This window comes from Ammospiza nelsoni, chromosome 18 (genome assembly GCF_027579445.1).
Source record: "Ammospiza nelsoni isolate bAmmNel1 chromosome 18, bAmmNel1.pri, whole genome shotgun sequence".
Lineage (NCBI taxonomy): Eukaryota > Metazoa > Chordata > Aves > Passeriformes > Passerellidae > Ammospiza > Ammospiza nelsoni.
This window is the reverse complement of record NC_080650.1, coordinates 11,657,575-11,782,669: the sequence shown is the minus strand read 5'-3', so window position 1 is coordinate 11,782,669 and position 125,095 is coordinate 11,657,575. Positions and strand designations below refer to the sequence as shown.

Here is a 125,095-nt window from a genome sequence, read left to right as displayed (position 1 = left end):
AACAATCTCCATATTGCATTTTACTTTTGCACAAACACAGGCTTGGCAAATGAGATAAGAATTGGGGTTTTTTTCTGTGAAAAATGCCAATCACTTGTTTTTAAAATTTTAAAAGCTTAATAGTAATAAAATGGTTATAAAAATAGTAATACAATAGAGTAATAATAATTTGGACAATTTGCATTAGGACAATATGAGACAATAGAGACAAAGAGTTACAGACAGTCTGGGTACCTTTTCTGGGCAGCATAAGCCCGAAAAAGGACCCCCATTAACAAAGGATTAACCCTTAAAAGCAACAGCCTGTTGCATATTCATACATCTCATACATGATGCATAAATTCCATTCAAACACAGGATTCTGTGTGGTCAGTGTCGGCTTCTTCCTTCTAATCCTAACAGCGCCTTCAAGAAGGGAAGAAGTTCGTTTCTTCTGATAAGAGGGCAATAAATTCTTTTTCTCTGAAAGATTTAGGTGTCCTGGGGCTGCTATCTGGTGTGAGTGCCTCATTCCTTTCTTAAAAAAATCCCACTAACATAGTTCTTATTTTAACTACAAAAGTTACCTTTTACCTACAAGACTACATTTATCATATTATTAAAATGTTAATACAGCACTACTAATCAATACGTCAAAATACATATGGTAAATATCTGCGTAGAGCCATATAATACGCACTTCTCACACTTTCTCTGAGGCTCAGAGAATGTGAATCCCAGAAATATTCTTGGGAAGTTGTGCCTCGCTTTTCTCCGTGAGGAGAAATGGGGGTACGTTTGGTCTCACAAATGAGAGTGGGTCCCACAGGCCTGGCAGCCGTTGGAGCGGAGCGACCGGCCCGGGGCTGGCCCGGAGCGAGGGGCTCGGGCAGGGCCGGGCGCGCTCCGCGGCTGCTGCGGGCGGTGCCGGGGCTGAGCCCGCCCCGCTCGGCTGCGCTGACGGGGCGGCTCCGGGGGCGGGACACGGGCCGGGCCGGGGTAGAGGCGGCTCCGCGGGCGGGACACGGGGGCCGGGGCAGAGGCGGTGCAGGCCGCGGGCAGCCGGAGCAGTAGCAGCGCCATGCCGTTCGTGGAGCTGGACACCAGCCTGCCGGCCGAGCGGCTGCCGCCGGGGCTGGCGCAGACCCTGTGCGCCGCCGCCGCGGAGATCCTGGGCAAACCGGCGGAGGTGAGCGGGGCCGGGAGCGGGGGCGGCGGGGCTGACGGTGGCTCACCGTGACTAACCGTGTCTGTCCCGGCAGCGGGTGAACGTGACGGTGCGGAGCGGGCTGGCCATGGTGCTGTCGGGCTCGGCCGAGCCCTGTGCCCAGCTGGCGGTGTCGTCCATCGGCGTGGTGGGCACGGCGGAGCAGAACAAGGCGCACAGCGCCCGCTTCTTCGATGTCCTGACGGCGCAGCTGGGCCTGGGCCCCGACCGGTGAGTGCGGCCCGGCGGGGGCTCAGCCCGAGGGCAGCGAGAGCGTCCTCATCGGGCCCATGGGTCTGTGGGGTCCATGGACGTGGAACACGACAAAGGGGATGTTCAGAGCAGTGCAGATAGTGGCAGTTCCGTGTCCTCCAGGAGACTAAGTTGTGATACAGATCCAAGACAAGATTTCTAACAAACACTAAGTGCTTGTGGATGCTGAATCCCAGACGCGTTTTGGAGCCAGATAAAACCACACCCTGGTGTGCACTTGTTGAACAGTCTGGGCACTACTGTTCTCTGGAGATCAGTAGTTACAGTTGGTGAAACTGGTGCAAAACCCCACTGGAATTGGTAAAGCTTCATCCTGCCAGGGCATCACCTGCCAAGTGCTGGAACAAGGCTGTTCCTGAAGGTCAGCCAGGTCCATCTCTGCTTGTCTTACCCATCTCCCCAAAGGAGAGGGATAATAGTACTTCCCTGCCTCTGGGGTGCTGTCAGGATAAATCCCTGGCAAGATTATGCACTATGTGGCTCCTTCTAAAATGGACAAGTATCATATTTAAATTGCTTTTGTTTGTGTGGGTGAAGTCTGTTTGTACCCTGACCCATACACAGCTTATGTTTCCTGCTGTTAAATGAACAACCTGAACTGTAAGACAGACCCTAGTGCAGATTTTCTACTATGTTGCAAACTGAGCAGCAATAATGTTTAATTGTAAAATAATGTTACCTGTCCACATTTTTGCTCTTTTACCCAAAAGGATTGTCATCCGCTTTTACCCTCTGGAGCCCTGGCAGATTGGCAAGAACAGGACAGTCATGACATTCCTGTGATCCTTGGAGCAGCTGCTGGAGCAAAGCCAGGATGAAGGCAACCCAGAGATGATCAGCTCTGTCTGCCTGTCTGCTTGTTTCCTCTTGTGATCCAATCTGTGTAGCTCGATTCACTTTTGTATTTGCGTCCTGTACACACAAAGTTCAAGACTGAGGTAATCAGCTGATTTTACTGAAATAGTTCAAAGTCTTTGTTTCAAGTTCAGGCCTAGACAAAGCTGCTTGTAGCAGTAAAAAGCTTAATTCTAGAACATTTGGCTTTACTCAGGACCAGAGAGGTTCTGAGGTTTATCTAGTTTTTCTTATAATTTGCAAGGCAGAAAAAATCCTTTTTTCTGTTTCTCTGTGGCAGCAGAAGAGTCTCAGGCCAGTGAAGATGACCTGGAATTCAAATTCTTTTCTTTTTTCAGGCTCCCCTGAAAGCCCTTTCTGGAAAGAGGGGTGATTATTGGGAGAGAAGTTTAGGCATTGAAGAATCATATCAGATCTTGTGCTCTGTGCTCTGCCCTTGCCTCCTCCTGTGACTGCTCCCACAAATTGTTCACAAAGTTTCCAGGGCTCAATGTCTGTCTGCTGATGGCAGTGGCTGGAGGAGAGAGTTACTGCTGAATACCTGAACTGTGCCACCAGAAAATATTTTGAAGTTTCTGCTACTGCCAGCTTTAATTCCTGTTATTCACTGCTTGTCCAAAGTCCTTTTCCTTGCTGTTATGGGGAGTTATGGGATGATAACAGCATCTCATTGTGATCTGTGGCTGATGTTTCTGGCTCAGTTTCCCTGCAGAGAAGTGTTTTGGGTTTTTAGGACCCATATACTCCCTCACTTTGTAAGTAGAATACACAGGGCATTTCATTATAACAAAAGCAGGGTACTTTTTGTGTACAATGTTGCCTCTGCCTTCTGCTGCTAATAAAATTATTTATCAGTTCCCTTTCTCTTTGTGACTTGGTCAGGGGGAGGTCAGGGAGCTCAGGGCACATCCCAGACATGGGAGTGCAAGAGAACACAAGAATGAAAGGGCCTTCTGTGCTCCTTCATCATTCCAAAGGGAGTTTTAGTTGTTTATGGCCTGAGGTATCTTCTAATTACCATTTAAAAATTGTTAGTTCCCTGTACACCATAAATAACTTCTATGTTTGACAGATCTGGTGGGAATACGATACCAAACACAAATTTGTGTATCAGGCTGGGGGGCTGCACCTTGTCTGGTTGATAAACTGTCACAAAGCTTCTTTTGATAAGTGTCAGTTTGCTGGCTCACAGCACTGGGGATTTGTAGGTGTTAGTGCTTGCAGACTGACATTGTGCCTGCCCAAGTCTCTCCACTTTCTCAGGAGGTTTTTCAGTCTAAAGTTGTTGAAACTCAGGCAATAACCAGGTAGGTGACCTGAGTCTGAGAACTGACTCAGCAGTACAGGGTTGCAGAGAAGGGGGTGCACAGCCTGGCTTTGCACCAGCTTAAGGTGAATATTCCAAAATGCAGAAAATGTTCTCACTTTAATTCTGATCTGCAGATGGTTCATTTCCTGGAGATCCTTCTGCCTCCTGAAGTAACAACCACAGTCCCTTGCCAAAGCCTTTGTTTCCTTCAGAGAAACCTTGCTCAGCCCTGAGCCCCAGTTCTCTTGGTTTTGGGCCACGTTGCCCAGCCTGGGGACTTCTGCAGGCTCTGCTTTCCTCACCCTTGGCTGCTCCCAGTGTGGGCTTGTGCCTGGGAACAGCTTCCCCAGGACTGCAGAGTTGAGCAAGAAGATGTAGGAAAGTTCATGTTACTCTGAAGAAATGGCCTATTTTTTACTTCACTGAGCTAACGTTGGAGTATGTTTAACAGTACTTTGGGACTTGAGAAGGATAACCCCCCTACAAAGGGGTTATGCAGGCCCCTGGAACCCCCCCAGGGCATGAACACATCAACCAGAAAAGCAGGAAACGTTTTTCAGTCCTCAGGTTGGAGAAATCAAATACGCCACCCTTATCGATGGCTCAGCAATGACATCATAAAATCCCTTTCCCTTGCATGCAGCTGGTCCCTGTTCCAAGGGCTGCAGCCTGCCTGACATCTGGAGTTGGCAGCTCCCACCTATGGTTGATCTTTTACTGTTGTAACTTCCCAGGCTCAACCTCCTAAGGTTAACAAATATTTCTGCTCCCCAAATATGTTCAAACTGGAAGGCAATGCCCTGATTTTGATCACTGAGTAACCATTTCCTAGCCCCAAACCTTTGGACTTTGGACAATCTGTCTGTGTGTTTACGCTGGAGAGGAGCAGTGAGGCCCTGGGGATGATGCAGGGCACCACTGACAGGGAAGTGCTGCAGGGTTGTGAGAGCTTTGTGAGTTACTCTGCAGACACAGCAGTGATGCTGCTGCTCACAGCAGCTTGGTGTGCCATGGTGGAAAGCAGGGCATTAACACAACTGCTCCATTTGAGGTGAGGAGGGCTGTTCCTCATGGTGCTCAGGGGTGATTCAGTGCAGTGCTTGAGCACCAGCTCACCTTCATCAGTGAGTGTGATGTGTTGGAGCAGCAGGAGTATTGAAAGGTGAGGTTCTGCCCCACAGCTGGGGCCTTGCCAGCCTGTCTGGGCTGTGCTGGGGTCTCTGTGGGGCTGAGGATGGCACATCTCTATCTCTGACACTGCTGTCTGACTGTGATGGTGTTCACAGGGGTCTGAGGGAAGAGACGAGGATCTGACTCCATGTTTCAGAAGGCTGATTTATTATTTTATGATATATATTATATTAAAACTATACTAAAAGAATAGAAGAAAGGATTTCATCAGAAGGCTGGCTAAGAATAGAAAAAGAAGGAATGATAACAAAGGCTCGTGGCTCAGACTCTGCCCAAGCCAGCTGACTGTGATTGGCCATTAATTAGAAACAACCACATGAGACCAATCACAGATGCACCTGTTGCATTCCACAGCAGCAGATAATCATTGTTTAAATTTTGTTCCTGAGGCCTCTCAGCTTCTCAGGAGGAAAAATCCTAAGGAAAGGATTTTTCATAAGAGATGTCTGTGACATCTGACCACCTTACACCTTATTTATAAAGTCTTTTCCACACAGAGCTGTCTCAGTGCTGCTGGGCTCCACTTCCCTCAGGGGCACAAAGTGTGTTCCCATCTCCAGCTGGCTCCATGGCTTTAGGGAAACTCTGTGGCCTTGGGCTGATTTTCAGCCCCCTGGGCAGGGCATCCACACACATTCAGGGTTTTGCTCACATCCCACACCAGCTGCATCTGAAGCTCCTGGGGCAGAATAACATCTGCCCTTCCTGTCACCTGCAGAATAGGAGCAATCTTTAGAGCTCTTCATTTCTGAAGCTGGAATCCAAATTTTGCAGATGGCCTGCAAAAAGAGAGTGGCAGGGCTTTACTTTGTGAAGAAAAGCAGCTCCGCCCAGCATTGTTTGTGCAGGTGTCTGAGGGTTGAAAAGGAAATCCTTTCTGTCCTTGCACCATTCTTCTGTGAGAAATCTCCAGACAGAATCAGTTTGGAAGATCAGCTCCACAGTTTGGAGTTGGACTGTTGAAAGACGGTGACAGTGCCTTTCCTTGGCAAGGAATGCTCATGGTCCCAGTGTTGATGGGTCAGACAAGACTGTCCAGGGGTACAGGAACACCATTCTGTCCTGACAGCTTTTGAGTGGGATCAATCCTTGGATGTATTAATCCTTGGAGGTGGTATCCAAATTTCAGTGGTGGATCCCTGAAAGGGAATGGTGACACTTTTCTATAGGAAAGAAAACAGCTGGCCCCAGTGTTTCAGGGGCAGATGCCAGGCTGCCCAGGGGAGGTGAGGCCAGCAGCACTTTGCTATCCTGGTACTTTGGTGTTGATGCAATGAATCTTAAGCTGTGCCAGGGGAAGTTTAGACTGGATGTTGGGAGCAATTTTTCCACAGAAAAATTGATTCAGACGTTAGACCGTGCTGCCTGTTAAAAACGGGACTGGATTCCTGGTACTAAAGTGATTTCAGTATTTATTATAACAAAGAGAAAGGCCTAAAGCAAGGGGGGCCGGGCCGAGCAGGAGCGTTCCCGTCGAGGATGCTGGGGCTTCTTCAGCAGCGATATCCCCGATGGAGCAGCACAAATTCAGTGGGTCAGGAGTCCCTTTTTATCCTGTTTTTTGTCCCTTTGGATTGGTTTCTGTTTGGATCCTTCATTTGCATGAAGGTTTAAGACGCTCGATCGGCCATTACATTTCTGCCCAGGCCGGCTCGTTTCGCTTGGGGAGATGCACTTCACTTACGTGCAATACGGTATGCTCAGTACCGTATTTCTTATAACTACCCTTTTAACCCCTTTTACAACAACAAACTATAGTACATACTTAACAATTACAAACTATTCTACAACAGTTCCTAACCTATTTTTAACACTGCCCAGGGAGGTGGCGGAATCACCATCCCTGCAAGTGTTTAAAGAAGGACTGGACGTGGTCTGGCCGGCACGGGGGTGTCGCTTCCCAGCCGGGACCGTGAGCCCGGGGCTTTCCCGGCCGGGATCCCGAGCCCGGAGCTTTCCCGGCCAAACCGAGCCCGGAGCTTTCCCAGCCGGGATCCCGAACCCGGAGCTTTCCCAGCCGGGATCCCGAGCCCGGAGCTTTCCCGCCCAAACCGAGCCCGGAGTTTTCCCAGCCGGGACCTCGACCCCGAGGCGCCCTCAGCCGCCGCTCCCGCCCCCCAGTGCGCGGCACTGCCATTGGCTGGCAGCGCAGGGCGGCCCGGCCAATGCGGCGCTGCGTTGCTGGCGCCGCGGCTCCGGAGGCGGTTGCGGTGGAAACGGGCGGAGCGCGGCTCCCGGGGGAGCGGCGGGAGCCTGAGGGAGCCGCGCCGGGAACCCCCCGGGAACCCCCCGGGAGCAGCGCCGGCATGCCAGGGGCCGCCCCGCGAGGTGAGTGTCCCGTCCGCCCCGCCCCGCGGAGGGGCAGCGGCGTTCGGGCCCTGCCCCGCGAGGGTGGCGAGAGCCGGGCCTGAGCGGCCTCGGCCGTGCCCGTCCCTCCGCGGGGCCGCGGGCGGAGGCGAACGGGGGCTCCCGGCCCCGTGTGCCGCCCTCCGGGCCAGCGGCGAGAGCAGCGTCCCTGGGCTCCGTGCGGAAAGTGATCGTGTTCCGTCAGAACGGCTGTGCTGAAGCGAGGCGGAGCTTTGCAATGTTAAAGAAAGAAAGCCAGAACAAAACTCAAGTGTTATTAAACGTGTAACTGCAATGCATGGATCCCCAGTGTAGCAGGAACAACAAAAGCTGGGAAAGCCCAAGTCACTCCCTTTGTTTCTTACTTAGAAGTTGCGAACACAAGTTCTGGGAGCAAGAGCTGACATTGGAAATATTTGCTTAAATTCTAAACTGCTAAGGTTAAAGGAGGGAAGGTTTTGAAGGCAAAAGTCCTATTGCCTTTGAGGATGTGCACACCTGTTGTAGGCACAGATTTATAGCCAGACACTCTTGTATCTGTTAAAATTCAAACTGGTTTGTACTTAATATGAGAGAGGAGTTATTTTTTGCCTGCTTGTCTCATGTAGCTGTGTTCCTCTGGAGTGCTAATAGTGACACACTCAGTTTAGAAGTGCTGTGGCACTGCTGGAACTCCCTCCCTCAGTTTTGCAGCCATGTGCAGTGCCTGGTTTGAAGTAAAATGAAATAACACCCTGCCAAAGCTGTGGGGCAACGCCTGCCCCTGCTTGCCAGCAGCACCTCAGTCCTGTTTGGTTCTGTGCTTTCAGCCTGTGAACACCAGGCAGGAGTGTGGTTGTCACTAAGTTCCTGCCTGTTACAAGCTTCCAGTGTAAATAATAAGTGGAACTGAAATTGTTTTCCCACATTTTCTGCAGTTGCATTTTCCCCAAGAGTCCAGCCTCGGATGTAAAGCCTTGACTGTAGTCCCTGCTGTTGCCTTCCTCTGCCACCTTGAGCAAGATTATTTGGATTCAGCAAAGGTCTTGGGCATATTACTGAATACAGGCATTTTTGTAAGTGGATTTACAACTTAAACATGTAATTGATTTGGGATCATACAGACTGAGTTACTTAAATGTCACAAGCATCTACACCCTGTCCAAATGTGTAACTCAGTCTATCTGAAAGCAACCATTAATATCTCTGCATGTATTTTCTTAATGTGAAAATAGACAAGGAGCTTGTCCTGAAGATTTGAAGTTTTATTAATGTTTATCTGGTGACTTTAAAGAGAAAAATGCTTTATTGCTGTGCAGTTGTCAGTCTGGTTTAACCACAGGCAGGGAGAACCAGTGGTGCATGGGCCAGCATTGCTGAATGAGTGAAATTCCTGTCAGGCTCATTTTCTCCACATGCAGAACTCATCATGATGATGTATGAGTTAATTCAGCTTAGAGTTCAAAGCTCCCACTGCTTCCTGCTGTGGCTAATTCTGGATTTACTCTTCTATTAAAGGATATTAAAGACTGTTTTTAGCCTGTCTTGCATATGTCATCTTCTTGTTTGAGTTGATGGGAATGTTTTATCATGTAGCAGTGAAGGTTTTCTATAAAGCAGCACAGAGCTCTTTCATATTTTTTGCCTTTACTAACATGATGTTTCGAGCAGTTAATTGAATATAAATTATGAGCTTACTTATGAAGAAAAAATTACTTACAGGTTATAAAAGTGTATTTACCCCTTCAAACTTTTTATCAGGTGGTAAAAAGGACTGGAAGTATGAATGTTCTTTTTCAGAATGAAGAAATGCTAGTTAGAAAAAGTTCCATTTCTTTTGTTTGCACCCATCTAGTAGATGTGTGTCTGCAGTAGCTAGAACTTGTTTTTGCATTGGGGCTGGTCTGTAGAGGTTGGTCAGGATACTCAGAACAGCTGTGGGACAAACACTGGTTCTCTTGTACCAGGGGTGGCAGCAATTAAAATTATTCCTCAGTGGAATCATTGTTCCTTAGTTGGTGGGCTATCTCTTAGCATGGGGTGGTGGTTAATTGGTTATTAAAGTATTCCTGTAAAGTATTGTCTTTTATTTCTGAATGTTTTTTTTGGTGAACAGAATAAATATTCTAATCCTGTTTGCTTTCCAGGCCTGTTTGTGACAGACTCTTCCTTCTATTCCTGGAGAAAGACATTGTGAATAGTTGTGAACATGGTAAGGCTTTTTTGAGATGGCTTTTGAGGTGTTTAGCTAGCAATAAAATTGAGAATTTTCCTCTTTCCCTGGACTAAGAGTAAATTGCCATAATGAGAACTTTGTTTTCGGAGTGATTGTAGTTATTGGTAAATTTAAGAATTTGGAAAAAAAATCACTGTAATGCATATGGCTATTTAGGAAAGCTCTTGCTTGCAAGACACTTGAAATTTCGTTTTTTCAGCTGATTTTGGATGGGAAATGGTTTTGATATTTGTTTATTTGCAATTAGGGATGATTAAATTAATGACAGCTCTTGTAACTTTGTGTAGAGATCTCTCAGTATTGTTTGTGTACCAGTTAATTAAAAAAAAAGAGAAAAATCCAGTTTTCAAAGGACTGGGACATCTGTAGGTGCCACATTTCTCACATTTCTGGTGATGTCTCAATTGCCGTTCCAGATCCGCATTGCAGCGCTGAACGCGAGCTCCGCGGTTGAGGATGACTATGAAGGTACCTTCAAAAGCCATAAAACACAGACCAAGGAAGCTCAGGTGAGTCATTCCACAGTTATCTTAATGAAGTTTTGTCTCAATGGGACTTTTGTCCTCTAATTGTAGGGATTTGTTCAACCATGATATTTTGTTCTTATAAAAGTTTAGTTACTCTGTGACTTGATAGAGTAACTAAAACTTCACTCGAGTTGTTTTAGGACAGTAACACAAATGTTCTGCTGTATAGCAGAAAGTATTGAAAGTGTGAAACCAAATATATTTAATAAAGTTTTCTTAATAAATACATTCTAATTATTTAAATCACAGGAAGCAGAAGCTTTTGCTTTGTACCACAAAGCTCTGGACCTTCAGAAACATGACAGATTTGAGGAGTCTGCTAAAGCTTATCATGAGCTACTTGAGATTCGTCTTCTGAGAGAGGTCAGTGACCTTGGGACAATGACACTCTGGAAACTGTTTGCTATATTTTGTCTTACTTCACTTCTAACTGGCTAACTAGAAATGTCAGTACTTGTTACTTGTCTGATTCCTAATGCCCACATTGCATTTATTTTTTTATTTCTAGGCCGTTCTTTCTGGTGATGAGAAAGAAGGGCTGAAGCACCCGGGCTTGATGTTAAAATACTCCACCTATAAAAACCTGGCACAACTGGCAGCACAGCGGGATGACTTAGAGACAGCCATGGAGTTCTATCTGGAGGTACAGTGCAGCTGAAATTAGACACTGGAGCCTTAATATTTGTGAAAACTTCTTAAAATACAGACAGACACATCCAGCATACATCATGTCAGTGTACAGTTGAATACTGTGGTTTTTCTGATGCTGTGTGGGATAAAATTGGTCCACCAAAGCAGTTGTGGTCCTGCTGAAAACTAAAGCAGTGCCAGTCCTGCAGCAAGGTGGGTTTGCATGTCTGAAATGTGGATGATTCTGTTTGTTGTGTTTCCAGGCTGTAATGCTGGACTCCACTGATGTGAATCTCTGGTATAAAATCGGTCGTGTGGCGATAAAGCTGATCCGCCTGCCCTTGGCTCGTCACGCTTTTGAAGAAGGGCTCAGGTGCAATCCTGATCACTGGCCTTGTTTGGATAACCTTATCACAATTTTGTATACACTCAGTGACTATACAAGTGAGTACAGTGCATGAACAGCATCTCAGTATGTGATTTTACATACCAGAAAAAATTGTTACAATGAAATCTATAGGTTGAAGTGTGTCTTGCTTAAGCAATGCAGCAGGGTTTGATAGAGACTGCTACTCCATGATAGAGATTTTACTGAATTATAAAGCATGATGGTTTAGAGAAGTTTTATTATTTACTTTTGGTTACCCTAAAAATAAATGTCTGTGGTCTCACAGATCAGAGCCTCTGCAGGAAGTTCCCTGTACACTGTTCCTCTACCTTTCCACCTATGTTGGTTTTGGTTTTCTGGTAATTTCCTGCTGCATAACTCCAGGGTTTGGGTATAAATCTACAGTCTCATTCATAGCCTGGAAGGATTAATTGTAGTTACAGCAGTGGATACACTGCTTGCTTCACTAATGGAATCTGTAGTTAAGACATTTGATAACATAAAAATGGTGAATAATTGTGTTGCTGTTTTATGGTTCTAATTTCTTCTGTGCCAGAACAGGCTTGAAAGTAAGTGAAAGATGTACTCCAAACATTGTTTAAACAAAATTAATTACTTTTTTTTTTTTCTGGATACAGTACCTAGGAAGACACAATAGGCTATTTTAACTGTATGCATGTAATTATTTAACACCTTACAAAGCAATTGGACTAATTAATGTAAATGTCACATTTGGGTGGAATTCAGTGGTGTATGTGAGGCCCAGAAATGGGAGCTTTGAATGAACCAAAGCAGCCATTGACCATTCCATTTTTATTTCTCTGTCAGCATGTTTGTACTTTATCTGCAAAGCTCTGGAAAAAGATTGTCTGTATAGCAAAGGATTGGTTCTGAAGGAGAAGATCTTTGAGGAGCAGCCTTGCCTCCAGAAAGATTCCTTAAGGATGTTTCTCAAATGGTGAGTTTTGTCTTATTAGAGTATATACTGCCTTTGGGGTGTAAATTTTGGGTTTGGGGTTGCTCAGATCTTGTGCTTTTACCTTGCTGACCTTCCTTCTGAATAATAACATGTTGGTGCTGCTGACAGAATGTTCTTCAGGAATTCCTTTTGAAGCAAGGTAGAAAGATGAAAATAATCCATTTGTTGCTGCTCATTTATTTTCATACCTAGATCTCTTGTAATCATCTGCCTTTATTTTACTAATTAGTTCCTGATCCCTGCAGCATTCACTTTAGTTTTCCTAATTAAAACAAACCAATAACAGCCAAAACAACTCTCACCCCCCAAGAAAACCTCACCAAAAACTCCCCTTTTCTATCTGTATGGATTTTATAGGAGGAGTGGGTAGGAGGAAAGTGGGAAAATAGAGGCCCATAAAATTTACAGGATGTGTCTAAGTTAACTGATCATTCAGAACAAAGATTTCTGGTGGTTGAGACATCTATATATGAGTGTGCCATAAAGTTGGTAGCATGATGTTATGTGAATGCTTCTTTTAATGCTGCTTTTGTTACTTTACATGATGCTATTAAATGAATCCCCTCTAGGCTTTAATAAAACAACCCAGCAAACAAAAACTTTCACTTATCTCCATTTTTTGTTATTTCTTAGTGACATGTCTATCCATAATGTGAATGTGAGTGCAGCTGAAGCAGGAAGGATCATAAATGAGGCGCTGGAGCTCCGTAAGAAGAGACAGGTGCTGCTGGTGCGTGACAGGGAGCCAGACCTCAGGCTGGTGCAGCCAATTCCCTTTTTCACGTACGTCTTGGTATTTTCTCTTTTCAAAAAGATCCTCTGAAGCACATATCCTGATAACTGTGTTGTGCTTTAGATTTCTTCAAAACACCTTTATTACAGCGACCTGTGTGGGCCGCTGGCTGGTGATAGAGAGACAGTGAATCTTGTATCTTGATCAGAAGGCTTGATTTATTAATATATGATATTATACATTATAGTTATACTAATAGAATATAGAGAGAGGTTTTGCAGAGCTGCTAGCTAAGCTAAGAAGAGATAGAAAAGAACCCACAAAAAAGTTGTGGCCAAGGACTCAGTCCCCTGGCTTGAACTGATGATTGGCTCTTAATTATAAACATAGAAAATGAGCCAATCAAGGTGAATCCTATTGCATTCCACAGCAGCTGATAATAATTGTTTACCTTGTCTTCAGAGGCCTCTGGCCTCCCGAAGACACAGAAATCCAAAAGGAAGGATTTCTGTGGAGAAATGTCTGCGACACACCTTTTATTTCCTTGTAAAAACAAACCAACTCCCTCAGCATTTTCTTACAAGGTTATAGGTTGGTTTGGTGTGCTTGTGGTTTTAGCATAAACCCCACAGCTATTAGTTTTCAACTTTTGATTTTAAACCAGTGATGTAAAAAACAAATGTGCTATCTGAGAATGATTTGGCAGCTATTCCAACATACTACTGGATTTTTCATATATGACTAGTTTGTATGTGAATTTCAAAGCAACTTTAGTTTTTAAAAATTGTTTTTACTACTGGAATAATGAAAACTCAGAAAAAAATTTGCAATTCTTTACTTGCAGGAAGATATAAGGATACTAGTAAGTTGTTATGTGTGTCTTTATTAAGGCATAAAGGATTGGGGTTTGGTTTTTGTATTGCACAAGTTTTTCTGGAATATTAATGGACTCTGCATGTAGTTTGTATTGCAGAGAAATTGTTCACACTTGTGAATAAGGATGAGTTCTTTTAGTGTTGCTGATTGAATGCAGAACCTGAAAATTTTCTTTGACACTACTTTTTTTTTAGCTTTTGGTATAATTTCCTCAGCAACTACTGCATGAACCTTGTGTTTTTAGAGACATTTTTTGAGTGCTGGAACAGGTTTTTGACACTCAGGTGTGTATGGTTGTCCCACTGAGAAGCTGCTCTTGCTATCTCTAAGCTGTTAGTGAAAAAACAATGTTGAATGCTGTTAGGTTTGTAAACTTAATATAGAAAATAGTGTGACAAGAAGTGAAGACATTGTGATGCTGTTGTGTTTCCCTTGCAGGTGGAAGTGTTTGGGAGAAGCCTTGCTTGCCATGTATCAGCACCTCACAACGTGTGATCCTCCTCGCCCCAGTCTGGGAAAGAGAATTGATCTCTCAGAGTACAGAGACCCAGTTCAACATTTGATGCTTTCTCCCACCTCTACTCCTGTCAGTGTTATTCAGCCAACTCCTGTCAGCACTAATCCAGTGGTGACAGTGCCAGATCCTGTGTTACCTTACACTCCAACCACACCCAACTTCCCAAGTCACAGCCAGAGTTCATTGGAGCCAGGAGCTGCTGTAGGTGAGCAAGGTACTTCAGTCTAAGATTCAAGATACCTTTCCTACTTATCTGGGTATAAAAATCACTTCAGAATTCTTTGGGACATGCTGTCTTTCAGCTGCACATTGGTGGAGTCAGAGCCTTTTCAGCATATGTGTAACACCTGATAGAGAAAGTGAAGGAGTATCTGACCTTTTCTGGTTTTGTGCTGTTACCCCACACTTCAGTTTTTCAGTCTTTAGGATGTGAAAAATTGTGACTCCATTCCAGCAGTGATGCATATCAAACTTTTAATGATGGGAGCTCCTTAGAATGAATGAGCTGCTTTACAAAAAGATGACTGTGTTATTTTTCTGCTCATGTGTCACTTTAAGAAGCTGAGAAGACCAAACTGTCAGCTATATTTATTTGAAATCTGTACAAGATTTTTTTGGCACTGTCTTCAGAAGGAAACCAATGAATCTCAAGTGCTGCTGTGTAATTACGTTTTTAAAAATAAAAAAGATTACTCACTTTTTATTTGTCAATTTAACCTGTCAGGTTTTGAGTTTTTTTTCATTATGTTTTTAGGTGACATATCTGCAGGTGATAAATCTAAGAAAGGAGTGAAGAGAAGAAGAATTACAGAAGACAGTGGAGAAACAGCCAAAAGGAGATCTGCCAGAGTTCGGAACACCAAGTGTAAGAAAGAGGAGAAGGTTGACTTTCAGGAGCTGTTGGTGAAATTCCTTCCTTCCAGGTACTGTACTGTGAAAACTTTCATTATAAGATGATCAGAGGTGAAGCTGTTTGGGATTTTGTTTGATTGATATCCTCCCAACCTTAAAACTACTGGTCCAATGTTTTTTTTGGTTTTTTTTAAGCAGATGTGGTGCATTATCTTCTGATAAATTTAATAATATTGCTTTTAGTAAAAATTGCTGAATTAAAATTAAATAAAACAGCTTTTACTGCTGTTAAAGTGAATTAGTGGACAATGCACAAATCAAAATGGATAAGATAAAGTAATCTTGATTTGGACAAAAGGAACCGGATGCAAATCTCTGAATTTGTTTCAGTAATATATTCTCACTGTTAACATTTGCACAGTGTTTCATATTTAGATTTCATCTAGTAATAAAGAATGAGGACTTTGTTGATATTGTGGTTCTTGCCCCCCTTTCACACAGATTAAGGAAATTGGACCCTGAGGAGGAGGAGGACCCTTTCAATAACTATGAGGTGCAATCAGAGATCAAAGAGGAGAATTTTCAGCATGTTGGACCACACAGAATGTCCTTTGATTCTACAACATTTATGGAGTCTGGTAGGGATTGCCTTATATCCTTTGCTCATTCTTTGTTGGTTTTGCTGTATTGTGTGCTTTATTTTCTCTATTTTTCTGTCATGCCTGAAGATATGGAAGTATATGCTTTTTAAAAAGTATAATTTTATAGTATAGAAGTATCTCAGTTGCTACTAACTTTTTAAGTCTTGGGGAATTGCTCAATCACTGTGCAGGAGCCCAGTTGTGTGGAATTTCCATTTAAACAGATTGGAATGCAGTAACTGAATTCTGCACATGTGCAGTGCAGAACTGTTGTGATTGAAGGGCACAAAACACTGTTGAAACTTAATTCTTTCAGGTTATGATCTGCCTCAACCTTAGATGTAGGCCTTTGTGTTTTTCTGTTTTCTAGAAAAACAGGATGTTCATGAATTCCTGCTGGATAACCTGAACAATGGTGGGATCTTGGAGCTGATGATGAGATACCTGAAAGTCATCAGCCAGAAGTTCCTGGTGAAGTGGCCTCCTGGTTTGTGTGAGGTGGTGCTCAGCATCTACAACAGCTGGAGGAAGCACAGCAGCAGCCTCCCCAACCCACTCCTGAGGGACTCAAGCAATCAACACATCAAGGTAATGCAGCACCTTTCCTTATTCCGTATTTGCTGTTGTCCTGGTGTCAGGGTGCCCAAAGTACCCAGTGAGATCCAGCAGACACAGGTTTGGCTCAGCTCTGCTTGTCCCAGCTGTGGTAACTGTCCCAAACTTGGGTGCACTGCAGCTCCTGGAGCTCTTCTGGGCTGAGCACACCTGGGTGATGCCACATGCAGCTCTGACCTGTGTATAGGGTGTGTTTATGCACACATACACCCACAGAGATGTCATAGACACAGGTATATTTTACCCCTTTATTCTGTCGTTGCTCTTTCTTTTTTCCTTCCCCCCTTCCTTTTCTTCTGACGTGACACAGTTTTGTTTTGTCATCAGGTCAGAACAGAGGCTGCTCTGTTCTCACTGCCTGATTGAGGGTCAGCATTGCTGCTTTAAGTAGAGTAAATACTCTGTAGTTTTAAGATAACCTGAAATTTACAGCAAAATCCCAAACAACAACAAAACAAACCAAAACCACCTCCTCAGCATTACCATTTTATTACCTTTATCCATATGGAATTTCCTGAAAGCAAATAGAAGAAAGAATAAGTTCTTTACATTATTGTTAAACCAGCTTAATGGTAGAAGATGATATTTCGAGAATTATAAAACCAGTTCTGATAATTCTTGGCCACTGAGCCAGCCTATGTTATCTTTTTAATGTTAGCAGTCTGTATTCATTTGGAAAGTTATTTGCCTTTGGTATGACTTCAGTTGGAAATATTTTTTCAGATCAAGTGTTTTTACTTCTTTGCAAATGAAATATTAATTATGGAAATTGCTGTGTTCCATTGATGTCATTTGCAAAACAAACAAAAGTGCCTCTATGTGGCAGATGTTAAATTTTTATACATCCTGTGATTTATTTATGTATATATTTCATATATATGCCCTTTTTAAAACAAATGTAAATGTATTTATAAATGTATTCCCTTGGCTCTCATTATTACTGCATAACTGCTTACTTTTCTTAAATTTTGTCTTATTTTTCAAATGTCTGTGCTACTGCTATATTCTGGAATCGTGCTTTTGGCATGATTTGGCAATTTAATATAGTTTAATTTCAGCCAAGTTAAAAAGTAAGGATGCCTTTTTTCTAACATCAGGCAATGCTGTTCTGACCTTCTTCCATGAACTGAGATTTTTCTTTTTTAATGGTTCTGAGTATTGTTTGCCTTTGTACCTGTTGATTTGTCAGTTACTGTACACCTCAGGCAGAAGAAGTAGTTATAGCTTGGGAATAGAAATCCCAAGAGGACAAGATGAAGGCTTTCTTTGAAGTAAATTGCAAATTTAGTGATTTTTTTTTAATTTATGCTTCTTTTAATGTATTTCTTGCTGTGAATACTCTTTTGATATCTCCTTACTTTTTCTGAAGGATATGATGATAATGAGCCTTTCTTGCATGGAGCTGCAATTAGATCAGTGGCTACTGACAAAAGGGAAGAGTTCTACAGGTGAGAACTTAAATTTTCTTCAAACTCTAAAAACACTGGGAGTGTATGAAGAAGTGTTTCTAGGAATTCACTGGATTTTGGAGCTATTTTTTCTTAATATCTTCCAGATCTGTGTTTTATTGCTTTATCAATTGTTTACCTTCAGGTAGATCAGACCTTTGAAATTCTGCTCTGTGGGACTCTTTCCATGGGATGCCAGTAATTTAATAATAAAATGTAATTCATTGACTTGCAGTTTCTCCAAGAAATTGTCCTGCTGCCTCTGTGAATGGCAAGTTTGGTCCTGACTTCCCAGGAACCCATTTTTTGGGAGACCTGCTGCAGCTGTCCTTTGCATCCTCACAGCGAGATTTGTTTGAGGAAGGCTGGATGGAATTTGTCACTCGAGTCTATTGGCTCAAGGCTCGGTTCCTGGCACTGCAGGTGGGGTTTGCTTTTGGTGTAACAAACACAGCTTGTCCCAAATTCAAGTCAATATGTTATCATTTTATCACAGGGGTTCCATACCGTTATCTCTTTATCACAAAAATTCCAAACCTTCTTGGTGTTTCCTCGTGGGCAACTCCCCAGGGCACTGAGTCTTCTTCACAAAGTAACCAACTGACTCCCCCTGGCTACTTTGTGAAGAAGTGAGGGTTTGGTAGTTTGAATATTACATCAAGGCTACCCTCTCTTTTTCAAAAAGAGCCACCACACTCCTTTATTGCTCTCTTCTTCTCATTGCTTACAGCTGTGGCCTGGTAAAGTCAGGCCTGTTCCTAATCTTTGATAACTGGCCCAGCTGCAGCTCCTTAGGGCTAAGATTACTTTCTACACTACTTTTATTTTCTTATATTCTGTGTTCCTGCAAATATTCTTCAGATGCAGCTGATTCAGGAATCTCAACTCTTTTAGGCATGTGGATAAAATCAGCTTAAAACATAGTGATTTCATTTTGCTTCTAAATATGATTAACTTCCCCTGAGGGTTGAGGTGGAAATGAAGTAGGAGGTCTCACATGCTCAGCAAATATTCAGATATGTTTAATATATGTCTTTGTTTAAATGAACTTGTACTCAGCTTAAAAGAAAATATTTGTACTAAAGCTACTTGGAATAGTGTTGGGGAGCTGCAGAACATAAGATTTTTAAGGGTCTGGATTCATGGACACTGTCAGAGTTTCAGGAACACCAAAATTCAGATTTGAACTGAAACAGGCTCTTTTTTTTTACTGTTCCCTCTGCTTTTTCAAGGTGGTGTGGTTCTGCTTTTGAAGACTTTAAATTTAATATGCAAATTTTGAAGCAGAGGTTTTTAAGCCTATCACTAAGGGAATAATTTGAAAGAAATGTTATTTGATCTCAGTCTTTTTCTACCTCTCTGTGTTGCTTCCCCAGGACATCAAAGAGGGTTTTTTAATGCAATAATTATGTTTAAATCTGTTGTCAACTAATTGTGTGAGTCAGTTTTCATAAGTGTGAACTAACTTGTTCCTTCCCCCTTTTTTTTCCCTGCACCTAAGGATTCCTTTCCAATAAAGTTATTTAGAAAAAGTGAGAGTTCCTATACAACTACTGGCACTTTTTTCCTTGTAATATGCAGAGTTGTATTTTGCCTGTGCATGCCTCCCTGACATCTCAATTTCAGTACTTACTTTGCACAGAGCAAGGAGAGTTCATTCGCTTTGCAGAATATATGAATGTTTCTTTGCTCAGTGTTTTAATTTGCACAAATGGAGGAGTTATTTCTGCTGGTTTACTCTTCTGCCTTTTTAAGGAAAGGGATTTTAGCACTCCAGACCAATCTTACAAATTTATACAGGCTGAATTCCATTTTTCTTATTTGTTTCATCCATTATTGAAATAATTGGTAAATATTTTAAAATATTTTTGCTTTAATTTGAGCTATTCAGTTGAATTTATTTTATATTTTTTGAGGACATGCAGTAATCACACTGGCAGTGCCTGCATTAAATTTAAACATTTTCTACAAGTTTTGGAGACTTTCTGCTGTGAGAACTGTAGGATTTTTTTTGTTGATTGTTTTCCTGTGTATTGTTTCCATAGGGAGACATGGAACAGGCACTTGAGAACTATGATATCTGCACTGAGATGCTGCAGAGCTCCAGCAGCAGCCAGGCTGAGGCTGGCAGTGAGAGCAGCACCGTGATCCGCCTGCCCAACCTGCATGTGGATTCTGTGGTGTCTTTAGAGGAGGTAAGAGCTCATTTACAGGTGTGTGTTCCCTGTTCCATCCCTCACAATCCATCTCTCCCAGTTTCAAATGTCACCCATTAATCAATTCTTTTGTGAGGGAAGTTTGCTCCATCTCAGAGTGAGGGTTTGGTAGTTTGAATATTTTGTCAAGGCTACAAAAACTACAGTTTTTGTATCTGTTGGTCCTGTACATCTTTAGATTGTTTTTATGCAAAATAAAAACCTTAAAGCAGCAGTAAATTATTGAAACAGTCCTTTCCCTTTCCCTTTCCCTTTCCCTTTCCCTTTCCCTTTCCCTTTCCCTTTCCCTTTCCCTTTCCCTTTCCCTTTTACTTTCCCTTTCCCTTTCCCTCTTCCCTTTCCTTTTCCTTTCCTTTTCCTTTCCTTTTCCTTTCCTTTTCCTTTCCTTTTCCTTTCCTTTTCCTTTCCTTTTCCTTTCCTTTTCCTTTCCTTTTCCTTTCCTTTTCCTTTCCTTTTCCTTTCCTTTTCCTTTCCCTTCCCTTCCCTTCCCTTCCCTTCCCTTCCCTTCCCTTCCCTTCCCTTCCCTTCCCTTCCCTTCCCTTCCCTTCCCTTCCCTTCCCTTCCCTTCCCTTCCCTTCCCTTCCCTTCCCTTCCCTTCCCTTCCCTTCCCTTCCCTTCCCTTCCCTTCCCTTCCCTTCCCTTCCCTTCCCTTCCCTTCCCTTCCCCATTAAGAGCTGGGAGAAGTGGCAGTAGTGAAACATATGCAAAAACAAAAGTTAGGATTATATCATCTGTGGTTAAGATTGTATCATCTGTGATGTTTGCAGATTGAAAAGAACCTAAAATCTCTGGAGAGGTGCCAGTCTTTGGAAGAGATCCAGCGACTCTATGAGGCAGGGGACTACAATGCTGTGGTGCATCTGCTCAGGCCAACCTTGTGCTTCAATGGTTATGGCAGAGCCAAACACCTGGAGTTTGTCACATCCATACCTGAGAGACCAGCTCAGCTGCTTCTCCTCCAGGTTTGCTTTGTTTCTTACAAAATCTGTTTCAGTAAGGAATTAAGACTTACTCCTGAAAACTGGATGGAAGGATTTCTGGAGTGGATGTTAACAGTTACGAATCTTATTTACAAAGCCAGACATGGAACCAAACCTGTAAATGCTGTGAAGATCACAGCTTTGTCATCATCATTAGCAATGTGCCAGCTTCTGCTGACTGGGAATGTGGCTAAAGATGCAAGATGTTGAGGCCTCCATGGAATGAACAGAAACTTGAGTTTCCTGAGTTATTTTATGGATGAATTCATGCTGCTGTTGACTATATGGTGACTTAGAACCATTCTGAAACTTGGTTATGTAGCATATGAATGATTTTTATGCTGTAAAGACTCTCTCCTGCATGAATGAGATACTGTTGATACATGCAGTATAATTGCTGTAGAGTTAGACCATTTGACACTGTAAAAATAAGTGTTTAATAAGTGTATTAATGAGCTCAGCTCAGCTGAGTATATTAGGTTTTTCTGGGGAAAAAATGTTTGCACAAAAAAAGACTGATGGGTTTTTAACTGTACTGAACCAAGTCCCACATTTTCCATCTGGTGACCCAACCTCTTTAGAGCAGAAAAAAGCAGGAGAAGTTGCTATTACACTGGCCTTGGAGTTGCCACTTTGTTATTTATGAAGCAATAAAATGGTAGCACGAGATCATAAAGATCCAAACCCTGTTTCTTGTAAGGGCTTTATTCAGCTGTAGATCATTAGAATTACAGACCTACAGCCATCCCTTTCCTATTTTCTTTCCTTGCATCATTTATTAAAGCAGAAAGATGTGAAGATTTTTTTGTATTTAGATCCTACTTGTGTATTTGTCATCCAGGATCCATGCACCTCCTATTGTCCTTTTAATGTTGCATTTAAAGTTATTGCTTCATTTCATTGAAGTGATCACATTAACTGAGTATAATGTTTTGCTTTGCCCTGCTGTGCATTCATGTTTAAAATAAACTCTTCATTGTTATAATAGATCTTTTTCATATTTACATTCCCTAGGACTCCCTGCTCAAACTGAAAGACTACAAGCAATGCTTTGAATGCTCAGATGTTGCCTTGAATGAAGCAATTCAGCAGATGATTAACATGACAGCAGCCTCTGCTAAAGAGGAGTGGGTTGCTACGGTAACACAGCTGCTGACAGGAATAGACACTTCATTATCCTCAGTTAACAGCATCCTGAAAGACTCCTCTGTCACACCGAGCCTGGTTCGATTAACAAACAACCTGATCCAGGTAAGGCATGGCCTGGCACCAGGGATGTGCTGTGTGCTGCAGGACTCAGGGCATGCTGCAGGACTCAGGGCATGCTGCAGCTGCTGGGTGAATTCCCACCCACTCCTAGTGATGGCTTTGGTTACATTTTTGGGAAGCTGGTATTTACCATTTTGTGTGAGCATTGCCATAGTCTGCAGTGTGATAGAGCTGCACTGAGCACACACCTGTTCTAGATCCACTACCAGCAGCTAGATCCACTGCCAAGCTGCCTAGAACAATCAAATATGGTGGTGAGATAGCCCAACTCTGGGGTTTTAGGCTATTTGAAATGGTAATAATGTGAAGAGTGGTTGAGCTGCCTAGAACAATCAAATATGGTGGTAAGATATCCCAGCACTGGGGTTTTAGGCTATTTGAAATGGTAATAATGTGAAGATTGGTTGAGCTGCCTAAAACAATCAAATATGGTGGTAAGATAACACAACACTGGGATTTTGGGCTATTTGAAATAGTGATAATATGAAGACTGGTTGAGCTGCCTGGGTGTAGCTTGTAAATTCTGATCTTGCCTGTAAGTGCTTCAGGCTGGAGGGGAAGGTCCCATAAACCTTACAGGCATGGTAGAATTGCTTGCAAGTGCTGTTTTTTCTAGTAAAAACAGAGGGTGATCTGAACATGGCAGGGGAAAAGTGAAATGTGAATTTCTTCTAGAAGTATGAATACAGCTAATTGTAGCCTTTTACTTAAGGTACTTTCAAACCTCAAAGCTGAACAAGCATTTTCAGTCCAGGTAACAAATGGCAAACTTACAAATGGCAGTTCTATTAAGAAGCAGGTCTAGTTAATGTCAGAATTCAATGTGCTTGCAGTTCTCAAATCTCCATTTACTTCTGTAAAAGCCAAGGACCCTTCACTACTTACAAAATCATACTCTTATTGTGTAAAGTTGCATGTTTTATGGAATGTAATGGAGTTCTGGAGAACAGAGTGTTCAGGCACATAATTTATGTAGGATCTTTAATGATTCAAGATGGTCTTTAACAGTTGTTGTAACACCTGTTCTAGAATTCAGGAATTTTTGTAAGTTTCTCTGTATCTGGGTTGTAGGGAAATTTCTTGTACAATAATGAGGTGTAGTAATGCTAAGAATTGCTGCTGTGTATTTGCTTACTATGAATTGCTCATATAGCATGTTAACAGAGACACATCTAGGTGGAAAATGGGGCTGCAAGAGCAATGTCAGAGTAGGGCAAATAATCTACTACCCCTCCCCTACTGATTGATTTACCTCAAGCATTTTCACAGCCACTTGTGAGAAGCTGAGGCTCAACTTTAGATTATTTCCTTGGGGTAAAATGTGCTGCTGACTTTGGGTTGTTTGGGAGGGATTCACACCCAACCTGTGTTTACATCACTTTGTGTGTATAATGTGTGTTTCTTTATTAGATCATAGACTGCAGCATGGCTGTCCAGGAGGAGCCAAAGGAGCCCTATGTGTCCTCAGTGCTGCCATGGATTATCCTGCACAGGATCATCCAGCATGAGGAAGATGCTTTTCGATCCCTTTGCTGCCAGCAGCAGCAGAACCAGGGAGAAGAAGGTGGATTATTTCTTCACTTTTACATATTGCTCCTGAGCTCTTTACCATCCAGCTCAGAAATATAAGTAATAAAATATTTGTTTGTTGTCTTACCTTGCTGGCTGAAGGGAGGAGAGGGCTTTGCAAGCATCACTTTACACCAGAGGAAGCTGTTTGCCACTTGAAGCATTGACTCAGATTTAACTCAGTTCTGTGCTACTTTAATATTTACCAATTTCTTTCTTCCAGTGAGTCCTGATACTCCTATGTTGCCTTCTTCACTTATGCTGCTGAACACAGCTCATGAGTATTTGGGAAGAAGATCCTGGTGTTGCAATTCAGATGGTGCTCTGCTCAAGTTTTATGTAAGTACAAATTGTGGAATAACTGAGATTGATTCTGATTGATCTCTGAAAATCATATGGCCAAGCCACATCCCAAAGCAGGAAACAAAGTTCAAAGTTAGCTTGTTTACTGCCTTATCTTCATGTTAAATATACACTTTTAAATCCACTTTCCAACTTCTCCCAGACAAACATATGAAAGTTTCAGTCAGTTTAATCTGAATAGCAAAGGGTTGTTATTCCAGACCCTTTTCTATTGGTCTGCTTCTGTCATACTCCCCATTGTTCTCTGGACTTGCCTCACTGAGAGGAAGAATTGTTTTCTTCTCTTTTTTCTCCTTTGTTTTGCTTCTTTCACTAGTGTTTTATTTTGTTCATGGGATTTGAAAGGGAAGTAGGGAAAACCAAGCAGTTGGATAGTACTGTACATCATTCAGGAGCTAAAAAAACCTATTTTGTCACATCTTTAAAATTGCTGCTAAAATAACACAGTGGGATTCCATATTCATCTTGTCTCAGTGGTTCTAAATAAGTTGCTCACTTCACAGGACTGAATTTGTCAAGTGTTAGGTAGGGTTTGCACATTTCAGTGTACATAAATACTGTTTATCTTGTAAAAAGAACATATTTAAACTTTCAGCCAAGAAAATTCAGTTTTGAACAGCTTGGTTGTTTGTTTCTTCCAAACCATAAGAGTAAAGATTTGCAGCTCATCATCTGTCCTCAGTTACACAACTGGAATGCTCCTGATTGCTCCCACATTGTGTGGTGTTACCTGGATTTGCTCTGAAGCTGTGATGCATTTAATTGCTCTGTGGTTGATGAATTTGTATCTACCTTGATTTTATACCACAGTCTGAAAAAAATAGCTTTTTTTTCTCTGTTGTTTTCATGTTATTAACTAAATATTATTTAAAATACACATACACAGTTAATCTGTTGCACAGTGATGAGAATGAAGAATTACTTTGTCCCTCCATTTTCCTGTGTGTTAAGGCTGTTCTTTGCTCTGTTGTTCAGATGGGTGTGTTGCATCTCCTCTCATGTGCTCCAGGAATGGGTGTCTGGGCACTAATACTGTAGCATTATTAGATGAAAGGACTCACCCATTCATGGTTGACCTTTTTAAGATTATTCCTTGAGGTCTCATTGTTACACCAGAAAAGAAATTTCCCCTGGTTAAATAGAATATTTCTATTTGTTTGCTGATTTTCTCTTGGCTCAGAAAGCTGAGAGCCCTGACAGCCTGGGACAGCATGGCTGCTGGCACATCCCAGATAATGTGATGCCATGGCATCCACTGGGCCCTCTGCAGGGACATTTCAGTGGCACTTTGCAGATTCAGCTTGACTTCACTGAGGTTTATTACCTTCAGCCAAGAGAAAATCATGATTAGTTCTGCCTAGAGCTACTCAGGAATCTCCTGATTTCCCTTCTCAGCACTCCCTGGAGCTTATTAGGCACAGCTCAGTGCCAGAGCCCATCTACCTCTGCATTTGAGCAGTGGCATGTCCAGGACAGTAATTTAGACAGCTGGGAAGGATGGCACAGAAAGCCTGAGGGGTTCTGCAGGAGTCAGAATGAGCAGGGTTTGAACTGAGGCTGATTCAGGCTGGAACTATCAGATTATCTCTGTGTCCTGCTCTCCTCACCTCCCTGGTGTTAGGAGCGTAATGCTGATGCACCTGAGCTGGCCCTGCAGGGGCTCCAGAGGGTTTATTGGCTCAGGCCCTGTGGTTCATGGAAATAGATGGGCTGTTCCCAGGCTCATGTCGTGCCCTGAAGTGATGAGTCTGAATTGTGCCTGAAAAATGTGCTGTACCCACAGAGTATGGGCTGGGAACCTGGGCAAAGGACAGATGACTGGGAGCTGGCTGTGTATGTATTTGCAGCTCTTTGCAAATATCATCAGCTACTTTAAACAAAATGCTCCATTTTCACTGACAGAATTGCCAACTTCTTAAACTAAAATATATTATAGTGTTATTAAACACAAGAATTCAGTTTTCAGAGTTTTCAGAGACAAGAGGGTGTTGGAAGGATAGGGAAAGACAAAGATAAAGTGGGATGAATTATTTGAAGAGAAAGGAACCCTCAAGAATGTGAACAGTGTGTTTCATAGATTACTGTTTAATGGTCACCTTCTGTAGGTGAATTGTCTGCTCAAGGTCCTTATATTGCTTCTGGATGAATGTGCTGTGCAAGAGAAGGTGTTAATATTAATTAAGGCCTTTAGCAATAGTCTGAATTATTAGGAGCAATTCTGGATTTCTGCCAAGAACTTGAAAGTTGAATAGTAACAAAGGAGATTGTTTTTAATGCTGTTCAAGTGAGAATTCTGTTACTGCTGTTAGATGTGCTTTAGTTTGTAGCAGTAGGAATTGAAGGCTTTTGTTACAGTATCCTCTGATGCTCACTGTTTTTCTTCAGCTTATTTAGCTGCCCTTTCTGTAAATTTCAAATGTTGATCACAAATTCATACAGGGAAAGTGCTGGCAATGAGGTGTCTGCTGGGACTCAGTGTGAATGAGTCTGCTGTGACTCCAGATGTCATTGAAATGCTTTCTAAGAATTGTCTTTGCTTTTCTTTTTCAGGGGTTTGACTCTTAATAAACAGTACCTTGATCTTAGCACAGATATTTTAATCAGAAGAGAATCAGCATCTTCGATTCCAGCTCTTACAAATGAGCTTCTTACATGTAGAAAGTCAGATTTTTGCCTTGTCATGCAGTGTTTGTATTGACAGGAAAGCTTTGTGTAGGATCATGCATAAATAATTGAGTCTGAAGTCCTAGATGTTGAAAAATGAGAAATGGTCACAAATAAACATTTCTTTTTTATTTAAATTCTATAGTGGAACACATTGAAATTGAATCTTAAACCTCAGTGGTTGTGTGGGTCTTGATTTGGTCATGAAATAAATATCCAGCATGCCCCTACACAGGTTATTCTTGGTGAGCATATTTTTCTTGACCTTGAAATGTCTTCTTGGAATGTGTTCCTTTTGAGTTTGTTTTTTATGGCAGCTTAGTGAGAATTTTCAAAGTTTTACCTTTCTTCTTTTGGCATTCAGCTGCAGTTTTTATAATGAATGTCTTAAACTATCAGCATCTTCCAAAATATTCTACTGAAGGGTGCTTTCTCTTGTGGTGCTGAAGGTAAAGATAGCAACTTGCTACAGTGTTTAGGAATTTGGGATCAATCCAGCCACTTTCCTTGGTGTGTAGCCATCTGTGTAATACTGTTCATACTGTTCAATCCTATGGTCCTTTTAGCCAGATTTTCATTAACTCTCTCTCTTCTTTTGCTGCCAAGTCCTCTCCATCCTGCTTTTTTCATGCAGAGGAAATTGCTGGTTGTGAGTTAGGGCAGATATTCTTCTGTACCTTTTCCTTTCTCACAGCATTGATGAACTGTAGTTCACAGTTACGTTCACAAAAGCAGCTTGATGTGTAGGGGAGAACTTTGAGTGATTTTAAATCTGAAACATGAAGCTGATATTTAACCTCATTGATTAAAAATAAGTGTGGATTAATACAGGAGGAAAAATAAAAGCACTTCAATGCTGCTGCAGTGCCATTGGAATGACTTGTGTGTGACCAGTTCACAAAAATACATGAGTAATACTGGGGAAATTTATTGTTGTTGGGGAAAAAATCCATGTAAAAATCCCTTAAAATCCCCTAAAATTGTTTTCATCACCTGCCTTCAGGCAGCTGGCCAGCTCTCTGTGATCTGCAGGTGACCTTGTCCTTGTGCTTGGCTTGTAGGTTCAGGTACTACAGAAAGAACTTGCAGCTTCCACTTCTGAGGATACTCATCCATACAAAGAGGAGCTGGAAACAGCCTTGGAGCAATGTTTTTATTGTTTATATGGTTTCCCTAGCAAAAAAAGCAAAGCAAGGTACCTAGAAGAACATTCAGTACAGCAGGTGAGTTATGTCTTATCCAATGTCAGTGGAATATCCTGAACTGATGAAAGATGCATTCTTGTTTTGTTCCAATGCACTTTGATATATTTTTGAGAAAGATACTTTTATTTCCTTGTAAATTTTATGTATTTTACACATTATAGAGAATGAAATAAAATATTAATATTTTTAAAAATTATAAATATAACAAGTTGAATATTTTAAATGCTAGTCTTATCCATAGTAGTTTGCCGTCCTGAAAGTTTTGAGAGATTGATTTTATTAAGCTATCACTTTCCTATTTTCAGCTGAGAAGAAGTTCAAGGTTGAGGAAAATTTAGAGAGGAAAAGTCAGCTTGAGAGAAGAAAGTTTTAGCGGCCAGCCTTGCAGTTTATGAAAGTGAAAAATGTCACAGTTAAAAGTTTGCAAGTACATGTTATCACTTATTTTGACATCTCTAATGGTAAATACCTGGTAGCTGCTCATAAGAAATGTGAAATTCAATTGAATTTGGGACAAGGGCAACTACAGAGTGCTTCTGGAAGAGGGTTGTAATGTTAAGGGAGGAAGAGAAAAATACAGGGCAGCAATGCAATGTCCTGCCTTGAGAAACATCCCTGGTTTTGTTCAGAAACCCCAGACTATTTTGCACTTACCAAATGCAAGTGATCATAGAATTATCAATCAAAACCATTTTCATACAAGCAAAATGATTGTGTGGCTCTGTTGAACAAACCTTTTAAAATACACAAATACTCTTACATTACTGTTCTTTGAATATTTGGAAATTTTGTGTGTTATATGTACATCTTAGAGAGGAAAGATAATGAGAGAAAGGGGATAAACAAGAAAAAGAGAAGTATAAGGAGATTACCCTCTGCATCTTCCTTGCATTTCAATGCAGAGCAAAATTTAAGAATAAAGTTAAAAGGGTAAAGCAATAAAAGGAGAAAAAACTTAGTCTAGCAGAAGGGAGCTGTCAATTACTTTGAGTATTTTTACTGCTTTCAAGAAAGAAAAGTGAAGAGAAAATGAGGAGTAAATTCTGAGAGTAATTTTCTGTAGAGTTCAAAGAGGGGCTCAGAATTTTATCTGATTCTCATTTCATTAACTCTTCTTACTTGGCTCTGAAATGGAAGGGGCAGAGTTGTTCTCCATATTACCCATGATCTCAGGGTCACTCGGAATGTTTACAATTGATCCTTGCTTTTAAACAGTTTTTTGTGCAAGTCCTCTAAACAAGTAGAATGAATTTATTTTTACTTTATTTTGACTTTAGTGACCTACACTAAGTTACATCAATATCTTTGTCTGTTAAATCAGTGATCACCATAAATGAATAGCACCTTTAGCTCTGTTCTTGGGAGGTTTAGTTTGGTTCCTGCTAGAGTAATGTACACACTCCTCTGAACTAGAAAGTCTATAGAAAACTATCATTAGTAGACTTGAATTTTGGAATTTGAAATATTTTTTTCCCCTCTCATCTACCTCCCTCTTCAGGTTGATCTGACATGGGAAGATGCTTTGTTCATGTTTGAGTATTTTAAGCCTAAAACTCTTCCAGAATTTGATAGTTACAAAACCAGTACTGTGTCTGCTGATTTGGCCAACCTTCTGAAGAAAACTGCCACAATTGTTCCTCGAACTGACAAGCCTATGCTGAGCCTGGAGACTGTGTCTGCCTATATTGAAGGAACATCCAGCAAGGTATAATTAATTGGTTTTTTAAAAAATTTAATTGAAAGGAGTAAAAATTGGTGTTGCTGTTTTTATGTTGACTTTGTGATTATTAGTGGAGTGATTTGTTCCATACTGTTGGGTTTTCTTGGGTAATTGCATTTAAATAAAATAAGAATCCCACCAAAGCTTTTAGTCTTTGAATGGTAAAATATAGTCAGGATGAGATGTTCATTAGTGTTTGTAAGTGCTCTATCTGTGAATTGCTTTCAAGGTCTTCATATTCAAGCCCTTCACATTGTATGATGGAAAGGCTGCTTTCTTTACAAGGAAGAAGCAAGTGCTCATTTATTATGAACCTTTGCCTTTCTGATTTTCAGGCACCATCTCTCCCTGAGGGTGCAGACTACTCTCCACCAGTGGTGACTGAGCTCTATTATCTCCTGGCAGATTATCATTTCAAGAACAAAGAACAGTCCAAGGCCATTAAATTTTACATGCACGACATTTGTATTTGTCCAAACAGGTCAGTATTTTGGAATCCTGCTGCATGTCCTTCCTTCTTCTCACTTCTTTCAGCACTGAAAAGCAGGCAAATCGTTTCAGGAATGAAAAAAAAAATCCCAAACAGCCAAAACCCCCTCCTGCAATCCATTATCACAGGTCCATTGTATAATTAAGGGCATCTCTAAAACAACCCAACAGAGAAAACAAAACCCAAAACGTAGGGTTAAATATTTGATTACTTTGAACTTAAAACCAAAAAATGAAAGGGGGTGGGGAAGCTAAAGTGCATTAATTGCTTAGGCTGACCTCTTCCTAAAAGTGTTGATTTTGCTGCTAGAGAACTACACAGAGAATATAAGTAAAGTATTTAAGTGATATTTAAACAAAACCACCTTGTTTCTTGATAATTTACAACTCACTGAAATACCATCAAGATTAAAGTCTCTCATCTTAAAAATAAAGCATGTTCTGAATATCAGTCTTCTAAATTAAACTAAATAACCTTTAAATTTGCTGATTAAATATAGAGTTTGCATATTAGGTGTTATCATTTTAATTCTCCTTGAAGTTGATAGATCAGGGTCAGTGACAAAAACCCTAATTTGATAGATTTGAGACAAGAAAATTGTTTCTAAATCCAGTCACGTAATGGAGACAAAAGGGAAGGTGAAGGCACAGAGCAATTTTAGATGTGAAATCTTCAGAGGAAATAGCTGTAGTTTAATGTTATTGCATCTTCTAGTCTGGGACTTGTGACTAGCAAATGGCTAAAACGTTTGTTTAAAGGCAGATAAAGAAATTACCATTATCACCCCCTACCCATTCTTCTGCAGTTTTGATGTTCTAAAACTTAAATTCAAAAATAAATGAATGGAATGCATTTTTACTGTAATGTGTGGCATTTTTTTGCTCAGAAGATGCCTTATGTGGTAGCATAGGATTTTTGTCCCAGTCAAAGTAGTTGGTACTTGTCTGTACTACAGTTCCTGTTCATTCCCCTCAGGAATCTGACTGTTGAGGTCACTTGACCTAGAAATGGGTTTTCAGTTGGAATCAGAAGAAATTGCAGGCAAAAAATGAGAACATTATGGTGGTTGCCTTGGTGTTAAAATCATGGTAAAATTGAAAAAGCCCAGAGCAGAGGAACCCTGGTGTTAAAGTGAGATTGTGGAAACCACCCTTCAGACTGTGTTGTCAACAAACACAGGCTGGACCCTCACCTGTCCTTCAGGCAGAAATTACAGTTTTAGTTCATCAGGATTTTCCTACTTGGATGCAATTTTGGCTTTATGATTTTTATGTTGGGAAATGATGATGATTATTCACAGTTGAGTCCAACAGCACAAGGTGTCACAAAGTCTGCTGGCCTGCAGGGTGACAACATTTTGACAGAGCTGCGTGGTTACTGAGTAAAAAACAGTGGGAGTTCTGGCATTAGAAATATGGATATATTGGCTTTGCATGGCAAATAAACCTGGATTCTTCATCTGTTTTCCATGTGTGACAGTTACTGGGGGCAGTGCTTTGTAGGACACCACTTAAAGAAAATCAATATGATTTGAGCTGTACAGCTTGTGTTCCACTCTGAGGAGAGGAGGAAGTGCAGAAATCTGTTTTGTGTGATGGAAGGAGGAAAAAGTTGTAGATACAAGAAGACAAATCTTGTCTGTGTGTAGTGAAATGTTCATGGGGGAGTTTGTTCATGGGTTTAAGAGCCTGAGATGAGAGAGCTGGGACTCCTGGCAGCTCTTCAAAATGCTGTTCATTGTAAAGAAGTTGTTACAGCAGTCTTGGGTCATGGGTGACAAGAGCTGCCAGCTACAGCTCTAGACAAGCCTGAAGCCCCTTTAGTTCTGGTTACAATGCATTATATATTTTTCTTTGCTGAGTATCTTAATACACACCAACCAATCCTATAGCCTCTTATAACAACTATAATTACCAAATTATGGTCATTACTATCCAATCACCTGAGTTACTATGTTACAGTTTAAGCTTAAAGTTGTTTTTCAGTTTTCTTGCAGTGGAAAATTCTTAAACCTTTTCTCTACTTGCCACATTGGCATGTTTGTTTGTCTGTGGTAACTTTGGTAACTTTCTGCTTTTCCTAAGACCTATTTCTGCTTGGTAAAAGCATCTTTTTTGTTTGTGGTCAACATATCCTTTGCTCTAGCCATAAAACCCCTTCCAACTCAACTTAACCTTTGCTTTCTTAGTTGTTCAGCAAAACTGGCTCATCTCTCAATTTAGACATCTATTGTTCTTCTATATCAAAACTTCAAAACTTGCTTCCATTCTCAGGCTCTACATTCAGAGCTTTCTGCCAAGCACAGATATCTGTGAAACTTTCTTGTCAAACTTCCATCTTTTCCAACACTGGGTTGTGTTCCTGCCTGCACAGGTTTGACTCCTGGGCTGGGATGGCTCTGGCTCGAGCGAGCCGCATTCAGGACAAGCTGAATTCCAACGAGCTGAAGAGTGATGGCCCCATCTGGAAACATTCCACCCCTGTCCTGAACTGCTTCAAACGGGCCCTGGAGATCGACAGCTCCAACCTGTCCCTGTGGATCGAGTACGGCACCATTTCCTACGCCCTGCATTCCTTCGCGTCCCGGCAGCTCAAGCAGTGGAAAACAGAACTTCCCCCTGAAGTGGTCAAGCAGGTGGGATCTAACAGAGAGTATACAATTTTAAATACTTAAAATTAGGTTTTTGTCTTGGTTTGAAAAGGCAGGTGTCCGCTAAGGAAGGCAGGAGCCTCCCCTGAAGTGGAAAAATGTAAACGCCCTCCCTCCGAATTGTTATAAATTTGAAATTAAGGGGCTCTCCGGCAAAAATATGGGAGCAGGAATAACAGTTCTTTATTAGGGGAAAAATTAAAAAAAAAAATAAACAATGCAGTAAACCAAAACAACACTGTCAGAGTCAGAACCCAACCTGACACCCTGTGGGTCAGGGTGTTGGTGGCAGTGCCATTGGAATTGTGGCTCAGCCCTCCTGCAGTGTCAGGGGTGGTTCTGCTGGAGCAGGATCCTGTAGAGAAGGATGTATTCTTCCTCTGAAGATCCAGTGGAAGAAGAGGCAGCTGCTGTTCCTCTGGGAATCCAGTGGAGAAGCCGTGCTGGTGTCTCAAAACCTCTGGATTATATCTGGGTAGGAATGCTTGGCTCCTCCCTCTGGGCTCACATCTCCCAATGGGATGCTGTAGTTCTTATCAGCCATGCAGTGACACTCAATAGCTGTTATCAGCAATGTCCCTTCCTGAGGGAGGATTAGGTGTGGAAGAGATAAGGAAAACTGCCCAATTAACAGAAGACAACTGCCACACCTCTAACAGATGGCAAATAGAATACATCTTGCCTTGCAATCTGGGACAGTTTTCTAACATAGTAAATTTTTAAATTAAGTACTTACATGCTATATTCTACATATGAGACTGTATGATTACTTAGTAATGTTGGAAATTCCAATATTCACGTAATATGGTCAAGCAGCATTTGAAGGTGGGTTTTTTTCCTCTCTTTTTCCTGTGTAAAATCAGTTTGAGCCTAATCTTTGAATTATCTTTTGAAGGTGACACGAAATTATTGTAACCTTCTGGAAAGGGGAATTATATTTACCTTTCCTTTCTGTAAATGTCATGCAATGTTTCCAGGAAAAGGTGAAATGCATACATATTGAAATAGTGAAGAGATCAGAAATTACTCTGATATCTGTGTCCACATGTCATCTCTTACATCTAAAGAATCCTCCCCTTTTTCTGTGGTTTTGGGCCATTTACCTAAACAAAATATCAATTTTCCATTGAAAACATTGTTATGAATTCATTATCTCTGCATAAGGGAGGTGAAAAACATTATGAAGTTTATTGCTAAACCAAAATGAACAATTCTAAATACACTCTGACACTGATAAGAGTTGCTTGGAAAAACGTTTTGTCTTTTTGGACCAGTGAACTCCATTTCTGATTTAGCTATTCTGACTTACAAATATTACCTAGTCTGCAGCTGGAAGCAGAATGAGAAAAGCAAGTGCTGCTCCTGTGCTGTAATTTGTAAAATTTTCAGTGTTTGAGCTGCAGAGATCAGTACTGGGGGCACCCTTTGCTTCTGGGAGATTTGCAGGGGGTGGTGAGTGTCAATCTGAGCTGCCTCAGCACTGCACTCACACTGCACTTCCCACAGGCACTTCCTTGCCTGAGAGCAAAGCTGATGTCAGCCTGTATTTAAAGGGAACAAATAGTTTATTAAAGAGCATGTGTGAAATTACAGTCAACAATAGAGTTTTCTTCTGGAGGGTTATTGCATCCAACAGCTCTGAAACAAACTCCTCAGAAAATGAAGTTACTACATTTTATGTCTTTGCCCTATCAGAAGTTTGGTCTTATGGTCTTGCAGCCCCTTGGCAATGAGGGATTTGTTGAAGAATTCCAGGGATGGTGCTGGAATTACTTCATAGTATCAGATAAAAGGAGCAACACAGAGCAGCCATCTAAAATTGAAGATTAAATGAGAATGTTTATTTAGGACTACTTAAATCTTCATTTTTTTTCAAGTGAATATATTAAAAATGCATAATTTAGTAAGAAAAGCTCTATTATAATAAAAGATGAATTGAAACAATTTCATCTCACTTCCACAGATATATCTCTTCAGGAATGTGTTTCTCATACATAAAAACCTTATTATTCTCTTCTTCTCACAGAATGTTTAGGAAAGGGAAGGTTGTGTTTTAGTTCTTCGATATAGCCACACAGTTGAAATTTATAAACTTCATTTTCAAAGAGAGAAAATTACATTAATGCATCTTTTGACCTAGTTTTTTTACATGAATTTATTGGCATTTAGCTTTAATTTATGCTGCTGGTTTTAAATTTTTTTTTTGATGGGGTGGGGAAAATATTCATCTCAAAATTAGCTACATTGCAAGCAAGATGAAATACTTTTCTTCACAAATGAGAATAGTCCATAGCGACTTTAGCAGACTTCAGTTGCAGAACAAAGCAAATAATTTTTTTCTTTGAAGAGTTAAGATAATTAAAAAAAAAAAAACCACTAAAAATTACCAAAAAAAATTCTACCACTGTGAAAAAGTGGTGGAATTTCTGTAGACGTGAATATTGGGTAGTTGATTTTCAGATAGATAGATATAGATATAGATATAGATATAGATATAGATATAGATATAGATATAGATATAGATATAGATATAGATATAGATATAGATATAGATATAGATATAGATATAGATATTTCTTCTGTCTTATTGTTTTGTTCTGGTTGATTGTGCCAGCAGTCACTGGAGTGAACAAACCCTATCCACAAACCCATTTTGGGGGCGGTTGGGATGCGTTTCACCACTTGGGATGCATTTGATTCCTTCTCATCATTTACATTAAAAGTGTTTACCATGCTCACGTGCTTTTCCACAGGCAGCAGGGTGTTTTTGGGCTTTGCTGCAGTGAGCTTTCTTGTGCCCTGTGCAGATGGAGGAGCGCAGGGACAGCATGCTGGAGACAGCCAAGCTGTGCTTCACGTCCGCGGCGCGCTGCGAGGGCGACGGCGACGAGGAGGAGTGGCTCATCCACTACATGCTGGGCAAGATAGCTGAGAAACAGAAGCAGCCTCCTGTGGTGTACCTGCTGCACTACAAACAGGCAGGGCACTACCTGCACGAGGAGGCTGCTCGATACCCAAAGAAGATTCACTACCACAACCCACCAGAACTGGCCATGGAAGCCTTGGAGGTAATGTTGAATGTGTAGCTGGAAGCCTTGGAGGTAAAGGGAATTTTGAAGGTGTAGCTGGAAGCCTTGGAGGTAAGGGAATGTTCAATGTGTAGCTGGAAGCCTTGGAGGTAAAGGGATGTTGAATGTGTAGCTGAAGGCCTTGGAGGTACAGGAATGTTGAAGGTGTAGCTGGAAACTTTGGAGGTAAAGGAATGTTGAAGGTATAGCTGGAAGCCTTGGAGGTAAGGGAATGTTGGATGTCTAACTGGCAGCCTTGGAGGTAAAGGAATACTGAATGTGTAGCTGGAAGCCTTGGAGGTAAGGGAATGTTGAAGGTGTAGCTGGAAGCTTTGTTCTTGTAGGGATGTGCCCCCTGTTGATGAAGTGACAAAACTATCCTTTGTCTCCTTAAAAAGGAAAAAAGCCCAGAAATTTCTCTCCTCAATTAGGTAAAAACACACCTCATAGGACCTTGGGAACTCCACCTCAAACTTAAGGGTAGCCAATTGGACAGAAGCAAAAAGTCCAGCCTAAGCAACTCACTAGAAAAAGAACAAAGGAAATAATCACTTTTGTGGGGTGTTTTACCAGGAGCAAGAGCCTCTTGCCCCTGGCCTGGGTTTTTCTCTGCAAAGAGCTTTGATATTTTGCCTTTTATCAAAAGTTCTGTTTCCAACACTACCACAGAAGCCATCCTGCTGACTTTATGCCATCTGAGGGAGCTGAGCTATAGATCTCCAAGAGCTCATAAGACCTGGCTCGAGGTGACCCCTATATCATGTTCTCTACAGGTTGTTAGGCACATGTAGATGGTTGTGGAAAGTTTGCAGGACATACTTGGAGAGTGAAATGGAGCCTGTTATTCAGGCTGGTTTCATTTCAAAGACAATTCCACTTGGGTAGCAATTCCCCTTCTGAATTTTGCTGCAAAGTTAATTGTTTTTTATAAAAATCAGAGATTGATAGGATTTACAGGTATCTCATACCTATGGAATCACAGGTTCATCCATGAGGTGGGACCTTTGCTCTCACTGTTGTCTGATAAAAGCTCTAGAATAGACCCAGTGGTCACTTGCTCTCAATGAAGCCAGTTCTGCTTTCCTTGTTGTGTTCCATAGGTTATGGTTATAAAATTTGCACAGTGTTCAGATTTTGTAATTTAAAAGCAGCTTTCAAAGGCAGGGAAAGTTCAATTCAGGTAAGTTTAGGTGACAAGTAGCTGTCTTAACTAACTCCTGCAGATTCCACAGAGAAAAGACTATTTGTAATAAATTACAGAGCTAGGTATTCTTTACTGACCAAATGGACTTTGGTGTTTTTTAGGTGTATTTTCGACTTCATGCTTCTATTTTGAAACTTGTGGGGAAGCCAGACTCTGGAGTAGATGCAGAGGTACTTGTTAGTTTCATGAAAGAAGCTTCTGAGGGACCCTTTGCCAGGGGTGAGGAGAAGAACACCCCAAAAGTTGCAGAAAAGTGAGTGCTAGTTTCCAGCAGTATCCTCTGAATGAATGCTGATAAACTGTACAATAAACTATTAAAACAAGGCTGAATAAAATATAAACAAAGTGAACAAATTTTACATTAATTTTGCAGTTTTCAGGAACCATGAATAAGATTAAGTGCTACTCTGAGATCTCAGTAAGTGCCACAGAGGAAATGGGAAGTGAAGAAAACAGAACAATTCTGATCTTGTGATCCATTTTGAAGCAAGCCACTGTTTTTATTTATTCATAAATTTGTTTTTTAAAATCAACAGTTAAAAAATGCAAACCCAAATGACGTTCACTTGTAGGACAAGAGATTTTAGTCCTTACAATTTTTCTCATTAACAACTACAAAATAAAGAAGAGTTTGCTATTGACCAGTGATAAGGGAGTGTCATGGTGGAGAAACTTCATAGCTACAAGTTTCCCCGGGCAGCTGCTAGTCATAAAAATTGAGAACCACAAAAAGCTATTTTTTCCTCTTGTAAAAAAAATCTCCGTAGCATTAACAAAAAAACTTCTCTCCCTAAATAAACTAAAAAAAATATTTTAAAAGTAATAAACTAGCTAAAAATTTTCAATTTTATTTCTTTACAGTGTCAATTAGGAAAAAAAGTTATTAAAAAGTGTTCTAAAAATTTAATTCTTACTGCTTTTTTTTAATTTTAATTACTGTTACTAAAATTTTCTTTATACTCTTTTAAAGTTTTAAACCTCCTTTACCTTTCTCCTAATCCTATCTTCCTACCTCACAACAAGAAATAAATACATAAGTGATTCACCAACACTAAAACCCACCACACTCATCAATACATTAGTTAAAAAAAACTTAAATTAACAAACCAAAACCACTACAGGGAGGAAATAACTTGTTTTAGAATTTGTCAGTGAGATTTGATTGGTGTGTTGGAAATCCTGTAAGAACATGTATATAAACACTTCCCTGTTGTGGTATTGGGGTCCCCAGGATGAAGTGAGAGATGAGAATTGATTCTAAGTTCTCAGAAGGCTGTTATGTTATGTTATGTTATGTTATGTTATGTTATGTTATGTTATGTTATGTTTGTTATGTTATGTTTGTTATGCTATATTGTGTTATGTTATATTATAGTGTATTATATTGTATTATAGTATATGATATTATTATATATTATATCATATTATATTACATTACATCACATCATATCATATTATCTCATATCGTATAATACTATACTATACTTTATTATATTATATTTATTATATTATATATCATATCATTATATCATTATAATGTTATGTTATATTGTGTTATGTTGTAATAATATTATTATATAATATATAATAATATATATTATAGATTATATAAAATAGATTATAGATTATATATTATATATATTATATATATATATATATATAATATATACTAAAAGTATACTAAACTATAGAAAAAGGATACAGACAGAAAGCTAGAAAAGAATAAATAATAAAAACCCATGACTGGCCAGAAAGTCTGATACAGCTAGACTAGGATTAGTCATTAATTAAAAACAATTCCAATTCACATACTAGAATAAACAATTCTCTAAATCACATTCCAAAGCAGCAGGACAGGGAGAAGCTGAAGCTTCCCAACTTCCCAGGAGAACAAATCCTGGCGAGGGGATTTTTCAGAAAATATCACAGTAACACTTCTCCTTTCTTGTCGCCCTCCCAGAGAAAAGCCTTGCTTGATAGATGAAGACTCTCACTCCTCAGCTGGAACAGTGCCAGGCCCTGGGACTTCCCTCCCCTCGTCCTCAGGTCCAGGTCTGACATCCCCACCTTACACAGCCACTCCAGTTGACCACGATTACGTCAAATGTAAAAAACCCCGCCAGCAGGCAACGCCGGACGGTACAGTCCTGTTCTCATTCTGCAGCAGGGAGTGCTCTGAGCTCTGCATGGGGGGCTTGAGCAGTTCCAGCCAACTGCTCAGCGAGGGTGAGGGGTCTGTGGTACCACGGGCAATATTGAAGCTCATTCTTTTTTTATATAATCAGTGCCTTAAAATAGAATCAATGTACAGTCAGAGCTTTAAATACGAAAATCAAAGTTGTCACCTGCCACCGCTGGTGCCTGTCACTTAGTCAAAACTGTAGTGTTGGTAGGAGGAGTATGAGCTCACTGAATTTTCAGTGATTTTTTTTCTTCAGAGCTCTTTAGGAAAGGTGTGGGTTCAGTCTTTAGAAGACTGGACACTGTTTTGGCCTGTGTGAAATGAACGGTGCAAATTCAAACTGGTTCAAACAAGACAAATTGGTAAAAAGACAACACAAGCCTATATTGCAATTCCTTGAAGGAGGCAGGTGGCAACTATTTTGAATATATTGTGATTCAGCACGAAGTGATTTGCATGACAGTCCAGTAGATTTCATCTTTTAATTTTTCTTTATCATTTACAATGACTGGTTAGCAGCTCATCTTTGTAGAATATAAAGTGATAGAATAAATAATTGGCTTGTAAATGTAAGAAGAAGGGGGATGGTGTCATAGTGTTAATGAAGATTTTGCAATTGCATATATAATAGAAATTAAGTTACAATTTAAGTAACCTGAGTTTATTATTTGGCTAGGAATTTGATTCTGATTCTACTCTTCCAGCCATTTGTTTATCCATCTGGATCTATGAGTATCAGCACTCAAGGAGTAAAATACCTACAGTGTTTAGCTTGGTGTTGGTTGAATGTGCCAGGCCCCACGGAAATGCTCTGCTTGATATGAATTTATTTCTGGAGGGTGGGCTGCTTCCTATTGTCATTTTCTGAAGAATGGAAATTGTAAATAACTTTGTTGACACAGTTTTGAAACAAATGTTCCTAGTCTGAAATTTTTTCAGGGTGAATTTATTTCTTTTCCACAACAATTCTTGGTGCGACCAACAGAAGCTCTTTTATTTCTCTCATTATATTGAACAGAGAAATGTTTGTTTTGTTACTGCTTGCATTTCACTTGGGAGTAATTCATTAGACTGTTTTGAGATCATTTGTAGTGTGGAGGTGTCAATGGGTTATGCAGTGATCAGGCTCTTTTATTGGCTTTTTGATGTCTTTTGACAAAATAGCATAGAAGGGAGCATATATTTAAATATTTCTTAAGTAATATTCCCTGTGGGGAGCATTTCTGCCTAGGACTACATCTGTTTGGTCCTGAAGAGTGTCTCAGGCTCCCAGGAGAGCCATCAGCTGAATAAATCCCCAGTGTGTGTGCTTGGAGCCTCCTCTGCAGTGAGACATTGTGGCTGTGGCAGGGATGGCTGCTGAGCCAAGGCTGGAGGTGCCAGTGCAGCCACATCTGCCTGTGCCAGGGCTGGATCTGCAAGCTGAGCCTAGCTGGGACTGAGCTTTGTGCTGGCAAAGCAATTCCAAATGGCAGCTGCTGGGAGAGGCAGAGTTTGGGTGATCTTCAGCAAGGCTGTGTGTAACCATGACAAGGAGAATTGCAGAGTTCTGCATCATTCAGAATGTTTTGTGAGTTGCTGGCACAACTAAAGCCTGGATAGAGCATATTGAAGAACCCCAGGAAACTGAAATATTTGCCTTGGGGCTGTTACAGATGGAAGAGCTAACAGGCTGAGCTAACAGGCTCAGAAGTCTTCCACTTTTATATTATTACATATACTCTGCTCTTCTGCATGCATTTGCATTTTACTTGTATTAAAATACAGACTTTTGAAGTAAAATGCTCCTGACATCTTACACATAATCACATCACTGAAGAAAGCTGGCGCCAGCATTTCCATTGTACCAATCCTAAAAATAGCAAGAAAATACTCATCATTTGACTACTCTTTAGATTATTTTTTAACCATTCTGACAGAAATGAAGCAGTCTATATTGCTGTTCAGGAACAAATAATTGACCAAAATTCAGCCTAGGTATTTATTCTTTCTGAGGCTTGACAATACTCTTATTTACTCTTGCATTGATATTGTTGATCACAGATGGCATAAGTAAAGTAAGGGTATTGTAGTTTTGCACAGTTTTCATATATTACCACAAGCAAGATGCTATTTGAGATCATTACTGACCTCAGAGACCTTTTTTGACCATTTCTGTGTTCTGTGCTTTGAGAAAACATGACCTGTGGGAAAGAGAGAAGGAATTGGGATGCTTTGTCTGCAGAGGAGAAGGCTCAGGGGAGACATGACAGCAGAGTAACCTAGATAGTGTTGGAAGCTGTACAAAGAGTTAGAAGCAAAACCCTAGGATATCTGTGTTCATGGAAGACAGAACAGATGATATTGCATTTAAATTGCATTTTCATTCTGAGCATTAGAAAACTGTGTTAGGGTAGTCTTAGGAAATTCTGGTTTTGTATAACCCTGCAGTATTTTAGCCCTGGAAGTCATTAAAAAGTGGCAATGCAGCTGTCTGCCAGGCATGATGGGGATATAATTTATTCTGATGAAAAAGGAATGGACTAGATGAACACTTGCAGTTCCTTCTGAACTCTGCTTATTCTATTAATTTTGTGGCTTTTGTGGGTTTGGGTTTTGGTGGGCTTGTTAGTTTGGTGCCTTCTAGAGCAGCAGATTATCTCATGACAAGCTGGAGAGAATTGCTGTACAGCCAAACATCTTTTCATGAAAATCCTGGGGTTCTGATCTTCAAACATTTATCTGTAAACAGGTGAAGCTGTGAGGGCAGACTTATTTTGAATACATTCTATTTAAATGTGTCATTACAGTTCTGTAGCTCTCTAGGAAGTTTTGCTGCTGGAAGATGATGACTGGGATATGCAGAAATCAGTGTTAAAGTTGAGAGCATTGAGAGGCTCCAGATCCAGTGAGTGCTGGTGATACTAGATTTAAGTTGTGTATTTAATGAAAGCAGGAGAAAGGAACCAATAAATACAGATTGTAAAGTAACTAAACTACTTTTTCCTCATGGCAGCTGCCAGCACATATCTCCTTCAAGGAGACAAAAGTATTGCTGAGTGGCAGCTGCTCTTTGCTGGCTGACTTGCTGCTGTCATGTGTGTAAAATGGGCAGCTTCCTTTCTCTTTTCTTATCCTTCCATTTGGCAACATCTTTTCTTTCCTTCTGTTAATCCCATTTTTCCTGTCATCACCCCTGCCTATTGCTATTTTATAACCCTCCAAAGTGTAAACTGGCATTAGAAGTCTGAAGCATAGATTGAGACTCTTTCTTTTCTAAGAGCAAAATAGGGAACAGGAAAACCCAGGAACTTGCCAGCCACTCAGACTTTCATTACCTGTGCTGTTACTGTGTTTCAGCTAAATGGTTACATAGCAAAACAGATATGCTCTCTGTCCTCCTCTGTACAGGCTGGATGGATGTAGTCAGTAAAAACCAACTGCAGTAAAAGCAATAGAGTTAGTTCAGAAAGCAGGAAAAGTAGTAAAATAAAATTTAAAAAATGTGAATAAGGTATCTGTTTACCAAAAAGTAGACTGGGAGATTGTTTAGGTGGTCTTTATTGCTGTGATATGCCTTTGTTGTGTTGATACTCAGTTCCATATTCCTGTGGTGGTATGCAGATGATGTATCCATGGCTATTGCAGTGTGAAAATGTTGTGTTGTTTAAGTCTTCATCCATGTCATGTAGTATGTCGTGTGTAGTTAGACTTAATTGTCCTTTTTTGTGTTTGTCTTTGCCTGATTGCTTTTGCAACCAATATTGCCCGTGCTGCCTCTAACCTTTACACAAATCTCTGTTCCCCAGGCATTCTCTTCCTGCTTTTACCTGTCACGGCTTGCTTTTAATAATTGGCAGAAGCTGCATGATAAACTCACAGGAAAGGCTCCTTGCTTCCTGCTGTGGGAGAAGTCTCACCCCATAGTTTGTTGGTCTGTAATTCTGCAAATGTGATGAAGATGCACACTTTTTGTAAATGGGGGTTCTCAACATGCTGATGAGACAAAGGTGATCTCTGAGCAACTCCTTGCACCAGGTTGTCACTCATGCAAAGCTAAATCAGCTGCTGGGATGGAGTGGATGTTTCTGTGCATAAAAAGAACATCCACTTTGCATTTTGGAATGCCCTTAAAATTCTCTTTTTTCAGCAGTTAGAAATGCAATCTTTGGGTCTGCAGTGCATGTGCTGTGCTGGCACGTGGTGCTGGGTGTCCATGGGGACTGCACACTGGACTCCATGAATAATGGATCACGCCCAGTTTATTGCACTGTGCTCCATTTTTACCTTTCCCCAGTTTAACCTCTCTCTGATTAGTCCAAGTGTCACACTGAGATGTAGTGTGAGATTATGGAAAAAGCATTTGTCCAAATAGATGGGACATGGGGGAGATGCTCTGGTGCTCTTGGAGACAGAACAGCAATCCAGGACTGTAAGTTATGGAAACACATTCTGTGTTGGGTACAGCCAGACAAAACATAGACTCTCATCTTTGACTCATGTTAAAAGAGAACTCCCTTTAAACTGCTGTCCTCAAATTAACCTACTCCCATGCAAATCTTTGCAATTCCTTTGTTTTTTAATAATGTGCAAGTGCCTTTTGATGCAGAGCTAAATGTTGTCTTCTGTTATGGGTGGAGTCTGTTTGCAGAATGAGAATTCTGTGATACATCATGTTTCTGACTGCAGACCAGTGAAGAAAAATGCTCACATGTTCAAGAGGAGAGGGGAGAGATGGTGCCAGGCAGGACAAAGAGAGTCTGTACCTTCACAGCCTGTGAACAGCCCACCTTTACTGCATGACACAAGATTTTTTTCCAGTTATATATAGTTGCTTATTCATAAGCTCTGAACTGTGCAGCAGGATGTTTCTGTTCTGCAAATTGAGTTAGCATATGTATAGAGCTCTGTAGAAAAGCTTTCTGGGCCACTCATTTCTGACTTTTTGACTTTTAACTGATTGTTTATCATGATTCAGACACCTTCTCACAGTAACTGGATGCACATTTTCCTTAAGATGTTTAAGACAGACCAAGATATCATTCAGAAGTGAGTTGTACACTCTTGGCTTTCTGAGCCTTTACTTACTCCTGTATGCAGATGTCTCAGAGATCTTCTCCATCTTCCTTTTAACTTCCAGAAAGTTTCAAAAGAGGATTACCGAGCTGCATAAAAAATAATTGTCCAAGGCAGAACACCTCATTGCTATTGGCACCATGGAGCTGTGCTTCAGCTCCCCTGAGCATCAATTCTGTAATTCTGTGCCTGCTCATCATGCTTAGCAGTGAGAGCTGGCACTGGCATTGTCTGAGCTGCTCCACGTCACTCAGCAGTGACACATCACTGTCCCTGTCCCAGTGCTGAGGGCTCAGTTGGGTCACTCAGCTGTGACACATCTCTCTCCTTGTCCCTGTCCCAGTGCTGGGTCACTCACACTGTGACACATCTCTGTCCCTGTCCCAGTGCTGAGGGCTCAGTTGAGTCACTCAGCTGTGACACATCCCCCTCCTTGTCCCTGTCCCAGCACAGGGGACTCAGTTTGGTCACTCACTCTGTGACACATCTCTGTCCCTGTCCCAGTACTGAGGGGGCTCATTTAGTCACTCAGCAGTGACACTGTGTCCTTGTCCCTGTCCCAGGGCTCATTTGGGTCACTCAGCAGTGACACTGTGTCCTTGTCCTGTCCCAGGGCTCATTTTGGTCACTCAGCAGTGACACTGTGTCCTTGTCCTGTCCCAGGGCTCAGTTTGGTCACTCAGCAGTGACACTGTGTCCTTGTCCTGTCCCAGGGCTCATTTTGGTCACTCAGCAGTGACACTGTGTCCTTGTCCTGTCCCAGGGCTCAGTTTGGTCACTCAGCAGTGACACTGTGTCCTTGTCCCTGTCCCAGGGCTCAGTTTGGTCACTCAGCAGTGACACATCTCTCCTTGTCCCTGTTTCAGCGCTGAGGGTTCAGTTTGGGTCCCAGTGCTCATGGATGGTGCACAGGGCTCCTGTGGGAGGTGCTGGCACAGGGCAGTCCCTGCTGCAGTTCTGAGCTCTGTGCAATGCTGCATTTTAAAATGAAACCATTTTAAGGCCATTTCTGAGCTCTGTTTCCTGCTGCATTTTAAACTGAAACCATTTTAAGGCCATTTCTGCTCTGCTGAGTGTGCCACAGCTCTGTCCTGCTGGTGGGCTGGCCTGCAGGGAGCTGTGACAGTGACATGCAGCTGGCTGTATCTGCTGTGGAGCAATAGTGGGAACAGGGATTTTTTGAAGCCAAGCCAGTAAACCTATTTAATTCAGGATAAGATTAATGTTAAAATGCTCTTAAGCATGGAATTAAGGCAAACAGACATCAGATATTTTTTCTAACATCTGTGACAGATGTGGTTCAGTAATGGCAGTGATTTAATCATCCATGTGACTGACAGGACCTCAGTGTGCTGCGGTGAAGGTCCTGGCAGTACAGATGAATATACAAGTTCTTTCTTCCCAATGACATCCTTCTGATAATAATTAGTATTTTTTTACTAATGTCTTTGAAAATTAACAAGATTCTTCTTTTGACCTTTTTAAATCTCCTGTCCAAAGCTGCTCTTTTTCACCTTGTGACAGAGTAGGGGATGTAATCTGACATAGATGTGAAATGAAATGTCACAAGTTGAGGACATTATGAGAAATGAGATTAAAAAAAACTTACTTCTTGCTTTCAAGTGCCATTTTCTGAATTTTTTAGAGATAAACATGAAATATTTAACTTTACATCAAATTGAGATTTCAGCTCATCCAGTTGTTTGAAATCTTCCTAAAGCTTAGGAATGATGCAATGAAGTAATGAAACAAAATATAATAATACCAAGGAGAAACATCTACTATCAGATCAGATTTTTCCTAGGAATGTAGTTGCAGTTACTTATGCACAATTTAGTAGAACTTTCTCCCTAGGCTCTTCATTTCTGCTACAGATAATAATTTTGGGACATTAATACCCAGCTGTATTTTTATCTTGGCTTTTGAAGTAATAAGAAACTTTACAGGGAGGGACCTCAAAAGAATATTTAGTCCTTGATTTATCAATCTCTTACAACAAGAGACCACCCCAGCTTTTTGGAAAAGCTTGTCTTATTGCTGTTGGGGAACTAAGAAAATAGGTAAACAAAATATTAAAATAAAAATATTTTAATTTAAATATTAAAATATACACAAATATTAAAATATTTTGTATATTATATTTTGTATATTATATATTTATATTTTATGGGGAAACTAAGAAAGTAGGTAAAAATATAAAAATATTAAATATTTTAAAATTGAAATATAAAAATACATAAATATATAAAATATATTTTATATATTATATATTTATATATTCTTTATTTTATGGGGAAACTAAGAAAATAGGTAAACAAAATATAAAAATATAAAGTATTTTTTAAATTTTAAATATAAAAATATATAAATATATAAAAAGATATTTTATATATTTATATATTTTATGGGGAAACTAAGAAAATAGGTAAACAAAATATAAAAATATCAAATATTTCAAATGGAAATATAAAAATATATGTAAAATATACAAACATATACTTTCTAACTCTTAAATTACACTGGGTTGCATTAAATTGTTTCTAATTATGGCAGAAATTATTAAAAAGCACTGATGTTCTCCATGGATTGGAGTCATTCAGAAGGGCAGGTGTTGAGAGCAGTTGGGAATTTGGAATTCACTCTCTGCCTCACACACTGCAGTCCTTGGCACCCAGGTTAAATAGCAATAATGACTGCCTCAACTGCACTGAGCTCCTTCCAGAGAAAGGAAAAACTTCACAGCACAACAAATGTAAAATATCTGCTGTGTGTCCATCTAGCATATTTATATTTATTAAAAAAAGCTGTATTTGGCAGCTAGGCTAGAAGAGAATAGTAATTCCATGTATACAAAATATTCTTTTTTTTTCTTTTTAGAAAACCAGAGTTAGGATGTGCATTGCTGCAGTTGCCACAAGTTCTGCATTGCATACTGCAGTATTTAGGTGTTGACAGAGGTTTTTATTATGTTAAGGAACATCTTGGGTAACCTAACAATTGATGGCTGTTTGCCTGTCTTTGAAAGCCCACAGTGACTGTAGGTTGGTTCACTGTGCTATTTTCTAACTCTATGTAGCAGTTAAGATAGAGATGAGGGCAAAAAAAAGTCAATTTTCTTGCTGCAATTAAAACCCATTGCACTGTACCTAATGAATATGAACAGCAATTATTGTATTTTTATTTTGGTTAATCATATGTATTTGGAAATTCTACCTCATCTTTTTTAAGATAAGTCCAATTCTCCTGGTAATTTTCATATGTCATCTCATTAATCTCTCATTTTTATCCTCTCCTCTGAATTAATTTTTCCCTATTTCAGTGTCTTTTTTAAAATGTGGGTCCCAAATACAGACACTGTAATTAAGTTTAATTTTCATTAGTGCTCAGTAGAACAGGAAGGCTCTTACAGATTTTTTCTGGGAAGTTACTGATTGCACATTCAAGAATGCTGCTTTGCTGAGGTGTGTGTAGAGTAGCCTGACATTTAGGCCAGTTCTGGTTTGAGAATCACAAATTCTTCACAAATTCATCACAAATTCACATGTGAAATGTGTGTGCTGGGATCCACTCACACATTTTCCACTCCTGATCCTGTTACCTTTTAGGTGCTTAGAGAAGGATTTATTTATTAATGCTCAAATAATTCTGTGGGAGATGAAGGCAGGCTGGCTCACAGCTTTGACCTTTCATCCTTTGTAAAGATAAGCACTGCACTTTGTTTTACATTCCCTGGGACTTGACCCATCCTCTGTGGTTTCTGAGAAATTAATGCTAATAATTGGTGGCTGCTGCTAATTTCTGGAATACTCCAGGGTTTTCCATCTGGCTCACTTAGTTTGAAAGTATCTGCTGCATTCAAGGAATATCTAATATAATAGAAAGTTGTCTCAATAGTCACCTTCCTCTGGTTTCCAGTGGTTAAGAAGCCCAATGTTAATGTCATTTTTTAAACAGGGTTAATATATTGAAAGAAAAGGAGAATAAACATCCCTACCTAGACCCACACTTATTTAAGCAGAAATTTCAAATTAAATTAGCTGGCTAATTATAAGGAGGTGTTTACATTTGTTCCCATAAGGAAAAGCTCATACATACATTTGAAATTTAATATGTTGAATCATTGTCTGTCTTTGCATGATGAAAAACTATTGTAATTTCCCAGTGTCTGATCTCACCCAGGCATATTGCTCTGGCATTTCTTGATTTACATTCTGATGCTTCATCTGTCATAACCCACACATCAGAACTGACCTGCAGGCTTGTGGCAACATCTGGAAATTTGCAATTTTTTTTCCCCTAGATGAGTAATTCAGCCTCTTTGCCACAGATACAGAAACTTCTTTAAAAAAAAAATACCAAGGGAGCTACTGTAAATGATTTCCCTGATGTCAACTGGGAGTTCAATAGTATTGATTTGTACCACAGAAAGTTATTAAAGCTTTATAAATGAGTCATTTAAAGCTTGACTGACCTCTCTTCAGAATCTTCTCTTCCCATTCTTTGTAATTATATTCTTTCTGTATAAAACTTGTCATCATTAACCAGCTTCTATAGCTTCCAATTAGGAAGCAAATACTGTTCCCCCATTCTTTTCCAAGATAGTTTTATTAAGATCTGCTCACTGAAAGGGAAGGTTTTCTTTGTGTGGTAGTGAAAAACCTACAGAGTGCATCAAATTTGGTTTAAATTCATTGGAATCCTAATTAGCAGAACCTGATCTGCAAGCTGAAGGTTTGCAGAGGGATTTATCTTGATAAAATAAATTCATAGGAGGCCCTTAGCTCTCTCCTGAACAAGTGCAATTCAGATGGAACAGAAGAAATTTAATTAAATTATCTGCTCATCTCAAAGCAAGGGCTTTTGCTTTGTTAATTTTCTTTCTTGATCTTATCAATAAAATTGATGAATCAGAATGCAGTGGAACTGCCTAGACAATGGATGTAACCCCCTCCTGGTTATGCCATTTCTGTACAGAATTATAAAATGGTTTGGATTGGAATGGACCTTTAAAGATCATCTGCAATGAGCAGGGACATCTTTAACTAGATCACAGAATCAAGTATCAGTATCTTAAGAATAAATTGGGCAGAATCAAGTATCAGTATCTTAAGAAGAAATGGGAAATAATTCCTCTGGACTCCAGATTTAAAGGGAATTGCCTGTATAGGAATTTTATATTGAACACTGAATTGTTGGCACAATATGGAAAAATGCCAGTTCCCCATCTCAGTGGGAATGTGCAGGCCTCTTTCTGTCAGAGACACTCAGCTGTGTTCTTTACTCATGCAGGGTTGCCTCTGATAACCCTTGATGTAAAGAACTTGGGTTATATCTGGCAGGTTTCAGACATGAGTGGGAGGTTTTCACTTGCCTGTTCTGAGGTGTGTTTTATCCCCCTGATAAAGTCACAATGCCTGTTCCTGTGCTCATTGACAGCTTAGTTGTGACTGTGCTGTAGTCAGCAGCCCCTGCTCCACTCTGTCAAGGTAAAGTCACTTCTCCTTTTCTTCTGTGGCTGCCTCGAGGTCCAGTTTCCCTGTCTGTGTTAGGCCTGGTTCTTTGACGTGTTGTTTATTTGCCATATCCAATCACCTTTCAGAGTGTTTGTTGAATAGCATCTTACACCTGCAGGATAGTTGGCATCAGAGATCACCCCTGTAAGTCTTTGCCCTCTAATTTTACTGATTTTTCTTTCTTTCATGAGTAATTTTTACCAGTATTGTTCTTCATGGTGTTCTCTTGTCAATTGAACTTTGCTTGTGTCAGGTTCAAAATTATACTGGGTCCAGTAAACCTGGGAGATTTTCCAGGGCCATACTGCCTGAAATACTGTGTCCCCAGCCTAACTGCTCTTGAAAATTGAGCTTTATTGCTTTTGAATCAAATTCCAGGATTATATTCTAGGAAGAAATGTGGTGAGAATGAAATACCTTTCCTTGGTGGTGGTAAGGGATCCTGTGTGGCAGTTGTAAGAGTTTGCAGAGTTTTGTGTTGCTGTTACCAAGAGACAAGCAGCAGCTTGAGGGCTATGAAGAGATGCATTCCTTCTTTATCTCTTTGCAGAGAGGAGTCAGGATAGCACAGGAGCAGTGCTGTCTGACTCCAGCTCCACACAGGACATGTTCAATGAGCCTGCCAGCTCTCAGGACAGCCTGAAGAAGACTTACACAGAGAAGAGGATTTCTGCTACCTGTGCTGATACTCTGGTGCTCAAAGAGACCCTGGGATCTGCAGAGGAAAAGGGTAGGCCTGATTTAATAGATCATCATGTCAGCTGCAGTAGTCTCATTAAAGTGTTTCTCCTGGCTTGCACTGAAATATGCTGCACTGTGACTGAGGATTTGAACTAGGTATCATTGCTGCCTCTATGTGTAGCTTAAATTTAGAGCTGTGCCCCATTAATTTGTCCACCAATCCAATTTGTTCTGTCTGTTAAATCTTACAAAGAAAAACTAAACTGCTGTCTGCTGGCCCTTTGACTGACTTGCCTTCTTTTAGGTCATTATTTGCTTTTTCTTCAGTGTTTCATATTTTTAAATAATTTAAAGAGTAGTTATTTGAATATAGTCTCAAACAAGACTTTTTTATTTTCCCCAGGAATAGATGACCTTTTGTTCTGTCCCATATTCAGTACAGAGAAGAGCTTAAGTAGTAGAATTTAGATGCTTTATTCCATTGTATACTTCATTCCAGTGGAGAGCTAGAATTGCTCTCTACCAGATTTTTCCATATATAATAGTACTAAATGTTCTGTATTCCACTGGAAAAATGGTTTCAAAATCCATTAGCTGGAGTTTCCCTTTGTCTGATGTTTGTACAGTTGGATGTGGCAGTAGATAAAGAGGCTGGACTTCAACAGGGAAAGACAAACAAAACCAATGTGTAAATTTTGTCCACCTTTCCAGGCTGTGCCTTTTTGTGGGATGTTAAGTCTTCTTTGCCAGCTCACACTTTCCCAGTTCCAGAGATCCAGAGATCATGCTGTGGAGAGTCCTGAACCACTTCCCTGATCTCACTAGGAACAAGTGCCAAGCAGTTTTGTCTTTGTTTGCAGACTTGGATTACCTTAGTTTCTAATTTTTAAAAATATTTTACTTCAGTCTTGCCCAAGCTAAGGAAGCCTGTGGTGGTGCTTGCATTAACATGCTGAAATAGATGCCAGTTCCTAGTTTTACTCCCATAATCACTAAATCCAGTAGTATTTGGCTACTAGACTAAAATCATGGCTCTTTTTCAGGCTTGCAGTGAGCTGTGTTATTGTCATCATCTGTCTGTCAGAAAAACCATCAAATGCATTCTTAAATTAGTGGTGTTTATTAGAACAGATGTTGTTTCCCATAAAGCTACCTGTACAGTAAAATTATTTTGGGTATAGACATCAGGCAAGCACATTTTGAAAAATATGTGTTCTATAAAACATGTTTGACTCAAAAATTCAGCCTTATGAGAGAAAAAGTTATGGAGCAGCTTTATATTTGAGGATGAAGTACATTTTAGTGTATCTGTACACTCTGCTGGGAGATAAGATCTAATGTAAGAGACTCTTTATCATAGCAAAGACAAAGGCATGGTAAACTTCCATGACTGAAGATCAAAGTTAAGGAAATTATTCTGCATGTAGGATGTGTGTTTCCAGCAGCAGTGGTTAGCTAGCAGGAAATGTGGAAGCTGCCACTGTAGCAAGATGATTTCTGAAGTAAGATTTAGTATCCTTGAGTGAAAGATGGTTCAATTGAATTATAAGTTACCCAGTTAATCACAGAAATATTTACATGGAATTGTAGGTCCTACATTATGCAGAAGACCAGGTGAGCTGCTGCTGATCCTTCTGTCTGAGTCCATTTTGTGTTCTGGGATTGTGTTCTAGACAGACTATTAAGAATAAAACATTTCACTTGGGAGGATGGCATTTTCTGTTCTTTCTTCTTTTCTTTGCAATAAAATATTCCTGAATTTACTCTTTTATTTTGGCTTTTTTCACTCCTCCACCTCAATCTTCCAAGACTATGTAAAACCCTATATTTTGTGTAAGGTGTGAATTCCTAACTATTGTTCAGGATAAAACCCAAATTAAGACAATGGAGATACCAGGGTAAAACCCAAATGAAGCAAATGGAGACACCAGGATAAAACCCAAATGAAGGGAATGGAGATACCAGGATAAAACCCAAATTAAGACAATGGAGATACCAGGATAAAACCCAAATGAAGGGAATGGAGATACCAGGATAAAACCCAAATTAAGACAATGGAGATACCAGGATAAAACCCAAATGAAGGGAATGGAGATACCAGGGTAAAACCCAAATGAAGGGAATGGAGATACCAGGGTAAAACCCAAATGAAGGGAATGGAGATACCAGGGTAAAACCCAAATGAAGACAATGGAGATACCAGGATAAAACCCTAATGAAGACAATGGAGACACCATGGTGTGGCTCTGTCAATGAGTTGCAGATCACTTGTTCAATGCACATCACAAATAGTCATGAATTTTTTTTTATATTTCTGTCTGTGCTTTAATGAAGAAAAGGATTGCCTTTTGTCATACTGAATTTTTGTCATTTTCTAGATGTCATTTGCCATTTGGAAATGGCATTTTCACTGTCACTTTTCTCTTACTGTTCCAACTGCAGGAAAATCAGAGGAGCTGCTGGAGATCTCAGTGTCTTATGATCCCACTGAGCCTACTGCCCAGAAACTGCTGCTGGACCCTCAGTGTGCTCCTGGCAGTGCCCCCAGAGCTGCCATGGCCCCAGGCTCCCAGTGGGACTGCAAGAAGAAGGCTGAGCCCTGTGCAGAGGATGCCTGTGAGTTCCCCCAGGGCCTCCCCACAGACCTGGAGGAGCAGCGCAAGTTCCTGACGGAGCAGTGCATCTCCTCCTTCTGCCTGTGCCTCAGCCGCTTCCCCCAGCACTACAAGAGCCTCTACAGGCTGGCCTACCTCTACACCTACAGCAAAACACACAAGGTGAGCCCTGGGCCCCAGTGAGCCCCAGGGGGATTGGGATCTGGAGGGAGTTCTCAGTGTGTAGCTGTATGCAAACCTCGAGATAAGAAACGCTGAGTTAGGAATGCCATGGAGTAGGACAGGCTCTATCAACTCTATCAATTCTATCAGCTTTCTATCTCAGCTCTTGTTGAGAGAGAAATTGAACCAGAAACAAGTTTCAAAGGATGGCTGTCAGGACCTTTAGCTTATCAGAAACCCTGAGATTGTTAAAAGTCTCTTTTTCCAGCCTGGTGCTTGAAGAAGGAGTCAGGGCTCTTCATTTCTCAGCCTCAAGGTTGTTCATTGTTTCTTATCTATAAAAAATTTTCTCCTGCCCTGCCGAGGTCCGTCCAGCAGGACAGTTCCAGGCACTCTGCCTGCCCCCAGGCTGTGTTATGTCTTTATACTAAAAACTACATGTACAATGTTTACAATTCCTTCCCAACACCCATCACCTGTGTTAGACAGTGAGCTTCTACTCTAAACCAATCTGTGAGTGCCACCATCACAGCAGAAGATGGAGGCCAAGAAGAAGAAGGAGAAAGGCTGGACACACCCAGTTCCCTCCATCTTGCCTCCTGAACCCCCATACCAAAACCCTAAAATCTACTTTTCCACCCCATGATAATTTCACTATTTTTCTACCCAAGTGTTGTGGCTTGCTGATCTTCATCTAAGGTTGGTAATTTTTTTCCATGGGTCATAATCAAACCCACAGGTGTTTGGGGTCTGTGCCAGGGTCCCTGAGCCCCCTGGCAGGGGTCCTGCCCATCCTGGACAGCCAGGGGGATGTTCTGGGTCGTGACAGATGGCCTTGCAAATAAGACTGGATACTTTAGAGAAATAGAACTATGAAAGATGCATTGTAGGAGGACCCAGAGGGGTAATTTTAGATGATTGGCTTTAAGGCATTTAGAGCATGGTGTGGCTGAAGCTGACAGGCCAAGAAATGCTTATAGTGTTTCACTTATAGTGTATCACTTATAGTATTGCAATTAGGAAATAATTAGCTTCTGATTGTGATGGTGTGAATTATAACATCTGTATTATCCCACTCTCCTCATGAGACTGAAAATAGAATAAAAGGTTTTAAAACACCTCTCAGTTGGCCCATCTCTGGGTCAGGAAAAGAGTATTGTCCAACACCCCAGCAAACCAGCTGTGCTGCCACTGGCTCTGGTGCAGAAGTGTCAGTGCTAAAACACATCTTGTTCAGTGCAGTTTGGAATGAAGCTACACTTGAAGACTGAAGTCTTCAGCTCCTGGATTGTCTGACTCGTGTGTGAGGTCAGTTAAGGAGAAAATTTCTTTTTTTATTACTGAACGAAGTAATTTTCTGTCATTCAGCAGAGAATTACATTTCAGATATGTCACATAAATTAAGATGTTCTCATAAAAATGACAGCAATTATTTATTTTACTGAATAAGTGAACTGAAAAGTGACTTGGAAGCAGAAATTAATCAATATTGTGTAAACACATCATGTGACACAGATAAACTTTCTTGATATCCTAAGTCTTTAATGGTAAAATGGGTAGGAATAGTACATTGAAATGATCAGAGGTATTTCACTATTTGTCATAATCAAGGTTTTAATTCACAGATTTTATATTTGGAAGTCTTGTATTAGATCATATGCTGCTTTCCCTGGCTTCCTGAGTTTTCTTCCCCACAAGTACTTATGTGAACAACAGGGAGGGGAAACAAATTGTACAAAACAAAAAACAATTGCTGCTCCCCTGGCCTGGATCAGCCATGTCACCAGTGTCACTGCAAAGGGAGCACAGGCAAGTCCTGCCAGCCACTGGAAGGTGATGAATATTCCATTTGTGAGTGATTATCCAGAAAAAATATCACCCTTTTTATGGAGAGCTTGTTTTGCAAACATTCTTACGCTGTTTGTATGTAACAGTTGTTAATTTTTCCATGGAGCTCATCATGAATAGGAGCCATAGATTCCTGCAATCTGTCATTACTGTTGCTGACATGATTTTGTATCAACATTCAACAAAAAAAGCTGGCTGTTTTTAATTTATTGGTTCAAATAGCACGGCCTTGCCTGAGGAACTACTTGCAAAATATTTTCTTCCATTATTTTTCCCTGATGAAGCTTTCTCTTTTGCTTTTTATATCTCCCTCCTTATATAAATATCAACTCAGTGCTGGATTTCCATGTGAAATACACATTGTCTAAATCTGTTTCCTCTTAGAACTCCGAAAAACTAAATCCTGCCTGTTTGAGCCTAGTAGTTACCAGGCTGGCTTCAAGGAGCACTTTTGGATGTCCTTTCTATTACTACTGTCCTTTCTATTACTTCTGCAGAATCCATAATGAACACTTGGCATGGCAAAACCCAAAAAAAATCTTCTTATTGCAATATGTGCACTACATATTTTCACATGAGTTTTACATTTCTTTCTTCAGTGACTCATTCAGGTTCTTTTGTAGAGCAATGCCCAATGTCTGTGCTTTAGTGGAACATTACTGTGTTTTTAGTGAAGTTAAACTCCTGCAGAAAATTAAAACACAAAATGGATCACTGTCAGCACAAACTGCAGTAAGAATTATGCTTACATTTACTCATGATCAGCCTGATTTAAAAAATGAGATAAGTTACATCAGGTTGAGTTGTTGGGGGGCAGAGTGGTAAATTTTAGAAAACTGAGATTAATTTTTAAATGTGTATAACCATCTTGGAAAATTCGGCATTTATGTTCCAACGCCAGGAATTTGCATGAAGAATTTAGACTGATGGCCAAAATTCATGGTTGGCTGGGAAGAGGAGAGGATTGGCAGGTCTCCATAGTGCTCAGAAAAACAAGTTTTCCATATGCAATCTGTTTTCTCCCATTTCACAGCTTCCCTGGTTTTGCTGTTGTGAGATTAGTGAAGATAGTTGAGTGCTTTTTTAAATATCTTTTCAAACTCTATGCACATTTTGTTTGGCTACATGTTCTGTTGGGTTTTTTTCCCCCTGCAAAATCCAGCTTAATATTTGGAGTCTATTTTTCTTTGTTTTAGTCTGTTATCAGAAGAAATTTGTACATAGCTGTCTTTAGTTGGAGTAAATGTGCAGGCAAATACAAATGAATTTTCACGAGTTACTTCATTGCCAGTTTGGGCAGTAGTTTCAGTTTCCTGTTAATATTGTCTTGAAGTAAAGTCTTGATTCTTTGTGACTTTTGCCTCTGAAATGAATGTTGGCACAGTTTGGAAGGAGAAGTTAGGACATGGCACTGTTTGTCAGTGTAAAATATTCATCTTATTGTCCTTATGGATCAGTGTGTGGAACTGGTCTGATAATCTGTTACCAGCAGGTTGTCAGGAAAGAAAAATATTTACTTACATGCTTTTTTTTAATCTCAAATAAAAAGTGCTCTGTAAATCCTGCAAGAATCTGCTCACAAAGACTGTGTGAGTTTTTTAAGTTTGTATGTTCTGTAATGTCTGTTATTACCAGAGCCCTTAATGGGGAAATAAATGTTGGGTGTGACATGAGGTCAGTGATGTGGCAGGTTGGTCAAACCAACATAATACATGCATGTAAAAATTACAAGATTATATGTTTGTAGGCTTAATATGTACTTAGAGACAGACATAGTAGATGTAACCACTCTAAGTAGAAACAGTTTGATAATAACAATTCATTTAAAAGGCCACCCTTCAAATCAGTAGTCATTTTATTTTGCTTTTATTTGATGGAGGAGGAGGTTTTTGAGACAAAGCCTTCTGATGGACTGTAAAAGAAATCAGAGGGAAGGATTAAAGTATAGTGGAGGGTTTTGTTCACCTCCCAGAAACACTTTGTGGAGTTTATAGTTTAGGTAAAGGTGTTTCTGACACCACTGAGTTAAGGGGTGTCCATCCCAGGTGATTCAGTTCCACTTGGTTGGCCCTAAGAGATTTTCCTTTTCTACTTCAGCTTTTTTGCAAGTTACTGTACCCTGTCAGTCATCTTGTCTTTGAATCTTGGGGTGATAAAGATGTGGGAGGCAACAGCTGAACTGGAAAGAGTATTTCATAATTGCCCTGAGTCAGACAGCCAAATCCAGCCTTTGAGGCTGGCAAGCAGTGTGCCAAGAAGAATAAATCCTTTTTGCTGTGTCCTGGATCCCTTCACCCACTCCTAATAACTTCATCAGCTGAAAACCAAGCAGAGCAGACTCTGTAAAATCTAATGAGTTGAGACCTGCTCAGGCATATTTACTGGCAATAAGTGATCATGCTGATTTAAGGAGAAGGGTAGTGGAAAATCTGTAACTATGTCTTTTATTCCTATTAGCTTTGATTGTGTGAAGTTACCGTGTAATTGCCCCATTTGTCTGAATGATCTTTTCTCCTCCTGGCTGGGATGCTGCCATCATCTTGTTCAATAAAAGCATGTGAATTATGTGCACCAAACACATGCCTGTGGATGGTCAGTGTGATGTGCACTGCACATCCCAGCAGCAGAGCATGATGCTACAATTAATGACACAATTAATGATCTCTTAACCTTTTCCTTGTTTTCATTTGAGAATACATCCACGGCTAACATTTCTTTAGATGGGATTTCAGATCTAAGCTTTGTGGTGGGATGGTAACTTTCTTAAAGATTTTGTTTTCCTTGAATTTTTATGTGATAGTTTTAACTGTAAGATTCAGATTACCACACATTAGGCAAGTCTTACTTCATTTTCACACTTGGAATTAACTTACACTTCTGATGACTATGATTAGCACAAAATAAAGCATTTTCTCTGCCTGGATCTTGGATGATCCAATAGGATTATTTTTGTTGGATTCTGATTTTATTCAAAACAAGATGGCTTTCATGGAAGACCAGATTTTTGTAGCTTCTCTTGTGTTGTATTTTCTTCTGTATGTATTTCCAAGTATTTTTCAGGATTAGGTTAACAGGATTACAGAAATACATATTACAAAAGAAGTTATGTAGAAGAAAGTTAGTATGCAGCTGAGTTTACACCTTCTGCTTTCTTCAGTCTTAATTAAATTTGACACTTAGTGATAATAATTAAATTTACTGATATCCATGACCAGCCAGAAAGTACCTTGTGATATTTATGAGTGAATATGTATTTGTTCCATACCAAAACAAAGCTGTCCAAATCCCATTGATTATGCTGCACTATAATCATGAATGCCCTGTGTAAGTACCTCTGTGAGCTCTTGGAATGAGGGATTCTTGACACCCATAAATATCTGGTCATTATTGCCAGTGTTCAGCTCTCCTGCACATGAATCCATAATCAGCATTTTGCTCGAGGGGATGCTGCAGTTCTGGTGAGACATTGGAGATTTCTGCATGATTGCTGTCATTAGCACAAAGGCACTGATGATGGAGCAGAGCTTCCACTGTTTCACCAGGGTCTTGTAAATAAAAATACTCTGGAACACAGGAACTTTTCTAATAACCCCCAACCCAACACACAAATATATACACAAAAGAAAGGATATTACAGCTGGAATGTGCTTCTTGGATGGACATGATTTAATCACTTTTATGACTCACAGAAGTGTATTTCCAGACCACAGCACACAAGCCAGAGTGCAACATTCTTATTTGTCTCTATGAACCAAACATCTTCCTTTCTTTCATGTCCTCTCTTGTGATGTCTTCTGGTCAAATGCAACTCAAATGCCACTTTTGAACCCTGAAATAAAAAATGAAGTAAAGCAAAACTTCCATCAGTGAAACCTCACAATTAATAACTGTCCCATCTGTTGGTAACATTCTGCCTGGAGCCAGCAGCTGTCCCTAGTTCTCAGCTACAAAAGAGAGCTCCATGCATTGAAATTTTAGAGGGATACTGCTTTTATCAATTTTTGGTTGTCATCTATCATTTGGTCCCCTACTGATAATTTCTTGTTAATTCACTGAGCACTATTATCCAAGTTTGATCTCAGTTGTGGAATTTCCAGGGAGGTGAACTTACATGGAGGGCAATGCTGGGTGGGGCCAAAAGCTCTGAATTCCCCTCCCCACTAAAGGAAAGCTGCAGTTTGAGCCTGAGGGTCGAGGCCTCAGCTCTGGCAGGTTATTCCCTGCAGGTGGTGGGCCCAAGGGAAAGAGCTGTGAGTGTGTGGGGAGAATGGAACAGCAAGTATGACAAAAATGAGAAAAGACATTGCAGGTTAATAAATAAAAGTGTAGTTTGTTTTGTACTTTCACCTGTGGTGGCTTTTGCATCCCCTGTGTGGTATTTGCTGGTTCCCCAGGAGGAAATGATGACTCTGACTCCATTTTCTTAGAAGACATTATTATATTATATTATATTATATTATATTATATTATATTATATTATATTATATTATATTATATTATATTATATTATATTATATTATATTATATTATATTATATTATATTATATTATATTATATTATATTATATTATATTATATTAATGCTATACTAAAACTGTACTATAGAATAGAGAAAGGATACAGACAGAAGGTTACAAAGAATGAGAATGAAAACCTGTGACTCCTTCCAGAGTCCTGACACAGCTGGCTGTGATTGGTCATTAAGTTAAAACAATTCACATGGAACCAATCAAACAATGACCAGTTGATAAACAATGTCCAAACCGCATTCCAAAGCGGCAAACACAGGAGAAGTGAATCAGATAATATTGTTTTCATTTTTCTTTGAGGCTTCTCAGCTTGCCAGGAGAAGAATCCTGGGCAAAGAGGATTTTTCAGAAAATGTGACAGTGACGTTTACTCCTGCCTCCATGTGACCTGGCTGTTGTTTCCACAGAACCTGCAGTGGGCCCGGGACGTGCTGCTGGGCAGTGGGGTGCCCTGGCAGCAGCTGAAGCACATGCCTGCACAGGGCCTCTTCTGTGAGAGGAACAAGACCAACTTCTTCAATGTAAGTTTACACAGCTGATAAACACAGTGCACTTGTGTTCTCAGCCAGCCCTGAGACACCTGTTTCTCATTGGAAAGGTCTGCAAAGGGATGGGGATGTGAAATTCCACGCAGGCACGTTAAACAAGCCATGAGCAAGTAAAGGAAAGGAGAATTACAGAGATATTTACTGGGTGAATATCTCTCTTGAAAGGCTATTTCTGGTGAGCTGGAAAACATGGGGAGAGAAGCACCAACATTTTTTCAGTTATGCATCATTTATCATACACTTGATGGCTGCGCCCTCTTTAAAAATTGTAATTTTGTTCATCTTGATTATCCTCTTGTTTATCCTGTTGTTTCTCAACTCAGCCTGCAGTTCTCATGATGAAAAATAGTGCTGTTTGCTCTAAGAGCTCTGCTGAGTTGGAAGGAGCTTTCTTGTGCTCTGCTGTCTGTAGCAGAAGGAGTGTCCCAGCCCCAGAGTGAGGCAGCAGCACTGTCACAGGGGCTGTCCCTGTGTCTGTGATCACCTCCAGGGCTGTCCCTGTGTCTGTGATCACCTCCACAGGATTGTCCCTGTGTCTGTGATCACCTCCACAGGATTGTCCCTGTGTCTGTGATCACCTCCCCAGCGTGCCTGTGCCTCTCAGGGGACACAGAATGCTCCTGAGACTCCCATGGTCATTTATCCCTCAATTCCCTGCTGGGACTGCCACTCACACACTGCTGTTGTCTCTGGGATCTTTGCCTTTCCTGTGCTACGTGCCACGGTTTTTGCCTTTTGTTCTTTTGTGACAGGGTTCTTTAGCAGTTCTGGAGAGCCTGGAGATGCTCTGTTTGTCATTCTGGGCTGAGTACAGTCCACATCTGTTATGTGGTTGCCTGTGATGGCAGTGACAAAATTTTGTGTCTCTGCTTTCCTATCCAGTGCTTCTGTTTTAAAATTAGAATTGTGAAATTTATTTGAGCTTTATATCTCTTAACACCTATCTTCATTTTTGCTGTATGTTGTGTTAATTAGCACCTCTCTGCAAACCTCTTTTAAGTACAAGCTAAGTGCTCATCTCTGATTATAATCCCTCAGGTGGGTTAAACAGCACGGGAATATTGACAATGGTTCAACATTGATTCATGGATCAGTCTGCAAAAGGGGTTTCTGTATCATTGCATCTTTCTGGAGAGAAGTTTTGATTACCAAGTGCTGTCAGCCAGCAGCTAAACACCATGCACCCATCTAATCCCTCCCCTCCCATTCCCTCCATGGCATGGGGAGGAGAATCACAGAAAAGGTAAAGCCTGTGGACTAAAATCTGTTAAAAACTGAAATAAAAAATGTTATAATAATAGTAATGAAAGGAGAAATAGAGAGGAATAAAACCCAAGAAAAGCAGGAGATGCTCCATCCAGCTGCTCAGTACCTGCTGGCTGATGTGGCAGCTCCCCAGCAGCCACCAGCCCCCAGTTTCTGTACTGGGTTGTGTCCATCCCTCCCTTCCACCCTCTGGCCAGTTCCAGTCACCCTTCCTGGCCGTGCTCCCTCCCAGCTCCTCGTGCACTTCCTCACTGGCAGAGCCTGGGAAACTGCTGTGGAGTGAGCTCTGCTTAGCAACAGCTACAACATCTCTGTGTTATCAGCATTATTCTCACACTGAATCCAAACCAGGGCTGCAGCAGCCACTGGGAACAGAATTAACTCTGTCCCAGCTGGAGCCAGGCACAGCTGGTGGGACAGACCAAACAGTGGCACCTCAGTGATGGCTGCACAGCTTTGTGCTGCTTTCCCTGCACTGCCTGCCAGTTTTCCCTACAAAAATCCTGCTGTGATTAGCCCCTGACACTGCTGAATGCTTGGACTCAGATACACAGAGTGCAAAGTGTTCTTGTGGAAATTAGTGGAATTATTCAGCGTGCTTCAAGCCAAGTGTGAACTTTGCATGAGCAAGGCTGACTTGTTCATCACTGCAGGGTTAAGTGTCAGTGTTCTGTTTTAATGGATGAGGAAGATGAGCAGTAGGGGACTGAGAGGTGTGTATAAGGGAGTGTTTCTACTAGAAAATGTGAATTACCACATTAAGGGAGATCAGTGGTTGACCTAAATCGTGTCTAGTTTTTGAATGCTAATGCTAGCTAATTTAATTTAAAGAGATTCCACTTTATTCCTAGGTGGAATTTTCTAGCATTATTTCAGAAAGCAATTATTTCTTACTCTGCATACTAATATTTTTATGCTCTGAAGGATGAAAAGTACTAGCATAGATACTTGACAGCAGGATAATAATGTTATTTTGTAAATCGACAAAAACTTAATTCCCATAATTGATTTCTTTAATCAGAAATTAGATACACTATGAAAAAATAGACAACCTTCAACAAAAGGTATATACTGGCCCAGTGCAATATATTGGAATAGTGCTGGAAAAGATAGAAGCTATTTGTAAATGATATTCTCAGTTTGAACTTGGGTCTGTCACCACACAAAGGCAGTGTTAGTCTGGAGTCCTCAATGTAGATCACTGTCTCCAGGCTTTAAAAATTTTTGTTTGGGGATGAACTGCAGTGTCTCAGCTGTGGGGGCATCTTGACTTAACTCTGCATGTAGGTTTGTCTTCCTGGGAACAGTTTAGCATGATGAAATATTTTGGTGGTCTCATTTTCTACCCAGCAATATTTTCAAAATCCTCTTCAAGTAACATTGTGTGAAGCATGTGGCATCAATCCAGAACAGATGACACAGACATAGCACAGTGAGAAAATCCAGATCTGAGAGGGAAAGGACCACAAGTGCCCATGACAAAAAGCTGGTGGTGTCAGCTGACATTCCAGAATTGGACAAACCTCAATCTGTGAATAACTCGGAAAACAACCCCTGAGCTCTGCACTGACCTTGCCTGGGTTGAGGCACAGCCATTCTGTTCCCATGCAGGGCTCCCAGGCAGTGGGGAAGAGGCTGAGCTGCTTCATCTGGGGCAGAGCTCTGCTGTGTCATCCCCTGGGCAGATGGTGCTGCAGCCCACTGTCCCAGCTCCTGTCTTCACATACACACTTGGGTGACAAAACACAAATTCTAGCACTCTGCAAAACTAGTCTCATCTAATCTTAGAAATTAAATGGCCAACCTGAAGATTTTCTAAGCCTGTTAATGTCCCCTAGGGTTATTTCCAACAGAAACCTTTTACTCAAAGCGTTTATTTGCTTCCATAAAATGCCTTTGGTTTTCTGTTTTGAGAACTCTTCAACCTTCAGGATACAAAATAGTTAAATAAATGTCTCAGTGGCTTTTTGGATACTTTACTACTGGAATACCTTTTTCTTCTGCAGCAAGTAGCACTGGTGTTTTTAATCTCTCGTAGAGAAGATTTAGGGTTGTTGAAATTACAGCTGACTCAATTTTACAAGTACAAACAACAGAGTGCAAGAGAGAAAGCTAGCAGCTCCTCCCAGACATTTTATAAATCATGCATACTCCTGGTAGAATTATTTATTAAATGTTTATGACAGCACTGTATGAAAAGAAATAAACCTGAGTAAAGCTGTCTCTTGTTAAATTTTACTGCAGAACTGCTGGTCTGGATCTGTGTGTCACAGGCTGTTGTGTAATTTGTTAGCTGTCACTCATCTGCAACTTAAATGAGCAAAAAAGGCATGTTCAGTTAGCCCTGACTTCTTCATTTGACATATTAGAGTAATGTCAGGATGCTCAGAACTTCCCTTTTTCAGTTCCAAGAAAAAATAGTGTTCCTGCATTATTGTGCCTATTTGTTTCCCAAGCAGCACAGAAAGGCCCTGATTTTCTGGTTTTGCATGCTCATGGCTTTGTTAGTGATGGCAATCATATGAATGAATATTGCTGTTAGATTTTAAGGAGTTTCAGCTGTGTTCCTATAAATTACTGTCAAATCTGGTGGTTCTGGCCATTTGTCTCTTGCATGTACAGGTACATTCCAGCTTTTCTCCTCTTCTTCTTCTCAGTGTGAGTGTAAATATATACAGAGATTTTTTTTTAGGATGGCTGCAGGATGGTTTCTATAGTAACTAAATTAGAAATTATTTCAGCAGGAGAAAAAAAATCCCAATATATTGCTTTATATAGTAGGGCACTTATTTATCCAGATTTTGTGGTACTATTAATAAAACAAAGTTAAACTTTGTGCACAGATGATGGGCATTGATCAGGCTGTGGGTAGGTGGGATTGTGGAAGAAGCACTTTGAGCTCCATGTACCAGCAAGTTCTCCATATGGTTTAATATACACTGTTTGTGTTTTCCTGGCACATCTTCTGTGGTAATAATCATCTGTTGTAATAAAGATCTTCATGTCCATCTTTGGTAACTTCCCCACAGACAAAAGCTGTGCATGCACACCATTTACTACAGTGTTGACACTGGTGTGCATGAAGTCTTGCTGCAGACTGTTATGGGTAATTGTTGTGGTTTTAATTCCAAAAGCAGTGCAGTGTGTTTATTCTCTGCTGTGTGTGTAAAGCCCTTCACCCTGTGCTCTGGGCAAACAGGGTCAAAGCAAGGTGGGGGCATCCACTGAGCACCTGAAGCTGCAGACAGCAGCAATTCCCTTTATTTTATCTTTGTTCTTGCCAAGTGTGCCTGGTCACTGGCAGGAGTCTCTGCTGAGCAGTAGGGTAAGCTCTGGACACTGAGTGGTTGAAGTCTAAAGTTGGTACTGCAAGTTTCTAAAGGTAGTTTTTATTACACAGCATGGTGTTACCCAGGGGAGCTTTCTCTGGTACTCTCTGTGCAGCACCTTCTTCCCTTAGTTGTGTTCCAGGCTGAGAGTTACATCTGCCTGTCTAAGAGCAAAGCTGGCTCTGAAAAGACCACCAGGGTTCTGTTTTGGGGTTCTGTGTGACCAGAGCCATACAGGTGAATTGGAGATGCAGAAAAGAAGGCTCCTATGAAGTCCCCAGTGTAGGGGACAAACAGGGAACATGCCTCAGCTCTCCTGGAAGTTGGGCAGTTCCATCAAGGAGATTTCATTTTATGCCTCAGTTGTTTTTATACATTCCCACAGATACACATTAGTGGTCACTGTCCGAAATAGGGCATTGAGTGAATATATGGGATTTTCTTTTGATCCAATCCAGCTGTTTGTTTCTCTCCCATTTCCTGAAGTGTAACCTCAGCATTAGTGATTCTCATGCCTTTGATTAAAATGATTAAAATGAAAGATTTGTTACAGAATTTAATGTCTCTGTTAGACACAGCTGGCTGTCTATCATCCAAGGGAGGAGGGAAATCCATTAGCAGTGCTCTGAACCTATTTTAGGTGTGTGCTCTGCCCAGTCTGAGTTTGCTGCCAGTGTTGGCTTGAAGAACCCCCAGGCAGCACACAGTGCCAAGGGGCAGCTCCTCAGGGCTGCTTCAGGCAGCCTCACTGAAAGGTTCAGCATTTCCTGCCATGTACTCAAAAACTTGAAACTGGAGGAACAGCAGACTAAAACCACTTTTGTAGCAATCTCACCACTCTGCTTTCCTTCCTGTCCTTGGCTGGTGAGAGATCTGAGTTACTCTCCTCCTGCTCATAGTTGATGTGTCTCTTTTTGGTTGGCAAATGTGCTTCCAGCACCTAGACATCTGCTATGGGAACATGAGCCTTCCAACCAAACTGCTGCCATTTAGATCAGACTAGGGGGAAGTGGAAAGAACTTGAAGAAACTCACTGTGCATCCATTGAGTTGAGATTGTGCCCTCAGCATGGTGAGAGGTGGAGTTTAATCATGTGTGGAGGCTCTGAGAAAATTAATGATTATGTTTTAGTTTGATCATGATTGATTCTGAAAAAATGTTGGTCTTTTTAGTGCTTCTAATGCTTTATTTGAAAATGACTACAAGAAATTGCCAACTCAAAAAAAAAAAAAAAAAAAAAAAAGAAATCCCAAGGGACATCCCAGAAATCACAAGGGTTTAGTTATTCCATTTTGCTGTTCTTACTTCTGAGGGTTTTGGATGCCATTTTTAAGCAGCCACAAGGGAACAGAAACCTTAAAGGAATCATTACAAAAAAACCCCAAAAACCACTTTGATTCCAGCAACTAGATAATGATTGAAGCAAGTTATACTTAGTACCATTTAAAATGTAAAAACTACCTAGAAAAGATGACCATTGACACTGTTTAGTTGCACTAAACAAAACAGTAACAATGCCATAATGACAATATAAAATAATAGTATTTTTTTTTCTACTATTTTTCTTTTTTGTGCTTAGGCTAGGTAGATAGGGATGGTTTTGGATGCCATTTTTATGCAGCCACAAGGGAACAGAAACCTTAAAGGAATCATTACAAAAAAAATCAAAAACCACTTTGATTCCAGCAACTAGATAATGCTTGAAGCAAGTTATTAGACTTAGTACCATTTAATATGCAAAAACCATCTAGAAAAGGTGACCTCCACAATTGACACTGTGTGGTTGCACTAAACAAAACAGTAACAATGCCATAATGATAACATATAATAATTGTCTATTTTTTTTCCTGCTATTTTTCTTTTTTGTGCTTAGGCTAAGTAGATAGGGGTGGTTTTGGATGCCATTTTTATGCAGCCACAAAGGAACAGAAACCATGAAGGAATCATTACAAAAAAAACCAAAAACCACTTTGATTCCAGCAACTAGATAATGATTGAAGCAAGTTATGAGACTTAGTACCATTTAATATGTAAAAACGAGTGTCTAGAAAAGGTGACCATTGACACTGTGTAGTTGCACTAAACAAAGCAGTAGCAATACCACAATGACAACATATAATAATAGTTTGTTGGGTTTTTTTCTACTACTTTTCTTTTTTGTGCTTAAGCTAGGTAGATAGGGATGGTTTTAGATGCCATTTTATGCAGCCACAAGGGAACAGAAACCATGAAGGAATCATTACAAAAAAAACCAAAAACCACTTTGATTCCAGCAATTGACACTGTGTAGTTGCACTAAACAAAACAGTAACAATGCCATAATGACAACATATAACAATAGCCTATTTTTATTTTTTTTCTATTACTTACTTTCTTTTCTGTGCTTAGTCTAGGTAGGGTCCCTAGGGATAGGGAGATCTGGTTAGGGGATGGTTAAATTCCTACCTACTTCAGAAGATAGAATTGTCTTTAATCTCTCCAGGACATGGCCATGTTGTAGCCCTGAAATGTGCTTTCCCTGGGCAGGAGCAGGCCCAGGGCTCTGCTTTGTGCAAGGGCTGTTCGGTAATGCAGCTCCTGCCAGCTCCACCAACTGCTCAGATGTTCAGGAGGAGACATCTCTGTGCTGCAGATTTTCTCCTTGTGCTGGGGAGAGGAGGCTGCTCCGTGCAGGGATGTGGCACTTGGGGAGCTGCTGCTGCTGCTGGCAGCAGGGCTGGGCTGGGCTCAGGGGCTCCTGCAGGGCTGCCTGTGCTGCACAGGGGCTGGGAGAGCTGTGGGATGGTGGTCACAGGGGTCTGAGGATGAGGGAAGAGATGAGGATCTGACTCCATGTGCCAGAAGGCTTGATTTATTATTTTATTATATATATTCTATGAAATGTATTATAAATATAAATTAAATATATAAATTAAATATATTATAATATTATAAAATCAAATATATTATTTTAAATATATGACATATATTATGTTAAAAGAATAGAAGAAAGGATTTCATCAGAAGGCTAGCTAAGCTAAGAATAGAAAAAGAAAGAATGATAACAAAGACTTGTGTCTCAGACAGAGTCCAAGCCAGCTGACTGTGATTGGCCATTAATTAGAAACAACCAAATCACAGATGGACCTGTTGCATTCCACAGCAGCAGATAACCATTGTTTACAGTTTGTTCCTGAGGCCTCTCAGCTTCTCAGGAGAAAAAGTCCTAAGGAAAGGATTTTTCAGAAAATACCATGGCTACAGAGCTGAGCCTGCCCTGGGGCACGGCTGGCACAGACCCTGTGCTCTGCCTCACTGCCTGCCTGGCCTGCTGCCCCAGGAATTTTAACAAGGGTTTCACAGCTTTCCCCACGTTCCCCAATAATGACATTACAGACCTGTTGTTCCTCATCTGGGTGAGGAAACCATTTCTGCTGTGGTGAAGACATATTTGTGTGGAAAACTGCTGAGAATAAAGGAAAACCCTCCAGGAGTCCCTCCTGAGCCACATGATTCCATGATCATATGCCTTAATTTGTAAATACAGTCAGCTGTATAAATGGCAGATAAATTATAGTTTCAGTACAAGCTGAAGTTTGGAAGACTAAAAAATGCAAACAAATCAGTGTTTTCCCATTCTCTTTTCCTTGGTTTTCTTCCTTTTTGGTCTTTGCTAATTTTCTCCATTACCCTTCACTGTATCTTCTGCAGAGCAGAATAATGTTACAGGTGTGATGCTTCCAGCACTCATCCTTGAATGTTCCTTGCACCACAGGATAAAGGAAATCCTACTGAAAAAAATCATTGTCATACCTGCCTGCAGATTCAGGAAAGCATATTTGCATTGGTTACATATAATTCTTATTTACAGGATTATTTCTGCATCAAATATAGAAACTAGAGGTGTTTTTTTTTTTTTTTTTTAATGAGTACTTAAATTTTGGACAAGCTGATTCATAAAAATGCATAATAAGGTGATAGCCCAACCCTTTTCTCATGACTGAAAGTTAATTTTATGAAACTGAATGTATGAAAGATTAGTGACTGTGACTCTATTGAATGTACTGAGGACAACTGTTTCTATGTGGAAAAAGTAGCTTTTCAAAAATCCACATATTTTAGTCAAGTAATCATTAATATGATTGTTATATGTTATATGTCCATTGTTTTTCTCATCTAGCATGGTAAATGGCCTCCACTGGGGAAAGAGGATGCAGGAAACGATGATACAAGTTGTCTCTACTGTGAGAGTTGAAATTAAATTATTTCTGTTCTCACTTTACCCTTGATAGTTGTTCTTTTGTCAGTTAAAAGCCATTTCCATCTTTGTCCCTTGTTTTCCCATCTGTAAAGTTAATTTCATTCTATTCATCCATCCCCTGCCCACTGATTTTCAAACATTTTAGTTGAAAGAATGCTTTTAGCAGGTGCAGAGGAGTTGTACCTCTCATTGTCTGTCACTTGCTCTCTCTTCTGCAACCTTAATGCAGTTCTGGGACAAGGCAAGCAAGGGGTTAACTGTGCAAGTGAAACTTTCATAGTGATTGGCCTGAGCCCAGGAACCCAGCAAGCAATGAAGTCTTAAAGTTGCCTATAAAAAGCTAGATAACTTTTTCAACCTCTGCCCAACATGTTATTTACAGTTCCTCACTCCATCCTCTTGGAAAAACAGAACTCATCAGTGAAAAATGTCCGTCGTTCACAGAGTTTTCTGTCTCACTGTATACACACTGTTCTTCCTGGCCAGCTCTGCAGCCTTCCAAGGCCCAGCTAGTAAAGATGCCAATAAATCTAAATCCCTGGAGATACAGCATGGGCTTTGGAACTGTCATTTGTGCCAGTGGATATTAAACAGCTTTTTTTTTTTTTTTTTTTTTTTTTCCGTTCTGTTTCCCTAGGAAAAGTTTCTTCTTTTGTTGAGTAGATGAATTTCTAGGCAAAGGTAAGCAAGGGAGCAAATGACCCTGAAATAAATGAAGCTGTTGCTTTGTGGAAGAGAGATTGTCATGGAGATGGTAGTGTTAGAGGACATAAAGCACTTTGTTTTAAACCTGGATCTTAAAAGACTAGCAGCAACCATTCCACCCACTCTAAACTGTATTTGAAAGGTGGAGGCTTGCTGGAATACTGTGTGATCAGTGTCCTTTTACAAATGTGTAATGAATAAATCCATTATTTGATTTTTCCATCTGCTTTCTGTGTATCAGATACGGGTGGGAGAGCTACCTTTAGGCACTTAATGGAATTACTTTTACCCTTGGATTGGCTTCTTTCCTCTTAAAAAAAATATAAATAGGATTTTTAAAACTAATTTAAGATTTTTAAATACAGTAGGAGAACAGAGATTTAAAGGTGGTGATCCATGAAAGGTCTTTAAAATGCATGTTTTTATATTCTATGTGTATTATATGTCTATTTATCAGACTAGCTGTTGCAGGTTCTTACTATGAGTGATTTCTCCCAGTTTTATCATGGAAATAAATGGCAAGAACAGTTACAGCAGTGTAGACTGCTGCATTAAAAAAAAACAAAGGAAACAAACCCAGAAAAGACTAAATCTGGAATCATTGAAGAAAATCTAAGACATAAAATTGTATCTGTATTAGCTGCCATTAGCTTTCCTTTCTCCTACAAGTTCCTGCAGTCTCTCTCTGAAAGCTTTGACACAGAATTCCTACTAATGTCCATGTGTGGAGTTCACACAGGAGTGTTGAGCAGGCCAGTAATGTCCATGTGTCTGAAGTGGTGAAGTTGTACCTTTTGTCTTTAAATACTCCCTTCTTTTGTTCTAAAACTGGTGGCATCACTCTGAGGAGCATTTCTGTAATGAATGTGGAGCCAGAATCAAGCCATTCTCAGGAGTTTTCTTCAATTCTTCCTCCTTAGCTGGAGCTGTGTGTGATAAAGCCAGGGTGAGCAGTGCTTTTTGATGAGCTGTTTCCTCCAGTTGTGTGTTCAGAGGATTCTGTGATGTTAACCAAGGCAGTTTCCTCTTCTGTACATTCAATTTTGTAGATATTTCCACGACTGCTTTTGGGGGAGGTATTGGCCTGTATATCTTGCTCAGCTCTTGTCTGTTCCATATTCCAGGTATGGCAGATTTTTTTCATTCCTGTGTCTTGTCTTGGTAAAAATACCAATTTCACTCTGAAAGACCCCAAATGGCACTAAGGGAACACAAAAGCACTTCCATCAAACTGCTCATCCTGCCTTTCTGAAACCCTGTGAGAATTTCCTTCTGCACCAGGGATGGTTTTCATTTACCTGGAATTATGGTAATTTATAATAACTTCCATCCTTGTAGAAAGAAGAGCATTAATAGTTAAATTAGCTTTATTTTATTAAAGAAGTGCATTTAATGAGAAATATTCCAGGAATTTCAGTTCTCTGGAAAAGGATGTAAGTATTTGTCATGGATAAACAGTGCCTTAGCGCAAAAATGAAAACAGAAGAATGTGGGATGAGAGCAGCATGATGCAAACCTGTGTGTACCTGTGCAAGCAAGCAGCATTTATAGATAAATATTTTTAACTTAATGGCTACAGCAAGATATAATTGGCCAAGTTAAGGAGGTTAGGATGCAGAAGATGGCAGATGATGGTAGGTAAGAGCATCTCTCTTGCTGACCAGTTTGCAATGTCACTGCACAGAGCTGAAATGTGGACATTGAAGTGGGAGTTCTCTGAGTAATACTACTCCATCTTTTGGCAAAATTCCTGAAGTTAGAGGAGTAAAAATGTTGAATATTGTATGGTGTGTTATTGTTGCAGACTCCTTGGCTCCTGTGGAGGAGGTAGGATTTCCTGGCATAATGTGAGCACTTCTGGAGTTTGCTGGTGGCTGCTGTGGAAACAGCAGGGTGACCACTTAGGCAAGGTGACTTTCTCAGCTCCTGAAAGGAATTAAAGCAAAATAGGATTGAGTGGGTGAGTGAAAGTAATGAAGCCCATAGTGGTCAGTATTTCAGCATGCTCCTCTGAACACTCAGATGTATTACCCTGATCCAGCAAGGGAATTTCTGTAAGAGCTTGAGTGACAAATGGCTTTTTTTCCAGGAGCTTTATGGCCTTTGTTCATTTCTGTTACCTCTACTCCATCTCCTCCAGTTTGCTTACTCACCTCCTGTCAATAAAGTGTCACAAAATCGGCTTTTTTGAAGATGTTTAATTTTTCTATAGGTTAGAGGAAGGAAAATCAGAAAAAAAGCCACCACAAGCTTTTCACTTGAAGCACTTCTTACAGTTACTCAGAATGAATTATGAATTTTGCTGGCTATTTGGTTTGCTGACACAGTAAAAATCAGAACTGGAAACTCCTAGCAGGTCATTTTCTATTTAAATCTTTATCTCTTCAGCTGCTCCCTGTGTGTATATTCAAAGTGAATTAGCACTTAGACTATGATCTCCTGTTTAGCAGACTGAAACTAGTGGGAGTCATTAATGCAATGGCATTTTCTTAAGTATTCAGATGTTTGAGATAATTGAATGTGCTTGGTGTAACAGCTAAAATGATTTCTGTTCACATATACCTGGTTTATTCCTCCTGACAGACTACACTGAGGGTTTAAAAGTGTGTGTTGGGGTTTGTTGCTCCTTTTTTTCTTAATTAATAGTACAACTATCAACTACAGCATTTCAGAATCACCAGGCTCCAGTTATTCCAGTGATACTGAAGTGAGTAAAGTATTTCCAAAAATGTGGACGAACCTGAAGCTAGGCCAGGCTTTTATGTCCATGTAGCTCATCCATGGAGAAGTTTGTATGCAGCCATCCCAAACTCAGTGACACCACAGCACTGCCTTCTGTCATTGGGATCTGCTCAGTGTAGAGTACATATTTCATGTTTGCAATCCATGTGTGTCACAGCTCGTGGCAGATTCAGTGTTAAAGAAAGCTGAAATAGAATCATAAATCAGATTTTAAAGAGAAGGAGGGCTTGCAGGTCTGTGTTGTTGTATAATGAAGCTGGGATTTCTGAGGTGAATGCAGTGCAATGATTTCAAAGGTATTTTCTTGGTAGCAAAAGGGAAAATACTGGTGAAGGGAATGGAAGTGTTGAAATGAAATGCACATTCCAAACACTTTGTAAGCTGAAACACCGACAATGGGATAAACTTAATCCTTAAAAATTGTATTTAGTGACACATAAAGGTGCTGTTTTCATGCCTGTAGCACAGTAGTTTTTTCAACAGGCTTGCAAGAAAAACATATGGCTTTGTTTGCCCTTAGACTGACAGCTCTGTACTAAAGGTCTTACTGAAAATTGCTTTCTTCCCAGCAGGTTTCAAGTCAGGGTATTTTCATTGTAATTTTTTTTTCCAATTAATAAGAAAGCAAAAGTATTTTTCTGAATTATTTATACTAAAGAGAACATTACTTTTAGGACCAACAAAAATAATACTTCACATTTTCTAGTGTTTCAAATAAAACATGCAACTATGTACACAGACATTTTCTGAAAGTTAAGCTTATTTCAAACAAAGAGATTTTGGAAGCTTAGGCTTTTACTAAATGTTTTTTTTAAAACCTTCTTTTCAATATTTAAATTGCATGAGCAAATAAGCAATGCTCTATATAGTTTGTAAACAGAACACTCAGCTATAAAAGTATTAGAAACTGACTGAAATTTAAATTAACAGCAGTGAGTGTGTTCCAGCTGGAGGGAGTTTTGGTAGGAAACAGAGTCAGCACTGGTAGGTTGTGTTACAGAATTTCAAGTGAAGAATTTACAAAAAAACCCAGTGTTGATTGCTTTGGAGATCATCAGTGTCTTGATGTGAAATTCCAGAACAGTCCATTGCCCTTGATGACATGCAGAAATATCCACTCCTGTGCAATAAAAGTTTTTATTCCAAGTTGTGCCCCTTGTCACCCAGGCACTTAGAAAGCAAAAGGATTTGAATTAGGGAAGAAAAGAGGAGACACATAGACAGGATTTAACTGTATTACACATTTCCTGCCCAGGATTTCTCAGCCCAGCACTGAGACAATCAGTCAGTGTGACCCTGCTGACAAAGTGTGGCACAAATCATTTTAGGCAGAAGGGTGGGTCTCCACTTTGTGAATTAGCAGTCAGTGAGTATTGCTCTGTCTGAAATCACTGCTGGAAGTCACAGCCACTGGTTTTGGGCTGAGCATCAGGGTGACAGGCTAGGCAGGTAAACCATTCCCTTGTAGGCCCATTTGCTGGGTTATTTTGTCACTGTCTTCTTAATATGTCACTTCTCTCCCTTCAAAACCTGACAAGTCTCTGCATGCCTTTTGTGAATAATTGAGCCAGAGTAAGATTTCCTGCCTCTGTATGTTCTCAAATCAATAAGGTAAAGCAAAGCAAAGTGTCTTTCTTCCTGCAAACTTGTGTCTGAGAGCTGTCTCCAGCAGCAGACTGGGGTGACAAAATGAAAGGCCCACCAGGAGATGAATCTGAAGCTGAAGTCTTTTAAGTATGTGGGCAGCAAGGCAAAGACAGCAAGACAATGAACTGCAGATTTCTGTTCCAAGTCTCCTTTCAGCTTCATTTCTTCCTATTGCTGCCTTTTGACATCCTCCTCTCCTATTTTTCCATTTGCACTTGTTCTTTCTTCTTCCATTTGCTCTTTTGAGAACTACAGTTCAAATGTCATGTGTAGGCAAATAATTTGATATGATTTTATATTTGTTTGTCTCTAGACAGACAGCATATTGTCCATATGAAATTCCCAAAATAGTACCTTTATCTGTAGAAATTGCTGTTCTTGAGTAAGTTTTTGAGGTATAAAATTATATCAAATTCAGTTCTAGCACTGATGGAAAAGAGAAATTTTCCTGGAAAATATTTATATAAGACCACAAAATTTGCCAGTCTGGATTAGACAGGGGTTTCTAGGCAAATATTTCAATTTGGTAGCTATTGTTATTTTACTGTTTGCAAGAAAGAAACAAGAAAGAACTCAAGAAAATACTTGAGTTAAAGAAGGCAAATCCTGCTGCTGGAGGAATGATACTTTCTAGTTCCTGTAGGACTTGCACTGAACTGGAAACTTCAGATTACTCTTATCTCTACAAGGAAAATGAAGTCATCTGTAAGTGAAAACAATGTCCTACTTCCTTAAAAACAAGAGGTGAAATCTACCTCTGCTAAGTGGAAATAGAGTTCATGCTAGGATTTACAGTGCATATCCTTCAAACTGAAAAAAACCCATTTGAAAATGGAACAGAATTTGAAATGACCTTAACCAACTCATATGTTGTGTTTGCAAGGAAAGCTGGCACCCTTATCTCAGCAGTGCAGAGAGGCCTCAATCTTTGTGAACATTCATTATTCACCCTGGAACATTTCATGGAGAAATCCCAGAGTGCAGAAGTGTAAAATCATTTCCATCTGGCTCCTTGTATTGTGGCACTGGGGAGCACATGCTGGAGCTCACACACTGCAGGTGATTCTGGCTCAGGTGTTCATCAGACTTTTCCTGATTTGAAGAACCAAAGATTTTTAAACAAAAAAAAAAATTAAATGAGGCTCAAAGTAGGAAACATGGACTGCAGTACAAACTTGTCAGTTTTAATGGTCTTTAATGTTTTTAATGGTCTTTCCCATAACTGAAGGGCAAGTATAGGACATGGTCTTTGAGGATTACCAGTGGCACCTAGGATGATTGTTTTCCTTTCTCAGAGATAGTTTGCTGAGCTGAAACTATTCATTCTGAGTATTTATTTTTAAAAGGACAAATGTTAGGTCATCTTGTTGACTCTGGGCATGTTTCAAGTTCCCTGTAATTGCTCTGTCAGTCCTTTTCCCATCCATCCTTCCTTGCCAAAATGCATAAAGCCACATTGTTTTGGTCCTGTATCACCTAAACTAAACTTAAAAAGCAGTAGAAGTTAGCTGTTTCTACAGCCCTCATTGCGCAGTGTCTTCAGTTAATAAAACAAGAAAGCAGTGTATCAGTTTTTACCCTTAACCAACCAGAAAACTTAAATATTGTGTCTAAATACTGCTCTGTATAAAAGTGGTGAGTGAAAAGGCCTTTGGTTTTAGGTGGTGTTGGGTCTGACCCAGGAGCAGCAGCAGGATGGTGCCAGCCCCCCTCTGCAGGAGCCTGGAGCAGCAGTGCCTGCACAGGGCTGCAGCTCCCAGGGGTGTGGGTGGGTGCCTGAGAATAACTCAGGGACATTCTGACACCAGCACCAAAGCTTCAGTCCCTTTCTATGAGCACCAGGTGCTTCTATCCACTTGTTCTTCACAACCTTTCTGAATTTGGAGCATCTCTGTAACATGTGCCATATCCAAATCCTGTGCTGTGGGGTTATTCCCACAGGGATGCCACCTACCCTTCATCCAGCAGATGTGTTTTTTACCTTAGGTAACTAATTTGGAATTATTCTGCTCAGTAGCACTGTAAGTTATGTACACCTGCACATGCAAATATTGCAAAATTCCTTCTGCTTGTGAAGGTTCAGACAACTGACTAATGCTGTATGCTGTAGGAGTCTGCAGTGCAAACATGGGAAATACCATGGTGATTAATGAAAATGCCAGTCAGAGAGACAAAAAGTTGATAAGAAACCTTTGGAATTGGACAGAATCAAAGATAATACATGGTGAAAAACATATCCTTTTAAACTTTGAACATAAAGAGACAGTTTCAAATGAGTGAACAGCAACAGTGTGTTTAATTCCAGGTACAGCCACTACTTAATTTGCATAAAAAATGACAATACACAGGAGAAAGCCCCAGTGTAATAGAGGAGATAGGAGCTCTAATGTGACTAAAGGAGCAGATGAAAAAGGGCAGGTCAGAAAGAAGCTTATTTGCATGAATACATAGAAAGTAAGTATTCATTTCAGTTCTGTATTTAAAATGTAAATCTGTGCTATGCAGTCAAAAGAGTAAAGGTTAATGGATTTTTGAAGTGGTAGTGTTAAAACTGTGTTGTTAATCAATATAGAATTTGTTACTGCCTTTGGTGGAAAGTTGTGAGAGGCAGTGAAGACATGGGTTATTTTAGAGAGTGGCAATGCCCATAGTGAAATCTTTAAAACAAAAGACTTAAACCCTCTTACAGTTTAATTGGAGACAGGGTATTGTTGATTAATATAATTTTATAGAAGGTAAATAGGGTAGCTGAGTTATTCTTTAGCTATTTTTTCAAGATGCTGTTAAGCATAGAAGTATGTGTATGATTTATGCAAATAAGTAGGAAGTGGCAAGGCGTATAGGGTTTTCAGTGTGAGAACCCTTGGATTCCTGTGCTAAGAAAATAGGAACATGAAGAAAAGATGGGTAAAAAGTTGCTAAAATGATGGGAAAGGAAGATAATGTTAATACCTGATTTTTACCTATAGTGGTGTTACTTATAGTGGGTACTGTTGTGGTTGAGAAGCAAGGTATTAAACACGAGGTGTTAGTAAACAGGATGGATTTTGAGCACTTCAGAATAATCCTAGTAAGTGGAAGAGGGAAAAAATCCAAACCAAACCAAGTCCCTGCAGTGCTTGGAAAGGCAAGGAAGAGGTCAAAGCAATTGCCCTGCCTGCAGAAGTGAGAGAAAGGAGCAAGTAAAGATAAAATGTTTAAACTTCTGAGATTAAGGTAATCTCAGAGCCTGGATCAGTGGCTGGGAAAAGAAGATGAGTTTAGCTGTGCTGAGCTGAGATGGAGAAAGATGTGTCAGTGAGTTTGAGGCAGGATTACATGGACTGAGGTTGGTAGCGGGCTGGCGCACATTTGGGGTCTCTTAATGGGAGACTGACCAAAATCATCAAAAGCAGGGAGAGAGAAGTCCGGGGGAAAAGACAAGGGGAGGTCTTTTGTTTTCCCCCTCAAACAGTTTGAGAAAGGCAGAAGCACATAAGGAAAGAAGTGACAAAGGGCTGGAGCCAGAGCGCTGCCAGCAGCACCCCTGGTAGCACCGCAGGGGCCGGGGAGGGGACGATGTGACAGTGCCAGCGCGGGATGGGTGTCCGAGGGGATGAGGTGACAGTGCCAGCCCGGGATGGGTGTCCGAGGGGACGATGTGACAGTGCCAGCGCGGGATGGGTGTCCGAGGGGATGAGGTGACAGTGCCAGCGCGGCATGGGTGTCCGAGGGGATGATGTGACAGTGCCAGCCCGGGATGGGTGTCCGAGGGGATGAGGTGACAGTGCCAGCCCGGGATGGGTGTCCGAGGGGACGATGTGACAGTGCCAGCCCCGGATGGGTGTCTGAGGGGACGATGTGACAGTGCCAGCGCGGCATGGGTGTCCGAGGGGACGATGTGACAGTGCCAGCCCGGGATGGGTGTCTGAGGGGACAGTGTGGCAGTGCCAGCCCGGGATGGGTGTCCGAGGGGACAGTGTGACAGTGCCAGCCCGGGATGGGTGTCTGAGGGGACAGTGTGACAGTGCCAGCCCGGGATGGGTGTCTGAGGGGACAGTGTGGCAGTGCCAGCCCGGGATGGGTGTCTGAGGGGACAGTGTGGCAGTGCCAGCCCGGGACGGTGTCCGAGGCCGCGGCGCCGCGTGTCGCTGCCGTGCGGGGGAGCCGGGGGTGGCCCCGCGGGGGCGAGCGCACAGCGGTGCGGGCTGTGCCGCGGCGGGGGCGGCCCCGCGCCCGGCCATGGCGGCAGCTGCGGCGGGGAGGCGGCCGGTGGCTCTGGGCTCGGCTCCGCTGCGAGCATCCCGGCGGGCCCCGCCGCCTCGGCGCTGCGGGCGCAGCAGCGAGCCGGCCGCGCCGGGGAAAAATAGGTCACGGACGGGCCTTCGGTGGCGGCGAGGTGAAGGCCGGTGAAGCGGCAGCCGCGGGGTTAAACTGGGTCAGGGAATATTTCGGGGAGGTTTGGCGGACAGGTGGGAGCAGATAACTGGTTTTTATTAATGCTCGCGAACCGACAGCGGCAGCTGTTGGCTCCGTTGCCCTCAGCGGGATGGCTGCGAGCCGGGCTCGGCGGTAAGCGGCACCGACATCCTCTTGTCAGGCACGGCCGGCCCCGGCCCGCAGCCTCCCGACGGCGAAGGCAGAGGCAGAAATAAAATAAATAACTGTCCGCGGCGGCAGGAAATCCGAGGTATGCGGCTTCCAGGGCTCGGGCAACTCCGGTGCGAGAGGAAGTGTGAGCCGGGCGGGGGCGGTCAGGTGGGGGCGCGGGGGCGGCGCGGGGCCCGGGCGGGGGCGGGGGCGCTCCGGCTCCGCGGCCGCCGGGGAACTCCGGCGGAGCCAGCCCGCGCCTCGGTGATGGTGAGTGCGGGGGTCGGCTTGGGGAACTTCCCCCGCGGGGAGGCCGGGGCTCCGGCGGGCACAGATGCGGTGCTGCAGGAAGTTCGGTCTCTGTGCCCGCAGCAGCAGCGCGAACAGCTGCCGGCTCCCCCGCGCTGGAGGGCGTTCCTCGGCGTGCCGTGCCTTTGCCCTTTGCCGTTCCGCTCGCCCGCGGGCTCTCGGAGCCTCCCCTCAGGCTGGCCGTGACCTGCGGGGAATCCCTTTACCGGTGCTGGGCGGGCTGCGGGCGCCGCTGGGCTCATCCGAGCCGGAGGGAGGGAGATGAGATCTGATGACATTTGCCGTCGTGGTTGGGAAATACTTATTTCATTAGTTCGGTTCGCCTGCGGTTAGAGGCTGAACAGAGCTGCTTTGCTGCACGGGCAAATCCTGAGGGCGATGGGAAACGGAGGAGTCGAGAGAAGTTTGGAAGGGGGGACGAAAGGGTGAGGGATTTTTTTGTTCGATTCGGTCTGTATTGTTTGGGATTTCTCCTTCCTCCGCTCTCTGGGTGGGATGAATTACTTAGCACCCTCATTCCTAATGCAGCCCTGAAGCTTTGAGGGGCTTTTCGGTCGGGGTGGCACCGAGCAGAGAACAGCCCAGCTGTGCTGTGTGTGCGCTCCCTGCGCTGCTGCCAGAGCCGGGCGCACACGGGAGATTCCCCCGCTCAGCGCTGACCTAACAGCAAAGCCCGTTTGTTGTTCCGTGCCTGTTTTGCATGAGCCACGATGCTGGAACAGTTGCTGCTTCATTCAGCTAAAGAGAGAGAGAGAGGATAAGAGGATTCCAATTTAATTAGCAGTTTGTTAAAACCGGTCAGCTTTGTCTGGTCACATGTTTATAATTTTAGAACGTATGTCTTAATTGCAGTAAATTCTGGTGTTGTGCATAAAGCAAGTGCCACATGCTGTTTGCGGCATTGGCTGTGGCAGCTCCACGATTCTGGTTTTTTAATTTACTGCAGCCTCTGTTTGTTTGAGCAATGGCAGATTTTTGTGTGTGCAGGGGGCATTTTGCATGAAGCAGATCTAAGAATTAAAGCATATGCTGTAGAGGTTTTTATTACCCAGGGAGCTGCAAGTTGTGTCCCTTCTATTGGAGCATATTCAGGTTGACATCTTGAATACCCAGATACTGTTTTCAGTAATAGCACTGTTGTGTGTTTTTAGCATCTTTATTGGAATCTGAAATACTCTAAATGTTGAGGCCTTCCTAACTCCTCCTCCCCCTCAATAATTACTCTGGTTGTTCTCAAATAATTTCTGTCTCACAGTATCACTGAAATCAAACACCGTACCCTGTCTTCTGAGCTGATTCTGCCATGCCTTGTGTCAGACTGAGCTCTTGTGGTATTGCTGCTGGTTGAGCACTGAAGCTCCCCTGTGTATACTGTGATTTATGTTACTGTAAATAGGGTAATTAAATTATTGCTTCCCTGCAATGTCTTGTTCCTCTGGTGTTACCAAAGATCAGTCAGCTTTAGTTGGGGTGCTAGGCAGCTGCTGTTTACTTGAATTAGGCATTTCCACTAACTCTTACAACTGGATAAAGAGCTGCTTTTGTTTTTCTGAGGAAGTCCTGGCAGTGTCTGAAAGCAAGACAGCATAAGGTGTTAGCACACATATGTGTCCTCCCCCGCAAAAAAAAAGGTAAAATACATGAGAAACAGAGTTACTGAAATTCTTTTTTGTTGCATGAATTCCTGTATCAGAGGAGAAAAGATAACTTGAGATTAGCTGTGGGGTGCATAACAGAAAGAGATTTTTTTACCTTTTATAGCCGTCAGGATTCCTTCAGGGCCTCCACTTGCTGGACAGAGAAGGGAAGTGTGCTGTGCATGCTGCTGTAGAGGGGGGAAATGAGATAATGAAATTAATTACTTGTCAGCTCCTAATGGCTTAATTGGAGGCTCTTAATTGTTGAGGATGAAATGTGCAAACTCATGTAGAGCTGTGGTTTTTGGAGAGGAGTGTCTTCCCCAAGGCTGTACCCACTGCATGTGGCTTTTTCTGGTTCATAACCTCTATTATGGAATAATTGTTTCTTACTACCTATTTCAAATAAGCTGCTTCCTGCCCTCAACTTCAGCTGACAAACTGTTTGAAATCCAGGATGTGTATTTCTGTCATTCCTAAGCCAGTAGGAAACCTCAGGCAGAGCTGGGACCTTCAAATACGAATTAAGTCATGTGTTTACAAACACAAGTCTTTCTAGAACTGCCCTTAGAAAAAGGAGCAGGGAACCCTAGTCAGATCTTACAGGATTCTGGTTTGAAAGGCTTTTCTGTTGGCTCCTGCTGTCACTTTATCTCTGTCAGAACACTAGAGGAGTTTAAATGTTTGTTCCTTCTGCTTTCCATTGCTATTTTTCTTCTCAACATTGACAAAAGATTTGAGTATTTCTGCATGCTTCCAGATTGTGTGCACATACCAAAATACCAGCCTGTCATAGAACATGCCATTCTTGTCACTTCCAAAAGTGTTTTCCAATAGTGAACAGTTATATTTTTTTAGTACTATTCCTGGTATGTATTGCATTTTATATTTCACCTTGGTTGGTAATGCTTGTTTATATTAGTGCTGTTAAAAGTACTGACAGTTCTTCATTAAGTTCCAATATGCAGCTCTCTTAATTTTTATAAATAACTTCACAGTCTATTCAGTGAGGTTAACTAGCTTCTTTCATAATCATGATTTGTTATTAAATAAGCTGCAAAACCCCCTACCTATGATTGTTTTGAAATCTGTGGCTTATAAACTAAAAACTAAACTTATAAACTATGAATGTAAGGTCATAGTAGCTTTAAAGAAAATTGCCAGTGCCCAGGCAGAGCAGTTGTCACATATGGATTTGTCACTTCTGAGCAATGACATGGCCCTTTCCTGACCAAGTTTCACTACGTGCTCTCCACAAACCTGATTTTCTCTTGTGTCACCTTGAGCCTACTTTACTTTTTCTTACTTACAGTTGAGAAAAGCTACCCAACAGGTCACTGAGGAAAAATGTTCTCTTTTGAAAAGTCCCTGAGTGGCCCCCAAAGTCAGGTGGTGTGGCTGTGTGGTCACTCGCAGTGCTCTGAGGTGAAAGTGTTGTCTGAAAAATGCATCTTTGAAGGAGGATGTTTCTGGGTAATTTTTATGAAGATATAATTTTTAATCAAGATAAAATTAAAGTGAAGTCTTTTCTCTACCAGGAACATCACTTGACTGCATTTTATGAGCTGCCATCTGATGCTGCCGTAGAGGATTTTCTGTTTTCAAAAATGGTGATGGAAATTAGTAGCAAGCATTTTCTGGACCTTTTGATTTATATTTCTTCAGGCTCAAAGATCTCAGCAGGATCTCCTAATGCCATGTATTCTAGTGATTTGGTACTGACAAGAAAGAACACTGACTGCTTTATCAGTATTGTTTTCTGAAATAATAGCATTTTCCTCTGAGCTGCTGATCCAGCCCTCTAGCTTTTGATATTTTCTGAGACTTGGAGTCTAACACAGTGATATAGATGTAAAATGTAAAGGTGCATATGTCACTTTTCCTAAGCATTTGATGAACATGCTGAAATATTTTGCAAACACTGGGATTTTATGGACTCTCATCTTGAAATTTTACTCTGTGATTCTTTATGTAGAGGAGAGTAAAAGCTGAAAGTCTGGGCTGTCAGTGCAGGGATGCTGGATGTCAGCTGTTGGGTGGGAGTGGGCAGTTAAGCATTTTGTTTGTTGCAAAGCAAGGGATGTAGGATGGGAGACCAGTTTGTGTTGGCATAAAAACTGGAGTATTTTGGTAAAATAACTTTTTAGCACTCTGACAGCCTAGTTTAACATACTCAAAACCAATGAGTGTTTATGTATTGGATAATCAGTAATTTACATCTAAAACTTGGTATTTAAGTAGATGAAAATGCATTCCTTCAGATCCTTCGAGCCTGAAGAGTTTCAGGCTGAAACAGCAGAAGTGACATTCTGTAAAAGCAGGGGACCCTTCCTGCAGTGTTAGAGCATGAGGAATCTCTGAACAGCTCTTCATGTTAATTCAGAATGTGAATCCTACATTACCAGTGTGCTGAATCTCAACAATTAGCACAGCACTCAATGTTACAAAGTTCTTGTCCTCCTTTCCTTCCTGGAGCTGTATGTACTGCTCTGGATGGTGGAGGCTGTGTTGTGCTTTGTGCCCAAGCAGTTTTTAAGGCAGGAGTGTTGTCAGAATAACCCCAGCAATGCTCTGTGCCAGGCTCACTATTTTCGGGTGCTACAAATGGTACTCAGAAATGATAGCTGATAGTTCTGTGTTCTGAAGCAATTTTCAATTTTCTTAAAATTAGGCTGAGGTAGAATCACAGAATTGTAAAATCACAGAACAGTTTGGGTTTTAAGAGGCTTTTAAAGGTCACCCAGTCCAAATCTCCTGGAAAGAACAGGGACATCTTCAGCCAGATGAGGATGTTCCAAGCCCTGTACAGCCTGACCATGAATGTTTCCAGAGATGGGGCATCCACCACTGCTCTGGGCAGTCTGTGCCAGTGATTTGCCACCCTCATTGTGAAATAAGTTTTTCATTATATCCTGTCTAGATCAACCCTTCTTTAATTTAAAACCATTGCCCCTTGTCCTATTGTACATGCCCTGCTAAAATTGTGTCCCCATTTTTCTTAGCCCCCCTTCAAGTATTGAAAAGCCACCCTGAGCCTTTCCCAGAGTCTGAGCAGCCCCAGCTCTCTCAGCCTTTGCTCCCACAGAGCTGCTGCAGCCTGTGATCACCTCTGTGGCCTCCTCTGCACCCCTGCAGTGGGTCCAGGTCTCTGCTGAGGTGAGAACCTTGGGGCTGGACACATTATTGCAGCTGGGATCCCCAGGTACCCTTCCTTCCCCCAAATAACTCCAGTTACAGTTCCTTCCCCCAAATAACTCCAGTTACAGTTCCTTCCCCCAGATAACTGCAGTTACAGTGCCTTTCCCCAAATAACTCCAGTTACAGTGCCTGGACCCTGCTTTGTAACCCCTGGGGATCCTGGGACAGTCACTGTGCAGACAGAAGTGTTGGGATATGGGTGAAAACAAAAAATATCTCATAATCCTTAAACTTGCTTTTCTCTGGGAGCCAGCAGCTTCTCCCAGCTCTGTGTTAACCCAAATTCTCTGGTTCTGCAGCTCCTCCTTTGGGAGTAAGACTGAATGCTGGGGCTCAGCATTGGTTTGCCACTGACAGAATTTCTGGTTGTAATTTATGTCCCCTAACATTTGCCATCTTTTATGCCTTAGCCATCATCCTTTGTGTTTAAGGGAAATAGTAATTTCTAGTTTGTAATTCATCTCATCCTGACCTGGAGCCTGTAATAGCTCAGGTGAGCCACATCCCCTAAATGCCTTTTCCCCTCTGTAAAATGTTTCTGGGTGGTACCATTAAATGTGTGTGTCTGTATCAGAGATGTGTGGAATTAGATTAAATTAATGCCACGTGTTGTCAAAAAAATGAAAGTTTGCTGATGTCCTCAGAGGGCTGGTGCAGAAGCCTGCCCATGGATGTACCAAGCTTCTTTCATTGCCTTTTAGTGCCATTTGCATCTGATGCCAGGCAGTCAGCTTGTAGCAGATACACAGAAAAGTTTTTAGCAGGAAAATCCTCTTAATTCAAGGAAAGGCTGTCTGTTAGGTGAAACCAGCACCCTGTCGCTGTCTAGATGTGCCCAGCTCTCCATTTATTTTGGTGGTATAGAAGTCTTCTCACATCTGACCCCAGAAAATGGCAAAAAATTTCAAAATACTAATAAAGGATTTTGCCATCAAAGTTTTCATATTCTTTCATTAGATTTCTGCATCAAGTTATTTGTGTGTGAGAAGATTCAGAAGCAGTCTGTGTTCTCTGGATTTCTGTGCTTTATATCCTCCCAAAGAAAAAATTCCAAACTCTTTCAGACAGGGACCTGACATGAAACCAAAATGTACCTCAAAAAAGGGTACTGAAGTAACAGAGGCAGAATCTGAAATTCCAGCATGGGTGAGGAGAAACTCCTCAGTGTTTTCTGTTGAGTAGATGGAAGAGCCTGACTCAGTCTCTGGATGACTTCTGCTCTTCTGCATCCCTTTGGCAACCTTGAATTGTCTGCAGGACACAGTGAATGAAACTTAACTGTTGGTAATTTAATTCCTAACCAATCCTTCTTTTTTTTCTTTCCCCTAAAATACAGTTGGGAAAAGGGAGCAACTTATAGAGGAAAGATGATAAATGTACTTAAGTAATTTGTTCCAATCTTTTTATCATGAACTGACCTTCCAGCTTGAGAAGTTGTCCAGCTGTCCAGAAGGGAACCTTTGTTAATGTTGGCAACAGAAAAGAGGAAAAAAAAAAAGTCAGTGTTCCACAGCTTTATCTTCGAATCCACTTTTGCTTTAGCACCCCAGATTTGCAGGTTAGAGGAACGAGGGACTGAACCAGAGGGAGTTCTTGCAGTGCCCTGGAGAAAGATGCTGAAAGGTCCAGCACCCTGTTGGTGTTAACCTGGAGGAGCAGTGCAGGGAGCAGCCCCTTCACCCCGAGGTTGGTGCATTGTGCTCCCACCTCTGTGTTTGCTGCATTTTCCCCATTGTGTTTGCTGCATTTTCCTGTGTTTGCTGCATTTTCCCCATTGTGTTTGCTGCCTGCTGCAGAGCCCCAGAGGGAATGCAGCTGTGTTATTGTTTGAGCACAACTGCACCTTCAAACCAGGTTTCAAGAGGCTGGTGTGTTGCTTTTCCTTTCTTTCTTTGTCTTTCTTTCTGTCATAGCCATGCACTAGAAGAGTTTCTTTATTTCTTTTTCTTACAGTCTAGTTAGCTGTTTCCCTTTAAAAAAAAAAGTGATGTGACTTTCTGTTGACATGGTTGTGAAATCACATGGTACATGGGAACCATCAGAGTAAAAACTCCTCAAGCCTCCTGACTGGGTGAACATAAACCTCCAGATTCTGCCTGGCAAGTGGCCAAACCCAGAGCTCTGCAAAGGCCATCTCCAGGCCTCAGTTTCTGTTTCATTAATTCCACCTGAACTTGTAACTCATCTGAACAAGGCATTTCTGCTTTTATTTAATTCTTATGCAGCAAGGAAATAATTCCCTTTCCCTGCCTCCTGTGTGCATGTCCCTGCCTTGTGCTCACAGTCTCCCAGAGTGGCTGTGGCTTGGGTGTTCTTTTCATGGGGTTAAAACCAATTTAAAGTCAAATCAACTGTAAAATGATTGTTCTGGAAATTGAGAAGTCTAAAATTTAAGGCCCTGCAAATACATTGTATATTGAAGAGAGAAATAAGAGGTGAAAATTGTCCATTATGTTTCTTTATCAGCATATGATGATTGGAACATGTGGAGCACTTCCATTTGTCAATATTTTTTCATGCTGCTGTCTTTGCTAAAATAAAGTTACAGAATTCCACAGTTCTTCCAAAATGCATACATGCTGTTTATTCATTTCCAAGTGTGTGTGTATTTAAAAGATAAGAAAATGACAATATTTGCCTTATAGACTAGAAATTGTAATCCTGCTTGTTCTTCACTTACTGAAAGGAGATTCTGCAGTTTTGCCTTTATTTCTGTTTCCTTTGCCAGGCTGATAAAATGTAATTTATGTATTATCATATTTTTAAATTCATTCTGTTACTGTTCTGTGTAATAACTATAGTCTGGAAGAGTTGGTAGGATTTTCCTGAAATCAGCTCAGTTAAGTAAGCCAGGGTTGCTCTATGACACAGGCCCTGCAGATAACAATTTTAATACTCTGAATACTCTGCTTTCCTTTCCTAATACTTCTGTGCCCACTTGCATTCCTGTTCACAGAGGCAGAATTGTTCCATTACAGGCTGGATAGCAGTGGGGATGCAGTGAGGAATTGAGGAAGAAAAATAATAGAATTATCTGCAGAAAAGGAGAAAAACTCAGGTGACAGAGGAAAATAATAAGAGATAGGGGAGCATGTTAAGGTTGGTTGAGGAAAGATGGTTTAGAAATTTGCCTCGTGGGGGAGGGGGCAGTGGTTTTAATGGTTGTGCTCAGAGGTGGCAGGAAGTTGTGAGGGGAGCACTGAATAAAGCCATGCTGGCAGAGGAGGGTGGGGACATTCAGTGCTCTGTGCTGGACCTTCCTGACTTCACATAGAGAACTCTCAAACCCTGTGTGCTGAATCTGTTCAGCTTCAACCATATTCCTTTCCTCTGCAGGCACCCAGAGCAAGACAATAAAATTAAATAAGTAACTAAAAAGACAGGACATGAGTAAAACTGGTGGTATTTCAGTATGTTGTGCTTAACCCTATATAAAAGCAGAGACTTTAGCAAAGTGGGAGCTTTCCAGGGATTATACAGCTGTGCCTAGTTCAATTTCGATTTTGAAATACCATGTAGGTTGTTACATTATTAATTGTTGCCTTCCCTGAACCACTTAATTAGTTATTTTGCTAGTTTTGACATACTTTCTAACAATCTTAATATTTAAATTATTTTTACTAAAGGCTCTTAGCAGGACATTACTGAGGCTGACAGATGAGGAAATGTTTGGTTTTGGTTTGGGCATTTGCAATACATTTTGTTGTACGTAGTGCAACTCGAACTTCCAGGACCCTTTGGGAAAAAAAAAAAAGGGAAGAAAAATTGGGAGTTAAGTAATGGGAAGTCTTTATTTGTATTAGTGTGGGGTTTATGTGTTTGCTTGTTATATGTGAATTGGATCATGTGGAGCATGACTTGCATTTCTCCATTTCCATGGAGCAGGGAGAGAGTAAAGTTTGATCAGTGCTTAGAAAATGGCTCACCCTGGAGCTGTGCCTGGCAGCAGCAGCCATCCCCAGGGAGCTTTGCTGGGATCTGTCAGCCTCTCCTCCTCAGAGAGGCATTCCTAAACCCCAGGGAATCCCCTCCCCTCAAGTTCTGGAGTAAGCATCATGGAGGAATAATAAGCACTTCCTTCCTTGCTATTTTCAGTGCCTGAACTAGAAAGTCCCAGAGAGCTGCAGCTCTGCAGGGGGAGGCACAGCCCCAGCCCCAGCTGAAAAACAATTGTACAAGTGTCACCAGCATTATGGCAGCCTGGCTCCATTATTCAGTTTTCTATTTAATGTCATGTTCAGTGTGAAGTTCTCTGCAGGGTTTTCAGTGCTCCCAGATTTATTTTTCCCTAGCAGCCTGTGTCAGGCTTCCCCCGCCCCCACTCTTGCAGCGTGTTTGTTTTGCCAGGAAGGCATGGAGAGCAGCCTGATGTTTTGGATCCTGAGAGGCATTTTGGGCTTGTTGGAAGTGTCTCACTCCTTGCTCTGGTTTGGTGTAAACAGCTCTGCTGGCTGTGGCTGCAGGGAGGAGAACCTTGCAGCACTGGCAATGGTGGCCAGCAAACACGAGCGGGCGTTGGATGGAAAATCCTTCCAGAGCTGGAGACATTTTGTCAGGTAGCCTGAGTGGCCATAACCAGCTACAAAACCTTTCAAAGAACTGGGAATTGTTGGCACAAGGATCTGCACTCTTCTGTGAGTGTACTTTGCCAACAAATCTCAATTTTTAAGTGATGTTATAAAAACTTTAGTTAAACTGAATAATAGTTCCTGGTCTTCTCCCCACTTACATCTTTACGGACTTTGCATTTGTGTATTTCTTAAGCTTTATTAAAAGTAATAAAAGCCCAGCACTGAGCTTCTTAAAAAAAGTTGCAGTGTGTGATCTGAATTTGGAAGTGTTCTTCCTGAAGTTTATTGATATTTAGGAAGGAAAAATTAATACCCGACGGGTTTTATTAAACTTCTCTTTGGAAGAGATTTAAACAAGACATTCTGTAGTTTCTGACTGAAATCACAGTTTTAAAAGTTCCATATGACTCACAAAATGAGCTCTGATAAACTCACTTTACCCTCAGTGTTTTGCATATTGCTTAACACAGTTTCAGTGATGGAATGAAGATTGCTCTGGTGGCAGGTTTCTTTCTGCTTTTGCCTCCAGGCTGCCTGTGGAACATTGGACCCCTATCTATTGCTGCTTTGCATTTATGAAGCTGCAAGTCAACACATGAAAAGTTAGTGACTTTCCTTTTAAAATCAGTCCTACTTTTGTAATTGCAGTGGGAAACCTGACACCCCTAATGTGAGTTTTAATTTAACCTCTTTTAATGTGCCCTGGAAGACAGCAGCATTCTCCAAAATACACAACTTTGTTTCTATCTGAGGGGCTTTTTCCTGGGTTTCTGGATGCAGTTTGTATATTCTGTCATTAAAAATGGCTCTAATACTAAATTGTTGTAAAATTCAGTACTAAATTTCCAGGCTAGCATTAAAATGGATACATGGGATATATGAGAAGGAGCTGCAAAATTATTTCCAGCTAATTCCAGATACAGTATCTGATCCAAGTGATCCTCTTGATTCAGATGAAAGATGAGATAATGCTGAAAAAGACCAGGAACCTACCTACAGATTGGCAGAGTTCCACTCCTACAGTGTGCTGGAGTTGACCATAAATTGTTTTGTGTAGTTAAATTGGCTAAGTAGGTTGTTGCAATGTGGTGCCATTATGAGGCATTCACTTGTTTTGGGATTTGGCAGGAACCCAGTTTACATACGTGCAGAGAAGCAAAAAATAGCAGCTCCAGAATGTGTGTTTCATCTGTGGGCTGAAAGGAGAGCCATTGTATGGTTTGGAGGAAGAAAAGGCATCTCTGTTGAAATAGAAGTATGTGCTGGTTTACAGAGCTGTCACCTGCAGGATCTGGGTGAGCTCTTGGCCATGGGAGGTGTTTGTGGCATTGCTGGAAGGGGAGGCAGTGCCTGGGGCTTGGCCATGGTGCTCCTTTAGGTACAGTCTGGAGAAGGGAAGCTACAAAAAAGAGCTTGAAAGAAAGCTTCAGGGAGCAAAGAGGAAGAACAGCTTTAGTGTGGTCACTAGGGAGTAAGAGTAGAGAGCATAAGGAAAAGCAAGGAAATTTGGCAGATTAGCCTGTGCATTATATCCAGTTGAAGTCACTGTTTTCCATGTAAAAAACATGGAGATTAATCCTCTGATATTCCTGTGTTGTTTGTTCCTGACTTCCTATACATCTTATGGAGTGGAACCAGAGATTTTCTGCAGACATGCAAAGGAAAGGTCCATTTTACACAGGGGGTTATGGATCTGCCTTTCTGCTCAAATGTCATTTATGATTGCAGTAATCATTTTCTTTGCTTCCACTTTGTATTAAGTTCTGAAGAGTTTTGATCACACTGAAAGTAAAGCTAAACAAATCTAAGCAAGACCTTTAAACAAAGATAAAGGAGTAAATATTTGTATATCCTGCTCTCTGAACAGGTTTGGAAAGGCAAACTCTTTTCCAGTCAGGTACTCCTATCAATGAGACTTTTCTTTCCTGCTTGTTTACGTGATCAGAGGATTTTCATCTTAGGAAGCTGCTACAGGAAAAGCTTCAGAACCAAATGAAATACAAGGGAAGGGTTTGCAGTGATGCAACAGCAGTTTTTGTGAATGATCATAATGTAAATCCCATCCTAACATACAAACATGGTATTATGTGCAGTTCATTTTTTCAGGTATGGTTGACTAGGATGCTGACAGCATCCACAATAAACACCTGAAAACAATCTCATTAGATGTATTAGACATGGCAAAATCTGAGCTAACTAACCCTAATTAAATTATATTTGCTATCAGCCGGCAGCCTTGCTCCCCAAAGATTCCCTTGTCCCAGAAATTTAATTAGAAGGTTCAGAATTTATGGCCAAGTATTTGAATCTGCCACTAGAAAATGGATTCTGCTGAGGAATCTAATTCTTCCTTTTGGACTGGTTAGTCCACAGTGAGCATTGATGATATCAAGGCTCTCACCAAGTTCCTAAGACATTTAATAACAGATTGTTTGAAGATAGAAACTTGCTGTGAGTGCATATTAACAGCTTTCAGGCCAGGAAAACTTACTTGAGGTTACTCCTTATTTTTTTGGTTAGTTGAGCTTTGACTAGGTAAGGTGTGTTCATTGACACTGAAGAAAAATGCACAGTATAATTTGGGCTTTGCTTGCTCTTTCTTGGAACAGTTCAGAAGCATATTTAGAAGGTTTGCTGTGGCTCCTGTGAGCCTTGCTGCTGGCAGGAATCAATTGACTTAAATCCATATCTCACTGTCTGGGGGAGCTCAGCTTTTATCTGTCCCTTATCCCCTGTCCCTCTGTGAAATTCCACTGCAGAATCTGCCCCTTATTTTCCCAGCTGTGTCCTTTTTAGTTGGATCCCTGTGAAGGTTTCCTGTTGTGTCCTTTTCAGTTGGATCTCCATTTAAAGGTTTCCCTTGTCCCCCCTTCTGCAGGGAATCTGCTTGTATCCCTTTCAGTTGGATCCCCTCTTTGAAGGTTTCCTTTCCCCCTCTGGTTGTGGTTTTTTCATTTGGATCCCTGTGTGAAGGTTTCCCTTGTCCTCCCTCTGCAGGGAATCTGGTTGAATCCCTGTGTGAAGGTTTCCTTTCCCCCTCTGTAGGGAATGTGGTTTTGTTTTTTTCAGCTGGATCCCTGTGTGAAGGTTTCCCTTTTTTCCCCTCTGCAGGGCATCTGGTTGTGTTTTTTTCAGTTGGATCCCTGTTTTAAGGTTTCCTTTCTTTCTCTGCAGGGAATCTGGTTGTGTTTTTCTCAGTGTGATCCCCATTTGAGGGTTTCCTTTCCCCTTCTGCAGGGAGTTTTTTCAGCTAGATCACCATTTGAAGGTTTCCTTTCCCCTCTGTAGGGATTCTTGTGTTTTTTTCAGTTGGATCCCCATTTGAAAGTTTCCTTTCCCCCTCTGGCTGTGTTTTTCTCAGCTGCATCTGTATTTGAAGGTTTTCTTTTCCCCTCTGCAGGGAATCTGGTTGTGTCCTTTTCAGTTGGATCCCTGTGTGAAGGTTTCCTTTTGTGTCCTTTTCAGCTAGATCCCCATTTGAAGGTTTCCCTTGTCCCCCCTCTGCAGGAAATCTGGTTGGATCCCTGTGTGAAGGTTTGCTTTCCCCCTCTGATTGTGTTTTCTCCAGCTGGATCCCCCTTTGAAGTTCCCTTTCCCCCTCAGGCTGTGTTTTCTCCAGCTGGATCCCCCTTTGAAGGTTTCTTTCCCCCTCTGGGTGTGTTTTCTCCAGCTGGATCCCCATTTGAAGTTCCCTTTCCCACTCAGGCTGTGTTTTTTCTGTCTAGATCCCCATTTGAAGGTTCCTTTCCCCCTCTGGGTGTGTTTTTTCCAGCTGGATCCCCATTTGAAGTCTCCCTTTCCCCCTTAGGCTGTGTTTTCTCCAGGTGGATCACCATTTGAAGTTCCCTTTCCCCCTCAGGCTGTGTTTTTTCTGTCTAGATCCCCATTTGAAGGTTCCTTTCTCCCTCTGGATGTGTTTTCTCCATCTGGATCCCCCTTTGAAGGTTCATTTTCCCCTCAGGCTGTGTTTTTTCCAGCTGGATCCCCATTTGAAGGTTCCTTTCCCCCTCTGGGTGTGTTTTTTCCAGTTGGACCCCCCCTTTGAAGGTTCCTTTCCCCCTCAGGCTGTTTTTTTTCCATCTGGATCCCCCTTTGAAGGTTCCTTTCCCCCTCTGGGTGTGTTTTCTCCAGCTGGATCCCCATTTGAAGGTTCCTTTCCCCCTCTGGTTACATTTTTTCCATCTGGCTCCCCATCTGAAGTTTCCTTTCCCCCTGCAGGGCATCTGGCGCATCCCCGTGGATGAGATCGACCGGCCGGGCAGTTTCGCGTCTCATATGAACCGCTCCATCGTGCTGCTGCTCAACGTGCTCTCCCAGCTGAGGGACTACAGCACCCTGCTCAAGGTCTCCTCCATGCTGCAGAGGACCCCTGACCAGGGAAAGTATGAGACATTTATTTCATTTTGAGCCATTTGTTGTAAAGCTTTCCAGTGTGTTTTGTTTGCTGTATGAGTGTTTTATTTAAAGCTCTTCTTTGTTTAGGGAAAAAAGTCTTTAGACAGGTTCCCTTGGGAGTAGAGTGGAATTGTTGGTTTTCTTGGGTTTTACAGAGATGGGGTAACCGAGAGGAGTTTTAAAATATTTTATTCTATTACCATTCTCAATGAATAGTGAGACACAAAAGATATAAAACTCAATGCTATTTTATCAAAAACTAACTTAGTTCTTAGTTACAATACCTTATGTTTTTCAGCTTATTGACTTTTACTACACAATGCTACTATTACTTCTATTACCATTATTACTTCTAATAGTATTATTACTTCTAATACTATTATTACTTCTATTTCTATTATTACTTTTAATTACCTATATTTTTTCCCTACGTAGTTCTACTACAGTGGATCTTTCACAATTCTAATTCTCTAAAATATCTAATCATTTTACAAAACCGTATTTTAAAACTTACTAAAACTTGCTTTTAGTTCAATCTCTCTCTCTTAACAATGTCATCTCTATTCCATAATAAGTCAACACACTTTATCTCAGTGTTTACATACAGATGTGTCAGACCATGTGAGCTTTATATCCACAAACCCATTTCCTACATGGAACGATGGTTGATTTTTCTCAAGATTATGATTCTCTAAAGTAGCCTGGAGTTTCTGTGCCTTTCTGCTGAGACTCAGAGCAGCCCTGGGGGTGCCCAGCAGCCTTACAGAGGTGTGGTGTGTCACGTGGAGGGATTCTCTGGAGGAGCAGAGTGTGCCGTGGGCACCCTGTGCTGGCCCTTGCGTAAGAGCCAGAGGTCAGGGCCCAGCATCCTGCCTTCCTGTAATCCTTGATGGCCTCAACAATGCCTGTGTGCCTCTTGGCAGCTGATGCTATTTAAAAAGCTTATCCTGTTCAGGGGTGATCTAATTTTAATTGCATTAACCTTATTTAAGAAAAAAAGAAGCTATTAGTGTGAGCTATATATGGACTCGTATCAATGGGAGGACCAAAATAAACATCCAAGGAAAACACTGAGGTAAAATTCTCGTAGGTTGTCCTGTGGGAAATGTTGAAATTGGTCTCTGGCAAATGTTTAAGAAATGAAACATGAATGATTGATGGCAATAAGTTGGAGGAATTGAAGGTTTCTTCATGTGTTTTTGAGTGTGAGTGCATGTGAATTTGCATGGAGTGTAGTGTGTCTGGGAATATGTCACCCCTTGTTCAGCAAACTTGAAGCCAAAAATACTTTGACTTTTAACATATCAGAAGAACTGAACCATAGAAGGTTTCAGTTTCTGTCCTAAGCAGACCCATAGCTGTACTAAAAATATTATGTTATTTGTAAGTCTAGACTGAATTCAAAAAACAAATAATTTGACATGTTAGATCAGCCAGTGCCAGCCTTGGTGAGGTGCAGTTGTTAGAGGAAATTAGAAATAGAGATAATTCTGGGTGTGTCTGGTATATGCCTGGAACAACCCTATTTTTAAAAATAGGGTGGTTTTAGTTATTACTGAACTAATGAGGAGTCAGATGTTTATGAATTGCTTTTCAGAGAAAAGAGAGCAAAATTACCAATTTAACAATCATAGAGAGGATATATGTGTATTTAAAATGTTGGCCTTTTGACTGAAATAATACCCTTCAGAGTTATTTACTTGATTTCTAGGCCTCTCATTCAAACCAGCTAATTCTGAAATAGAAATTAAGTTTTCCATTAAACGTGATTAGGTGGGAATGACAGCTGGAAGTGTTTTGCTTGAAAGCAGACTAAAACATTGTGTCCAAATACACTGAAATTACAGTGCTCTAGTAAATTAAATGAAGCTATAGAGTGAATGTTTTACACATACAATATTATTTTTTTGTAATACTTACTAGGAAAAAAGGTAGCAGCACACCCATGAACCCAGGATTTTTAGAGCTAAAAATCCTGAGTTCAAAGGCAACTGATATGATCAAAGAGAGAGGATTTGCTGATGTCCTTAATCTCACATGCACGCTTTATCCAGAACATGAAAATCACCTGAGAGTTCAGCATAGCTTTGTGTAACTATAAGGTTCTTTTTCAAAAAAAGGATTGAATAAAAAGCTGGTATTTGAGGGGCACAGAGGGCTTGATACAAGAAAACTAAATATGGTTGTCTGGTTTGCTCTGGGTTTGGTTGCTTGGTGTTTTCCCATTTCTCCCCTTCCCTCTGGCTGCAGGCAGAGGTGTCTTCTGCTTCATCTTTGTGTCATCTCTGATCTTGTGGGGAGGGAAACAAAGCTAAAGTGTTAAATCCCAATATTGTTATATTTCCGAATGCACCTGTAGATTTTTGGTTTTTTCTTATGTTTTAAAGTTGTTGTGTTGCCTTTTTCTTGTTTTTCTTTTGATGTCCTTTGTCTTGGTTTAAAACACAGGTGTATGTTAAGGAATGCAGGAGCCTCCCCTGAAATGAAAAATGTAAATCCCCTCCCTCTGAATTGTTATAATTTTGAAATTAAGGGGCTCTCAGGCAGAGGTATGGGAAAAGGTTCTTTACTAGGAAAATTAAAAATGCAAATGCAATAGTACAAACAAAAAAAAACATTGACAGAGTCAGAATATGCCCTGCCCCCTGTGTGTCAGGGTGGTGTCCCAGCCCCATCCCATGGGGGCTCAGCCCTCCTGCAGTGCCAGCTGTGGCTCTGCTGCAGCAGGGATCCTGCACAAGGGGGGAGTTTTCCTCTGCAGCTCCAGGGCTGCTGCAGATGGGCCTGGGCTCCCTCTGGCCATGCAGGGCAGCAGAAAGCTGCTCCTCTGGCAATGCAGGGGGCAAAGGCTGCTGTGCTGTGCCAGGCTCAGATTGGATCCAGGCAGGAATGCTTGGCTCCTCCCCTGGGCACAGCATCTCCCCATGGGATGCTGGCATTGGATCAGCCCTGCAGGGACACTCAGTGGCCATGGACAGCAGAGATCTCCTGGAGGGAGGGTTGGCTGTGGGAGAGATAAAGAAAAAACTGCCCATGAACAGCAGAGACCTGCCCCACCATAACAGATGGCAATAAAATACACACCCAGCTAAATCTTGCAACCTAAGGCAGGCCTGGTTCTTGCTTTGGAGTGCTGTGAGTTTTGGCAGCTGATTCCTTTCTCTCTCTCTCTCGCTGGGGACAGGAAGTACCTGCGTGATGCCGATCGCCAGGTGCTGGCCCAGCAAGCCTTTGTGCTCACAGTGAAGGTGCTGGAGGACACCCTCAACGATCTCACACAGGTGAGGCAGCAGGGCTCTCCATGGCTCTCATTTAGTGATTAGCTTCTGCAGTGTTCACTCATTCCTTAGATCTCCTGAGATTCAAAGACTGCATTTATAAGCACTTGCTTCTAATACCTTTTGCTTATATGACACTACACAGAAAAATTTCTTCCAGCATTGTTGATTTTTTGGTTTTGAATTTCAGTAACAAGTACAGTTTGCAATAAGGATTGAAAGATTGCAGTAAGTTTGGTCTGACTGTCCCTGAAACATCAAATAGTGGTAGATACAAGTAGTGTTCAAGATCTCCATTTTCAGGTGCGGTCTATAGGAAAATTCCTTTTAAAATGAAGTAAGATTCCTCTTGCAAGACAAACCCAGACAGCTTGGACAGTCTACATGCCTAGACACTTTTCACTGCTAGTCCTTGACAGCACCACACTTATTATTACATATAATTGTAATGTAGATTTCATTTTTAAAAGTCATACAGAAGCTGATCAGTTTCCAGGTTAAGGGATCTGGATATTGGAACTTTGCTTTGTAAATACATTCAAGGAAGAACTTGTTCCTAAGGGTTTTCTAAGTTAACAGGCTGTAGGTTTAACCAACTAAAAAAAACATGGTCAAGAACACTGGAACTCTGTATATTAAATAGTTTGTTCATAAATCTGGATGTAAGAGTTGTATCATTATCAATTTTTGAAAGAAGAGATGATGTACTGAGGTTTTCTACCTTTGGAACTTCACCAAAGTAAAGGTACAAAAAGTAAAATACTACAGCAGGGTTTTGCCTACTTCTTGATCTATTAACAAGAAGGTTCTGTAAGAATAACAAAAGGAAAGAGTCTTAAACTTGAGCTTGATCTGCAGCTGCCAAAAGAAACAGATTTGGTTTTGATTTCAATATGTTAGAAGAAAAATTTGTGCAGTTAAAACCTTGGATTTCATTTAGTTGGATCCCTTAGCATGGACTGAAGTAGTGAGGGAAAATAAACATTGTGGCTTCAGTTCAGCCTGAGCTGTTGACACTTCTCTGTGGTTGTTTTCACTTATTAAAATACTTCTAATTGTAAGATTTGTGGCCTGGATTAATTAATATTGAGGAACAAATAAGAATTAACATAGAATAAATGCATTTTCTTCAGCAGAAGCAGTAATGAAAGGTACTGGTCAATATTCATGATAGTCACAGCTGTGCTCAAATGCTTTTTGATTTCAATGATAACAGAGAAGAATGATTTCTTTTATTAAGGTTTCAGAAGATCAGGGTTCCAAGTCTTCTAGCCTTGCTTCAGGAAGGATGACAACAGACGTGTCCAATAAAAGTAGTGCAGAAGAGGGTAAAGATGTGCTCCCCAAAAAGGCAGCTCTGTCAGATGGAGCAGTGCATGGTACTGAGAATGGAGTGAAGGAAGCCACCCAGGGACAAATCCCCCATGCTATGGACATATTGGAACAGGAGGACAGGAGTGACAAGGAGACTAAAGAGCTTCCTGGCCCTGGTTCAGCTGAGCCCATGGATCTTGATGGCTTTTCCAGTGACCCTGACAAAATTGATTCTTGCTGTAAGCGCGGCGAGCCGGAGCGGCTGCAGCCCGGCCGGAGCTCCAAGGACAGGGCTCCCGAGAGCAGGACTCCAGAACTTTCCTTGGAGGAGCTCAGCATCAGCTCAAAACACCAGCAGCAGGCAGCTAAAGGAACAATTCCAGCAGCACCTACAGAAGAACCTGTCCAGAGGTCAAGCAGGAAGAGGAAATTACTTGAGGATGTGGAGTCTGGAAAAACACTTCTGCTCGATGCTTACCGAGTGTGGCAGCAGGGCCAGAAAGTCATGGCCTATGACCTGGGCAAAATTGAGAAGATCATGTCTGAAACATACATGCTGATTAAGCAGGTATTTAATTTAAGAAATGATTCATTTTAAGAAATTATTAATTGTCATTTCTCTATGTGGCCTCAGATTTCAGGATATAACAGGAATTGCTAAACCAAGCCCTTTATCTGTTTAAAACCTTCCTAAAGAACCATTCCTTTGACAATGCCATTGCTGGGGATAGGGAGTAGGACTCTCCATCTTTTAAAACTAAATTTCTGAAATGAGTTAAGAGCTGTAGTGCCACTTACATGGTGTTTGTTCAGCTAAATGTTAGTTTGAATTGAGAGAGCTGAGTATTTATCTTTGGGGATGTGCTCCTGAATAATTTAAGGTTAGCATTTTGCTGTAGAACTGCTGCTTCCATGCTCTACATCCCCATTTCATCTCAATTTAATTAGATTTATAGATGAGCTAAGTAATTATGACTTCATTAGTTGTGGTTCTGTGTTCAGGTGGATGAAGAAGCAGCACTTGAACAGGCAGTCAAGTTTTGCCAGGTGCATATGGGAGCGTCAGCACAGAAACAGGTAAGCTCTGAAGCCTTTGAGTGCTGATTTTATGAGTCTGTGCAGGCTCAAAATCTATTGCTGAGTGTCTGCAGCACCTAGAAATGCCTACTTGCCTTGTATTGGTGCCATCTGCATTAGCAGGAAGATCACCCCTTTATTAGTGTCAGTGCTGCTGTTTATAACAGGCTTGCAGGATTGTTTTCATGCCCAAAAGCTTTTGGGGAAACCCTAAACAATCTTCAAATTGAAATATTTATGGCATACTACAATTTCCCTAGTGTCCACATCATACCCAGCATTTCATGGATGGTAATTACTTCTCTCTGCTCCCTAAGGGCTCCAACCTCATCAGCTCTTGCCTTGCTGGCATTGCACTCTGCTCTGAGATACCAGATAGATTTTCTTTAACTCTGTTAAAAACAAACTGTTACTCAGTTTGTTTTAGCTTGTAGTTTCTGGGTTTACTCAGCAAACAATTATAATAGCTTTAAATGGATCATTATTTATCAGTTCTTAATGTGATATCAAGGCCAAGAAGAAAACTGGATGAATGACATATTTATTGGTGTTCATTTTGCAGCCCCAAAGTATTTACTAGATTTGTATTTTTCATAATTTTTGTTCAGTTAAAATGTGCTTTTGTTAATGCATCTCTTAGCCGAGTAATAGGAGAGGATGTAAGAGGAAAGGGAGGTTTTTTCTTTATTAGGTTTTCATGGAAGTGACTTTCTCCAATTTGTGCCCCTCAGGAAGTCAGTAACATTGTTCCATTGAACTATAGAAATGAAGAGAAATGTCAAGAGAGGTATTTAGTACAAGTGTTGGCTTGCTTGTATTCTGGTATTTCAGGTTTTAATTTTTTTTAATAAATAAATGTTAGCTCAGCATGGTAAACCTTTTTTAGTTTATTTTGGGGAAAAAATAGACATCATCACACTGTGATTTATGACTTCAAAATAAAAAGAATTTGCTAGAAAGCTTCTTTAAAAAGTAATGTCACTGTTGCTTTTTTGGATGTGTTCACCTTTTTAAAAAACACTCACCAAATTCCCCTTTATCAACCCAATTCCTTGCTGGGCTTTCTTGAAGCTTCTGGGAATGTCACTGCTATTCCAGTTCTTGCAGCAGTCAGCAGGTACTCAGGCATGTAGCAAAACATGAGAATGGTGAAAAACCTGCACACAAACTGATCCTGAGAGTAGACACAATAGGTGAGCTAGTATTTAACAGCACTGGGAGCAATAAGATTTCCTGTTAAATCACTTGAAATAAAACATGCCCCTTCACATGCTGCACTTGGAAGCTTTCCCTTTTAGGAAGCGGTCCCAGCTAACGAGGTTATTACATCCTGCACTCTCATTTTGCTCTGCTCCTAGCAGGATCTTGCAAGCTGTGTGAAGCTGCTCCTACAGCACTGTGAATTAGTGTGGAGACACAGGAATAGCCACTCTTGTAGACATCTGTCTGTTTTCAGCAGACTGAATCCTGTTTTATTTAAAATTGGCAAGTATTTGCCTTCTGTAAGCAAATGATGTCATGCTCAGAGCTGCTGCAGCAGGGGGAAATGCTTTGTTCCTGGATGGTTTGAGTGGGTTTGCAGGGCCTGTGGTTCTTCAGGCACTCAGCCCAAGAAATTGACAGTAAAAAAAGAAAAAAGCACAGAATCCACCTTGATATATGCCTTTCTCAGCTGGCTCTTGTATTTTAAAGTTGCAGGCATTATATGGTTTCTTTATGAAAGTTTTCACTTGCTACTAAAATTAGGCATTACTTGAATTCTGGCTTTTCAACTTTGTTCCAGAGCAGTCAGAGATTCTAACCTAAATATTTAACAACAATATTCAAACCTCTCCAGGCACAAGCAGGAAACAATAGAGCAGTCATGAGAGGAGCTGGACAAAGTGGGTCCTTACACTTCTGTGAGCAGATCTAATCTTTTTAATGGCTTGGCAAGGCTGTGACCCTTTGACTTGGTTTCAGAAATCCTCTCTGGTTCTTATGAGTGTTTTGAGCCAATGAGAGGCACATCACCTACAAAATCAGCTAAAAACATGGAAGATGGCTGAGAAAGAAGCTTTGAAGAAGGCAGAAAATTCAGAGCTACAAAACCTTGCCATGATAAGTTCCAGTGCTCCTGGAGGACTGGAGAAATTGGAGTGATTTCCATCAATTCCAGAAATTGATATAAAATTATGTTCTGTGTAAGTTGCTGGGACATATCTTTCAGTATTCAATATTAATATTTTTTTAGTGATATATTAATCAACTCCAGCACAATTTGGTTCACAATTCACAGAGTGGTGATGCAACATTTTTAAGTGCTGTTGTGGAGAAAGGTATGGCCAAAAGGAATTCCTCCAGTTTTTGTCCTTTTCCCTTTAAATTCTTAAGTGTGAATAAGACTTTTGATATAAGCTATCAAATGGGCTGAAATGCAGTGGTGGTGGCTGAATCTTTAACAATCAAGTAACTAAAGTTACCCTGGAGATTAATTGACCTTCTGAGCAAGCAGCATTTTGAAGGTTTCTTGTTCTTTTCTTTGATTTTTCTGTCTGAGAATGTTATCTAAAAGATTTGCAAAGATCCTGAAAGCAGTCATCTCAGTTGCTCTGAGTTATATTTTTAGTCTTGCCAACTGTGATTTTCATATGAAATTAATGGTCCCTGGAAATGGAGTCCTTGTTGGGGGAGGAGGAAAGATTGAGGCAGACTGGTTTGATTTTGAGTTAGCATTGTACTTAAATACCTTGTCCTGAGGACCAAGGAGGGGACATGTTGGCAGAAAGCAGAGCTGAGCATTCTAGATAATTAGAGAATTCCTAATTAGCCTTTCCATTGACTGCCTACAATTGCTCTTGGGAAATTCTTCATTTTCTGCTGTTAAGGACATATTGACATGGGAAAGGTATTGCATTACAAGCTAAGGATGGAGCTTTGTATTGCACAGAATATTCTGTAAATGCACCTGGAGATACTTTAGTTTAAGAGCCCATCTGTCTTGTGTTTTCCTGCAATCTGAAAAGGTATTTTTATTACTGTGGACTTAATATTGAATTCCTTAATACTAAAAGTACCCCTTTCACCAGTGCTGAAAGACAAGACAGTTAGAACTCAGTGGTTGTGTGTTGGGATCTAATGTACCACTAATCCTGAGAACTGAATTTATATAAAACAAATACTTTCAAACATTGTAAAAATCAACATTGCACACAGGGCTGGATTTAACATCTCTAAAAATACAAGAGTGTTCAGAGGCAAAGTTCCAAAATGCCACTGAGTCTCTGCTCCTGGGTTGTGACCCCTGAGAGTTGGGACTCTATGTAGAAAGCCCTGGTAACGGGTAGTGTTGTAGGAGCTGAAATTTCTATTGGCTCTTCAAGGTATAGTATATCATCCAAATGTCATGAGAAGGGGCTATTTCAACATTGCTGAGTTATTTAAGACTCACTGCTGCCTTAGCCAAAAAATCCTTGCTCTGGGACCAGCTCCATCCCTGAAGTGTCGGGGAGAGAAAGGAAAATTTCAACTGCTCTTTGCTGCTCCATCTGCCAGGCCTTGAGCTCTCCCTGCTTGGTTCTGGCTGCCCAAATTCTCCTTTTCACCTTTTGCTTCACTCAGCTCCTCCTCAGGAGCACAGCCATGGCCACCTTCTCCCCCTGGCTGCTGCCAAGCTCCAGGTGCTTTCCCCATTTCCCTCTGTCAACCTCCAGTCAAAACACATCAGCAGATTTCAGTGTCAGCTCTAATTAAAAGTGATGCTTCGTGGAGCTACCAGCAGAATCAAAACAATGACTTTTATTACAAACACAATCAGGTTATGCAAATGAGCCTTTCAGGCTCCTGGCAGGCTGCCAGGGTGATCCCTGATTTTATAAAAAAGTTTTGCTGCTGTTGTAATAGAAAAGTGTTGTTTTATATAGAAGTGTTGTAGTATAAAGGTGCTGGTTTAGTTCTCTTCCTGCCCTTCTCTAGTTCAGAACAGGTAACTGTGGTCTTGTTTTCTCCTTCCGCCAGTGTTTGTCCCTTCCCAGGGCTGATCAGTAGTTTGAATCCACAGCTGCAGAATTTTTTGGGGTCATTGGTGGGTTTGATCTGTTTTATCTTTTCCCAGGGCTGGTGATCAGTAGTCTGAATCCACAACTTCATGCTGCAGAATTTTCTGGGGTCATTGGTGGGTTTGATGTGTGAGGGCTGTGCTGAACCCACACACCAGAAGCTCAGATGGACTCTGGAGCATGGCTCTGGTGCTGGGACCTTACAGGGAATGTGATATTTCACTTGGAACAGGAAAACATTTTCTGCTGTGAGTGAAGCTAGAGGGCACTCCCATGGATTTTTCCCCTTCTGCTGTGGAATGCAGTCAGCACTGCAGTGACATGGGCTCTCAGGCATTTTTCTTCAAGGAGAAAACTTGAGAGTGACTTCTTTGAACTGCCTTGGGTGTCTAGAGCGTTTTCTTCTCAAATTCTCACATTAAAAAAAAACCACAAAGCAACAAACCACCAAGCTGTTCTCTTCAGGAAACAGCTAAAAGCCTTCTGTAAAGGCACTTTGCTGGGAATGGGAGGAGATTAGGAGAATATTAAATAATTAGAAAATAATCATCTTCTACCTCATGTGTTTTCTCCCCCTTTTTGTTCCACCCACATGCTGCTAATTTTCATCTTTTCTTCCTGCACATCAAGACGTCAGAGACTGCTTACAGAAAAAGTTGTTTTTCCTGAGTTGTCTGTATGCTTTATTAATGCAGCAAAGCTGACAAGGAAGGAGGGGGAAGGAGGAGGTGGGGATGGGGGGGACAAAAGGACGAGCTCTTTCATGGTCTCCTACCAAAGGGTGACCATTTTGCTCACTGTTGCATTTGCCAGTTGCCATGGCATCCCCCTCTCACTCTATCCTGGAGGTGTATTCTTGATATAATTAACAGCTCTCCTCCTTCTGTCTCCTGCAGAAAGCAATCATTAAGTGAACATGAAGGAAAGAAAAGACACTTTTTATCTTTTACTTTGGATATTAATGGTTTTCATCCTGCTACCTGGTCTCTCTTGGTCCAATAATGATGTTTTTGTGTATGGAAGTGTTGCTGTAATATGGCTGCAGGACATTGAGCCCCTGCTTGCATTTGTGTTAATGGGGGGGTTTAATTAGGCTAAAGTTCAATTTTATGTGTGTAAACCTTTGTTATTTTCTGTATATTAAGTGGTCTTGGGAAATACAAGGCTCTTCAGAATCCTGATCATGGATATTACTGCTATTTGTGATGCACCTAGAAGAAAACTTCCAAATGTTATTTATTTCAAATGCTGCTGTAGAGAGATTGAGGGGAAAAAAAAGAATGGGCAGGCATAATTTAATTAAAACACAATATTGAGCAGGAATTGGGGTGGTAGTACTGTGGAATGTGGCCAGCATATTCCTGTGTGACAGGGGATGTTCTGGTGTCCTTTTAAAAATAAACACCTTTGTGTGAGGTGGGTTCTGACTTCAGTCCCACTAGAGTGCTAAACTCAGGCATGGGAGTAATTGAAAAAAAAAGAAATCACAAGAAAATGTTATGTAACAGTTGCAGTTCCAGCATCTTTCATTAGGAAACTTTTATTGGGAAAGCTGTCACTTTCCCTTTCTGGAACATTTGGTTGTTAATTTTTCCCACAGCCACAGAGCAGTGAGCTCTCCCAAAAGCAGGAGTGGGAAGGTTGCTGGAGGATTTCTTTGTGTTTCAAAATGTGCTTTTTAAAAACAGCAAGTATGGTAAAAACAGAGCCTTGGTCAGGTTCTCTGGTTTATGACTTCACAGGCTGCAAAGTAAATTTTTGCTCATGTTTTATCTTAATGCTGGATTTCTTTTAGCTGCTGCTCAAGTGCCTCTCTGGGAAACTGTAGGGAGCTATTTTTTCCAGTAACATCTGTGAAAAAATTCTGCACTTTTGCTGATAATTTTATTGGTGAAAGGCTGTCCCAGTGCTGGATTTTCAGCATTTTCCTTACTTGTTTTTACATCAGCTTTCAACATGGGAAGGGTTTGTCCATCACCTCTGTGAGGCTGAATGAACTCTTTGAGGAGTGTGCTGAAATAATCCAGGTTCTAACAAATAAAGAGAAAGTCAGAATTAATCACAATTCACACAGGCATCCATCCTAGTTACTCATTTACATTTCAGCTTTTTACATTCTTCAAAATGAAAACAGTTTTTGCTAGGTTTTTTAAAGAGAATTAAGATAGTGGGCTCTTTATGGAAGCAGTGGATCATCCATGACACCTCATTTGGATATTAATAATAAGCCTTAAATATTTCTTCTACCCACTTTGATATGGTAGTCAATACAAAAATAGTGCTGCAAACCCTTCAGTACCTCATGTTTTTTAAAAAATCTAGAAGGAAGTCCAGTCTTGACTAGAGGAACCTGTAATTACAATGAAAGACAGGGAGAAATCAGATAAGAGTTTTTATCTTAATTCAGTTATATTCACATGTTCTGTAAGTAACTTTAAATGTTAGAAAATATCCTTTTCTTCTTGGTGACTAAAGGCACTCTGTAATAGTGGTGGTAACAGAGGCACTGAGTGTGGTGAGGTGGATTGGAGAGGGGAAAAGGAGAAGTTCTGAGTCACAACTGACTGAGATTTGGCTTAGTACCACAGCAAAGCAAAAACTAAAAAATAATCTTCTGATGAGAAACCACATAAAACACTGGTGAAGGTTTGTCACTGCCTCTCCATTTCCTACTGTCTGTCTGTGGAAAACAATCTTTATTGTGCCCTACTGGTGCTTTAGCAGTACAAATAGATGAACAAAAGGCTTCTGGTAAATCCAGGACTGCTGTGGTGAGTTTTTCTGGGTTTATTTCTCAGCTGGGTGTTTTTAGGTCCTGTTTTCCTGGAGATCTGCAGGATGATGAAATGTGGCCCCATAAGTGCTGAGCAGTGGAGTTGGTGACATTCCCTGAGCTGCCTGTTGTGAGCAGCATCACCTGCTCATCAGAGGTGTGGGATTCTTGCCCCTACACTAAACCCAAAATCTTTTAAAGAACCTGTGCCTCACTCTGCTGCTCATCTGGGCTTTGTGCCTCCAGCTTTTGGATGGTCTGCAGCTCCTGAGTGCAGTACAAACACACAAAGCAGTTTAAATCCCTTTTCTTAAGGCTCTGTGAGTTACACAGTGCACAGTAACCAACAATGGGGTTTTAGTGCTTGGCTCTGATTTTAAAGAGAGCTTTCTCCTTTTTCTTCCACTCCTATCCCCTCTTTTGAAAACAAAAACAAAATCAGCATAAGATTTTTTTGTTTTTCCTCCCAAACTCTTTGTTTCATTGGATTGAAAAGAACCTGTCTGTTTACAGCAGCTTGAGACAACTCTTCACCAGGTCACATCTGGAAAATTCCCTGTAAAGTATAAACACAATAATCCTGGTGTTGCTTTCTTTAGTTTAAGGCTGCACTTTTTGACTACACATTGGAATTTTCAGTCATGGTTTTCCTGAATCAGAAACATCACGTTTCTTTATTATTTTTGTATTTTTATTATTTTTTTGTAAATGAAATGTTTTTTAAGCTTTATTATTTTTTTGTAAATAAAATGATCCTGAAGAACCTTGTATTCTCTGGAAAAAGAGCTGGGATGCTTCATCCTGGTGAGGAGAATAAGAGAGGATAAGGTTATAGAATTGCGATTTTCAGCAGAAAGGAAGGAACCAGACAAGAGGCACCAGTTAAACTTGCAGCAAGAGAAATTTGGATTAAATGATTGGAAACAAATGTTCACTGGGAAAGTGGTAAAACACTAGAAAGGGGCCTGGAGAGGGTCTGGAATCTCCTTGGCAATATCTGGGCTGGGCTGGCCCTGGCCCCAGTGAGCTGATGGAACTGCGAGGTTGGGCTGGAGACCTCCAGAGGTCCCTTCCAGCAGCAATTATTCCATAGGCTCCACTCTCTCCAATCATTTTTCATCTGAATACCATCCAAATACTGCTGAGTTACTTTCCAAATGTCCTTTTTCTGGCTCTGCAAATAGCTGTGCATTTTTGTAGAGATCTGAGGTGCAGATCCATTTTTAACATCTATGTACCTAAGTAGTACCTTCCTGTGTTTCTCCAGAAAAAAATCTGGATACAATACAAGCACAGAAATGTCAGGTTCTACATCACCCATTATGCAAGTTAATGAAGTGCAGGGGTGTGAAGGGCTTTCCCCTTAAATCACAGCTGAAAACATTTCCTCAAGTGATCTCACTTCTAGCTTAAGGCTTGCTCCTGCAGTTCCATTTCCCTCAGGTTTGTGTGATCCCATTTGTGTGTTGAGACCTTTAGTTTTGGAACTGGTGCTTTCAGCACCAGAAACTTGCTGCTTTCAGAGGCAGAACAGACCTTTTTTTGACCCAGTGTGGTAATTGTTGTGAATATAGCTGCTTTATGTTCTTTTTTTTTGTGTGTGTACACCTAGAATCTGGCAGGTTTTAATTGTATGCTTTTTAGAGATTGATTAATCAAGTTCAGGAACTTCAAAAATACATTCTGCCAATTATTTTTTTTAAATGTACTTGTGTGCTCTCTACCTTTGAATTTTAAGTATGCATTTTCTCCACCTGAAAGCTTCTCTCTTCTCTCAGTGAAATTCTACTGACTTTTCTGGCTTTGTAATAAATCTTTGGTCATCTAGGATATTAGGGTCCAATTTGATTTTACATTTGACAGCTGAATCCTGTTTCTGTTACAGACATTCTTGCTCTTATCACCATGGTTAAAATGAGGGGTTTTTTCTTGCTAGAGGTATAAGGCAAACAATTAAACATCTGAGAATTCTATTTGACTGCATTTTTTATGGTCCAATAAATCTCCATTAAATGAGAGTGTAGAGAGTGTAAAATAAATGCTTTCTGTGGCCTCACAAGCAAGAATACTTTATTTGATTACTGATAAAAGTTACAGAGAAGATAGTCATTTTATGGGTGCTTTTATTCCCTTCTTTGGTGAATTTATGTCCCACTTCTACCTTCTGTCTGTATAATAAATGACACTGCATTCAATTTTTAGCATGGCTTTGGAGGGGAGCACTGCTCCTGGTGCCTCCCTGAGCCTGCTTCAGCTGGACCTCAGTGCTATCAGTTCTGCACTTGTCAGGAATTCATGGTTTGGAGTTATGCTCATCTCTTATTTCACAAGCTAATACTTTTTCTATTTTCTCCATTTCTTCTCACATCATTCACTAAGAATTATTTCTTGTGATAATTTGCAAAGTCTCTTAAAGCAGTGCAGATCTGTTTTTTCAGGTCAAGCACTTGTCAATGTATTTTTAAATGAAAGAAATATGTTTCTGTTTACAGGAGATTGTAACTCGTGCTTAATTACAGAGTTCAGGGAAGCATGTTACGTTGTGAGGGATGTGTTAAATTAAACTTTGTAAATGTGAATAAGTGTTCAAGTGCTAGTTTGATAAACAGACCATAAAGAACAGAAAAATAATCCATAAAGGAGAAAAGACTTCTTTAGAATAGTGATTGAGTCATTGTTCTATTATATTCACTTTAAAGTGAGTGTTTTCTGTCCATGAAATGAGCTGCTTGCAGGTGGCACAGTCAGTGCCCTGCAGGGTTTTTCTCACTGCTGCCCCTTTTCCGTGCAGGCCACAGGAGAAGCGCCCACAACCCCAAAGCACCCGAAGGACACCCGGGACAGCTTCTTCCCAGTAGCCCCAGCCACACTGCATCCCACCCCAGTGAATCCAGACACTGTGACTCCTGAAAACCTCCTGAGACTGACCGAGCTGCACTCCAAACCCAAGCCAGCCTCTTCCTCTTCATCCTCCTCGTCCTCGGCGTGCTCGGTGCCGCCCGCGCCGGAGCCGCAGCGGGAGCCGGAGCAGCCCCGGGGCCCGGGCACAGAGGCTGCCCCCAGCATGGGGGATGCTGCTGCTCCTGGTAAGTCTGAGCCAGGGAGCTCCTGCTGGCCCCCTCTGATCACATTCCACACGCTGAGCTAGTGCCTGAGCTCTGGTTCTGTCCCCTTTTCTCATTGCTACACCATGCTCAAAAACCAAGACAGGTTTGTGTCTTGGTCCTGGAGTGAATCTGTATAATCAATACATTAATTTATGGGGTAGATTAAAAGAGTGACCACTCTATGTAATTTGTATGTGAAATCATGAAATAGCAGCCAGAAAATAGTCATCTCTCTTAGAGAATTGAAGCCTCTAGCAGCATTCAAATGAAAATTATTTTGCTTTCCTCAATGAGTTGAGGCTCCATTTCTTCTAATATTTAAAAAGATTTTTTTTTTTAAGTGATTACAATTAAAATGAACTGGTGAGCAGCCTAAATCTGTCTTAGAAGTGCTTGATGAACATAATTAGCTGTGCAGCTCTCACTGCCCAGCATATGTGAGTGTGGAGATACATAACACTGATGAACAAGATTCTGCATGGAAAGTTAGCTTATCATCACTATTATGTTTCACATTGCAGAAAAGAAGCATCTGACAGGACCAGAATGTTGGAATATGTTATTTATAGCCCTGGTGTGGTTATGTGCCAGGTTAGAGCACAGGAAAGGATTGAAGAAGCCAAACAAATGTTATTTATTCCATAGCATGATTGTGTGCTTTGTTGGTGACTGTATTATGTAATTGGTCCTATACAGTTTTCTAGATGAGGAAAGAATAGATGAGAATGCTGTCATTTGCTTTAGTGCTGTCATGGCAGGCTGGCTTGTTAGCAGACAAAAAGTCTCTGTGCTGGGCAATACTGATCCACTTTGGGGAGTGAAGTGAGATCAGACCCAGTTTCAGACTTGCCCAGAGAGGTGGATGGCAATATTTGTGGGACACTGTGCACGTTAAGGTGGCACAGCACCTGCCATGGGCTGTGCTTTGTTGCAGCTTTAGCAGAAGCACTGTCTGAAAAAGCATCTGCTGCTGCCTGTGCTCACTCCATCTGTTTACAAGGCTGGGCCCAGCACTACTCACAAAATGCCTTAGACAAGTCAGGGGAGCCCAGATAAAGTTATGAATGAACCACATAGAGAACAGGTATTGTGGAAAATGATGCATGAAGAATCAGTGGATATAGTGTCCAGATCTGTGAGACAGGATGGTTTCTTAGTTTGGAGTTGTGACTTTGTAAAGTTTTGTCTTTATACTCCTGGTATGTCATTTCTTTCCTTATGTAATCAGCCTTGTTATTGGAATGCACAGTCTGAATTCATCAGCAGTGAAGAGCAAGTTAGGGAGAAATAGGTTTTCCCAATTTGCTAATCTCTGAGCACAGAACAAAACTGAAATTTAACATCTAGTATCAGCAGCTGTATTGTCTAATTTTCCTTTTCTACAGTTCCAGGGAGAGATTGCCTTAGGAAGGGAAGAGAGAAAAGGGGAGTGATGAGGAAGGAATGGCTCAGTCTCTGTGTAAATTGCATTTGTTACTTTCCTTGGGAAGCAAAAGAATGGAGTTGCCTGGTGTCATAAGATGTCTTGTCTGGCTTGCTCAGCAGGGAGGAATTTGAGTTTGTGCCTAGACAACAGGGGAGGAAAAACTGAATCCTCTGTGAAGCTGTTATGGGCTTGCTAAGGAGCCTGGTGTAGGAATGACAATGCTGATAAGAACTCAGGCATTCTTCTGGCTTTCAAACAGAGCTCAGGAGCATTTCTGATGTGCCTTCCTCTCTGCAACTCCCCAGGCCACGTTGCAGTGATTGGAACATTTATTGTAATCTTTTGACTTTCTGGGCTTTGTTGAGGTTGTAGAGTTAGATATTGTTCATTCTCCTTTGATGCTTTCTATACATCATTTTGGTTGAGGGAGATGGAAGGGCTAGCTGCCAGAATTACACCCCTGAAACTGAACATCAAGAGGATCTCTCCGCAAAGCTCAGTGCTGAATGCCTGAGTTGTATCTGGCTCTCAGCCCTACCTGACAGGTCATTTCTCTAGCTGAGAGAGACACCAATTACTGCTGTGGCCTCTCTTCCTCTTTTCTTTTTAATTCTCCTACCTTTGCATCCACCTTCTCTAAAAAGAATTGGTTATAATTCTGTTACAACCCTTTTTCATCTGCCTTCCTTTAGTTCTGCTTGGGTAAAAACTCCTCCCATTTTTAGAGTAAACTGTTTCCAACTTTGTTGTCTCATAACCTCTACCTGCACCTACTTATTCGTGTGGAAGTATTACACATCAGAGAGTATTAGCTGCTCTCATTTTCTCTGATTTCACCCAGGAAAAGGAGTTGTTTTTCCAAGCATTGTTGATGCTGTGCCACTCATTTCTGATGTAAATTTTGTTTTGTAAATGTTTTCCTGAGGTTTTCTCTGGTTTATGACTGAAGGTGCAGAGCACAGCAAGATGGAGTCCAGCAGCAGAGGGGTGATGGTGGCAGTTTCAGCAAAACCTTCCTACATTTGGGTAAAAATGTGCTTGGGACTCTGAGCCTGCCTAACATTTCTCTGGGGAAGCTAAAATAGGACAATTAAGGTAAATTCTCTCCAGCCTGTCACACTCTTCCAGTATTACATGGCTCTAAATTGCTGAAAAATCCTGACATTTTCTTCTTGGCTGTCCTTATTGCAATAATGATTTTTATGAGGAATGAGCAGGAAGACATTTACATTTGAGTTCTGATAGTAAGAGAAGATTTTTATACCTGGAATTATTTAAAGTTCTGTGTTTTGCTTAAAACTAGTTATTTGCCAAGTTGGAATATAAAATCCAAGTAGAAGACTCCCCACTATTAATTTTTTGTCCATTTAAGGCCTGAGCAGTTCAATATAAAAGCAAGGTCATGATAAAGCTGTCCAAAGTTAGAAATTCAAAGCTGGGGAAGACAATTCTTTGTGTTGTGCAGGGAAGTGGCACTCCACAAGCCATGGGAATATCCTACTGTAATTTCACATGTTTGTGAAATGGGCACAATAGGGGAAGTAGAGGTGTAAATATAGCTCAGCCTGTAGAACTTTGAGAGTTTCAGAAGCACAAGAAATAAATACAAGTGAGGACAGTTGTGTGGAAAGATGAGCAGATTATTGCACACAGAGCAATGAAGTTAAATTGTTTGAGTGTGTGCAGGCAGCTGCAGAATCCTTGAAAGGCAAATGTTCCAAGTAAAGAGGGATTTGAAGTGGGAAATCCTAAGAATTCAATAACACTCAGCAGTGTTGGAATGTGACATTTCACCCTGTAGGATAACTGGGTGCTGGAGTCACAGGAGAGCTTTGAGGCGTCAGGAGCATCTTTTCCCTGAAGTCTGCAACTTAATTTATTTTAGCAACTGATACATGACTTTAAGTTCTCAGAGCCTGAGGAGACTGAAGGTTTTCCTAAGGCCTCACTACAGAGAATGTAGACCATCATTTTGCACTGGCAGCATCTCTTTTATTAAAACATTGCATGGCACAAGGGCCCACCTCGATTCCTTGCAGTTTCTGGATACCAAACATCAGTGGACACCCACAATTCCTGTTCCTGGGTGAAATAATGGTGGAATAATTCCTGTTCCTGGGTGAAATAATGGTGAAATGATTCCTGTTCCTGGGTGAAATAATGGTGAAGTAATTCCTGTTCCTGGGTGAAATAATGGTGGAATAATTCCTGTTCCTGGGTGAAATAATGGTGAAGTAATTGCTGTTCCTGGGTGAAATAATGGAGATTGTACTTTGCCATCAGAAGTTGAGCTTAACCTCATACTGGTCTCAGTGGCTCCTGAGTTTGCTTGTCATGGATTTCCAAAGACAAACACAGATTTTAGGAGGCTGTAGTTCAGTGTTTTGACAACTTTTCCTCTTACACAAAAGTATTTGGCCCTGTTGTCCATTTCTTATTCTAACTATGCATTTCAATTCAAGTTTTCAGGTACTTTTTAAGTGACTGTAAGTAGTAACATTCAACCCTCTTAATTGCAGTCAGTGTTTTACCTTGTTTTTTCTGTTGAATTCAAAACTGTGCTGTAGAGCACAGAGTTTTCTCAACAAATGACTCAAAAAAAGATTAAACAGAAAAAAGTTAAGCAGACCAGGGACCTGTGGCCTCATGTGAGCTCCCTTCAGATGGCAGTTACCTGGCAAGGAGCTTCTCTCTTCAATGCATGTGTTCTTCTACTCTGTTTCTTGTGGCACTTGTGTGCATCTCACTTTCACTACTTTCTCCTCAGTTTCTTGAGGAGAGTGTTGATTTGTTGACTTATTCTGGCTTTTGACAGCTCTCTTCCTCAGTTCCCAAGGCTGGATTTCTCCTGGGCTTTAAAACATCTTTAAATGCTGGGGTAGAAGCTCCTGCCCACCTGTGAGTGCCTGAAGTCACCAGTGGGGATCAGCCAGGCTTCCCCAGTGAGCTCTGCAGCACTCTGTGATCTCTTGCTGCTTCAGCCTCCCTGGCTCTGCTATTCTCACTTCCCCTTGTCTCATCCATGCTTTTTGTGAAGCTTTTTATTTTTCACAATGGGTGCACTCTGAAAACAACTTGACTGCTGAATGCCAGCAGGGGTTTCCTGTTTGTGAATGACTTCTTAATTCCTTTTTGCAGTGCTCAGACAGTACCAGTCAGTGATGGCTCTTCCTCTTCCCTTTGGAAATGGTGCTGATTTACCTCCCGTCGAAACAAACTCATTGCACAAGAAATTTTCAGTACACTTAATGTCTGTTTCTGATATCTACACTTCAGATTCCTGAAGTTTTATTTACTCAATCCAGTGTAGTGCAGAAAATCTTTTGACATTAAAACTGTCATAATTTTATGTACCTGTTAGATCAGTAAGAACAAATAGGGCAGAGGCTGGTGAGGTGATGGTTTGAAGGGTTTAGCACTCAGGGCAAGTCTGTGCTCCAGGAGCCTCTCTAGCCCTGTGCACTTTTAAATCTCCCTGAAAATCCTGAAGAGCCATTGCCCTGTGGATGTCTTGCTCTACTGAAACACATTTTTGGAGATTTTTGTAAAGCAGCATGGTAGCAATGCTTTATGGTTGCAATATGGTTCAGTTTCACTAGTTTTAGATTGCTGTCAGCAGCATAAAATTTACATATATTCCTGCACAAAGGCAGACTGAAGAGAGATGTAGTTATAAGTCCTCTGCACAGGTATTGTGTTGCTTACAAAGTACTTAGAAAATTGTGGGATGTCATTACATTCACTTGAGAGATTTTTCTGCCAGCTGCTTTTGCTAATTTCCTTGTGCTTAGCTGGCTGTCAGGGCAGAGGAGGGTGAAATCCTGATGCTAAGGGGAAGCTCTTACAGCTTTTGTTAGGCAACTCACAGAGAAATTCCAGAAGCAGGAGACTGCAAATGACTGCTCCTGTCCACAGGTGCTGCTGTGATGCTCTCCAGATGATGTGTCCTTGCTGAGCCAGATATTAAACAAATATCAATTAGCTGTGTTTTGATAAAGCCATTTAAATGTTCATGTAGTTGAATATCAAATTGTTGTCTTTTTGATCCAGGCCCATTGTTTGCTCTTTTAAATTGAAGTTTTGTTAAAAAAAAAAAAGAGAAAGGATTGAACTTCAGGGTTTTTCTTTACCTACCTGCATGCCAGGTTTCTGCACCTCTAGGGCAGCTGGTGGGGGCAGGAAATGGTTTTGGACACAGGAATTAATTCTGCTGTCTCTGCTGTCACACTGGCCCCAGCAGGGCTGTCAGAGGGATCTGGGAGTTAGCATGGGCCAGGGACAATTTCCAGGAAGCACTTTCAAAGCAGCCACCCATTTTAAATGTTAGTCTGTTAATGGTCTGTGACAGCTGAGCTCAGCATTAGGAAGAGTTTTGGGGTATGTCTCATTAGACTGTACAGTACACTCTCCCTGCTCAGGACCCAGTGATAAATATAGCACTGTGCTGTGCTATTGCACTGCAAACTTCTGTTCACCAGACTGCTTGAATTCCTTTTCTTTCAGGGCCAGTAGAACTTGTGTTCTGCAGCTTTTTGCCTCCAAAATTACTCCAATGCTTAATTTTTAACATACGACTTTGTGTGTCAGCTTTGAATGTAATTTCCTGCATTTGGCATTTCAAGTCAAATACTTTCTTTCTACAGCTATATGCACTAAAGGTACTTGGCAGTGCTTTCTTAGAAATAAATTTAATAGCAGGATATTTGGAATGAATTTAGAACAAGCAAGGCTACCAAGGGTACCTGGCACATGCTGTGATGAGCGAGGCAGCCTGGCTGGCTGCTGGGCTGTGCTACCTCATGGCTGAAGGCTCTGTTGTTTCTGTGTTTGTGCATTTCCACTCTGCTCAGCTGAGCCAACCCCTGATCCAGAGCAGTCTTTCTGCTGACTTAGTAGCACAGCTCGTAAGGAAACTCTGAGCTCCTTCAAATTCAGGCTTTCCATGGCCTTTGCAACTGCTATGTGGGGAAAAAAGCTGTATTAATTCCCAGCACACTGGAGAGCAAGGCAGATGGAACAGAGAAAGTGAATTGTTTTCACATTAGTGTTATTCCTTGGAAATGTGGTAAGATACTTCCTCCACTATGTCAGGGAGCAAAGGATCAGATGTGTTTCCATCGGGTGGAAAAAAAATCAAATATTCCCTGCCTTGTACAGCAAATGGGTTGGGAACAGTTTGTGTGCTGTGGGTGGCCACCAGTGCAGAGTAAACCAGTTGTTACTGGGACTGGGAAGAGAAGTGTTCCCTGGGGTCTGGAGGCACACAGAATTCAATCCTTACTCTTTTGAAGCAGCTGGAAGGCAAGGTAGTACAAACCAGCTAAATCCTACTGATTTTCAGTTTTTTGTCTTGACACAGAACTGCTGGGGAAGGGGTTTTGCAGAGGGATAAAGGCAAGTGGTGCAAGTGCATTAAAAGGAATACATAAAAATATGTATTATAAAATATATAAAAATCTATATAAAAATATGTATTCCTTTTTAAGTGCTTTATTTAAGCACTTTAGGTTGTTGTCTGTTCACTTCTCCTTGTATTTTTTTTTTAAATGATGTTCATATTTTGTCCTGGAGTTCAAAGCTCAGCTCCTTCTTCTTTCCCATAATGAAATGATGCTTTGTGCATGCACTCTGTGTTGCCTATATTCTATGCTGTAATACTTCAAACTGCTTCTGTTAGAAACTGGAAAATGTTTTTCCCAGGTGCCGGTCACATTTTCTGGGCTTGTCTTCCAGTTGTAATGTTAGAGGTTTAGTGCATGACTAAAGAATTTTTTTAAACTCCACACAAGATGTTTTATAACACCAATATTAATGCCTCATACCTGATAGCACGATGCAGCCAAATCAGTGAGTGTTCAGTGCAGAGGGACCAGAGCAGCTGCTTGCTGCTTACACTAGCCCTGCTTTTAAACTTTCCCCACATCTTCAAATTGCCAAGGGATTATTTTTGCCGGCGTTATTTTGGCTTTTTCTGTGCAGCAGAATAGCAGAGCGAGCGGTGTGGGTACAGGAGCAGTTGCAGGGTTGTGTAATCAGTGTGTTGATAGTGTGTGGATGAATGCATGTGTGCATTCTGTGCCGAGGAGCTGCGAGAGGATATTAACTGTGATGAAGTCATGAACCCAGGCGCCCGCTATAGGCATCTGCAAACACTGGTTACCCTGGCAACAAGTGGGAAGAGGTTGGAGAGGAAAGCTGGAGTAGGTTGTTGCACTGAATTGTTTCTTCCTCACTAAAGCAGGGAGATGTTGAAAGGTATGATGTCCCTCTTTCTGTGTCGTGTACTATTTTGTATGGATTTAGGCAGTTGTTGGGAAAGGGAAGGCTAAAAAAAAAAATTCTGGTAATGCAGCTCGATTGGAGAGGAACTTTTCAGTATCAATAGTGACGTGCATTGCAAATCTGTGCTTTTCTCTGTGTGCTTAATTTCTGTGTCTTGTGTTGTGAGAGTGCTAAATGGGTCTCCAGAGTGCAGCACCTGCCCCATCCTCACCTGGGGACAAGTGGCTCTTGCATATTATATCTTCAGAAACTGGTTTGATTTTAAACTGGGTTTGTAGAGCTAATGTTTGAAAACCTGCCAAGACAGTACAAGTACAGGGTAATACTAAAAGATTTATTAACTGATATTAAATCTGAGCTTCTGAACACCTTCAGAATGTGCTGCACTTATATCCTGGTGTTCTCACACTTGGGCAGAATATTGTGGCTCACGAGTTAGTGGAGTCTTTACCTCCCTGGGGAAAGTTTTTATTAGAAGAACTAGGACATTATGTTCAGGGCTTTAACAGCATCTTCCTCAAAACAAATGTTAAAATATTCTCTTCAGAAATCTGGTTTAGACAAATAATGAGGAGATCCAGCTGTATATTCTTGATTGTCCTTCCTTGTTTTGACCTTTTTTTCTGTAATGAAAAGAACAAATATCTATGCAATATATTAAAGTATAAATTATGATGTGTACACTGGAAAAAACAATTCTTGCTATTTTCAAGAAGTCTAAGAAATATTTTGTTTATCAACTTTATTTTTAACTTGGTCACTTGAATGGCATTGTTTCTATTTAAATAAAAAACCTAAAATTGCACGGTCCTGAAAGAATAAAGTGTATGACCCAGCCAGGAAATAGAATTCTGTGACTGTATTGAACATCTCTGACAGCAAGGGATTGATTAACAGTGCTTCTTGATTTCTATTGTACTGAGAGGCACATTCTAATAGAATATTAACAAATATTGTTTCCAGAAGTGCAGTGATAGAAATGCACAGCGTGCTGGACTCCTGCCCTTTCATTTCTATTCACTTCTACATTAAAAATTGCTGTCATATATTTTATTCAAATTTAAATCTAATTTTGCTGCACTGTAGTACTGCATCTTCAAAACTTGAAAAATATATTCTGGAAGATGGAGATGTGTATGAGGATGCTGATGGCTCTTGAGAGAGCACAGACTGATACCAGTCTAGTAGCATCTTCCTAGAATCAGGCTGCTCAAAAGAGCTTTTGTCAGTGGGCCATAATTTAGTTAAAATAAAGTACAGCAAATCAGTTTAAGCAATGATATATCTCATAATCAAACAAATATTGAAATCAGCATAAGAAGTAGAGTTTTGTCATTAAATAATAATGCAAATCAGAGCTCTCACTCTGTATTGTGAACTAATAAGTCCCTAATGTAGTTAAGCAGTAGAGTAATAGAAAACTGCTCTCAGTTAGCAGTATAGTTGAGCCTGTAGGATTTGCAATTTATTTGTGTATTTTTGTACCTGCTAAGTTAATTACTAGTTTGTATTCTGGGTTAATAAGTGCATAAGAAAGATTCTCTTGGTACTTACCCTACTTAAGATGGTGATTCTGGAGGGCTGGAGTAAGTTAAGAATGAGTTGAGTCTTGTGGAGTAATCTGAAATCATCATCATTTTCATCCTGCTTTTCTTCAGATGATGTTGTGGCCATGTCAGTGTGGGAGTGCTCTGGGTTCAGACTGCAGCCTGTGGTCAGCACCAGGGATGGGATGGTATCCATGGGATGGGATCCATGGGATGGGATCCATGGGATGGGATGGGATGTGGGTGTGCTGGCCTGGGGCTGCTCCTTTGGCAGCATGGGGTTAAACCCTGTGTGCTGCTGGAAAGGGCAGGCAGACCCAGGGATCCTTCAGCTGTCCTCTGCTTCTTCAGAAGGGAAACAATGCTTTGGGATTTTCCTACTCGAGCTCCCTACAGCTAAGCCCTTCCTTCTATGTTGTTCTCAGCTGATTTGGTCTATTAATACATGTACAGATGCAAGTATTATTTTCCTACTTCCAGTGCTGTATTCTGAAGTACCCAGAGAGAAATGTGCAGGAGAGTGCTGAGAATGAGAAGCACATTCATCTGCATTAGGCTGTTCCATTTTGTGCTGGGTAGTGAGTGGAACATCTCAGAACAGGAGCTGCCTGTGAACTGAACTGTAGTGGGTGACCTTTCCTTTTTGGGAGCTATTGGACACTTCTCTACAAGCAATCTCATTTATCTTAAGGGTTATGTGACCTTTCAGCTGCAAGTCTAGATGATGGGGCTTTTTCTTTACCTATGAAAATTAGTGGATGAAAGAGCAGCCTGCTTTCCTGAGCTTTTTTCATACAAGTTATTCAAGAACCATAGAAATTATAATCTTTTAAAAAGTTGCATCTTTCAAACTGAGTAGATCAGACTGTTAAGCTGTGATGTTTTCTGAAGCAGTTTCTGCAAGGGGAACTCTTGTACAGGAGAATATTACCATGGTAAATTCCGAGATCTTCTCTATATTGGTGGAGATGGAGAAGTGTTTTCAACACTTGAGGGGGTGGGAGCAGTTTTCCAATGAAGAAAAGTTAAAATATGTGTTCCTTTTTAAGCCATTGCATGGTCAAAATCCCAAATTAATTTAGAGCATTGCCATACAAAGAATTTTAGAGCAAGTGAGACTGTGACTGTCCCCTGCTTGTGCTGGTCCATGAAAGCTGTCTGTGCAGCCTTAGCCTGTGGAAATAGGAGGTGACTCAAATTAGACTAGGCAGCCCTTTGGTTTTTTTAAGGAGTGTCTTTATTTTTAAGAGAGAATCAGAGCTTGTTTTGTGTCCATAGCCTTGAAATGGTCACTGCCCTGCCCCGCAAGGGCACTGGCAGGTCTCAGTTCAGTGAAAATGATTCCTGCTTTGTACAGCATGCAGCCCAGTGTGTCAGTGCTGGTTTTACACTGCACTCCTTTAAAGCAGCTACAGCTGGTAAATAATAACAAAGCTGCACACACACATGGATTCTGAGTTACAAACATCCCAGGTTCTAGAATAGCAGAATGTGGGGATTTTAGGCTGATCTATTTATAGAGGTACAGTGGATGTATCAGTGAAGAGTGGGCATTCAGGATCACTTGATTTTGGTTTCATGAGAAATGGATTTGGCCCTGGTAGTGGATGTTCACAGTCATGGGTGTTCCTTGGCACTGGGCTGTGCTCAGTGTGGCAGGTACCTGTGGCTGGACATCAGAGAGGGCCCCATTGATGGTGCTGGATTTTGCTCTGCACGTGGCAGCTCTTCCTCCCAGCCCTCACAGCTCCAAAGGAAGCTCAGCTCAGCTCATGCTCAGCTCTCTGTGTTTCTGCAGATGTGCAGAGATGACAAAATGTCAACCTCAACACTTTTTCCTTTGTTTTTTAAATGACATTTACCTTTTTTTAAGAATTTAAATTGATGGCACTAATATGAAAATGTTGCTTTTGCCATCTTAACTTGCCAATATTTAATTTCACTCAGTCATGTTATGGTTTAGAAACAGAGCAAGGGTTAAAAGGATTTTTCTACCTGTTGGTTAGACAGCAAAAGGATTGAGGCTTAGGAGGGAGATCAGGATGTCTCTTAATCTGTGAATTATATTTCATTACTAAAGAGGAAGAAGAGCTTGAAGTGCCTTTGGAGGGGCTTGGATTCCAGCAGCAGGAGTCCCGGCTTTGTCAGCAGATGAAAATGGCAACGGTCGCGCCACCGCCAGAGCCTGTGTGCTGGCACGTGGAGCCCGTGCCCAGCACAAATTCAGGACATGTTTGTACCCCAGGTAGGAGCTTCCTGTGCCTCAGGCTGTTCTGAAATGGGGTGGTGAGCTGTGCATCCTCTGCAGGCACTGACAGCTTGGTTGGCATGCCTCAGTTTCCCTGCCTGTCAGGTGCTGCAGTTTGATGCATTCTGGCAGTGCCTGAGCTCCCTGGGCAGCAGCCCTCCCATCCCTTGGTGGGGATTCTGGCTCCTGCATGGCTGGCATGCTAAATACCATGGCAGCAAAGCCAGATAAAAAACCTCCAGTACCAGCTTTCATGCATTGTAGTTTGTGCATCCTTTAAAGCAGAATTTTTCTTTTAATTGCAGTCTTACATGGGGCAGTATGATAACAGCTTGGATTGCACTACTGGGATATTTAGCAGAAGGAAATGGTTTTTCACAAAACTGACTCAGTCTAAATAAACATAAAAACCAGCATTACAGCAGTTAGTGTGTTCTATCCCTCCTCTGCCCTCTTCCCAAGAGAAGTTGTTGGTGTTTTAATTGAAAAAAATGTAAAACCTGGTGTTTCAGGCAAGCATAATCTAGATTTTCATGTTTGGGGTATCTTGTTTTTCCTTATTTGTGAGAGCAGATTATCCTGTGTCTGATTACTGTCTGGAAGGATTGGCTGCCCATGGAGATGGGTCACTGACCTTGATGGAAAGCCATGCCTCATCTGCTGTGGCAGCTCTTACATTCCTGTGTGCTGTTGAGAACATGCAATTTAATTTTACATCCCTTAGTAGTTTGCTCTGCTGCTGCCTGTTTCTAGGCTAGCATTCAGAAACTGGTATTTTGTTTTGCTGTGTGTAAGTGGCCATGTCCATTCCCAGTATCTGCCAGAGATGGATGTGACAATACTGAATCTGCAAAAATGTATATGAACACCTGTCATTATTACCAGACTGAGAAAGGCTCTGGTGTTTCCGTTTATATCATTTCTAAAAAGTAATTTGGACTCCATGTGAAGCAGCATTATTAGGAGGAAATCTCTTTTAACAAACACTCACTTTTTAACATTGCAGCATTGTCATCTCCTGGTTATTGTTGTGTTTAGATAATTTTGTAGTGTGATAGTGCCTGGGGAAGGGCTGGATCCTTGTGAGATGTACTCAATAAACACTCAGAAAGGTTTCACTGTAGACACCCCAAGCTGAGGCACTGGGAGGGATGTGGGAATGGTGCTCACCAGAGTGGGAACCAGTGCCATGAGCACACCAAGGAGGCAGGATCATGGCAGGATGTAATGGGGGAATTCTGACAAGTGTCACCATAGATTCTTCTCTAATTGCTGAGGAGTTGCTCTCTCAGTAATTGAAGAGACAATGCTGTGGTGGAGGAAATGAAGACCAAGTAAAGCTGGAGAACTTTGTTGTTGCATTGCAGGATGGAGAGACAGGAGATGCTTGCATCTGACCCAATGGGCAGATGCTGTTTGCAGTAGATGTAGATGGCCAGTGCTGCACTGCCATTGTTGTGCTTGGGCAGGTTGAGTTTCTGACACCCAGTAAGATATTTTTAATCACTGTTGGTTTCCAGTTGTCATTATACAATCTTGTTTCTGGTTCTAAGCTTTGGTTATTGCAAGGCTTGAAGAAAGGCCTTTTGAGCCAGCCTTACATCTAACAATGAACTCCACCCTCTTCTTTGACATCTGAAATCCTAGATAACTTCCTAACATATTTTTTCCTTGCTGTTTTGTGTTTAGCCTCCAGTTCCAAGCCTGAACTCAGCTCCAGTTCACAGACTTTGGGAAGTCAGCAGAACAAGACAGATGGCACCCGAGTAAAAACTCGCATTCTGCCCAACATGCCAAAGCTTTTCATACCTTCATCTGTCACCAAATTTCCACCTGAGATCACTGTCACTCCACCCACTCCCACCCTCCTTTCTCCAAAGGGCAGCATTTCAGAAGAGACCAAGCAAAAATTAAAGGTAATAAAAGGGAAACAGTAATTTTTTAGATTATTGTTTTTATCTTCATTCTCCCCTCAATAAAATACTTGTATGAAAGAAGCAACAGTTCATGTCCCCAGTTCATAACCAGAGGTAGATAAGTAGTGGAAGGAGGTGCTAGCTCTTAGCAGCAGGAGCCAGTTCTTAAAGGACTGGTGAAATACTTGCTGTGGGTGAAATGAGAGCTATTCTAGTCCCTATCCCTTTTCTGAGGGATTTGGAAAAAATGACAGAAATGGCTGAGTGACCCATTGCAGTTCTTAGATGAGTGGAAGCTGCCAGAACTTTAACTGTGGGGAAGCCTACTGTAAATGTTATGTGGTTTTACATTAGGATGGCATCTTTTATCAGCACAAGGCAGTTATTGAATGTGAAGGAATAGCAACCAGTGGGCTTTTGTCCCTGTGCTCATGGGTTTATCCTGACTATTTAGCAATATATTCTCTCTCTCTCTTTTTGGGATCAGTCTGCTATTTTGTCTGCTCAGTCTGCAGCGAATGTAAAGAAGGAGAGCCTTTGTCAGCCAGCTTTGGAAATCTTAGAGACCTCAAGCCAGGAGTCCTCACTGGAAAGTGATACTGATGAAGATGATGACTACATGGACATATGAATGAATTCTGGCCATCATCAACACCAACCACATAACCATTCTTCTCGTTGCCAGCATCTCTGGAAGTTGAAACATCTTCATTGGCATTACTCTCCATTTAATTGGCATCATTGTGTTCTTCACTTTCATTCCCTTTGTTATCACCACAGCCACTTGTATTGCCTTCAGACTCTTGGCCATTCTCCCCATCATGGTGCTTGACAGAAAGAATGATTGGTTGTTTACCAGGCACTTGGTAAACCTGGATCACACTGTCACCAGGAACTTCAGTAGACACAAGGATGTTTTGAGCTGCAGTTCTTCTCTCTCTACTGTTCCTGCTTCTCCAAACCAGAGCCTTGGGAGTTGCTCCAGTAGCTCTTTCCTTTAGTGTTTTCCTCCTTTTAGTTGTCTTGTATTTTCCCCCTCTAGCTAAGTTTTTCTCCCAGTAATTCAGCAACCTGATGTCTGTCTAACCATGCCATGATTAATCCAACAGCTCCTTCTAAGGTGAATGGAGTAGGAAAAATTTGCTGAGCTGGTAGAGATTTTATTTGCATCAAGAAAATCTGTGGCTTTGTCATGGGGCAAGGAGGGTGAGCTGAGGGTCTGTCAGCTCCTTCACACTGCTGGGGGCTTGGTTGGAATTTGACTCTTTCAAATAGACAAAAGAACCAGCTTTTCCAGGCAGACAGAGAGGAGGGTGGTCTCCTGTTTGTGCTCATTTCACACCAATGTATGAGGTCCAGCAAAATTTATCTACCTGAATGTTGGCTTAAAGAACTGATCTTTCCAGAATTGTCTTACAGTCCTTTCTCTTCTAATGCCTTGGACAAGCATTTTGAATTGGGGGCTAGATGATATTTTTATGGTGGTATTGAAAAAAAAAAAAAACTTGAAAGATTTCAGTACCATTTCAGTAATGTCTGTTTTTTACAGAATGACACGAAAAGGTGTTTTTTATCTATCTGCAGAGGGACTGCTCACAGTTATTTATATGAGAAAATAATGGTAACAAAAATCCTTTTTTTTTTTTCTACTGAATGTTAACTTTGTAAAATAATGAATGCAAACCATGGAAAAAAAAAGACGTCACACACTATATATACACTGCGTGCTCCCACACACATATATATATGTGTATGTACATATATATATGTCTGTACATGAAAACAGAAACTGCATTCAGCTTGCAATGTCGGGTTTCTTTGTGTTTGGGGGGTTGGTTTTCTGTAAAATGCAGAGCTTTGTATAAACTTTTGGGTTTCTTTTCTAATAAAGTTGAAATGCACTGTTGTCTCTGTTTGTTTGAGAGGGCACAAGGTGCCGTGGTTCTGGAAGAGCACTGCTCCTCTTTCCTTTTATTTTTTGGGTAACAAAAAAGGGGTTGGGGGGACTTGATGGGAGCCCTTTATTTTCAGAGGGCTGCCAGAGCTCTTGGGGTGGGTTTGGTGTGTGTGACCAGAACCCAGTGTTGCCAAGGTTGCTGCAGTGGGTTCAGTTCCCCACTGAGATGTGAATTCCTTTTCACCCATCTCGGTGTCTTTGAAAGCTGATGAGCAGCATAAGGGGGAAAACACCACATGGGAACAGGATCACACAGAATATTTGGCTGTACAAATTTGTATTTGATCCATTATTAGTGATTGATCTCATTGATAGGAATGATAAATGGACTGTGGATAAAAAAAAGCTGCAGCAAACTTTGTATTGCAAAGCTGTTCTCAAATTCTGGGGGTTTTGTTTTGGAGAAAATGTGGTTTACAAGGGAGTGAGCATGTCCATTTTGCATGTGTTAGCAACTGTTTGTGTAACTTGTTCACTTACTACAAGTGATAGGTGAAGTGAGTGCAATTGATACAGAAAAGATGAGGCAAATGATGGTAAAAGCAAACAAGTGTTTTCAGTAAAATGTTTTCAGTGTTTACTCTGATTTGCTGTAAGTTACTATAAATGCAATGTATAGTATACTGTGTAGTCACTGCCACATAAAAGGCTGAGGAAGTTTCAGATAAGCATGATGTTTAGGTTTTTTAGAAGAAAGCACAGAATGAAATAAATCAGCTGCCTATGAGAAATTGAAAGGGGAGGGTGAAGTTCTCAGTAGGGCTTTTCCACCCAAATGGAATAGACTACACAGACTCTGTGGCTAATGTGTATTCTTAAATGTATTGCTAACTTAAAGATCACATTTTAATGTTGAGGTCCACACTTTAGCTTGGGTTTGATGTATAAAGCATTTGATTTTCTAATTGAATGTGACCACTGAAAATTGTTGGTTTTCCTTTATTATTCTTAAGGATTCCTTCGCATTAGGCTTTCTGGGTTTTTTCCTCCAGACTTCCTAAAATGCTGGTCTTGAGTTTTCTTTTGAATTCTGGTCTTCTGGTCCTGCTTTTTGAGAAGGATTTAAAATTTTGCTGGTTTGGGAAAGCTGAAGCAGTAAGTGTAACTGTTCCTGCCAGCAACAAGAGCTGCATTTGCTGGACTGCTCTAAGCTCATTTTAACCTTCAAACTACTCAACTGTGCAACTTGTTTTTATCCTATGCTGAATTCTCTTACCTGGTTTTCCTTTTTTTTTTTTTTTTAATATAAATTTATGGCTTTTTTATTCCCATTATGCTTTTGAGTAGCTCGAGGACTTTTTCTCAAGCTCAAGAAATTACTGAGACTGAACTATAGAGGCCACCTCCCTCCAATGCTGCCCTTCTGCTGTTGAGTAAATGTCACTGCTGCACTGAAGGAGCCTTTCCCTTATCT

At 41.1% G+C, this 125,095-nt stretch overlaps 2 protein-coding genes across 3 annotated transcripts; both read left to right on the top strand.

Moving 5' to 3' along the window:
* Nucleotides 1-986: 986 nt before the first annotated feature.
* LOC132081507 (D-dopachrome decarboxylase-like) lies at nt 987-3,171 on the top strand. 2 transcript variants are annotated; one of them, XR_009419685.1, is made up of 4 exons: nt 987-1,168; nt 1,242-1,417; nt 2,170-2,397; nt 2,653-3,171. XR_009419685.1 is itself a non-coding variant. In XM_059485284.1 (3 exons), exons 1-3 carry the CDS (start codon nt 1,061-1,063, stop codon nt 2,240-2,242), a joined length of 357 nt encoding a protein of 118 aa, XP_059341267.1. In that variant the 5' UTR covers nt 987-1,060; the 3' UTR covers nt 2,243-3,171. The 2 variants fall into 2 exon arrangements, 1 of the variants encoding a protein (XP_059341267.1); XM_059485284.1 differs by having other exon boundaries at nt 2,170-3,171.
* Nucleotides 3,172-7,006: 3,835 nt separating this feature from the next.
* On the top strand, nt 7,007-123,625 carry CABIN1 (calcineurin binding protein 1). Its single transcript, XM_059485268.1, has 38 exons — nt 7,007-7,142; nt 8,078-8,215; nt 9,287-9,351; nt 9,792-9,884; nt 10,152-10,265; nt 10,411-10,545; nt 10,796-10,976; nt 11,749-11,878; nt 12,533-12,682; nt 13,947-14,230; nt 14,780-14,948; nt 15,379-15,515; nt 15,889-16,106; nt 17,503-17,581; nt 17,817-18,004; nt 19,627-19,776; nt 20,565-20,759; nt 21,792-22,028; nt 23,457-23,610; nt 23,839-23,954; nt 27,704-27,865; nt 29,346-29,552; nt 29,903-30,048; nt 32,431-32,692; nt 35,515-35,775; nt 37,081-37,232; nt 38,940-39,118; nt 50,280-50,459; nt 52,853-53,187; nt 59,971-60,084; nt 92,543-92,706; nt 95,904-96,000; nt 97,238-97,879; nt 98,314-98,388; nt 107,990-108,284; nt 119,641-119,805; nt 121,498-121,724; nt 122,212-123,625. The coding sequence occupies exons 3-38, from the start codon at nt 9,349-9,351 to the stop codon at nt 122,353-122,355; spliced, it is 6,540 nt and encodes a 2,179-aa protein (XP_059341251.1). The 5' UTR covers nt 7,007-7,142; nt 8,078-8,215; nt 9,287-9,348; the 3' UTR covers nt 122,356-123,625.
* Nucleotides 123,626-125,095: the final 1,470 nt, after the last annotated feature.

Bases quoted from the DNA above. Each gene is read 5' to 3' on its own strand.
- LOC132081507 (XM_059485284.1), top strand. From the start codon at position 1,061: ATGCCGTTCGTGGAGCTGGACACCAGCCTGCCGGCCGAGCGGCTGCCG. The intron at 1,169-1,241 runs GTGAGCGGGGCC...CTGTCCCGGCAG, and splicing joins TCCTGGGCAAACCGGCGGAG to CGGGTGAACGTGACGGTGCG. The intron at 1,418-2,169 runs GTGAGTGCGGCC...TTTACCCAAAAG, and splicing joins CTGGGCCTGGGCCCCGACCG to GATTGTCATCCGCTTTTACC.
- CABIN1 (XM_059485268.1), top strand. The intron at 92,707-95,903 runs GTATGAGACATT...CGCTGGGGACAG, and splicing joins AGGACCCCTGACCAGGGAAA to GAAGTACCTGCGTGATGCCG. The intron at 119,806-121,497 runs GTAGGAGCTTCC...TTTTGTGTTTAG, and splicing joins AGGACATGTTTGTACCCCAG to CCTCCAGTTCCAAGCCTGAA.